The following is a 143,842-nucleotide window of genomic DNA, read 5'->3' as shown; positions in this document are numbered from 1 at the left end:
GAGTGTTTCATGTCTGAGTGTTTCATGTCAGTGGCTTAGTCAGTGCGGCCAAAGCAGGTTTTATGTTCACACATTTTGAAATGTGCAAAAATGTATCCTCAAGACATTTGGAAACCCTCAGATTTCCAATCCAGGAAATACCAAACTGAAATTGGGATCCAAGATGGCAATTCTAAATCTGAACCATGAACGTCAGTTTGCAGTGTTGCTTCATGGGGAGGAAAAGGCATACCTGCCAAGACTCTATCATTTGCCATTCCTCCTTGTGTCTGCCCAAAATCACAGTTCTCCTGGAACGAGAGGAATATGCAGCATGTAAGGCATGTGCCACAGTTTGGATGGCATTGAAAACACTGTAGCTATCTTGAGACAGGACTCTTTCCATCTCCTCCTGGGGAAGGCTCTCCAGGTTCTCAGTCTCCCTGCATCTTTTCCAGCCTTGCACAGAAAACACTTGCTTTAAATAGAAACAATGAAAGGCCTGCTTCCAAAACTGCTCAACTACTGAGGAATATGGTTCATAGTATTCATATTTTGTCTTTTTCTTCACTTTTTTTATAAAGGATAAAGAACCATAAAGATACTGCGAAATACCAGTATGCAAGCACATGTTGATGTCCTGAAAATATGTTGTGATCCAAACGTTTCCTGGAACTGTACTTAGGTTATTTTTAAGTATTAGTTGTATCATGAGAAATGGAGCAAATGCGACTTCAGAGTCCCCATAGTAAACAAACACATTGACCTTTCTCCACATAGTTGATCTAGAAATAGGAAATAATTCTGGATGTTGGATCTCTAGGAATGGCATTTTTTCTGAGAAGGCAACACAAATTCCATTCCTGGTCATCAAAGGTGTCAGGGACCTGATGAACCTTTCCCCGTTGTCACTAGAGGGAGCAAACAGACCAATCCACGTCCATCTGAAATACAGAAGCAGTTTCACAATACCCCGATACTGAATTTCATCTTTTGGGACCATTTGGTAGACATACGGGAACTGAGTTTTATCATTAAGGACATCAGCAGCAAAGCCATAACGGACCTAATAAGGAAAGGATGAGAGTGGTTGCTTTGTTTTGTTTTGTGAACAAAAATTTGTTATTTGTTAACCTTATATTATTAGCAGCTAGGGAAATATTAGTAGCCACGATGATGGGTTGCATGTATGTGGGGGCAATTTCAATACTTTGCAGGACATTTGGTGGTATAATCCTATTTGGTGGTAAAATCATTCTATATTTGTCCCCACTTCAGGATCCCCATCAATGGGAACTGTTTACTGCACAAGCCTAGTAGTTTGTCTCTTAGAAATAGTGACCAATCTGTGGGAATAATTCTGATGCTAAGGGAACCCAGATACTCAAATGGAGCGGCATGAGTAACTGGAATCACTGATTTGGATGGTGTTGAATCAGTGTAAGGTGTCCAGAAAGAAAGATTAGGGTCAAGACGTAAGGATTGGTTGATTTGAAATATTTTTCCCCATCCATCCAAGATGATACTGCTTGGGGAGGCTCACAGACAATAAAAATATAAAGCATTATGCAATTCAGGTGTTGTTGTTTTTAAGAGACCAAAGAATAAAAATGGAGAAATTGCTCTTAAAAGGTTAGTTCTTGCTGAAACCCCCATTACTCCCTATGGGGAAAAGCTTAAAGGTGCACCAAATACAATTTTTTTTTTAAATCAACCCTATCGCCAATTTCTTTGAAATCTAAATGGTAGCAGGCACCCATTGGGGCACTACCACCTGACCCACTCTTTTTGCACTGGGATGTGGTGATGACCACCAGCTTGGATGGCTTTAAGAGGGGTGTAGACCAATTCAAGGAGGACAGGTCTATCCATGGCTACTAATCTGGTGGCTGTGGACCCTCTCCAGCCTCAGCGGCACGATTCCTCTAAAGATCAGTTGCAGGGGATCAGCACGCAGCAGGAGATTGGTCATGCACATTCCTCTACCCTGTGGGCTCCCCAAAGGCTCCTGGTGGGCCACCATGTGAAACAGGATGCTGGACTATAGGGCTGAAGCTGGATTGATCAGGCCTATTCTTCGTTTTTTTTAATGTACTAGTGAGTAGAGAGGCTGCCAGTAGTGACTACTGGCTGACAATATGTTTCCGTGCAAAATACAAAGTGCTAGTTATAACTTACAAAGCCATAAAAGGCTTAGGCCCTGGGTATTTAAGAGAACATCTTCTTCGCTATGATCCCCACCGCCCATTGAAGTGCCTTGAGGAGGACCGTCTTCAGTTGCCTTCAACTCGTTTGGTGGCTACACAGAGACGGGCCTTCTCGGCTCCTGCCCCAAGATTGTGGAATGTGCTCCCTGCTGAGATACGAGACTCCCCATTTTTGGCAATTTTTAAAAAAACTTCTGAAAATACATCTCTTCAACCAGGCGTTCTCAACTTGTTTTTAAATTGTTCTGATTATTTAATTGTTCTTTTACAGTGTTTTTAATTTTTAATCATTTTTCTATGCTTTTATGATTTTTGTTTAAATTATTAACTGATTTTAATGGTGTTTTAATGTAAACTGCCCTCAGCCTTTTGGAAGGGTGGTATAAAAGTTTGAATAATAATAATAAATAATAGAGAGCCGTAGATTCCAGCTTCCCCGTGGGACCCACGGGTAAGGGTGCACATCTCCACATTGACGGACGGGTTGGCAGGGTGCTGAGTTTGACAATGGCTTGGCGACAGTCACCGAGTCGATGAAAGCATTTCCCTAAGTGTCCTTCCCTTCAGCTTTCTTGCATAGAGCATCCTCCAGGGCTGGTGTTGTTGCATGCAATGAGAGCAACAGCTCATACAAAACGAGTACCACCTCGTACAGTTTGCATTAGTGTCCCACAGACAGTGCTTCTCATGGGGAAGACTTAGGGAGCAAACATTCCTATACGGTGAAGAGGCTGGGCCACCCTTACCTACCCTTTCGATGTGAAGAATAAAACTGAGAATAATATAGATTCACAATGTGCAATTCCCAATGGAATCGAAATTAATATTATGCCTACTTATATCATTTCAGAGAGGGATTAATCAAATACTAGCTGGGCAAGTGTAGAGGATCTGCACTTCAAATTACTCCCTGTCTCTCCTGCTGCTGCTGTCGCCATTTTCTCTCCCCCCACCCATCACCGCCTCCTTCTTCCCCAACCCCTTGCCGTCACTGTCCCAGTTTTCTCCCTCTCTGCCATTGCCCCATTGCCGCCTCCTCCCCATCACAGTTATCTCTCCCCCGCCAGCCTGCGCCTACTTCTTCCCCTGCTGCTGTCAACATTTTCTCTCCCTGCCCACCCATGTCTCCTTCTTCTCTTGCTTTCCCACCTGTCACTGCTTCTTCACCCGCCCATCGCCACCTCCTACTTCCCCACCTGTCAGCGCATCCTCCTTCCGCCAGCCTGCCCACCCGCCAGCCAGTTGGCTGCATCCATTTTCTCTCCCCCCCCCATTCCATGGCTATAAAATTCCCACACGGTGAAAAGGCTCAGCCCCCCTTACCTACCCTTTCTGTGTGAAGAACAGTCCGGGATGGGCAGTGTGTGTCTGGCAACTCCATAGTTGTTCGGCTGACAGGAGGGGCAAGGCTGATTTTCCAAGTGGCTGCCAGTGAGTAGTGTCGAAATCATGGAGAAGCCACATGCTCAGGCAGGTCTGTGCCACCTCCTCTATGATGGGGTTTGGCAATGGGTGCTTTACTGCAATTTATTTATTTATCATATTTTTACACTGCCCAAAACTTACATCTCAGGGCGGTTTATAACAAGATTAAAAAGTAAAACATTAATTAAAAAACAAAAACAATAAACAAAAAAATTAAAAGTAAGAAATTTAAAACACAATCTGAAACTTTAAAACAATATTCTATAAAACAACATTAAAACAATCAAAACAACATCAGTTAAAAGCCTGCGTGAAGAAGTACATCTTTAAGGACTTTTTAAAAGATGTCAGAGATGGGGAGGCTCTTATTTCACTAGAGAGTTTATTCCAAAGCCTAAGGGCAGCAACGGAGAAGGCCCATCCCTGAGTATCCACCAGTTGAGCTGTGTGCAAATGCAGACAGACCTCTCCTGATGATCTCAATGGGCAGTAGGGTTCATAGAGAAGAAGACGTTCTCTTAAATACCCAGGGCACAATTTGTCTAGGGCTTTATAGGTTATGACCAACACCTTGTATTTTGCCCGGAAACATATTGGCAGCCAGTGTAACTCCTTCAATATGGGAGTAATATGGTCTCTCCTTGATAAGGGATGTGCAAACTGGTTTGAATTCGAACCGGATAGGTTCAACGGTTCGAATTCCTACCTGTCCGGGCTCTTTTCGAACCAAACCGGTTCGAATTCGAACTGAATCCGAACCGGTTCGATCCGAACCAGTTCAAACCAGTTTGAACCAGTTCAGATGTGTCATAGGGCTCTATAGGGTCTGTATTGATTGAATTGTGTGTCCTCCATTTTGTGGCTCCTTTTTTCAACTTTTGCTCCTGGCCTCCATTTTGTGAGGCTGTTTTTCAGGCATTGCATTGGCTAGGCTATTGATCCTTTGATTGGCCAGAATGAGTCTTGCGCTCTGGTAGGCTGTGGCTGTGCCACTGTTTGAGAGCTGGCACCCTAATGGCCGGGGTGTGTGTGTGTGCAAAGGTGGGGGCTCCCAAAGGAGGGAGTTTCAAACCTATTTAAGCCAAGCCTCTTGCCTGGAAAATTCTCTTTGGCTGCAGTTGTGGGATTATCATCTTGGATCTTGCTTCGCTGCTGGTGTCTGTGAGTCCCTTGACTGTGTCCTGTCCTCCTACCTCCTGCTGCTCTTGTCTTGTCTTTCTTTTTTCCATCCACTCTCTGCCCTGTGTCTGTCTGTCTCTGTTACTTCTTTTCCCATATTCTTTTTGTTCTGTTCTTGTCCTCCTTTCCCCCTCATCCATTTATTCTTTCATTCCTTGTCCTTTTTTGTCCCCCTCACCCCCACCTCCATCCATCTGCATGGTTTTCATTTACTTTTATCCGTGCTTTGTTTTTTGTTCCTTGTTGTTCAGTCAGCTTTTTAAAACATTATTGGGTTTTTTGCCTTTTGCTTTTAGTCTCTCTCCCTCCCTGTTCCTGCTGCCATCCCATCTCCTATCCAATATCCATCCTGTCCCTCCCTCCAGCCCAGGCCAGTCCCTGGCTCGGGTCTAGGCCCTGCAGCCCGGCATGGTCTCTCCCTGCCTTGTGACCCACCCTCACCCTCCTCCTCCTGTGTGCCACACATCTGCCCCCTCTGCTCTCTGTTTTTCTTCTGCTGCTGTGTCCGGGTTTTATTTCATTGACTTGATTATAATATTGTTTGGATTGATTTGATTCCTGATTATTGTCTGGTTGCTGCTGCTGCTGTTAATTTATATATTTATTATTGCTGTGTGATTTAATTATTGATTTGGGTGCCCCTTGGGTCCTCCTGATCCCCACCCCAAACCACTGATGCTCCCACCCTCCGCCCTCCCCTCCAGATTGGCCACCCCCACCCAACCTCCACCCACCCTCTGTTGCTACTGCCTACCCAAGTCTGGTTTTGTTTGGGATTTTGTGTTGCTGCTGCTGTGCTTAAACCTTTTTTTCAATGTTTGGTTTGTTAGAGTTCTTATCTTGGTGTGTGTTGTTCTGCTGCTGCCGTCCCCCCTTTGATCCTTGAACCCCGTTTGCACTCCATTTTCTTGGTTTTATATTATCTGGTTGGTTTGGTTAAGTTTGTCTTGTGTTCCTGCCTGCCTGCCCACTTGTTGTTGCCCATGCCCCTTGGGTCCTGATCCCCACCCCACTCCTGCTGCTCCCTGCCTCCCTCCACACACTCCCCTCCCCTTAACACTAATACCCCCAATACCTCCCCTCTCTGCTCTCTTGGGCCTGCTGCCCCCTGCCTCCCTTCACAGACTCCCCTCCCCTTGACACTAATACCCCCAACACACACCCCCTCTGCTCTCTTGGGCCTGCTGCCCCCTGCTTCTCTCCACACACTCCCCTCCCCTTGACACTAATACCTCCAACACCCTCCCTCTCTGCTCTCAGGCCTCGGCTCTTGGGCCTGCTGCTGCTGCTGTCCCCCTGAACTCCCCCTCCCTGCTACATCACCTTGCCCTCCCTCCGTGCTGCGCTCTCTCTCTCTCTCTCTCTCCCCTTTCTCTCTTTCTCTGTTTCTCTTATTTTCTCTCTCTCTCTGAGTCTCCACCTCTTCACTCTGTCTGACTTTGCTCTCTCTCTTTCTCAGCTTCTCTCTCTCTCTCTCTCTCTCTCTCTCCTTCTTTTCATTCATCCCTTCTTCCCACAGCTGCAGCCACATAGTACCACCGACCTCACTGGTCCCTGCCATCAGTTCCCAAAGTATTTTATTTTATTTGTCTCTGCTTGGGATGAGTTGAGTCACACACAAATAGTGTTGTTGGCTCCTCATTTCTGCCACTCCAAACGTCCTTGACCCACCCCGGGAGCCTTTGCCCCATGGTGGCAGCCGCCCTGTCTGTGTCCCAGCCCAGGGGTGGCTAGTTGGCGCATCTGTGAACAGCAGTGTGCGGCAGGAGAAGAACCGGAAGAAGAGGGGTGAGTGTGCGTCGTGCGCATGTGTGTGCAGCTTTTGTTGTCCCCTTTCCCTAGTTGGTGGTTTTAAATAGGGACACCTGTTTTTTGAAATGCATTTGGGTGTGGGGAGGGACACTTTGAGATGTATTGTTGCGTTGCTGAAGCAATTGTTGTTGTGTTGCTTTTCTTGCAGGTTGTTTCTTGTTTTAACAGGTCCCCCCCCAGGTCATTGTTGTTATGATATTATTACATTGATATTTGATGTTTTTGTGTTTGGCTTGCTTGCTTTGGGTGGAGTGGGTGGGTTTTGTTAAAGTGCTATTTTAGGCAAGGTTGCTTGTACCGCAGTATTACTTAAAATCCCCCCCCAACCCAATCCACACACTCTTCACTAAAGAAGGGTTTCATTTGATTTTCAGGTTCTTCCACCCCAAGCTTTGACTGCGTCCCTCCCCGGTAGGTGCTGTGCCCTCCCCCCATTTTTCCATTTTCCCCACACTAAAAAGACTTTCCTCCCCCGCAACTACCCCACCTAGTAACTGCCCGTGCCACTCACCCACCCAGGGGTCCAAATTTAAACACCCATCCCATCCCCAATTGGCTTCCCACCTGACCCCAAGTTCCAAAGGTTCCCCTCCCCCTCACCTCAATTGGCTCCCCCCCCCACAGCAAAAAGTCTTCCCTTCCCCCAATTGACTTTTCCCCATCAAATTTCCCTCCCACCGCCTCCCAATTAATTGGCTTTTTTTGCCCCTTCCCCCCGTTCCAATTTTTTTTTTTTTTTGCCCTTTTCTGGCCTTCCTCATACAGTCTCCCACCTTTAGAAAAAGTTTACCATGTCTGACCAATGTGAGCGCCGTGTTGTGGCCAGGCCTCGCAAAAGGTTGGCAGGCAGAGGTGGGAGAGGCCAGGCGCAGGCTGTGCCTGTGGCGGCTGTTTCGCAGAGAGCAGGGAGAGGACACGGGGAGCCAGAGGATACCCCGGTCCTCCCCATTGCACAATTCTTTGCCCCAGCTGAGGGGTTTGTCCACAGGCTCGATTTCCCCCAGCCTGCTGCCGGCAATCGTGGAGGCAGAGGCACAGCCAGAGCCAGAGGCACTAGGGCTGTGGCGGGTACCTTGGCAGTGCAAGGTGCTGCTGGGACATAACCAGTGGTGGTGGAGGAGACTGCTGGTGTGGGAGAGCAGGCAGAGGGCGGTGAGGATCTTATGGCTGGCAGCGATGAAGCCAGTGTCTCCCTCCCTCTTGGGGCCCTTCCCCCTATAGTTTTGCCGCTCAGTGGGTCCCCCCCCCCATGAAGCCAACCACTCTGAGGAAGGGTCTGCCGAGGTGGTGGAGGAGAGGCCTGCCTCACCTCTGCCAGTGGAGCCGGGCCCTTCCTCTCGCATGGAGGGCGAAAGGGGCAGGTTTGGTGGACTGCAACCACCCAGCACAAAGAGGCCTAAGAACGCGCCCAGGGCGCAGGAGGCCGAGGTCAGCGGTGCCTGGGAGCATTTTGAAATCCCGCTGTGTCCACTGCAGGATGCTGGTCAGCCGTGGCAAGGATGCAAGGCACCTGGGTATGACACCCATGTGGAGGCACACCCATGTGGAGGCACCACCCAGGTCTCCTTGGCCAGGATGGCAGCGCTAGTGCGCCTTGTGCACCTGCCACTAGGGCGGACAATGGCAGTGTGCCTGCACCAGCCAAAAAGCAGGCTACACTGCCAGTCCAGCGGTGGACACAAGTGTCGTGCAGCAAGCGTACTGTTCGTGTGGATCATCATCACCTCACCCGCCTCATAGGGGAGGTGATTTCCACAGATGACCAGCCGTTTCATGTGGTCGAGAACTCCGGCTTCCACCGGATACTCCAGTACCTTGTGCCCGACTACATCATCCCCTCAAGGACCATGTTCAGCCAGAGCGTGGTCCCCTCCCTGTACAGCCGGTGCCGGGAGCTTGTGTCAGCCAGGCTGCGTGCGGCTCTGGCTGGCACCAGCGTGCATTTCACAACTGACCTCTGGACCAGTGTCAGTGAGATGCACGCTGCTTTCCTGGCCCTCACTGCCCACTGGTGGGGCCGGAGAGTGAGGGGACCTCCTTGGGCGATGCTTCCGGGTCCGGCGTGGTTCCCGCTGCACTACGGCACAGGTGGGCCATTCTGCATGTGGAGATGATGGACACGAGGTACACCATGGAGGAGGTGGCGGCCGTAATCGGCCGCCAGATAGAGGAGTGGATTGGCGGGTGTCCACACCTCTCCAGGGGATTCATTGTCACTGACAATGGATCCAGCGTTACGGCCGCTGTTGAGACTGTCATGGGCTGTGTGAACATACGGTGTATGGCACACACGCTCCATCTGACTGTCAGGGACGCCCTCGGCCTTAAGGAGCTGAATGTGTCCCAGGTCCAGCCCCCCCCCCAAGGTGCTGTTGCTGCCATGGCCATGCTTCTCCAGAAAGCTCGCAAGCTGGCCGCCCACTTCCACAGCAGCGAGAAGTCCAGGAGACTGCTTCGCAAGAAGCAGGATGACCTTGGGCTTCCTTGCCATCTCATCCCTATGGATGTAGAGATGCGGTGGAACTCTACCTTCCTCCTGTTCCAGCACCTGTTGGAGCAGGAGAGAGTCCTTGGCACTCTGGCGAGGGACGAGTCCTTGGCTGTCTGAGACCTCTTGCGTGCAGAGTGGAAGCAGATGTCCAAGGCGGTGTTGGCACTCGAGCCCTTCCAGTTTGCCATGAAGGGCTTGTGTGCCGACACCACTCCCTTGAGCCAGGCGCTGCCCACAGCTCTGGGTCTGGAGAAACTGATGGGCAAACTCCAGGCTTCTCTGACCATGCCAGAGGGTCATGCTCTGGCTGGGAGGCTGAAGTCTGGGGTGGCCAAGCAGCTGGTTGGTGAGCTGGGGAGCAGGGAGGAGTATGTCCTCGCTTGTCTCTGCAACCCAGCCATCAAGGGCAATGTCGTTAGTGCCGGCGACTTGTCCGGGTGGAGGGACCTCCTGGTACAAGGTGAGGGAGGAGGAGGCCACTAGGGTCTCCAGAGACCAGGAGGTTGGTAGGGGTGCGGGGGCAGCCCCCGCCACCCGACCCACCCCCAGCAGCAGCGTGGGTGGCCAGCTGGCGTCAGCTTCCCCTTCCTCTTCCCAGTCAAGTAGCGTGGCATCCCAGGCAGCACCAACACAGCAGCCACTTGCTCCTGCCGTGAAATCCGCCCAGTGGTTTCAGTGGGTGTGCCTTGGTGCCTTGCCTGGTGTGTGGGAGGCTCGACCTTCCAGGACCCCCTCCAGTGCTGAGCAATGCATTGCGCAGTACTTGGAGAAGCCGCCTGTGGAGGAAGACAGCTTGGACTGCGCACAGTTCTGGGCGACCCACCGCCAAGTCTGGTCAGACCTGGTGGTGGTTGCTGTGCGCCTCCTCTCATGCCCCCCAACCACTGTCCAGAGTGAGCAGGTGTTCTCACGTGCCAGGGATGTGGTGACACCCTCTCGCTCCCGCTTGGACACTGGTCTGGTGGAGCAGTTGGTCTTTCTCAAGATCAACCTCCCCCTGCTTGGCTATTCCGAGCTGGAAGTTGAGCTGGGTGAGTGATTACCGTGGTTGCCCCATGGTTGGTCACCTGCCTGGCTCATCCTCTGCACTCATCCCTACCCTTCCCTCTTCCACCTCTAGCTGAGCTGATGTAACAGATGCTGTGCCGTGCCAGCCAAGTTGCAGCGTGCAGTGCCCACACACCACAAATTCAAGTAGTAATAGTGCTGCGACTGGCCAAACGTTTATAACATGTCCACGCCCACGTAAAAAAGAAACCCAATGCTGACCACAAGCCCCTTATCTCCACCTGTCAGCATTTGGGGATCTGGCGTGGGCACGGCACACACACCTAAAGTAGCACAGCCCTAATAGTACTAGACTTTCAGCAGCAGTGGTGGGTATACGTTCTGTAAATATGTAAATAAATATGTAAATAATTTTGTTTTTTTAAAGTCATGATAAAATCAACCCTCAAAAAATATTACAAATCATACTGGTAACAAAGGAAATAATATATGACTTCAGAATGAATTTATTTTCTTAAAAATGTCACCTTAGAAATCATGTGTGGGAGGTTGGTTTACATGCAAAATGAGTTTAATGTCTTTTGAATAGTTCCTTCCTGAATGAATTCTTATCTTATGTTGTTGATTATGGTCACTGTTGATGTTGACTCTGATGGCAAAAAACCCCAAACCATATTGATTGATTATTATTGCTTGATTGTCTGGGTTATTTGGGAGGAGGGGAGGGAATTGGGTCTGTGTGTGTCTGTGCGCTTGTGCTGCTGCTTTAAGAAAGGTGTGTGTGTGTGTGTGTGTGTGTGTGTGTGTGTGTGTGTGTGTGTGGACTGTGGTGCAGCAGGCTGTTTCTTTCTGTTGTGTCTGTCTGTCTGTCTGTGTGGGTGGATGTTGGCACTGTCTGTGTGGATGCTTGCTGTAGTGTGCTGTCTTCTCTGTCTGTGCTGTGTGTCTGCATGTTTTCCCCCTCCCCCTCTCCAACCCTCGCTTCCCCCGCTCATCCCTCCATCCATCCTTCCATCCCTCCCCTCATCCTCCCTCCTTCCTCTTCATAACCCTCCATCCTCCCTTCCAAACCCACCTCACCTGCCCCTGCCCCCTGGTCTGGCAAGGTGATGAGAATCTGGTCTCCCACCAAAGCACACACATCACATGTGTGCATACATGTGGCAGCGTACGACCAACTCTGAGCCAGACCCTCCTCCCACCTCAATCCCCTCTGGTACATCCCCCACCCTCCCCTCCCCCCTCCCTCCCTCCCTCCCCCCTCCTAGCTAGCAGCACACACACAACACCTGGCAAACACAAACACGCATGCACTCACACTGGTGCCACCACCTGCTTGGGCCTCTCTGTGTCCTAGAGCAAATATGTGGTGGACCAGAGAACCATTTCTTTCCCCAAGTAAGGCAAAAGGCATGCACTCACTGCAGACATGAAGAAATGAAGACGCTACTAGTGTGGACAAGACAAGTACTTGTTGAGAGAGAACTGTAGTGTAGTATTACTGCTGAACTAGCAGGTGAGTGTTGTGTTGCTTGCCAATGCCTTTGCCAATGCTCAATGCTCTGAGTCTGCTCCAACTAATTATCATCTTTCCTTCCTCACACATAGCTCAGCTCAGTCACCTGCACTCACTGCACTATGTAGACAGACACACTAGTCTGGTGGTAGTTCTTGACTTCAACTTTCAAATCTGTGCTAGAATTGCCTCGCCTCCTCCTGCCTGTAATTGTGCCCTCCCCTTGCAGTTGCATCGTCATGGATTGGCGTGCGCCGTCTACTTAGCTCTTGTTGGCTTGGCTTGCTTGTAGGCATTGGCTGGCAGCAGCTGTTGGCTGTGTGCTATGTCATCATTTTCTCTTCCCCCACTTGTCACTGCCTCCTTCTTCTCCAACATCCCTGGCAGGTTTTCGTTTTCTGATATATTTAAAGACGTTTTTTGTGATTTCCCTTGACATATCTAGTTATATGCTACTCAAACTCTCTTTTGCCATCCGTCTTGTCTCCTTGCATTTCCTTTGCCAGAGTTTAGGTTCCTTTCTGTTCTCTTCATTTGGGAAGGAATTCCATTGTCTAAAAGAAATCGTCTGCCCTTCCAGAAGAAGGGAATAGAGGAAGGAAATAGAGCTTCCCTGACTTTATTTGTTAGCTATGCTTGTGTCCTCCTGAACTTGGTGCTACCTTTCCTCCTTCCTGGTATACATTCCAACTGAGCTTCTATTATTGTGGGATGAGATGAAGGATTGGGATGAAGGACCTCTAGATAGGAAGCTTCAAAGAAATGTAGTAAGGAAACTGGCTGCACAAACCATTACCACCCATCCCCTGCAATCAAGTTAATGTATTGCTGTAGAGTGATGTTGAACATGAAGAAGCCACGCTTCTTCATAGATATAGATATCGTCGCAGAATATAGGCTGTTCCCAGTAAAGCTGCTTTTTGTAATTGGCTGATGGTGATTTCTGTGGCCCCTATGGTGTTGAGGTGCTCTTCAAGGTCTTTTGGAATTTCACCCAGGGCGCCAATTTCTTCTTCTTCTTCTTCTTCTTCTTCTTCTTCTTCTTCTTCTTCTTCTTCTTCTTCTTCTTCTTCTTCTTCTTCTTCTTCTTCTTCTTCTTATTTCTTGTTTACACAGTCAGACAGGTGTTATTGACTGGTTTGTTTTATCCAGACATCGAGTCCTTACCAAGGACCTGGGATGGCTGAATTTTATTGTCAGTTGTTATAGATATCGTCGCAGAATATAGGCTGTTCCCAGTAAAGCTGCTTTTTGTAATTGGCTGATGGTGATTTCTGTGGCCCCTATGGTGTTGAGGTGCTCTTCAAGGTCTTTTGGAACTGCACCCAGGGCGCCAATTACCACTGGGATTATTTTGGTCTTTTTCTGCCACAGCCTTTCAATTTCAATTGGTAGATCTTTGTATTTGGTGATTTTTTCTATTTCTTTTTCTTCTATTCTGTTATCCCCTGCTATGTCAATTATTTTAACTTGTTTTTCTTTCTTCTCAACTACAGTGATATCTGGTGTATTGTGTGGCAGATGTTTGTCTGTTTGTAGTCAGAAGTCCCATAATATTTTTACATCTTCATTTTCTTCAGCTTTTTCAATTTGATGGTCCCACCACTGTTTGGCTACAGGTAACTTGTATTTTTTGCAGATGTTCCAGTGTATCATCCCTGCTACCTTGTAGGGGTGTGCAATTCGGATTTTCGGGTGATTCAGCTCGTACCCGAGCTGAATCACCCCCGTTCTGTTTTGTGCCCGAATCTGGGTCACCCGAATCACCCTTGATTCGGTTCGGATTCGGATTTAATCCGAATCCGAATCCGAATCGATTCGGGGGGGTAAAAAGGGGCCCAGGGGCAAAATTTTGGGGTGGGGTGGTAGTGCCCAATGGGTAGAGTCTACCACCCCAATTTCAGGGGGATTGGGCAAAGTCCTGATTTTTTGTGAATTTTTAAAGTTTTAGTGACTTTGGGGCAGTTCGGGGGCATAGCATGGGATTTGGGCAAAAGGAGTGGGGTGGGGTGGTAGTGCCTAATGGGTGCAGGCTACCACCCCAATTTCAGGGGGATTGGGCAAAGGGCTGATTTTTGGTAAATTTCTGAAAATTTCATGTCTTTGGGGCAGATTGGGGCATATTGGGGCAGAAAGTGGGGGATGGGGCAGAATAGTGGGGTGGGGTGGTAGTGCCTAATGGGTGCAGGCTACCACCCCAATTTCAGGGGGTTTGGACAAAGGGGTGATTTTTTGAGAATTTTTGAAGTTTTGGTGACTTTGGGGCAGTTTGGGGGCAGAAAGTGGATCTGCCCCAAAATAGTGGGGTGGGGTGGTAGTGCCTCATGGGTGGAGGCTACCACACCAATTTCAGGGGGATTGGGCAGAGGGCTGATTTTTTGAGAATTTTTGAAGTTTGGGTGTCTTTGGGGCAGATTGGGGGCAGAAAGTGGATCTGCCCCAAAGGAGTGGGGTGGGCTGGTAGATAGTGCCTGATGGCTGGAGGCTACCACCCATCCCCAATTTAAGAGTGATTGGGCAGAGGGGTGAAGTTTTTTCTGAGGTGTGAATTCTCATTCTATCATAGCAAATGAGATTTTTTTCAATTAAACAACTCTCATGACCCCACTTTCACTTTTTCACACTTTCCTTTACTATGAATAATATGAGGAAGTAATCAATTTAGCACACTTCACCTTATGAAGACAAACCTCATACAAATAAATTCACCATAATTCACCCCTCTGCCCAATCACTCTTAAATTGGGGGTGGGTGGTAGCCTCCAGCCATCAGGCACTATCTACCAGCCCACCCCACTCCTTTGGGGCAGATCCACTTTCTGCCCCCAATCTGCCCCAAAGACACCCAAACTTCAAAAATTCTCAAAAAATCAGCCCTCTGCCCAATCCCCCTGAAATTGGTGTGGTAGCCTCCACCCATGAGGCACTACCACCCCACCCCACTATTTTGGGGCAGATCCACTTTCTCCCCCCAAACTGCCCCAAAGTCACCAAAACTTCAAAAATTCTCAAAAAATCACCCCTTTGTCCAAACCCCCTGAAATTGGGGTGGTAGCCTGCACCCATTAGGTACTACCACCCCACCCCACTATTCTGCCCCAGCCCCCACTTTCTGCCCCAATATGCCCCAATCTGCCCCAAAGACATGAAATTTTCAGAAATTTACCAAAAATCAGCCCTTTGCCCAATCCTCCTGAAATTGGGGTGGTAGCCTGCACCCATTAGGCACTACCACCCCACCCCACTCCTTTTGCCAAAATCCCATGCTATGCCCCCGAACTGCCCCAAAGTCACTAAAACTTTAAAAAATCGCCAAAAATCAACCATGAACCGAATCACCCGAATTTTTTGTGCCCGAAATTCGGGTGATTCGGCTCGTGCCCGAAAAAATTCGGGGGGCATCGGGGGTGATTCGGTTCGGCCCCGAATCACCCGAAATTGTTCGTTTCGGGCACAGATCGTTCTGTGCCCGAAATTTTTTGCACATCCCTACTACCTTGTCATGCCTTTGTTTGTAGTCATTCTGTGCGATCTTTTTACAACAGCTGATTAGGGCATAAAGTGGGATCTTGGGTGGAAGAGTGTGGTGAGGTGATAGTGCCTAATGGGTGGAGGCTACCACCCAAATTGCAGAGGGATTGGGCAAAGGGCTGGTTTTTGGTGAATAGTTGAAGTTTACTCATCTTTTAGGTTTTTCCCTATAAGGTATAATGGAGTTTCAGCAGCCACATAAGTGCACTTGGAGGGCGCTGGGGTGGCCCAGAGTGAGTGGTGGTGTAGTGCACATAGGGCGCCAGCCACTCCCATGGGGTTGCTAACCCATGGGGTACAGGTTTCTGTTGTTTCTGAGGTGGTCTGGTTATAACATTGTTGATGGGTTAGACTGTTGACTGTTTTTTTTTGTTTTTGTTTTTAATTATTTATATTTTAATTGTATTGTTGTGCTGGTCATAGACCGTAATAAACTTTGATTGATTGATTGATTGATTGATTGATTGAGGTGGTCTGACTGTAGATTGTATGGTAGCAAATGAGAGTGGATTCATGGTTTGTATTGAAAATCTCATTTGCTACCAGAGAATCTACACTCAGAACACCTCAGAAACAACAGAACCCTGAACCCCAAGGGCTAGAAACCCATGGGGGTGGCTGGCACCCTCTGTTCACTACACCACCACTCACTCTGGGCCACTCCAGCATCCCCCAAGTATGGGGCTGCTGAAACCTACATGATTTCCTATGGAAAACTTCAACAATTCACAAAAAACTAGCCCTTTGCCCAATCCCTCTGCAATTTGGGTGGTAGCCTCCGCCCATTAGGCACTTAACTTAAACTGAGTAGTACCTCACTAACTTGTGGGTGGGAGTGGGCTGTAGTTGGCACATGGCAGTTGACAATTGGCAATGTCTAAAAGACAGTCAAAATGAATAGAAGAAATGAAGGTGTGTAATGAATCCTCATGAGGATTCATTGAGTGAAAGTTATTATACACCAAAGAATCCGAACACTTAAAAAATAGTGACCACACATTTTTCTCCATAACTCCACTTCTATAAGGGCTAGAGCTTAGCTTTTTTAAAGAAATGAAATCTGGGGAAATTAATAGGACAGATCCAAAACCCAAATAGATTCGATTCGTATCAGCCACGATTCAGATCCAAATTGAATTTGGGGTGATTTGGATGGGTCAGGTTCAAATCAGGGCTTTTTCGATTAGGTTACAAATCAAAACACATAACATCTGAATTGCACACCCCTACTACTTATACCATTTCATAAAGGGATTAATCAAATACTAGCTGGGCTGGGCACAAAGCATCTACGCCTCTAGTTATTCCCTGTCGCCCCTGTTGTCGCTGTCGTCATTTTCTCTCCCCACCCCCAGTCACTGCCTCCTTCTTCCCCAAACCTCCGCTGTTGCCATCCCAGTTTTCTCCATCTCCGCCCCTGCCAATTATCACCTCCTTCTTCCCCATTGCCATCACTATTTTCTCTCCAGAGCCAACCTGCGTCCACTTCTTCCCCCACCTCCGCTAGTCACTGACTCCTTCTTCCCCCATTGCTGTCACCATTTTCTCTCCCCGCCTGACCGCACCTCCTTCTTCCTCTGCCTCCCCACCTGTCACTACTTCCCACTTGCCACCACTCCCCACCTGTCACCACTCCCCACTTCTCACCTGTCACCACTTCCTTCTTCACCTGTCTGTTGTCGCCTCCTTCTTTCCCGCCTGTCGCCACATCCTCCTTCCGCCCGCCTGCTTGCCCGCCAGCCAGCAGGCCAGTTGGCTACTGCCATTTTCTTCCCCCTACCCATTCCGTTCCATGGCTATCCGGAAGCTCTTTGATCTCTTGCGAGAGATGCCACACAGGCGACTAGCCATAGGTATGCCTTAGAGAAATATATATAATGAGTTTGAACTAATATAGAAAGCTGGAAATATTTTTTTTATTTTTTTACTATTTATTTAATGGATTTTTATACCGCCCAAACCAAAGTCTTAGTTGGATTTAATCCAATATCAATTTTTAAAATATCATAGAAGAACAAATATAATTCGACTCATTACATGCAATCCATAGATAACAGATTGCTCTTCTAGGATATAATATTGGAGGGGTGAATGTAGCTATCTCTGTTAAAATGCACTGTGTGCAAACAAACCAACCACAAGAACCCCACCCAGCATGCAGACTGTACTCAGAGAACTCTGATCAGGGGTGTAACTATGACCGGGCAAGGAGAAACAGATGTCTTGGGGCCCGCCCACCTCGAGGGGCCCACCAGAGGCAAGTCACATGATACATCCCTACTCCCCAGCCGTCGCCCGCTCGATTGCAGCCCATTGCCTGCCCTGGGCTTCCTTTGGTATTTTTTCCTTACGCATTTTTTCCTTTTGTCTCCCCTCTCTCCTCTCCCCATCTCACTTTTGCAGCGTAGGCTCCTCCTTCTAGGGGTGTGCACGGAACCGCAGAGTTGCGGTCCGGCACTGGGGTGGGGGGTTCCAAATGGGTTCGGGGGGGCTTTACTTACCCCCTCAAGAATGCAGCCGTATTTCTTGAAGTAAGCGGGCGGCATACCTCCCTGCCGCCCGCTTCATTCCCCCTCCTCCACGCGGCTGCTACTGCTAATCCTCCTTTTTAAAAAATTAATACTCAATCGGGCGGCAGGGTATCTCCCAGTCCCTGCCGCCCGGCTCTTCAGTGCCCCCCGACTCGGCTTAAATAACCCCCGCAGCCGCAGGACCCCTACCGCCCCTTCCCTTCCCATACTGAAGGGGTCGGCAGGAGAACTCCCCCGCCGACCCCGTCCCCTTCCCCGGCTAGGCTGCAAATGGCTTCTAGGAAGCCTTTTGCGCGCCTGTGCAAAAGGCTTCCTAGAAGCCATTTGCAGCCTAGCCGGGGAAGCAAGCAGACGGCAGGGACTTCTCCTGCCGCCCGCTCTATAAAGTTTAAAGTTTAAACTAAACTTTAGAGAGCGGGCCTCTGAACCGGTCCATGCACATGACTACCTCCTTCCCTGTCCTGGCCCCAGCCAGCCAGCCATGAGCCTTCTCTGGCGTCAGGCCTCAGAGAAAGGCTCTCTTTGGCTGGACGCCTCGGCATTCTCCACACACGCAGCTGCTGCTCCCGCCTTCCTAACATCACAGACCCTGACAAAGCAGCGTGCGGGGATCGTGCCGCCAACACTGTGAGGGCAGCAAAGCACTTGCGAAGGGCCTACACACCTTCCTTTCCAGCTGTAGCAGGCAGCTCTTCTCCGCTGCTGCCCCTCCAAATTCCCCCTTCAGGCTTCTAAGATTACCAGGAGGTACGTTTCACCTGAGAAAGCCCATTTTGAAAGGCCTCCTTTGTCTAAAAGGTTGGAGTTTTAGGGATCCCTCCCCGCCCACTCACTCTGGTTTAGTCTGCTTCCTGCCTTCACCCGTGAAAAGATTCTTACCCGGCCTAGGAGGACATAGTTTGTCTTTTCTTGATCATTTTAATAATTCAATCCTTCCCAAGCCACTTTCTTGGAAACAAGACCCATTACTTTCAGAGAGTTTATTCCAAATAAGGCTACTAAGGATCGCAGCCTCAGTATCTGCAACTAAATCGTCCTAGCTGTAGTCCTTTCTCTTAAAGAGATGGCTAGCCCCTTTCCACCCCCTCAATTTAACAAGCACTGAACGTGCTTCCGGCTTCGGCAAGCTAGGAGTTACAATGCCTAAAGTGGAGAACAAGCAACGGCTGCTGGGGAGTTGCTGGGGACCTCCGAGTCCAGAGAAACTAAGTCAGTTGCGATCTGCCCCTAAAAAAAGTGCATGCTGCCCAGATCTACAGTTCACCTCAATTTTTAGGAACAAAGCACAGAAGACCTAATTTTGCTGAACTTCTATTTTATTGTTGGGGATTGTGGTGAGGGGGTGGGGTGGTTGGAGGACCTGGGGTGCGCCCCAAATGATTGAATGGAAGGCAAAGAGGGGGAGCGGGTGGGGGGAGAAAAAGCCATGCATGCCAGCCAAGGCAGAGGGAGGGGGGAGCACGCCCAGAGGAGAAGGCACGGCGGCGGAGGAGCAGCTGGGCGCGCAACTCCTGCAAATGATGCTGCACTAAGTGCTGTGTTTAAGACCAGCTTGGATTATTTTTTTAAGCACTTTCTCATGCTGTTCTCCTGCATGTTTGTTGAGCAAGGTGAAGTTGATTAGGCTTTTCCACAGGACAGGAGTTTCCAGCTTATGGTTCTCAGGATGTTGCTAACTCCAACTCCCATCATCCCAAGCTATAATTTATTGTGGCTGGGGTTGATGGGAGTTGTAGTTCAGCAACAGCTGGAATACAACAGGTTGGGAACCCCTAAGCTGACATGGCAGCTACTGCTTTTTTTGCCCTGATTCCTTTGCAGCCACATGGGGTTAACAAGCATGGTCTTGTTTTTCTTTTGAGCAGCAAAGCATCCATCTTTCCCTTTCAAAGTGCCAAATAATGTGTAATTAATGTGTAATAAAGTGCCTGCTACCTCACTGCCTTTGTTGTGCATCAAACATTCACATATTTAATCTTTCTGGGTCTAAATTCCCTTTAACTTCTATGCGCCCTTTGGAGCAGTGTGTTTGCTGGCATTAGTCTGATATTTTGCCAGGATTGGGTAGCTATTGAAGTCCTCATGGAGAGCCAAGGTCCCGGAGCACTATTAAAATTAAGCACTATTAAAATTCTATTTAATTTCTGCAATAATTGCCACAGATCATGTGTCCTTTTTGAGATTCACAATTGTCTCTAGTCTGGCAGTTTGCTTTCTCTCTTTTTAAAAAATCTCAAAAAGGAAATATCTGTGGTAAGTATTGCAGAAATAAAATAGATCTTAAATAGTGCTTATTGGCACAATTAGAGGTTGATGAGTAAGTCTTTCAAATCAATAATAATATGCAAACTGAGGGAACAAAACCGTTACCAAACAGCCATATGTAATTAACTGCTCTCAGAATAGAAGCAGAAGTATCAGCTCTCTAAAAACCCTTTATACAGAAAACACATACGTTTTCTTCTGCTGTGCTGTTATTTATACCTTGCAGCTAGTTGGGATAGTTAGCAGAGACATCGGGCCAGGGGAAGGAGAGGAAGGCGGTGACGGCGGGTGGGGGGGGGGAATTTTAAAATCTTGTCTCTGGGCCCACTCCAACCTTGTTACGCCCCTGACTCTGATGTTAACCACAGCATCCCACAGGGCATGGGATCTGTTGTTATTTTGAGAAGATGAATGCCTATCAGCTCTCCTCTCCCGCTTTGTCCAGAATACAGCAAGAAAGAGATAGCCACTATGAAGATTTGTACTTTATCAAATGCATATAACCAAATACACGTTCCAATCACTTTCTCCTTTGGCCTCACTTCTTGAGGACCTGTGTCTTTTTCTGACTTCACCAGAGTAACAGCAAAACGGAATCAGGTCCAGCTTCTTTCCTCGCCCGCTCCCCTGCCTGCCCTTGGCATACCTGTGGGAGCTTGTAGATGCCAGAGAAGGATGAAATGTGGGAGGAGATGTCTGATTCAGCTGCTTCCAGAATAGCCAGGAACTTATTTTTTTGCCTGCAGTTCCTATATGGAATATTGTTTCCACTCCCAGATAGGAGGTCTATCATGGCATCCGAAGTAATTCGTCCATCAAAATAGGTATCATAGATGCTGTAGCCCAGGGAGATGTTGGGCAAGAGCTGTGGGTCTTGGTTGACCTCTTGAATGGCAAACAAGAAGGACAAGATGTGCCAGAAGTACACATCTGTGAATCTACAAGAAAATGCACATGTCACATGTTCATCTTCCACACAATGCAATCAAAAGGTCACATGCTTTCTTCTATATAAGAGCCTTACCAGGACATATATACATCTCTGGATAAGAACCACATGAGATAAAAGCCAAATAAAGGTTGTAATGGGTTAGTGGGGAGGAATACCATTACTGCAGTGAAGTCAGGGGAGATTTTGGGGTCTTTGCTGGAGAGGAGAAAAGTGCCATAGGCAAATTCCATGTGAGAGATGATTAGAAAAGAGAGCAAAATGAGAAGTGCTACTCTTACAATGTCCTTCTACAAATCCATGGAGCTGCCACATTTGGAATTCTGTGTAGAGTATTGGTTGCCATATTTTTAAAATGGATGGCACTAAATTGGGGAAAGGTACAGAAAGGGGCAACCAGAAAGATAAGGGGTCTGGAGCATTTTCTGTACAAAGAAAGGCCCCAATATTTTGGGGTGTTTTAGTTTAGAAGAAAGGCAACTGGGGAGGTAGTGTTCAACAATGCACAATGGATTGAGTTCTGCTTATTACAGAAGAGTTGCAACTCAAAACACACTCAGGAACTTTTGCTACCTTGTAAGAGTCACTGTTGCCAGGGATAGAAGGGGAAACTGTCAATCGGCATTCTGGGTTTAGATCACCACCTACAAAAATGTTTCACCACAGCCTGTGTCAGGTGACAGAATGTAAAGAAAAAGAAGAATGCTGGTTCTTTTGCTGAGAAGTAGAGTAGAAAAACAAAATTACTAATGAAATATTTGTGACTTATGAAGTATTTGTGCAATAAACAAAGTTGTACCAATGCTCAAAATTGTGCTCCTGTGCATAAGTACCATCAAAGTGTTGGAGGAATGCCACAGGTTGTGTGCCTTGTTGCACAAGCACAACGATCCTTGCATTCATGCAACCCCCTTCCACAAGTAACTGCGCACTTTGCATTAATACAACAACCCATCACCAAATAATCGCTCACTTCATGATCCTGAGACGGGGAGGCTCATAGAAGAAAAATGGTACCATTATACCCCAATTCGGTGCGATAACTCCACTAATGATGTGGTCTCCTTTCCTGTAATAATTCATGGCTTCATGTTTTCCCCACATGTTGAAATCTCCTGCCTCAAATCTGCGTTCATCCCAGTTGAAATCTGCCTTCAGCAATACACAGGCTGCCTGGGGGGGCAGCAGCAGCAGCAGCACTATCATTCTGGTTCTGCCTGCAACAGTCATCTCCTCCGTCAATGCTTTTAGCTCAATTCAGTCAATTCAGTTTATTGGAAGAATCTAAGCCCACTTGGAAGGCAGAGGCTGTGAGACGACCTTGTTCCTACAGGTGGAATCCAGCTGTGGCTGTCAAGGCAGAGGGGATGATTTGAGCCCTCACTCCACCAGAGTCCTCACCTGCCAAGACGCTAATAAGACTTATTTATGTCTTGGTCCTGCATAGACACCGTTTCAAGAATTTTCCTCATACTGCTCTCAATTCTGACTTTTCCCTTTTTGGTCCCCAAAGCAATGTGGGAGACGCCCCTTGAGCTTTGGCAAGGAGATGAAGAAGAAATCACAGTGTTTTGTATAATTACAAAGGGAAGCATCACCTCTGTGACTTCCCTGGCTCTCTGCATGGCACCAGGTGCAGAGCTAGGGGAAAACATGTTTGTGAGAACTTTCCAGCTCTGAGATGGGTCAGGGAAGGGCAGGTTATCTTGCCCTCAAATTTTCTGAAGATACTCTTGCCAAGGATTTGATGACGGGCCCATCCTTTGGTGGTGTAAAAGAGTACTAGAAAAATGCATGGATGATAGTTCTATCAATGGCTATAAGACACCCAGCTAAATGGAACCTCCAGATTCCTATGTAGTCTACCTCTGGTTATCAGTTCCTGGGGGACAAGACAAGGGAAGGCCATAGTCAGGAAGGGGAGAGACAAGGCATTGCTTAAAGACAGACAGTCAAGAGGTAGTTCATGGGGCTCCACGTCCAAGGGAAGCGGGAGGAGAGAAGTGGGGCTGACATTGATCCAGCCGGGCTTTTCAGTATGTACATGCACATGTAGTCAAGGGTGGCTACCCCATGAGGAAGGGTCAGGTGTCAGTCTCAGGTGGTGACAGTGCCTCAGAATGGTGAGTGTTGCCCCCCTGCCCCCTATGTCCATTGCCAGCAGTGGCTCCCAGCTGCCCCCACTGCCCTCCCTGTGTTCTTTAGAGCCAGAGCGGCCATTGAAAGCATCTTATCTGTGACCAAAGATTGCAGGATATTTTAGAAAAGAGAGCATGGGCATATGACTGCAGTATACAGAGAGGCTGATTCAGGAGTGGGAGTTCCTTTAGTTCCCAAGTCCCCAAGGTCCATGGTTCTCCCCAACTCTAATCTTCTATGATTCTCTGATATGTCAGCCAGCCACCAGACCAAGTAGGAAATCCACCTTTGAGCTTCAGCAAATGTCACCATTGTCCATTGTCAGCCCCTCAATCCTGCTTCTCTCCTCTCGCTTCCCTCGGAGGGGGAGCCCCATGAACTTCCCCACGACTGTCTGTCTTTAAGTAATGCCTTGTCTATTCCCCGTCCTGGCTTAACTGATTCTCCTTTGCAGAATGCCAATCTGATAATCAATGTCGATTGCTCCTGTCTATATGATGAAGAAGGAGCTTTGTGTATTGATTATGCAGTTTGTGATGATTTCACTGTGCTAGAAGCCTTTTCTCTCCCCACATACAGGAGTGCCCAACTGCTGGAATTCAGAGCCCTAGCCACTAGTCTTCAAGCTACTATCGACACTGACAGTTGCTATACCTTTGGGATTGACCACTCCTTTGGGGCCCTTTGGTGAGAACGGGAATTCCTGACCTCAGCAGGGACCCCCATCTCCCATTCTACTTTTATTTCTGAACTTTTGCAGGCTATTCTTGCAGTATCTGCTGCGGAGGTGTCCAGTGACTCTTCTGTGTGGTTAGGCTGGATCAGTTCCAGTGTGTGACTCTTGAGGATGTGGACAAACTGTTTGGAATTGTGTGGCCTACCACATGTTCTCTTGGCCCTTTCCCAACATGCCTTATACTATCTGGCGGCGGGGGGGGGGTTGTTGTAGAGGGCTTGTTAGAGATTATAAATGCTTCATTGAGGGAGGGCAGGATGCCTCTTTGTGTCAAGGAGGCAATTATAAGGGACGCCTCTAAAGAAGCCTATGTTGGACTCTTCTAAAAAAGCCTCAGAGTTAAGCAACTATAGGCCTTTCTCTAACCTTCCATAGTTGGGTAAGGTGATTGAGAGGGAGGTGAGCCACCCCCAAGCTGCTGGCAATCTTGGAGGAAACTGATTATCTAGATCCTTTTCAGACTGGATTTTGGGTGGGCTATGGGGTGAAGACTGCCTTGTTCAGCCCGATGGATGATTTATAATTGGAAATTGACAGAGTGAGTGTGACTCTGTTTGTCCTTTTGGATCTCTCAGTGGCTTTTAGTACTATCAACCATCACATCCGTCTTGAATGTCTGAGGGCGTTGGGGCTGGGAGGCATTAGTTTGCAGTGGTTCTGCTTCTAACTCTCGAACAGGTTCCAGATGGTGTACTTTGGAGATTGTTGTTCTTCACAATCTGAACTTTTGTATGGTGTCTCTCAGGGCTCCATAATGTCTTCGATGTTGTTTATTTAAGAACATAAGACCATAAGAACATAAGAACAGCCCTGCTGGATCAGGCCCAATTTATTCAATTTCATACTGCTCTTCCAAACATGGCTCAGGGCAGTTTACAGAGAGAAATAATAAATAAAAAAGTGGATCCCTGTCCCTAAACAGCTCACAATCTAAAAATAAACATGATAGATGCCATCAACAGTTACTGGACGTACTGTGCTGGGGGTGAATAGGGCCAGTTACTCTCGCGCTGCTAAATAAAGAGAATCAGCATGTTAAAAGGTGCATATTTGCCAATTTAGCAAGCTGGTTACCTAGTCAGCTCTTTCCCAAGTTATCAGGGTTTAAGATCTACATGAAACTGCTGGGAGATATCATCAAGGGATCTGATGCAAGGTCTTATCAATATGCTGGAGACATCTGGGTGGTATTTCTCTCTGTCAGACACATCATGAGAAGGCACATTTCTCTAAATGCCTGTTTGGAGATAGTAATGGGCTGGATGAGGGATAACAAACTGAAGTTAAGTCGAAATAAGACAGAGGTACTGACTGTAAGGGTTTGTGACCCAAGAGATGGTTTAGATCTGCCTGTTCTGGAAAGGATTACACGCCCCCTGAAAGATCAGGTAAGTAGCTTGGGAGCACTCCTGGACCCAAAGTTCTCCCTGGTTTCTCAGGTTGAGGCAGTGGCCAGAAGTGCTTTTTATGAGCTTTGGCTGATATGCCAGTGTAGCTCATTCAATATGGGGGTAATATGGTCTCTCCGAGATGACCTAGAGACCAACCTGGCTGCCACGTTCTGTACCAACTGCAGTTTCCAGTCTACGTACAAAGGCAGCCCCACATAGTGCACATTGCAGTGGTCAAGCATGGACGTTACCAGCATATGTACCAGTGTTTTGAGGTCATTAATGACATCAAAACAGTGGTACATATGCTGGTAACGTCCAGGCTTGACCACTGCAATGTGCACTATGTGGGGCTGCCTTTGTATGAAGACTGGAAACTGCAGTTGGTACAGAACGCGGCAGCCAGGTTGGTCTCTAGGTCATTTCAGAGAGACCATATTACCCCCATATTGAATGAGCTACACTGGCTGCCAATAAATTCCTTGGCAAAATACAAGTTGCTGGTTATAACCTATATAGCCCTAAACAGCTTAGGTCCTGGGTATAGAGCCCTAAACATCTTAGGTTCTGGGTAGCTTTGGGTGGTATAGAAATTGAATGAATAAATAAATAAATAAATAAATAAATAAATAAATAAATATTTAAGAGAACATTGTCTTCGTTATGATTCCCACCATCCAGTAAGATCATCTGGAGTAGTTCATCTACAGTTGCCACCGGCTCGTCTGGTGGCTACACAGGGACACGAGTTCTCTGTTTCTACCCCGAGGCTTTGGAACGTGCTCCCTGTTGAAATAAGAGCTTCCCCATCTCTGACAAGTTTTAAAAAGTCAATTAAGACACATTTGTTCACTCAGGCTTTCAGTTAGATTTGAAGTTTTAATACCTTAACTTGTTTTAAGTTTTAATTTTTTTAATGTTTAAATTCTATTTTGATTGTGCATTTATTGTGAATGACTCAGAGATGTAGGTTTTGGGCAGTATAGAAATTTGTTCAGTAAATAATAAATAAATATTATTTTACCCACAGCCCTTGCTATGGTACACTGCCAAGCCCACACTACAGGTACTGATCTGGTTGCAAAGGGAAATCGCAGCACGGTCTGCTGCCCGAAGAAGTCCTCCGGTCCACATGATATTGGCTGCCTCATGCACACCTCATACACCCCCCAAATCCCAGCCCTTGCTCCAAGAGCTCTTCCCCTGCCTTCAGCAGGCAGCCTCTGACGGGGAGCGGCACCTCTGGCTCTGCACAAGGTGAAGCCAGGATGCCCATGGCATCTGGCATCACCCCAACAGTTGCCCAGTGGCCCTGTGTGAACTGGTTAAACAGCTTGTTCATGTGGATCATCAAGGCTCACATAGCAACAAAGGGGAGATTGCTGCCTATTTGTGTAATTTCTGGTTTGCCACTTTTTCAAGCATAGAAGCCCAGGGGGTCTGCCAGTTTTCCCCACCTGCCAGACCCACAACTCTGGTCCAAGAACATAGACATGGCCTTCCATGAGATCAAGGATGGAGGGCCCCTTCCAGACACTCCAGATAGACTTCACAGACCAACCACCATCCCAGGGATTTGGTCATTTGCTAGTGCTCCTTTGTGTGTTCTCAGGATGGTCTGAGATGCTTCCCTGCCAAAAGGCAGATGCTGAGACGGTTGCAAAATGCCTCCTGATTGATATTATCCCAAGATGGAGCCTGCCCATCAGTCTGTGAGATGCAGACTGTGATATGGGATCTCACTTTACCAGTAAGGAGATCAAACTGGTCTCCAAGGCTCTTGGGATCCAACTACAGCTTCACACCCCATACCACACAGAAGGTTCAGCCTATGTGGAGTGTCAGAACCAGAACTTAAATAATAAATTGGCTATGGTGGTGAAGGTCGCTAGTCTGCCTTGGCTGGATGCATTGCCATATGTTTTGTTATCCATTTGCAGCTGACTCCATTTGAGATCATATTGGAGAGACCTATGCTGGTGGAGGTGGAGCTTCCTGCGAAAACTGTGAAGGAAGGGCTATACTAGCTGGAAAATGAGATTGGTGGGGCTGTGGCTGTTATCCTTGTGGGCCTGGCCTGGTTGGCTGTGAAGCCTGTGTTGGCAGGTTGGGAGATGAACCTTTGGGAGCTGCTGTCAATCTGTCTGCCACGGAGGCCAATCTTTCTAGTTGCTGGGTGTGCAACCACTTCCCTGGACATATGGGACACAAATCCTATTCCATTGGGCATGGTGGCTCAGGATGGCCCATGGGCATATGGAAATACCACCACCATACTGAGATTTAGTGTGGAACATCCAACTGGTCCCCACCCTTTGATGGCCACTGCTGTCAGGGTACTTTCCTCTGTGTGAAAATCAAAAGGGTCCCTGGGGGGCGATATTCCCAGGTAGACCAGATCTGGCACTACCTAATGTGTCCACCCATCAGGTGTACAGGATGATAGCCATGAGTGGAGTGAATGTTACTAAATCTACCTTCTGTCCTAGGTGGGAGATGGAGGCTTGGCAAGAGAGCACTACTGTTGGTATTGTGTGGGTGCGTGATAATGGTGAGTCAGTGTCCATGACAGCGACCTTCTGAATCAAACCCAGATACCCCATTTGACTGCCCTTTCTTGAGCGCACTGGGGTCAGTCTAAATGTGTTCTAACTACTCCTGGAGATGTCTTCCCGGGTAGGAGGAGGAGGTGTGGGGAAGATCAAGACCCCATGTGGATGTATTGGGCAAAGATAGACATCCTAGGATGCTACTGGAGTTGTAGTGATGCCTGCCCTAAAATCCCACCCAGGAAACATTGGGGGGACTTGTACTGTGGGGGTGGGAATCTCTCCTATCATGGTGCACCCCACCCTAGTGGGAAGCCAGCACTTACACCACTCATACCCTAGGGGGACGAGGGCAGTTCACATCCTTGCTCTCTGAAGCACTACATTCCATGCAGCGGTGAGGGCCATGTTGCCATGGTTGGGAGTATCTGAACTAGAGTGCACTCTGGTGAATATCTCTGCTGGCCTGGAAGCTGCTTTTGAGGCCACTGCTAACACCCTGCAAGACCTCAAAACCGAGGTTGAACAGATAGGAGCTGCAGTCTTGGACAACATATTTTGCCCATCTTTGTCTCCCATTCACAAACAAACAGGGTGGAACCTGCTTAGCAAAGGAGAGAAGTCATGCTTGTTACCGCAGAACCAGCTCTGTCTGCCCATTGGTTATGTAACAGAATGCAGTTGTGTGGGGCAGGTGGAATTTAAAGCTCTCCATGTAGCAGAAATGCTCCAGAGCTACCCTAGGGCTGGCTGAGAAAATACTTAAATACAACAACAACAGACAACAAAAGCACAACTATTATATACTGCTTTTCAACAAAAAGGTTGCCAAAGCAGTTCACACAGATAAATAAAGAATAAATAAGATGGATCCCTGTCCCCCAAAGTGCTCACAATCCAAAAAGAAAAAAAGATAGACACCAACAACAGTCACTGCAGGTACTGTGCTGGGGGTGGATAGGGCCAATTACTCTCCCCCTGCTAGATAAAGAGAATGAATCACCACATTAAAATGTGCCTCTTTGCCAAGTTAGCAGAGTGGACTAGTCACCTGTCTTAAGGTAGAGCCAGACTCTTATAAGACTAGAACAAACAGCTGGGAATTGTACTTCTTTTTGAGAATGCTTTTTAAGATGTCAGGAAGAGCTAATGAAGTATATTTTGTATGTAAGCCTGAGCTTGCCTTATTAAGGAAATAGACAATGTTACATTCCACCCCTCTTGCTTTTCATAGCCATTTAAATCTTCATCTGCTGAAATGAAAGCTTCTGATTGGAAATGGAATAGTATATAATAGAATATCGAAGAGCAAATTGCTATTTTTTTAAAAGGTGGAGGCAGAGGCGTATCTAGGGAAAATAGCGTCCAGGGCAAACACTGAAATTATGCCCCCTGACCAAACATCTGACACCCATCTTTCAGATAACTTCACCATAATATCAGCTCGAAAATAAAAGTCAAGCTTTTTAATCTTTTAATATTTCAAAAACTATTTAGCAGTGGACGTAGCCAGATCAAAAAATGCTGGAAAACTACAAATTTCAGTATTCTGCAGCTCATGAAATACCCAAATACTATGTGGAGGTGTACTTGGAAAACTAAACAGAAGTGCCTGTATAATTCTCTACTATGTATTGTAGCATCACCATTACATAAGTTTTAAAAATCAATGGAGAATTTGACTTTTCCCAGATACTCTGAAAATAATTAAAGGATATGCAGAGTAAAATGTGTCACTGCTTGGAATATATTCTAGTATTTCAGAAAGACAGTTAAAATGAGAGAAAGAGAGCAAGAAACTCCCAGTGGGTCTTAATAATATGGATTTCACACTGATTCAGAGACAAACTCACCATTAATAACCATATTATTAAGACATCACATTTAACTCACTTATCACAAGAAGCAAAGTAAGAGCAAATGAATACAATCCTGGCTCATAAACTTCAGCTCATTATTCACAAGCCCTGATTCTCTGTACATAGTGCCAATCTGAATATGTATACAGTGTCTTATATTATATTAATTGATCAAAAAATTATAAACCTGTAGCCCCTCCAGGGGGCTTCCTAAAGGCCGTGGGGGTCTGCCCTTCCCCCGCTGGCATCTAGGGCCTCGCAGGGACCAATTGAGCATGTGCGGTAGCCATTTTGAAAAATAATCTTTTTTTAAAAAAATGGCCGCTGAAAACAAAATGGCCACTGTGCATGATCAAATGACCTCTGCAAGGCCTGGCATGGCCTAGGGCCTCACAGAGGCCATCTGAGCATGCACAGTGGCCATTTTGTTTTTGGCAGCCTTTAAAAAAAATTAATTCTACAAAATGGTGCCCCCTTCAAGTGGCACGTGCCCTGCCTGCCCCACCCTAGATACGCCCTGGGTGGAGGTGCTGTGATAACAGGGCAGTTCTCATCATTCAAATTAGGATAAGAGAAGCCTCCTGCCCTATTCTGGCAGCCAGGAACACTCCCAATTTTCAGTTGTGTGTTACATAAAAACCAAGTCAAAGTCAGCGAGTTTGTTTATCAGTCAAGCCCCAGCTAGGTAGGATGATTTTAGTGCCTACATCATTCTGGAGCAGGGGACCAAATCTGAGTGGGGCATGCTTCTATTTGAGCTGGGACTAGACTGATGATCAACCTAACTCTAACCCAAAATGGTGTTGTCCAGTAGTTCTGTCTAGTAAAGTCATATTTGGTAAAGTCAAACAAAGTTGAACAAAGTTTGAAAGTTTAAAGGAAACTGTTCTTTAAAATCCTGAAACTTCTCCTAAAGTTGTGGAAGTTCAGAAAATGATGCTTGCTTGCTTGCTTGCTTGCTTGCTCTCTACCTTCCTTCCTTCCTTCCTTCCTATATTTATTTATTTATTTATTTATTTAATAAATTTATATATCGACCCATCCAAATAGCTCTGGGTGCTGCACAAAAAAAAATAAAAATAAAAACCACAAATTAGTCTTTTTAAAACAACCAGAACAATTTAAAAACAGCACAAAACCAGTAACAATTAAAACAGTTTAAAAACCCTGGAAGGCCAGTCCAAACAGATAGGTATTAAGGGCTCTCTTGAAGGCCAAGAATGAACTCGAACTACGGATTTCTGCTGGCTGTGCATTCCAGGGCAAGCTACAGAGAGGGCCCACCTTTGAGTCACCACCAGATGTACCGGTGTTAACTGGAGATGGACCTCCTCAGATGACTTAAACGTGTGCTGGGAATCACGCAGACAAAGAGGCTCTCTAAGGTAAACTGGACCTGATCCATGAACTAACTGAAGTTTCCGCACACTAAACGGAGGCAGCCCCACGTAGAGCGCATTGCAATAGTCAAGCCTGGAGGTTACCAGCTGATGCTTCACTGTTTTGAGGTCATTCTCTTCAAGGAATAGACACAGCTGTCAAATCAGCTGAAGCTGGTAGGAAGCACTCCTGGCCATAGCCTGCACCTGAGGTAACAAGTACTCCCAAGCTGTGTACCTGTTCCTTCTGGGGAAGTGTAACCCCATCCAGCACAGGAAGATATAACCCAGTGTGGTGTAGTGGCTAGAGTGCTGGACTAGGACTGGGGAGACCCAAGTTCCAATCCCCATTCTGTCATGATACTAGCTGGGTGACTCTGGGCCAGTCATTTCTATCTCAGCCTAAACTACTTAACAGGGTTGTTGTGAGGAGAAACCTAAGTATGCAGTACACCGCTCTGGGCTCCGTGGAGGAAGAGTGGGATCTAAAATGTAAACAACAACAACAACACCTTATTCCTCAAATTCTGAACCCCTACAATGAACAACTCCATCTTGCTTGGATTCAGTTTCAGTTGGATATGCCACATCCAGCCCCTCACTGCGTGTAGGCAATCCATCCATCCACCCATCTGTCAGTCATTTATTTATTTATCTAGTTAGTTAGTTAGTTAGTTAGTTAGTAACTAACATATTTCTATACCACCCAAAACTTGCATCTCTAGATGGTTTACAATTAAAATCATGTAAACATTAAAATCATTCACATTAGAATAATTTAAAAACCAACATTAAAAGTATTAAAACTATCAATCTAATTAAAAGCCTGTGTGAATAAATGTCTCCAGTGCCTTTGTAAAAGTTGCCAGAGATGGGGAGGCTCTTCTTTCGATCCAAGTTCTCCACTTGGGTTCCTGTCACCTACCCTGCTGCTTCAGCCCCCACAACTCCTCTGTATACCAAGCGGCCATTTCTGAAGCATGTTGGAAGGGACACTTAGGAGCAATTGTGTCTAACACACCCTGGTGAGTTCCCTATTCCAGGTTCCTACCAGGGCACCGACAGAATCACTGGCAGCACCAACATTAAAACCCTCGAGTGTGTGACCAACAACAAGAGTTGGTCCTAAAACTAGTTGGGATAGATCCATAGCTGACGTATCCACTATGAACTCCTGAGCTGCACCAGACAAGCCAGCCCCAAAGTGGATATTCAAGTCCCCCAACACCAAAAGTCAGGTAGACTCCAACACCAACTCTGTGACCAGCTCTGACAGATCATTTAGGGATTCTGTTGGCCAGCAGCCTGGATCACTGAATCAATGAGCTAAGAGTGGTTTGTGCTTGGTTGCTTTGGTCCCTGGGTAAAAGCTAAGCCTTTCTCCAGTGTTACACTAGCCCTGCTCATATGGTAACTCCAGGCGTGGGCAGTGAACGCGCCTTGGGGGGGCAGTGGGCGGATTCTTTAAGTGTAAATGGAGCTGGTGCTCCATGCCGCCCAGCAGCCCCTGTGGCGGGGAATCTCTTCCATCAGTTACCTGGCTCCCACGGAGATGAGCCCCACTAGAGGCCAGGTGAGTGGAAGAGGCGGATTCCCTGCTGTGGAGGCTGCTGGGCGGCACGGAGCACTGGCTCCATTTACACTTAAAGAAGCCGCCCGCCATCCCACCCCCCAGGAGGCCTGTTCACTGCCAGCGCCTGGAGTTACCATATGTGCAGGTGCAGCTGCTCCTTGGTAACCCATAACTGGAAACCCCTGTCTAACTTCTGCTCCTCCTGAAAGATGTACAGACCTGACAAACCAAAGTGGAGCTATAATATATCCAAGTCACAACTCTTGAGGAGTGCTGATGAACGGGGGAAAGCCCAGCTCTGTCTGTGGGTGACCTTCATTTGAATGAAGGATGCTGAACCAGCATCTGGCACAGCTGGATGCGCTGATGTTTCTGAGACTGTGATGGTTAAAAAAAGGTCCTTTTCTCTGATTATCGAACCATCAAGGTCATAACAAGGCCCAGGGACCAAGCCTAGATATTGGACTGGCACTTCTAATCACAAGGCACGGATCAGGACAGGTGGCACCTCTTTAGGGGATATCAAGGAATGTGAAATAATAATAATAATAATAATAATAATAATAATAATAATAATAATAATAATAATAATAATACGATTTCTATACCGCCCTTCCAAAAATGGCTCAGGGTGGTTTACAAAGAGAAATAACAAATAAGATGGCTCCCTGTCCCCAAAGGGCTCACATTCTAAAAAGAAACATAAGACACACACCAGCAACAGTCACTGGAAGTACTGTGCTGGGGGTGGATAGGGCCAGTTACTCTCCCCCTGCTAAATAAAGAGAATCACCACGGTAAAAGGTGCCTCTTTGCCCAGTTAGCAGGTGAAAGCCATGCAGCCACTGAAATACAAAGGAATGGAAAAGTGTGTGTTGTCTTTTCTATTTTCTCTTGTCACCACTGGCCAAGGGAAAAGATCTAAGAGTCCAAGAGGAAAGATAACAGAGAGATTCTTGAGGGCATCTCTTCAGCAGAGTAACTCCCTGAGTAGGGGTGTGCACAAAAGTGGTTTGGGTGGTTCAGTTCAAATTTGAACTCAACTAGAACCAAGACAGGAAGATTTGGTCCTGGCATTGCTCGACCCCCCCCCCTTTGGTTCGGTTCGAATTCTAACCCAAGTTGGACCAGTTCTAGAAGTTTCTACATAAGGTATAATGGGGACTTGAACTGGCCCATTCTTCCCTATGCAGAGAACCATGTGGCACAAAACTGGGTTGTATGTTAGGCACCCATGGGTGCCAACTACCACCCAAACCCCAAAGCAATTGGACACTCCTGAGATTTTAAATGATTTTAAAAGCTTTCTTCAATTCTCATCGTTTCAGCCATAGGGAATAATGGGGATTTGAGGTGGCCCCAATTTCCAGCTTGCAGGGTGCCCAAGCACCCCAAAGCCAGTTTGAGGGTGAGGCACATATGGCAATAACTTCCCCCCTCAATCCCCAGGGTGGTGGGGTGTATAGTTTTTGTATTGTTTAGGAATTTTTTAGTTTTGGTCCTGTTTGACATTTTTCTCAATGAATCCTTATGAGAAAAAGCACTTACAAAGCAACCAAGTATCCACACACAGTCCACACAATGTCACAGTCCATCCCTCTTGCTTTTTGTAGCCATTTAAAACTTATCTGCAGAAATGGAAGTGTATATAACAGCTCAGGGATTCTCAAACCTGGGTCCTCAGGTGTTATTGGACTTCAACCCCCATAATCCCCAGCCTCAGTGGCCTTTGGTTGGGGATTATGGGAGTTGAAGTACAATAACACCTGAGGACCCAAGTTTGAGAATCACTGTACCAACTGAATGGTATTTAATGGAATATGGAAGAGCAAAGTGGGTTTTCTTTAGGTGGGGGGTTGTGATAACAGGGCAGTTTACATCATCAACATTAGGATAGTAGAAGCCTTCCTACCCTGTTTCCAGAGCCAGGCACACTCCCAATTTTCGGTTTTGTGTTAGATATAAACCAAGGGGCAGGGGGTTTGATCATTAGTCAAGTCTTAGCTAGGTAGGACAGTTTTCCTGCCTACCTTTTTCTGAAGCTTGGTATCAAATCTGAGTAGAATGTGCTTCTAATCCAGCCAGTCACTTCTCTCTCAGCCTAACCTACTTCACAGGGTTGTTGTGAAAGAGAAACTCAAATACAGGTGAAACTCGGAAAATTAGAATATCATGCAAAAGTCGATTAATTTCAGTAATGCAAATTAAAAGGTGAAACTGATATATGAGACAGATGCATTACATGCAAAGCAAGATAAATCAAGCCTTAATTTGTTATAATTGTGATGATCATGGCACACAGCTCATGAAAACCCCAAATCCACAGTCTCAGGATTGTAGAATAGAACAATATTGGACCTTTGAAAAGTATAAGCATGCATATGTATTCAGCACTTGGTTTGGGCCCCTTTTGCAGCAATTACTGCCTCAATGCGGTGTGGCATGGATGCTATCAGCCTGTGGCACTGATGAAGTGTTATGGAAGACCAGGATGCTTCAACAGCGGCCTTTAGCTCTTCTGCATTGTTATGTCCCTCATCCTTCTCTTGGCAATGCCCCATAGATTCTCTATGGGGTCAGGTCAGGCGAGTTTGCTGGCCAATCAAGCAGAGTACACTGTATGCTTTTCAGAGGTCCGATATTGTTCTATTCTACAATCCTTGTCTTATTGGTTCCATGTAATATTCTAATTTTCTGGGATTGTGGATTTGGGATTTTCATGAGCTGTACGCCATGATCATCACAATTATAACAAATTAAGGCTTGACTTATCTCGCTTTGCATGTAATGCGTCTGTCTCATATATCAGTTTCACCTTTTAATTTGCATTACTGAAATTAATGGACTTTTGCACGATATTCTAATTTTCAGAGTTTCACCTGTATGTAGTACACCGCTCTGGGCTCCTTGGAGGAAGAGCGGGATATAAATGTAAAATAATAATAATAATAATAATAATAATAATAATAATAATAATAATAAAGCAACCTCTCTCAGGAGAGTTAGAAAAATCCTAAAGTCCAAACTCAATGGCGGGAACACCATACATGCCATAAATACCTGGGCTATACTTGTTATCAGATACACTGCAGGAATAATAGACTGGAACCAGGCAGAGCTAGAGACGCTAGATTGTAAGACCAGGAAAATAATGACTATCGATCATGCTCTGCACCCCCGCAGTGATGTCGATAGCCTATACCTCCCTCGCAGCTCAGGTGGAAGAGGAATGCTGCAAGTCCATCAAACAGTAGAGGAGGAGAAAAGAGGCCTTGAAGAATATATCAAGGACAGTGAAGAAGATGCACTTCAAATGGTCAAGAATGAGAAACTATTCAACACCAATGAAAAAAAGCAAGCCTACAAGAAAGAACAAGTCAAGAACCGAACAGAAAAATGGAAAAATAAGCCCCTGCATGGTCAATATTTGCACAATATACGTGGAAAATCAGACATCACCAAGACCTGGCAATGGCTTAAGAATGGCAACTTGAAGAAAGAAACAGAGGGTTTTATACTGGCTGCACAAGAACAGGCACTAAGAACAAATGCAATAAGAGCTAAAGTCGAAAAATCCACCACAAACAGCAAGTGCCGCCTTTGTATAGAAGCAGATGAAACCATGGACCACTTAATCAGCTGTTGTAAAAAGATCACACAGAATGACTACAAACAAAGGCATGACAAGGTAGAAGGGATGATACACTGGAACATCTGCAAAAAATACAAGCTACCTGTAGCCAAAAATTGGTGGGACCATAAAATTGAAAAAGTGGTAGAAAATGAAGATGTAAAAATATTATGGGACTTCCGACTACAAACAGACAAACATCTGCCACACAATACACCAGATATCACTGTAGTCGAGAAGAAAGAAAAACAAGTTAAAATAATCGACATAACAATACCAGGGGATAGCAGAATAGAAGAAAAAGAAATAGAAAAAATCACAAAATGCAAAGATCTACAAATTGAAATTGAAAGGCTATGGCAGAAAAAGACCAAAATAATCCCAGTGGTAATTGGCACCCTGGGTGCAGTTCCAAAAGACCTTGAAGAGCACCTCAACACCATAGGGGCCACAGAAATCACCATCAGCCAATTACAAAAAGCAGCTTTACTGGGAACAGCCTATATTTTGCGACGACATCTATAATAACCAACAGTATTGATGATAAAATTCAGCTATCCCAGGCCCTTGGGAAGGACTCGATGTCTGGATAAAACAAACCAGTCAATAACACCTGTCTGACTGTGTAAATCAATAATAATAATAATAATAATAATAATAATAATAATAATAAAGTGGTATTATTAGATTGGGCTGGAGATCGCATATTTTATTAGGGATGTGCATTTCGTTTCGGGCACAGATCGTTCTGTGCCCGAAACAGCGAATTTCGGGTGATTTGGCACCAAGCTGAATCACCCCCGACGACCCCCGAAATTCTCTGTGCCCGATCCGAATCACCCCGATTTCGGGGTAAAAAATTTCGGGTGATTCGGACCTCCGTAGGCATGCAAGCAGCCTCCATTTGTGTGGCAGCAGACTTGCCTTCTTCTTCCCCCTCCATTTTCATTCTGACAGCTCTTTGAATTTCCCGTCTTTTTTCCTCCATTGACTTCAATGCAAAAATTTCTTTCCATTCACCTCCATTGAAAAATTTCCTACCTGCAGAGGAAAATAAATGACCATATAAGGTTTTGATAGTAAATCACACCATCCCATTGGCCAGGTAGAGGTGGAGGAAGGGTCAAGGGTAGGGGTGATTTTTGGAGGGCTTTGCAGGAGGGTATTTAAGGGGCCACCAGTAGCCATTTTCTTCCTTTCTACTGCCTTGCGTGGGAGAAGAGAGAGCTCTGCTGCCTTGCTTAGTAAGCCTTGCCTCCATTTTGATTTCTGATTTTTGTGGGTGCTGTTTTTCTGCATTTACGCCAGTGCTCTGGCTTGTTGGTTGCCTGCCTTTTCTGCTTTATTTCAGCTATTTTTTAAAGAAAGAGAGAAGAGGGGGAAATTTTTTTTAAAAGAAACCTCTTCCTTGCAGAGGCAACCTCTGCTCATTTTTTAAATCCTTGTTGGGGCTAGAAGAGGGGGGGATTTTTTTTTTATTTTTTTTTTAAAGAAACCTCTGCTTTGCAGAGGCAAACCTTCACATTTTTTAGTCCTTTTTGGGAACTAGAGAAAAGGAATAGATTTTAGAATTCTTTTAAAAAAACATCTGCCTGGCTGCAAGCAACGCCAGCCTGCAGCCCTTGGTGGAAAAGGAGGGGTTTTTTTTTCCCTACTTTTAAATCCACCCACCCTTTTTTTTTGCCAAAAAACTTCTTTGGCAAATTTTTCCTGCAGAGAGCCACTGACTGCGGCCTGTCCCTGCCTGCCTGCCTGCCTGCCTGCACTCCAGGCCCACCATCCTCCTGTGTGACCACCAGACCAGACCCTCAGAGGTGGACTACAGAGACCCATCGTTGGAGAAGCCTACAGCTGAGTGAGATTGGCCCAGCCATTTACATTTTACACACACACCACACATCAGACACACGGTTTTCTAATCTGTAGTCTTCCTTTAACTGTGTGTTTGGGGTTTATTATTTTATCCCTGTTTTAAGGTTTTGGGGGGTTTAACTGTTCTCTAAAAGTTTTGTGATAGTTGGAAGATTGGGTTTTAAATAAATAGTGTTTGAAATGAATAGGGTTTTAAATAAATAGGGTTGTGTGCGTGTAGCCTTCCCCGGTAGCTAGCTATTTTAGGAGGTTCAACTTTAGAGTAGCTTGGCCTGGTAGTGCTGCAACTTTATTTCTTTTGCTAGTGCTTTTTGCAAAAATATTTTTTAAGGCCCTAGTCTGCCCACAGTTACTTTTTCATCTTCTTTTTTGCCTGTGAAATTGACACAGAGATAATTTTCGAAGTGACCACAGTCAGAGAAAGATATAACTAAACATTACTTTTACTTCTACTGACTGAGTGCATTACTGCACACTGTGTGCGCAAGGCTCCAAATAACTCCTCCACCGCCCTGCGCCTGTGCACAGCAGCTGAGCTAATATTTTAATTTTCATATTGTTCTGTGGCACAGCCTGCTTCTGTTGTATCGCACATCTAAGTAACTCCCAGTGACTGTGTGTGATACATTCATTGCATTGAAGTCACCACAGCACAACCACTGTTTTTCTGGCCCTCTAGTATACCTGCCCCCTGAGACAACTACAACACCCCTTCTTCACATTTTAAAAAGTTTTTAAAAGTTTTAAAAAGCAATGGTTGGGAGGGTAGCAGGAAAAGGGAGGGCGCCAGGAAGCGAGAGGCTTTGCTTCCCTACAGCTGGTCGTGGCAGGGGGCGGCCAGAAGGGCCTACTCCCCAAGTCACCCCCGGCCCTGCTTCGGCGCGCAGGCTTGACACCTTCTCGGGTCAGCCTGGCCCTATGCCAGGGCCTGCGGCTGGGCAGAATTTGGGGGAGGGGGGGCCTCCCAGATTGCCAGGGAAGAAGATCTTCCTGTGGCAGCTGAGGAGGTGGTGCTGGTGGAGGAGGTTGGCAGTCCAGCCAGATCCACCTTGCGGACCCCCCAAACGGTCACTATGGGGGTTGGGGGGGCTCAGTCTGGCATCTGAGGGGGCTCAGGAGGAGGGGAGATCTTCTCCTGCCCCTGGGCCTTCCCATGCCAGCGCTGAGGGCATCGGTGGTGGTATGCCCGAGAAGGAACCAGCAAAAGTTCCACCAACAAAGCGACCTCGTGTCGCTGGGGAGTCTAGCAGTGTGGTCTGGGATCACTTTGAGCTTCGCCCTGGTGATCCCAGCCATGCTGTGTGCACCCACTGCAAGGCACTGGTCAGCAGAGGCAGGGACCCTAGGCACTTCACAACCTCGGGGCTGTGGTCGCACATGCGTCGGCGGCACCCAGGTGTGGAGACCTCTGCTGGCACTGGAAGTAGGCCCAGTGCCTCACCAGGTAGAAGAAGCAGTAGTAGTGACAGCAGCAGCAAGCGGCCAGCGGCTCCTGCCCACAGGCAGGAAAAGCTGACCGATCATCAGTGGGTGCAATCTCTTGGAAAGCGGTCTGATCGTCCAAAGCCCCATCTCGTGACTCGGGCCATTGGTGAGATGATCGCTCTTGATGACCAGCCGTTCTCCATTGTCGACAATGTTGGCTTCCGGCGTCTGCTCCAGCTGCTTTCTCCGGAGTACAGGATCCCCTCAAGGACCACTTTCAGCAGGAGGGTGGTCCCCTCCCTGTACCGTGCGTACAGGGGGGCCGTGTTGGCCAAGCTGCGTGCAGCTGGGCCAAACACCAGTGTGCATTTCACTGCGGATATCTGGACTAGCCGCAGTGGGCTGCACACTGCCTTCATGTCCCTGACAGCCCATTGGTGGGGGCATGGGGGTGAGGGGACATCTGGCGCTGCTGGTGCTGTATCCAGTTCCTCCCATGCATGCACGCCTTCTTTGGCAGTGTTGCACGTGGAGGCGATGGACACAGACCACACTTCAGATGAGTTGGCTGCCGTCATGGAGCGGCAGGTGGGGGCGTGGCTGGCCGGGGAGCCAACCCTCCGCCGAGGCTTCATGGTGACGGACAACGCAGCCAACATCACCAAGGCTGCTAGGCAGGTTTACGGTGTGAACATTGCTTGCGCTGCGCACACCTTGAACCTCGTAGTGAAGGGTGCGCTTGGCCTCAAGGAGGTGTCGAAGAAGGCCAAGGAGCACCAGCGTGTTCGGGGCTCTTCTAGTTTTGGTCAGGATCCTGCTGCTCCTGTGGCCGCCCTGGTGGAGCGTTGCCGCCAGGTAGCGGGCCACTTCCACCGGAGTGAAAAGGCAAGGCGCCAGCTCAAGGCCAGACAGATCGAGCTGGGCCTGCCTGAACACCAAATCCCCCAGGATGTTCCTACCCGGTGGAACTCCACTTTTCTCTTGCTCCGGCGCATGCATGAGCAAGAGGGAGCACTCAACAGCCTGGGGACGCGTGGTTGCTTGGATCTGTGCAAGTCTCTCTATGATGACTGGCCGGTGATCCGCGAGCTGGTCTTAGTACTAGAGCCGTTCTATTCTGCTATGAACGACTTGTGTACTCAGACCACCACGCTGAGCCTGGCTTTGCCCACTGCTATTCTCCTGGAGAAGGCAATGAGCGATCTCCAGACCACTCTGACCACTGGGGTTGCGATTGCCCTGGCAGGTCGGTTGAGGACTGGGGTAGTTGAGCGGCTCAAGACACCATGGGCCGCATCTGCATGGCATGTCCTGGCATGCATTTGTGACCCAAGGATGAAGGGCAGTGCTGTGCCTCCTGGCGAGCTGCCCAGGTGGAGGGGCCTCCTGGTCGAACACGTGAAGCATGAAGAGGAAAGGAGGCTAGGGATAAGTGATGCAGCAGACAACCAGGAGGAGGGGTCTTGGTCGCAGGCTGGCACTGCGCATCCCACCCCCAAGCGGCAGCAGCAGCAGCAGCACTGCCACCACCCCCACTTCTTCCCAGTCCAGCGGCGTGGTTTCTCCGGCAGTGGGACCAGCAGAGCAGCCAGTGCGACCTCGAACCACCACCCGGTGGCTCAGGGGCTATGCTAGTCTCATGCCGGGGAGACGGGAGCAGCCTGTCCCTCGCCCCAGCCGTGCTGAGCAGACTGTTCTGCAGTACCTGGAGGAGGCGACAGAAGACGAGGAGAGTGAGCCGTTCCCCTTTTGGGCAACGTGTCGCAAAGTCTGGCCGGACTTGGCGACCGTTGCTGTCCGGTTTCTCTCTTACCCGCCAACCAGCGTCTCGAGCTGGTTGTTCTCCATGGCCGGGGATGTGGTGACTCCTCTGCGCTCACGCCTGGATGCTGAGTTGGTCGAGCAGCTCGTCTTCTTGAAGGCCAACCTCCCCCTGCTGGGCTACCTCGAACTGGCCGTGGAGGGCGAGTGACTCACGTCACCCCCCCCATGCAGTGCCTCCCATGCCACGGCAGTTCATCCCGGCCAGAAGATGTGTCACAGTCCATCCCTCTAAGACCACCCTGCCACTAAAACATGCCCCTTAGTGCTGCTGGCACATCCAGACACGCATGCATACACAGGCACCGCTGCACTGTCAGCCTGGGATGGTGGACTGCCAAGTGAGTGCTCCCAGCATGAGGGAGGGGTTACCACAGATGTGGCAGAGAGAGACTACAACTCCCATTTCCCACTGTCTCGATGGCTGGCCACCATCGAGACTAGGGACAATTGGAGCTGTTGTCACTGTCTCTGCAGAAGAAATCTGTAGTGCCCCCCCCCCCGATGCTGGGACCACCCACTTGCCCAGTGCTGAAGGCTGGGCCGTAGGGCAGCGCACCATCCATCCACAACTTCAGAGACAGGCTGCTGCTTGTGCATGGTGGGGGGGCACAGTCAGGATTGGAAGGGACATCCCTGGGGGAGAGTAGTGCCTCTGTGCAATGGACCTGTGCCTCCTGGCGAGGGGGGCACACACACACTGTCACTGAGAGGGCTTGCTGCTAATTGCTAGCTTTTGCTTGCCTTCTAAAGCTGTCATCATTGCTTCCTCCCATGAACAATTGCATTGAAGCTGAAATCTAAAAAAGTCTGTCTGCTGCATTTCTCAATGTGATGTGCTTATTTCTGATTTTGGCTTGCTGGTCAGGTGATGTTCTTTCTTAATCTTCATGCTCTCCTCTGTTCAAATCCAAAAATGTGGTTTGCCTTGGTCTACTGAGCTATAGGTTGTCGCCACCGCCACTGAGTGAGATGGTCTGCTCTGCTGCTGCCTGCTTTTTCTGGCCACAATGGGAGTAGTACTACTGCTGTGCCTGAAGCGGCACACACACACACATGCACCCCCCTCCCCTCCCCCCAAAAAGCTGTGTCACCAATGATGAGCTTGATGCTGGTGCAGCCCTCACACAAATGTCTGTCTCACGCAGACAGAGAGAGCACACATTGCAACCTGAGGCGACACAACCCTTTCAGCCCTAACCCTCTTGCAGAGTGAGTGAGCACACCCGCACAGTGCACACACACAGGGGAATAAAGGCATATTACTAGTCTGGACTCTAAACTAGTGGTAATGTTGTATCATGTGATTGCACACAGTCTTTCTGCCCAGTATCTGCGGTATGCATTGGAATGCAATCCAAAAAAGCCTGCCAATTTTAGCTTGCTTTGTTGCAGAGACCTCTTCGTGGTGTGTGGTGTTGTTGTGTGATGTGGTGTGGTGTGGTCGCGTGGGGCCCGGGAAAGGACAGGACAGGTGCAATTCACTGTGCCTGTGCGTGTGTGGGGAGATATATATTATGTTTTCAAATGAAGATCGGATCATGTTTGAGAGTTGATTGACAGCATTTTATTTGAAGATTGCTTGCCCATACATAGATGCGGCGATCACATGCCACAGAGTCAGACAGGTTGCGGAAAAGAAATCTCCAGAGACACGTGCATGCTGCCATTCTCTTCTTATCTGCCATCATCATCCATGCATTACTCTTCAAAGCTGTGTGGGATAGGAGGGGGCAACATGCCAAGCCTTGCTGCTCCACTTGCGGAGTGTTGTTGTTTTGCGTGCGTCCTCCACATGCTATGCGTGTTCCCTCCTGGCTGTGCCTCTCTGTTGACTGTAGTGGGCAAAAAAAGTGTGGATGAGGAGAGGTTCAGGGCAGGGCACTGTTGCTGGACTTGGAGTGGGATATGGGGCAGAAGAGTGGGGTGGGGTGGTAGTGCCTAATGGGTGTAGGCTGCCACCCCAATTTCAGGGGGATGGGACAAAGGGCTGATTTTTTGTGAATTTCTGAGGTTTTTGTGTCTTTGGGGCAGATGGTGGGGCAGAAAGTGGATCTGCCCCAAAAGAGTGGGGTGGGGTGGTAGTGCCTAATGGGTGTAGGCTGCCACCCCAATTTCAGGGGGATGGGACAAAGGGCTGATTTTTTGTGGATTTCTGAATTTTTCAGAAATCATACTACTCAACTCTACTCAACATCATACTACTCAACTCTAAATGACCCCACACTCTCACTTTTTCACACTCTCCTTTATTACTATGACGAGTATGGGAATGAATCAATCTAGCACTCTGCACCCAAGAAAAACCTCAGAAATTCACAAAAAATCAGCCTCTTGTCCCATCCCCCTGAAATTGGGGTGGCAGCCTACACCCATTAGGCACTACCACCCCACCCCACTCTTTTGGGGCAGATCCACTTTCTGCCCCCCCATCTGCCCCAAAGACACAAAAAAATTCAGAAATCCACAAAAATCAGCCCTTTGTCCCATCCCCCTGAAATTGGGGTGGCAGCCTACACCCATTAGGCACTACCACCCCACCCCACTCTTTTGGGGCAGATCCACTTTCTGCCCCCCCATCTGCCCCAAAGACACAAAAACTTCAGAAATTCAGAAAAAATCAGCCCTTTGTCCCATCCCCCTGAAATTGGGGTGGTAGCCTATACCCATTAGTCACTACCACCCCTCCCCACTCTTTTGGGGCAGATCCACTTTCTGCCTCCAATCTGCCCCAAAGACACAAAAACTTCAAAAAATCGCAAAAAATCAGCCCTTTGTCCAATCCCCCTGAAATTGGGGTGGTAGCCTACACCCATTAGGCACTACCATCCCACCCCACTCTTTTGGCCCCAGGGTCCTTTTTGCTGATCCGAATGGATTCAGATTCGGATACGGATTAAATCCAAATCCGAAACGAATCGGGGGTGATTCGGGTCAGCAAAATTAGGGCACAGAACAGAACAAGGGTGATTCGGCTCGGGTCCCGAGCCGAATCACTGAAAACCCAAAATGCACACCCCTATATTTTATGGTATAGAAAGGGCGAATTTGAAGAGGGGTATCAAGAAGGCAAAAGCTGTATATAGGGGGAAAATTGAGAACCACATGAGCAGTCATGACACCAGACAAGTCTGGCAGGGGGTTCAGCAACTTATCGGCTACAGATCTAGTGGTCCACCAACTGTAGAGAGCAGTGCCTCCCTGGTGGGGGAGCTGAATACCTTTTTTGCCCGGTTTGAGGTGACACTGGCAGTGGTTCCAGCAGTGTTGCCAGAGTCACCGCCGCTACTCCCCGAGGGAAATGTTGTTAGGGTGGAAGAGGGGGAAGTGAGACGGATACTGAAGGAAATAAATATGAGGAAGGCTATGGGCCCTGACGGAGTGGTTGGTAGGGCGTTGAGAGACTGCTCGGAACAACTGGATGAAATTTTTATGAAGATTTTTAATCGATCTTTGGCCCAAGCTACTGTTACACGTTGCCTGAAATCCTCTACCTTTATACCTCTTCCAAAAAAATCTAATATAGACAGTCTGAATGACTTCCGTCCTGTGGCACTTACACCCATTATAATGAAATGTTTTGAGAAATTGGTGCGAAATCGTATTATGGCTTGTCTGCCAGTTGGATTTGACTCCGGTCAATTTGCATATAAGAAGAAGAGATCCACGGAGGATGCTGTGGCGATGGCCCTACACACTGTCCTGACCCACCTGGAGAAACAAGGGAGCTATGCAAGATTGCTTTTTGTAGACTTTAGTTCTGCATTTAATACTATTCTTCCACATAGACTGGTGCCCAAATTATTAGATCTGGGGGTTCCACCGTGCTTATGCAGGTGGATATTAGATTTTTTTATTAAATCGTTCTCAACGGGTTAGGATGGGTTCTCATGTCTCGGCGGATCTCAGTATAAATACGGGGACGCCGCAGGGGTGCGTGTTGAGCCCACTTTTGTACACGCTTTACACATATGACTGTGTTCCCAACTACCCCAGCAATAAGATCATTAAGTTTGCAGACGAAACAACTGTGATTGGTCTGATTACTGCTGGAGAAGGGGAGTCGGTTTTCAGGAAGGAAGTGGAGCGGCTGACAGAGTGGTGTGGGGAGAATAACTTATTCCTCAATTTTTTTTTTTTTAAAAGAAATCATTGTGGATGTTAGGAAATGCAAATCGGACATTCAGCCACTCATTATTGAAGCGATTTGTGTGGAACGGGTTTCGGTGTTTAGATTTCTGGGAATGGAGTTGAGAGATGATCTGACATGGGGAGCAAACACCAAAGATTTGGTGAAGAGAGCACAGCAGAGATTATACTTCTTGAGAACTCTCAGGAGGAATAATCTTTCAAATAATCTACTGCTGATGTTCTACCACTGTACTATAGAGAGTGTGTTAACCTATGGAATCTGTGTGTGATTTGGGAGTTGCACAGTCAGAGAAAGAGCATTGCTGTCCAAGGTTGTTAAGACTGCGGAGAGAATAATTGGGTGTACTCTTCCCACTTTAGACCAAATTTATGCCACCAGGAGTTTTAACAAAGTGGTAGAGATAGTGCAGGATCCTACGCACCCTGGAAATGATCTCTTTCAGCTTCTGCCTTCGAGAGGTAGGTACAGGGTCATAAAGGCCAGAACCAGCCGCTTGAGAAATAGCTTCTATCCAAAAGCGGTTTTAGCTTTGAATGCAGCAAAATACAGTTTCTGATGAGGTTCTTGTTTTCAGTTCTCAGAGTTCTCTAGTGTTTCTTTTTAGAGTTTTTTTTTTAGAGTGATGGGTATATGGGGGGGGGGTATATTGGGATATATTTAGATATTTCTCTGTTAGGTCCTGTAGAGGTTGTTGTAGATTCTTTCAATCTCTGTTGTTCTGTACAGGACAATGACAATAAAGACTGATCGTATCGTATCGTATGCTGCTGCACTGTGCCAGATATTTTAAAGAAGGCATCGGGGAGGGGGGACATGAGGGGGGAAGCACCCTCCCCAATCCTTAAAGTTAACCCGCCCCCTTGCTGAACCGGCCGTCTGCCAGTTCATGCATATCACTAGTCAAGATGAACTAGGCCTATCCTTAGTGTTGCACTGGCCCTGCACTAGGGGTGTGCACGGAACCGGCTGGTCCGGTTTGCTTTGAATCGGGACTGGACTCGAACTGGACTGGGCCAGTTCAGTCCGGCACCCCTCACCCCCCCCCAGTTCAGTTCCATTGCGGGGGATTCTCAAACATTTTTTAAAATTAATTTTTATTAACTTACCCCATCTGGGGGAGTAGTTGGAAGCAGTGAGGTGGGGTGTCCACAGAGGTTCCCTCCTCCCCCCTCCAGCCTCCCTTGATGCCAATACTAGCCAGCTGGCTGGCTCTTCGGTCTTCCCCCTCCGGTGGCCATTGTGGAGGCAATTGGCTGCCGCACCGGAGGGGGGAAGGCCGAAATGGGCCAAAGAGCCAGCCAGCCAGCCAGTATGGGCATCAAGGGAGGTTGGCAGGGGGAGAGGGGACCTCTGCAGACTCCCCCACCACCTCCAACAACTACCCAGAAGGGGTAAGTTAATATTGTTTGGGGGTTTTTAAGGTCACAACCCACCCTCCCCCAAACAGTTGGGGGGTGTTCAGTACAAGGTCAGACCAAACAGGGGATGGTTCAGTTCAACCTCGAACAGTCGAACTAAACTGGTTCGATGTTGAACACATTCAATGATGAACCTATTTGCACATCCCTACCCTGCACAATGGGTTACCAAATGAGCATCTGCAGCCGCTCCTTCATAACCCATTGCTGGAAAACCCTGTCTATCTTCTACACCTCCTGAAAGATGTACAGACCTGATGAACCAAAGTGAAGCTATAATATACCCAAGTTAGGACCCTTGAGGAGTGGTGATGAGTGGGCAAAAGCCCAGCTCTGTCTGTGGGTGACCTTTGTTTGAAATGTAATTAAAGATGCTGAACTGGCAATTGGCATAGCTAGATGCTTTGATGGTTCCAAGACCATTAATGTTAAGAAAAGGTCCTTTTCTCTGATGATTGAACCATCAGAGTCATAACAAGCCCCAGGGACAAAGCCTAGATACTGGTTTGGCACTTTTAATATGAAGGCATGGCTCAGGACAGGTGGCACCTATTTTGGGGACATCAAGGAACATGACAACCATGCAGCCCCTGAAATAAGAAGGAATAGGAAAGTGTGTGATTTCTCTAGGGATTTGAAGGAATTGTTTTTTTAATTCAATTTTTACCTGAACCGAATCACTCCCAATTTGTTTTGGGTCTAAATCTGCCCCCCTGCCTGAATCAACCCAGATTCAATTTGTACCTGAATTTTCTGAATCCAAATCGATTTGGGGCAAAAAATGGGTTCTAGGGGCAAAAGAGTGGCATGGGTGGTAGTTCCCAATGGGTGGAAGCTACCACCCAAATTTCAAAGAAATTGGGCAAGGGGTGATTTGTTAATAATTTTTTGAAGTTCACACGTCTTTAAGCTTTTTCCTCATAGGGAATAATGGGGATTTCAGCAGCTTTATAACTCCATGTGGGGGGGCAGCAGGGTGGCCCAGAGCGGGTTGTTGTGGGTGGTAGATTTGCCCAGTTTCTTTGAAAACTGGGTGGTAGCTTCCTTGCAAAAGCAAAGCTTTCAAGCTTTGGTGCACATCCCTAGTCAACAGGCATGTGGATAAAGTTGATCCAGTTCACACAGTATACTTGGACTTTCAAAAAGCTTTTGACAATGTTCCTCATCAAAGACTCTTGAAAAAAAGGTAGCAGTCATAGGATAAGAGGATAGGTTCATTTGTTGATTGGTAACTGGTTGAAGAATAACAAACAGGGTAGGTATATATGGACAGTTTTCACAATGGAGCAAAAAGAATTGGGTTCCCATGGGGATCTGTGCTTTTTAATGTATTCATAAAAGGTCTAGAAGTTGGAGTTAGCCACAAGGTGACCAGATTTGTAAACTGCCCAGAGACATAAGTTTTTAGTGGTATAAAAATATGTTAATAAATAAATAAATATAAAATTTGCAGATGACACCAAACTATTTAGGGTAGTGAAAGCCAAAAGAGATTGCAAGGAGGATCTGTCCATACTAGGGGAGTGGGTAAGAAAATGGCAGATGCAGTTCCATGTTATCAAGTGTAAAGTGATGCATATTGGGGCAAAAAAACCCAACTTCATATATATGCTGATAGTGTCTGAGCTGTTGGTGACTGGCAAGGGGAGAGACTTTGGGGTCATTGTGGGCAGCTCGTAAAAGTGTCAACACAATGTGAGTCAGCTGTGAAAAAGGTCAATTCCATGCTTGGAATCATTAGGAAGGGGACTGAAAATCAAACTGCTTATATTGTAACGCTCTTATAAAAATCTATGGTACAGCCACATTTGGAATACTGTATACATTTCTGGTCACCATACATCAAAAAGGACATTAGAGAACTGGAGAAGGTGCAGACGAGGACAAACAAGATGATCAGGGGGCTCGAGCACCATCCTTATGAGATAAGGCTACAACACTTGGGGCTTTTCAGTTTAGAAAAAGGTCAACTGAGGGGAGATTTGATAGAGGTCTATAAAATTATGCATGATGTGAAGAGAGTGGAGAGAGAGAAATTTTTCTCCCTCTTGCATAACACTGGAACCAGCGGTCCCATGAATTAGATGGCAATGAAAAGGATCTACAAAAGGAAATACTTTTTCACACTATGGATAATTAAACTATGGAATTCTCTGCCACAAGATGTGGTGACAGCCACCAACTTAGATGAATTTAAGAAGGGCTTAGAATAGTTGGATTATAGGAGAGGCAGTGGAGTCGGCTGCCCATGGGGTCAAAAACTCCCCCAGCGGCATTTTTTGAAAGATAGATAGATAGATAGATTGTATGTTGTGTCTCTCAGTTGTGGGCACCAGCAAGATGTTGGTGCCGGGAGGAGGGGTTTAGATTTGTTAGGCACTGGGACACATTTGGGGCAAGCAAGGCCTGTACAAAAGGGACGGGCTACAATTAAACCAAGATGGAACCAGACTGCTGGCGCTTAAAATCAAAAAGGTTGCAGAGCAGCTTTTAAAATGACACCTGGGGAACAGCTGGTGGTTGCTGGGCAGTATCCCGTTTGGCAATAGACATCCCTTAAAGTGTGCGGGTGCAAAGGATTCAGCTAAAAGAGAAGGGGACAGAGCAGAACCTCATAAAGAGCAGAACGGAACCTGTGCCAGCTGGTCAAAGAGTCAAAAGAATAGCATGCATCAGGGGAGAGTTTCAGCGTATAGGTGCTTATATGCCAATGACAGAAGCCTCTGAGGCAAGATGGGTGAGCTGGAGTGCCTGGTTGCTAATGCAGAAATAGATATAGTGGGCATAACAGAAACATGGTGGAACAGTGAGAACCAGTGGGACACTCTTATTCCTGGGTATTAACTCTATAGAAAGGACAGGGAGGGGCACCTTGGAGGAGGGGTAGCACTGTATGTTAAAGAAGGGATATAACCTAACAAGCTAGAAAACCTAGGTGGACTGGAGTCCTCCACAGAAATCCTGTGGGTGACTATACAAAGCCAGAAAGGGAACATGCTACTGGGGACGTGCTATCGCCCTCCGGATCAAAATGCCGACAGTGACTGGGAGTTGCAGGAGGAAATCAGGGAGGCATCAAGGAGAGGCAGGGCTGTAATTATGGATGACTTCAATTATGCACACATAGACTGGGTAAATTCACAGTCAGGTCAGGACAAAGAGGTCAAACTTCTAGATATGCTAAATGACTGTGCCCTAGAACAGTTGGTCTGGGAACCAATCAGAGAGAAGGCGACCTTGGACCTAATTCTGAGTGGCCTGGTGCGTGATGTCAGTGTCTTTGACCCTTTAGGGAACAGTGACCACAGTGCCATCAAAGTCAGCATACATGCAGGGAAAGAATCACCAAGGACGTCTAACACAGACATTTTGAATTTCAGAAGAGGTCCCAAAGGAGAAGGTCCCAAAGGAGAAGTATGGTGAAAAGAAAGCTGAAAGGGAAAATCAGGAGAGTCATTTCGCTCCAGAGTGCATGGAGTTTACTCAAAACCACAATACAAGAAGCCCAGTTAGATTGTATACCCAAAATGAGGAAAGGTAACACTAAGTCCAGGAGGATGCCAGCATGGCTAACAGGTACCGTCAAGGAAGCCATAAAAGGGAAGAAGACTTCCTTCTGAAATTGGAAGGCCTGTCCAAATGAAGACAACAGAAAGCAACACAAACTCTGGCAAAAGCAATGCATGGTGACAATAAGGGAGGCAAAAAGAGAGTTTGAGGAACATTTAGCCAAAATTATCAAGGGGAATAACAAAAACTTCTTTCAATACATCAGAAGAAGGAAGCCTGCCAGGGAGGCAGTTGGACCATTAGACAATGAAAGAGTGAAAGGGATTATTAAGGAGGATATGGAGGTTGTAGAGAAGCTGAATGAGTTCTTTGCGTCTGTCATCACAGCAGAGGATACTTTAGGGGTGTGCAATTTGGGTTTTCTGGTGATTCGGCTCGGACCCGAACCGAATCACCCCTGTTCTGTTTTGTGCCCAAATCTGGGTCACCCGAAGCACCCTTGATTCGGTTCGGATTTGGATTTTATCTGAATCAGAATCTGAATCGATTTGGGGGTAAAAAGGGGCCCAGGGGCAAAATTTTGGGGTGGGGGGGTAGTGCCCAATAGGTAGAGTCTACCACCCCAATTTCAGGGGGATTGGGGAAAATACTGATTTTTGGTGAATTTTTAAAGTTTTAGTGACTTTAGGGCAGTTCGGGGACATAGCATGGGATCTGGGCAAAAGGAGTGGGGTGGGGTGGTAGTGCCTAATGGGTGCAGGCTACCACCCCAATTTCAGGGGGATTGGGCAAAGGGCTGATTTTTGGTAAATTTCTGAAATTTTCATGTCTTTGGGGCAGATTGGGGCATATTGGGGCAGAAAGTGGGGCCTGGGGCAGAATAGTGGGGTGGGGTGGTAGTGCCTAATGGGTGGAGGCTACCACCCCAATTTCAGGGGGTTTGGACAAAGGGGTGATTTTTTTGAGAATTTTTGAAGTTTTAGTGACTTTGGGGCAGTTTGGGGGCAGAAAGTGGATCTGCCCCAAAATAGTGGGGTGGGGTGGTAGATAGTGTCTAATGGGTGGAGGCTACCACCCATCCCCAATTTAAGAGTGATTGGGCAGGGGGTGAATTTTGGTGAATTTATTTTTATGAGGTTTGTCTTCATAAGGTGAAGTGTGCTAAATTGATTACTTCCTCATATTATTCATAGTAAAGAAAAGTGTGAAAAAGTGAAAGTGGGGTCATGAGAGTTGTTTAATTGAAAAAAATATCATTTGCTATGATAGAATGAGAATTCACACCTCAGAAAAAACTTCTGAGGTGTGAATTCTCATTCTATCATAGCAAATGAGATTTTTTTCAATTAAACAACTCTCATGACCCCACTTTCACTTTTTCACACTTTACTATGAATAATATGAGGAAGTAATCAATTTAGCACACTTCACCTTATGAAGACAAACCTCATAAAAATAAATTCACCAAAATTCACCCCCTGCCCAATCACTCTTAAATTGGGGATGGGTGGTAGCCTCCACCCATTAGACACTATCTACCAGCCCACCCCACTCCTTTGGGGCAGATCCACTTTCTGCCCCCAATCTGCCCCAAAGACACCCAAACTTCAAAAATTCTCAAAAAATCAGCCCTCTGCCCAATCACCCTGAAATTGGGGTGGTAGCCTCCACCCATTAGGCACTACCATCGCACCCCACTATTTTGGGGCAGATCCACTTTCTGCCCCCAAACTGCCCCAAAGTCACTAAAACTTCAAAAATTCTCAAAAAAATCACCCCTTTGTCCAAACCCCCTGAAATTGGGGTGGTAGCCTCCACCCATTAGGCACTACCACCCCACCCCACTATTCTGCCCCAGGCCCCACTTTCTGCCCCAATATGCCCCAATCTGCCCCAAAGACATGAAAATTTCAGAAATTTACCAAAAATCAGCCCTTTGCCCAATCCCCCTGAAATTGGGGTGGTAGCCTGCACCCATTAGGCACTACCACCCCACCCCACTCCTTTTGCCCAGATCCCATGCTATGCCCCCGAACTGCCCCAAAGTCACTAAAAAATCACCAAAAATCAACCATGAACCGAATCACCCGAATTTTTTGGGTCCGAAATTCAGGTGATTCGGCTCGTGCCCACAAAATATTGGGGGACATCTGGGGTGATTCGGTTCGGCCCCGAATCACCCGAAATTGTTCATTTCGGGCACAGATCGTTCTGTGCCCGAAATTTTTTGCACATCCCTACTGAGTATATACCTGTTCCTGAACCAGGCTCTTTAGGGATGGAGGCTAGAGAGCTGAGTCAGATAGAAATGAGAAGAGATGATGTTCTAAACTGTCTGGAAAAACTGAAAACTAACAAATCACCAGGGCTGGATGGCATCCATCCAAGAGTCCTCAAAGAACTCAAACGTGAAATTGCCTATCTCCTTGCTAAAATTTCCAACTTATCCCTGAAATCGGGCTCTGTACCAGAGGACTGGAGAGTAGCAAATGTAACACCGATTTTCAAGAAGGGGCAATCTGGGAAATTCCAGGCCGGATAGCCTAACATCCATTCCAGGCAAATTGATGGAAAGCATCCTCAAGGATAAAATTGTAAAGCACCTAGAAGAACAGGCCCTGCTGGGAAGGAGCCAGCATGGCTTCTGCAAAGGTAAATCTTGCCTCACCAACCTTTGGGAGTTCTTTGAGTGTCAACAAGTAGAGATGTGCATTTCGTTTTGGATACAAAACATTTTGTGCACAAAACAGGCCATTTCGGCTATTTTGTAGCCAAAACAAAACACCCAATGCTCATAACAGAAAATTTTGTAACCGAAAAAAAAGTCACTGTTCGGATATGAAACGTTTTGTTGTTTCAGCTGTTTTTGAACTCCATTTTGCAATCGTGAAACGTCTTTCTCCTTTGGTCTCCTTTTTGAGTTTTGACACCTGTTTGAATTTCCAGCTCCTCCAGCTTGCAGATTGACCAGCGAAAACATGGGCTGATCTGCTGGCAATTGCCTCCTTATTTAAGGAAATTTGAGGGTAAAATGTACCCTCCTTGGCCAGTGGGGCAGTGTGAATTTCATTGTTGTTGTTTCACACTGTTGTGTATAGATAAATTGCATTGGGGGGGGGGATGTGGATGTGCACGACCTTTGGAGATCTGCCTGGTTCTTTGCAAAGCTCTGCTGTTGTTGATGTGTGATGTTGATGTTACTTGGGGTGAATTCAGGGCAGAAAAGGGACTTTGGGCACAGAAGAGTGGGTCAGGTGGTAGTGCCCCAATGGGTGCCTGTTGCCACCCAGATTCCAAAGGAATACGAAAAGGGCTGATTTTTAAAGAATTTCTGAAGTCGACATATCTTTGGGGCAGATTCGGGGCAGAAAGGGGACCTGAGGGGCCGAACAGTGGATTGGGTAGTGGTGCCCAAAGGGTGGTGCCCAAAGTGGTGCCCAAAGTGCCACAACCCAGATTCCAAAGGAACAGGGCAAAGGGCTGATTTCTTATGGATTGTTGAAGTTTAGGTGTCTTTAAGGTTTTTCCCCATAGGGAATAATGGAGGTTTCTGCAGACCCATAACTCCACCTGGGAGGCACTGGGGTGGCCGGGAATGAGTGGTAGTGTAGTGCACATAGGGTGCCAACCAATGGGTTGCTAGCCCATGGGGTGTGGGGTTCTGTTGTTTCTGAGGTATTCTGAGTGTAGATTCTCAGGTAGCATATGAGATTTTCTACAACAAACAATGAATCCACTCTCATATGCTATCAGAGAATCTACACTCAAAACATATCAGAAACCAGTGCCCCATGGGTTAGCAACCCATGGGGATGGTTGGCACCCTATGTGCTCTACACCACCACGCTCTGGGTCACCCTGGTGCCCCCCAAGTGCAGTTATGGGGATGCTGAAATCTCCATTATTCCCTATGGGAAAGAACTTTAAAGACGCATTAACTCCATTAAATCTTTAAAAATCAGCCCTCTGCCCAATTCCTTTGAAATAATTCTGGCAGCTTCCTTGCCCCCACTGGGCATTACCACACACCCTACTCTGCGCTGGGCCACCCCTTTCCCCCCGACATGAAGCTATACTTTTGTTGAAACCTCCATTCTTCCCTATGGGAACAACCTCAAACTTCAAAAATTCACCAAAAATCAGCCCTTTGCCAATTCCTCTGAAATTTGGGTGGTAGTTTCCACCCATTGGGCCCTACTGCCCCCACCCACTAGTTTTGCCCCAGGGCCATTTTTTAAAATCCAAAACATTTTGGATTCAGATTTTGCAATTTTGAACAAAGAACAAAATTGGGGTGATTCAGATTGGCTGATTTTGAACAAAGAACAAAATGGGGGTGTTTCGGATTCAGGCCAAAAACAAAACAGAAAAAAACCCAAAATGCACAACCCTATCAACAAGTGTGTGGATCAAGGTGATCAAGTTGACATAGTCTACCTGGACTTCCAAAAAGCTTTGACAAATTTCCTCATCAAAGACTCCTGAGGAAACTTAGCAGTCATGGGATAAGAGGACAAGTACATGTGTGGATTGCAAACTGGTTGAAAGACAGGAAACAGAGGATAGGTATAAATCGAGAGTTTTCACAATGGAGGGAAGTAAGAAGTAGAGTCCCCCCCCAGGAATCTGTACTGGGACCGGTACTTTTTAATTTATTCATAAATGATCTAGAAGCAGGAGTAAGCCGTGAGGTGGCCAAATCTGCAGTTGACACCAAACTCTTCTGGGTAGTGAAATCCAAAATGGATTGTAAGGAAACCCAAAAGGATCTCTCCAGACTGGGGGAGTGGGCGACAAAATGGCAAATGCGGTTCCATGTTAGGAAGTGTAAAGTGATACACATTGGGATGAAAAACTCCAAATTCAAGTATATGCTGATGGGATCTGAGGTGTCAGTGACTGACCAGAAGAGGGATCTTGGGGTCGTGGTGGACAGCTTGTTGAAAGTGTCAACTCAATGTGCGGCAGCTGTGAAAAAGGCCAATTCCATGCAAGGGATCATTAGGAAGGGGATTGAAAATAAAACGGCTAATATGCCCTTATACAAAACTATGGTGTGGCCACATCTGGAGTACTGCATACAATTCTGGTCACCACATCTAAAAAAGGACATTGTAGAATGGGGAAAGGTGCAGAAGAGGGCAACCAAGATGATCAGAGGCCTAGAGCACCTTTCCTATGAGGCAAGACTACAACTCCTGGGGCTTTTTAGCTTAGAAAAAAGACGACTGTGGGGAGACATGATAGAGGTCTATAAAGTCATGCATGGTGTGGAGAAAGTGGAGAGAGAGAAATTCTTTTTCCTCTCACACAACACTAGAACCAGGGGTCACTCCATGAAATTGATTGCCAGGAGGTCTAGGACCAACAAACGGAAGTATTGTTTCACACAACATGTGATCCACTTGTGGAACTCTCTGCCACAGGATGTGGTGACAGCCAACAACCTGGATGTCTTTAAGAGGGGTTTGGATAACTTCATGGAGGAGAGGTCTATCAATGCCTACTAGTTGGAGGGCTACAGCCCACCTCCAGCCTCAAAGGCAGGATGCCTCCGAGTACTAGTTGCAAGGGAGTAATGGCAGGAGAGAGGGCACGCCCACAACTCCTGCCTGTGGCTTCCAGCAGCATCTGATGGGCCACTGTGCTAAACAGGATGCTGGACTAGATGGGCCTTGGGCCTGATCCAGCAGGACTGTTCTTATGTTCTTAAAAGGAGTGGGATGGCTGCAATAGCCAGCAGGCTGTGATGTTGTTGGCAGTGAGAAACCTACAAATCACTGACTCAAATTGTTATGTAGGCAACCAGCATTGCTTCTCACTCCCACTTGCACTCCGCACTGACCGGCCAATGAAATGTAAGCCTCACCCCACAACTGGCATAGAACTGGAGCGGCTGGCTGCTAGGATACCATGTTCCCCTCCGACAAAAAAGAGGGGGTTGGAGGGTGACGTGGCCTTGAAAATTACTTACTGTATACACAGACTAAGTCAGCTGGAGGAACTTGGTCTTTCTTCTCCCCACTGCCAAGCACTCCTGCAGGTTTGCCCCTAACGAACAGTCGACTCCTGTTTATTAATTATTTATTTATTTAGCATATTTTTATACCGCCCAAAACTTACATCTCTGGGCAGTTTACAACAAAATAAAAACAGAAAAAGTAAAACAGAAGTTAAAACAAAAGGCTTAAAGCATTACAACAATTTACAATTTTTAAAATAATATTTTAAAACAGCATTAAAACCATGAAAACAATATTAATTAAAAGCCTGGGTGAACAGATGCATCTTTAAAGATTTTGTAAAAGCTGTCAGCGATCCTTACAGTTATGAAAAAGAGGTGTGCTAATCTTTTGTGCGTCTGAGGATATCTTGTTGTGAGTGAAAAGCTGTCACCACAGAGCCCTTTCAGATCTGTGGGTCAAAAACTTTGAGATCGGAAGAAGGGGTTGTTGGGCTATATAGGTAGAATGTTTTCTTTTTTCTTGGTGAGCAGGATTGTCTGAAAAGTATGGCTCACACTTTTAAAAATCTTTCTGAATTATCTTCTACTCTCCTTTTCAAATCTTTGCCCAGTTTTAACCAATATCTGTCCCCCGCCTAACATACTTTATGAGTGGTCCCGGTGGAAAGAGGAGTCCCCCTCCCCACCCCTTGTGTATAGTGGTGTGCACGGAACCGCACCTCCATGGTCTGGCACTGGGGAGGGGGGCTCTTTAAGGGTGGGGGAGGGTGTAATTACCCCTCCCACCACTTTCCCGCCTCCAGCGCTCCCGGTTTTTAACACAATTTGGGTGGCAGGGTACCTCCCTGCTGGCCCTTCCCCCATTCCTCGGCAAAAAGCTTCAAAAGCTTGACTGTGCGTGTGCACGCCGCACGTGTCGCATCCGTGTGGTTCGTGCGTGTGTACGTTGCGCACGCGCACACGTCTGGCGTACACACGCATGCAACGCACGGACGTGACACACGTGGCGGGCACACACATAGTCAGGCTTTTGAAGCTTTTTGCTGAGGAACGGGAGAAGGGGCATCAGGGAGGTACCCTGCCGCCCCAAATGCATTAAAAACTGGGAGCACTTGAGGGGGGAATGTGGCAGGAGGGGTAAGTACACCCCCTCTTAAAGGCCACCCCCCCGGCATTGAACCGCTAAACATGCCCCAGGTCTGGACTGGTCTGGAGGCCCTTAGAATGGGCTCCGGACCGGTCCGTGCACATCCCCACTTGTGTATGCTGGGGTGAGCTGCTTTCTGAACCGCGTTGTGTGTGATCTGGTCAGACTGGACTTTGGAAGGCGTCTTTGCACAGACACTCCAGCCGGTATTTTCCCAAAGGAGAGGAAAGGGTTATGGAGGAAGTGGGAGGGCAGGACTGTTGTGTGCACTTTAGAGCTTCACTGACAGTGAATCCAGCAGCAGGGAGCACTTGTTACTTGCCAAAGCCATCCAAAACACACAAACAAAACTGAAACCATGGGTTGCTAAAGACAGAAATCTTCATTACTTTTCTTAGCCATAGAAATGCAACTAATAAAGCAGCGGCCCACAGCACGCTTTCATACAAGCGAGTTCTGTTGAAATGTGTTCTGGGGCTGTGGTCCTATTTGAGAGGAAAAGTGCAATGAGGACGGCCAGGAGGGAGGAAGAGAGGACGGGAGCTCCGGCCAGCAGCTGCGGTGGTGGGGCCATGGGAGCTCAGCGGACTGGCTGCTTCTGCTGCCTCAGCATGTTGGCCTCAATCCAGCCCACCACAGCTGCCTGTTTGAGTGGGGCTGCTGCTGCCTGCTGGCCAAGGATGGCTGGCCATGGCTTCTTGGAGTCTGAGGGTGGCTGAGCAGAGTGGAGGCAAGCGGCGGAGGAGAGCAGTGGCTGCAGCCGGCCAGGCAGGCCAGGCCAGTGCCAATCACCATCATTGCTGATGTCAGTGGGTGATACTACATAGTTGCTTTGCTTGCTGCTGAGAGTTGGGGAATGGGATTGGCTTTGGGGCTTTGGGGCTTGGGGTGGGAGCGGCAAATTCCTTGCTTGCCTACGGGCAGCAAAAGGGTTAATCCACCCCTGTGGCTTAGATAAATTCATGGAGGAGAAGTCTATCAACTGCTACTCGTCTGAGGACTATAGGCCACCTCCAGCCTCAGAGGAAAGATGGTTTTAAATACCAGTTCCAGGGGAGCAACATCAGGAGAGAGGGCACACCCTCAGATCTTTGCCTATGGGCTTCCCAGGGGCATCTCGTGGGCCACTCTGTGAAACAGAATGCTGGGCCTTGGGCTTCATTCAGCAGGGCTGTTCTCATGTTCTTATGAGACATTTCAAGTTATGGTGGCCAGCCAGAGCCATATTTAGGGTGAAAAGGGGTTTCCATGGAACAGTGCCTCAGAATTTTGTGCCTGGGAATACAGCCCTTTACGGAGTTCAGTGGTTCATCCATTTAGACCTTTGTGCCTCACTCGGGGAACTCCCCCTCAACACAGGTTGCAGGGAGGAAGCTATGGCAGTCAGGTGACTGCTGGCAGCCTTCAAGACTGACTATTTCATCCAGCAGTGAGTGAGCAGTCCTTGTTAGGAGGCTGCCACTATGGGAGAAGGAGTTCTCCACACTCTTGGGCACTTTTCAGACTAGCCACTCAAAAGCAGCAAAATGCTCCGTTCAGGGAAATCACTTTCAAAACGTAAAACCTGAAGGGCGACCAGTCTCATGAAAACGAACATCCCGGAAAAAAAGACCTTTTTTACACCAGATAAATGACATCGTAGCACTAAGTCACAGCCATTAAATTCAAAACAAGGCATCTGACATATGAACGGCACCCTGGTGCTTTTGTTGGGACTGCAGTATCAAATTTTATTCACTGACCAACAGAGATCTGCAACACTGTAAGCGTAGGCAACATATATGTGGTTTTCCACAACAAGGCACTTTCCAGATTAGACTCTGCAATGGAGTCACGACACAACACAGGAAGTGTGGAAGCACACTGCAGAGATGTGTCATGACTGCAATGGAGTCTAGTCTGGAAAGTGCCTTGTTGTGGAAAACCACATATATGTTGCCTACGCTTACAGTGTTGCAGATCTCTGTTGGTCAGTGAATAAAAAGTGGCCCTATTTCAACCCATCACATGTGCCCTGTCTCATTGAGGTCTGGGAGCAACAGCAGCATTGAGGTAGTTCTTAAAGTGTTCTTAAAGTGTTTTAAAGCGTTACACAATGCAGTTGTGTGATGGCACAAACAATGGAAATAGTGGTCATACCATTTCACAACCGCATTTGCACCATTTTGGTGTTGGCACAACAGCACTCTTGTCAGGGGTGTAGCTTGGGGAGAGGGGACTGATGTTTGCCCCTCTCTCTGGTGAGCCCCCAGAGTGCGGGAGATAATGAAGAAAATAGGGAGGGGTGGAGCTGGGAGGCACAGGTTCTTTGAACACATCTGCTCAATTATAGCTACAACTCTGACTCTTGTGTAAGTGCATGAACGCTGCCATTCTGAGCAGACAGCAACTCCCACAGTGCTGACAACACCCACAAAACTCTGCACAGTACATCAGTCAGGGGTTCTTCCTCTGTTTCATTCACCCCATTTGTTTTGATAGACAAAGCCATCACCTCCTCCTTGCAATTAAGGCCTCAGCCACAAAATGTTGGGAAAGCAGCATCTCCTGGGTGGCGGGGGGGGGAAGGGTATCACAAATAGTTGCGTTTCTGTTCTAATTGTGGGGTGGACAGATTTCCTCCTTATCCTACACATGAAGTATTAGAAGCCATCTTTTATTCTTGTCATTAGAAGTTCCTTTGTATTCAGATCAGGCCTCAGAATGATAATATAGCATTTGGGAATGAAGATGCAACCAAGTAATTCCGCACTGGAGGCCAAAATGGAGAAGACCTGCACAGCCACCATGTATTTCCCCTTTGTGCTGAGGTAGGTGGGCACAAAGGACACCCAAACACTGCAGAAGACCAACATGCTGAAGGTGATCAACTTGGCTTCATTAAATGTCCCAGGCAGCTTCCGGGCTAGGAAAGCCAATGTAAAACAGATGGTGGCCAGGAAGCCCATGTAGCCAAGGGCACCATAAAACATGGTGACTGACCCTACATTACATTGCAGGACAATCTGTCCAGGCTGGGAGTGCATGTCAGAGTCTGGGAAGGGTGGCGAGTTACCCAGCCAGATGGTGCAGATACACAGCTGAATACTGGAACAGCAAAAGATGATGGAGTTGGCCAAACTCTTGCCCAGCCATCTCCTCATCCTATTCCCTGGCTTTGTGGCCATGAATGCAACCACCACTGTGATAGTTTTGGCCAACACAGAAGAGACAGAAACTGAGAAGATGATGCTGAAGGCAGTTTGTTGGAGAAGGCAGGTCACCTTCCCCGGATGACCAATGAATAGAAAAGAGGACAAGAAAGAAAGCAGGAGGGAGACGAGGAGAATGTAGGAGAGGTCCCGATTGTTGGCTTTGACTACTGGAGTTTCCATGTATTTAATGAAGATTCCTAACATAAATGCTGTAGTTAGGGACAAGTATAAGGCAAGGGAAACTAGGATGATCCCCAATGATTCTTCATAGGACAGGAAGGTTGTAACTTTGGGGATGCAGTGATCTCTGTCCTTGTTTGGATACTGTTCATCTGCACACTTCTGGCAATGGTTAGCATCTGAAAAGAAACAGAATGATTTTGCCATCACCATCTAGTTTATATCCATAATATTCTGTCTTTTATTCCATTCAAAAAAATGTATGGCTGGTAGGGAGAACCAATGATACACTACTAAAACCCATCAGGATTGAGATCAGGGAGAGGTCTGGAAATTTCAGTGTTTAAAGACATCCACAGGGTCTGTGGTTGCCAGGAATTGAAACCGACTTGACGGCACACTTTAGCTTTAGTAGCCAGAGGTTGCGGTTTTGACACAGGAGGCATCAAGGATAGGGATGAGTGAAACGTTCTGTCTCCGAAACGATTTGTGCCCAAAAATGGCCATTTCGGACAATTTGTCAACAGAATGAATCACCCAATTGCATTTCCAAAAAGATTTGTCCCCGAAACGAATCACCTCTGCTTCAGTGCCAAAGTATTTGTAGTTTCTGGACAACATTTTGTGATGATCTCTCTCTCCACTTTCTTTCCTTGCCGTCTCTTTAAATTTCCCGCACTTCCAGCCTTCCAGTGGTGCACGTAGGCATGATCTGACCAGCTGATGACTCCCTCTCCTTGTTCCCCATTGGCTCTTCTCCCTCTTGCCACTCTTTGCTGACCCCACATTGGCCAGGGGAAGGGGAAAGGCTGAGTGGGAGTTCACAGAGGGCTTTTCAAGTCACCATTCTGCCTTTCTGTTTTAAAGTGAAGCAAACTGTTCTTTATATTGCATGCCTCAAGTTGCTTGCCATGATCATGCCATGCCATGCCAGCCACTACCATAGCCTGTGCCTGCCTTGTTGTTAGCCTGAGTCTAGGCTGCTACTGCATGCTAGAGTGGGAATGGCTTGGATCTATTTGCTTTTTTGTTACTGGGGAGACTTTCCCCCCCCACCCCCTTGAGAGAATTGGTGCCAGCCTCTGATGTTTCTGTGTCTGCTAGCCACCAGCCCCAGCCCTGGTGTGTGAGTGTACCCTAACTCTGGGATTCTGTATTCTTTGGGGTCTGGGGTTTCAGCGGGGGAGCGGGGGGCTTTGAGGTTGCAGCGGGGGAGCGGGGGGCTTTGAGGTTGCAGCGTCGGAGTGCGGGGGCTTTGGGGTTGCAGCGTCGGGGCAGGGCAGAGGCGTAACTATAGGGGGGGCAGGGGGGGCACGTGCCCCGGGCGCCATCTTTTCTGGTCACGTGGGGGGCGCCGCCATGACCAATTTTTTTTTTAAAAAATTGTTAGTACAAATGTTTCCTGCTCAGTGCAGCAGCGCTGAAGCAGTCAAGAGTGGGGAAGGGTGCCCCCTTCCCCACGAGCGGTCCCTTCCGCGCCGCCTGCGCCCCCCCCCATTGCTTTGCTGGCACCTGGAGGCCAGTCAGTGGCCTGGCTTGGCGGCGGCGGCGGGCGCTTGTGAGGAAAAACCTAAGTATAATGTAGTATGTTGGGGGGCGGTGGGGGGGCACGGTGGGGGGCGCCATTTCAGTGTTTGCCCCGGGCGCCGTTTTCCCTAGTTACGCCTCTGGGGCAGGGGGATTTGGAGTTGCAGCGTCGGATGTTACCAGCAAATGTACCAGTGTTCTATGGTGAATTACCTCCAGAAATGGATGCAGCTGATGTATCAGCCAAAGCTGATAAAAAGCTCTCCTGGCCAAGTGCCTCAACTTGAGAAACCGGGGAGAGTTTTGGATCCAGGAGCATTCCCATGCTACATACCAGAACTTTCAGGGGGAGTGTAACCCCATTCAGAACGGGCAGATTAATTTATGGAATTAATTATCAAGAGGAAGTATACAGACATGAAGAGAGGATCTAACTAATTTCAAATGTGCCTAAAGATCTTCCTAGAACGTGTATGAGTAAATCTTTGTCCTGTTTCCCAAAGCCTTTCCATTTTTCTGGAGTACCTACCTTCCTGAGTGGAGATTGTCCCATCTGCACATGGAGCACAATTGTAGCAGCAACTTGGCTTTTCTTCCTGAATCACCTTCACATATCCAGGGAGACAACTCTCTGTACACCTTGCACGAGGTTCTGTCTAACCATGAAGACAAGAACAACCAGGAAAATGTGTTTTGTGTATTATTTTCATTAGGAATGAATCATAGCACTGGCCATATCTTTTAAGCTATAGTTGCCTTGCAATGAAAAGTCTGCCTCCTCCCCATGTGAAATTTCCTATTTAAGATTAGCCTGTGAGGCCCCCTTATCATCTCCTGAGGCTTAGTTGGTGGGTGATGGGGGTCCTTTTTCCTTCTGGCTCTGGATATAGAACTCCTTGCTCCATGAGATTCATCAATCTGCTCACTTTTTGATGCCTACTAAAGTGTCCCCCCCCCTTTTTTGAGTGGACCATTAATTCATGGTTTTGAGTTTTAAATTACTGGGTCTCTTGTTCATGATTCTTTCCCCCCATATTGATTTTTATTTTGCTATTTGATCCATTGGTGGCTACACATAATCCACTGGAAAGAAGGAAGGTAAAAACCTCTGGTTCTGGTGAGCATATGCTGCTGCTGCAATTACTACAACTACTACAACAACTACTACTACTACTACTACTACGAGTATTTATATACCATTTTCCACTAAAAGTTCTCAAAGTGGTTCCCAGTGGGTGTGTCATGAAAATCTTCCAAGGTTAGGTACCATCATCTACGCAACATCTATTAATTTTGCTCAATGTTATCCAATCACTTGGATCCAAGATTTAAAGCTAAGAAGAGGAAGTCAGTAGATTGTTGGGCAGATGGCTTGAAACCAGACCTAGGTGGATTAATGCAACATTAACACCTAATCCCTAATGCCTGCAGGGAGTGTGTCCTCTCTGGGAAGTGGAAGTTCTCACTTTCCTTACTTTCTGCAGATCATTTGAAGCCACACTTTGTGGTTTCCTCTTGTTGGTAAGCTGCCTTGAGATATGATTGGAAAGGTGAGCTATACATTTTCAATAAGGAATAAATTAAAAAATATATATCCTGACTTTTCTCCAAGGAGTTCAGGATGGGATATACGGTTCCCTTATTTTATCTTCACAAGATTGTGATTGACCCTCCAGAACCATCTGGTCAGTTTCATGGCTAAGGATTACCCACTACTTATGGGAGAAATATACTTTGAAACATACTTCCAAACATTTCACACATATTATGGGGTGTGGCGGGATGGCACTGTCTGTCATTTTGTGGCCAGGCTCTAACCAAAGAGCAGGATTTCATCTTTGAAGTTTTAGACAGCTGGGGGTGTTGGCTGACAAGCAAATACTCCTGAATAGTCCTATTGAAATTAAGTAGCTTCTTAGAGTAGTACTTAGAGTAGTCCTATCCAGTAATTACTATCCAGTAATGGCGCAGCAGGGGAAGTGACTTGCCTAGGGAGCAAGAGGTTGTTAGTTTGAATCCCCGCTGGTATGTTTCCCAGACTTTGGGAAACACCTATATCAGGCAGCAGCGATATAGGAAAGTGCTGAAAGGCATCATCTCATACTGCATGGGAGGAGGCAGTGGTAAACCCCTCCTGTATTCTACCATGCAAACCACATGGCTCTGTGGTTGCCAGGGGTCGACACCAACTTGACGGCATGATCTTTCCTATTTCTTACTAGTAATTACTACTATCCAGTAATTACTATCCAGTACGGAGTAGTATTATCCAGTAATTTAGACACTATGTCAGCTTGTATTTGTAGTTACATGTCTAATTTATTTTTTTATATTATTGGCAGATAATTATATTATATTATATTATATTATATTATATTATATTATATTATATTATATTATATTATATTATATTATATTATATTATTAACAGAGTAAAATAAAACAAACCATTTCCCTTACCTTGTTATCTGGCCCAGGCCACACAATGGCTTCGGGGGAAAAGGTGAACTTGATGTTAGCGGATGTTGGTCTCTCCACACTCCCAATTTTCACCAGACCATGAGATTTATTGGGGAAAATCACCCATTTCACAATATCAAAGTCACCTACCAGCTCCTCAGTCTCATCCAAATAAAGTCTGTCCAAAGAAGCATTATAAAACTTTCTCAGGAAAGCATGAAGCTAGAATGACAGAGATAACATCGCCATTTAGGAGAAATGAAAGCATTTTGAATCTCGCAGCCTGGCTTAGTTTTTGAACTGTGCTCTGTTCGGATTAGGGACCAGGATCCATCCTGTCTGTAGTCATTAATGTATTCACTGTGGCTGCTGCTTTGATTAATGGAGTGCACATGCTTCTAACACAACCACATGTGCATCACTAGCCCTCACACTTGCAAAGTGGGAGACTTCATGCACAATAATTGGGTGGATAGGTTCAAAGAACCCTAGCTGCCCAGCTTCTGGGTGGGTGATGCCTGGTTTGCCACTCACCCCTCCCCCAAGCTCAGGGGGCCTCATTTCCCAGCTGGCTTTGTTGTCAGCTGGGTATTTTCTTTGTTATTTCCCTCACTTGGAGCTCTGCAAATGAGCTCTGGAGTGCTGAGCTGGCCCTTCTGGGTGATGGCCATGCCCCTCCATGTGATGTCATATTTGAGGTGTGTCCAGCACCCAGAAGGGTCAGCCCTCCCAAGCTCATATTCCAGCTGGCTTCATTGCTGGCTGGGTGGGGGAAGAGAACCATTGCTCATGAGGGAGAGAACCAAGATAATACACAGTCAACAATGAAACTGTCTGGGAAATAAGCTCTGGAGGGCTACGCTGGCCCTTCCAGGAGTTGTCCATGCCCCCTGTGTGTGACATCACATGCATGGGGCATGGCTTGTACGTGAGAGGCAGTGGTGGCTGCTGGTTCCTGGGACTGGGGAGGAGCTAGGTAGGGTAGGTGATGGGTGGAGCCACAGGTAGTAAGAGGTGGAGCCAATTGTGGGCAGCTGCAGAGGTGGAGCTAGTGGTAGTTGGTGCCTTAACAATAACTGGCAAAGTGCTGATTTGTAGCTAATGAGTGGGATCAAAATACAAACACAAATACAAGCACACAAATCTCAATTGCTCACCAGCAGAGATACATATACATATAGAAAACATCAGTTGATTTATAGTGCTTAAAAGGACTACAGTAGTGTGTAGATTTGTATCTAACATGGCAGGATCAAAACACAAGCATACACACACACACACACACACACACACACACAAAGAACTGTACAAGCCACAAGTAAAGCACAGACCAGTTACAAAAGGCTGCTTCTATGGAGAGTCAATGCATTCTGGAGTCACCAGGGAGTCTGTCTGCCTGATTATTTCAAAATTGAATACTAATAATAACAAACCACCACCAGAAAGAATTCTGCCTCACAAATTGGGTTTGCCTTGTCAATGTGCACAGATCCTGTCAGAATCTCGATCCATGACCAGATATTATTTTATTTCTTTCTTGTGTATTTATATACTGCCCCAAACTCAGACTTCTGGCAGTTCAGGAACATCAAGATGAACCTGTGAGTTCCATGGGTGCTTCCTGGGAGGTGAAATGCATACCTGCCATGGCTGTTGCCTTTGATGTTTCAACCTGTCTCCACCCCACATCACCATCTCCTTGGATCTAGATGAATATGCTGCATGTAAGGCATATGCCAATGCCTGGATACTGTTGTAAACACTGTAACTGTTTTGAAACTGGACTCTTTCAGTCTCCTCTTGGGGAACCATCTCCAGCTCCTCTTTCTCTCTGCATCGTGTCCAGCCCTTCACAGACAAGATGTTCTTTGAATAGGAACAATGAAACGCTGTCTTCCAAAACTGGTCAAGAGCAGCGGAATATGGTTCATAGTATTCATATGTTGTCTTTTTGTTCATCTTCATCACAAAAGAGAGAGAACCAAGGAGGTACTGGAAATATTTAAAATGGTGAAGCAAGCTCACATGGATGTCCTGAAAAGCTGTTGTGATCCAGACTTTCCCTAAAATTGTTTCTAGGTTCTCGTTAAGTAATTTCTCTATAGCGATTATAGGACCATAACTGAGTTTGGAGTCCCCATAATAAATGAAGACTCTGAGTTGTTTCCACATAACTGAGGAATCAATGAGGAATGGGGAAGAGAGCATGGATAATGATAGCCTTTTGGAGAATGCAACACAAATTCCATTGCTGATCACCAGAGATGTGAAGGCACTCATGAACCTTTCTCCATTGTCATTGTCTGGCACAATGACACCAATCCACATCCATTTGAAATGCAAGAGCAGTTTCACCATAACCTCATACTGGGTATCTTCCTTGGGGGCCACCCAGTACACAAAAGGGAACTGAGTATGGTCATTCAGAACATGAGCCACAAATCCATAACTGACCTAGAAAGGAAAGGAGGGGAATTGGTGTCTTGTTCGAGAGCCAGCGTGGTGTAGTGGTTAGAGTGCTGGACTAGGACCGGGGAGACCCGAGTTCAAATCCCCATTCAGCCATGAAACTAGCTGGGTGACTCTGGGCCAGTCACTTCTCTCTCAGCCTAACCTACTTCACAGGGTTGTTGTGAAAGAGAAATGTAAGTATGTAGTACACCACTCTGGGCTCATTGGAGGAAGAGCAGGATATAAATGTAATAATAATAACAACAACAACAACAGACTGACTACAAACAAAGGCATGACAAGGTAGAAGGGATAATACACTGGAACATCTGCAAAAAATACAAGCTACCTGTAGCCAAACATTGGTGGGACCATAAAATTGAAAAAGTGGTAGAAAATGAAGATGTAAAAATAATATGGGACTTCCGACTACAAACAGACAAACATCTGCCACACAATACACCAGATATCACTGTAGTCGAGAAGAAAGAAAAACAAGTCAAAATAATCGACATAGCAATACCAGGGGATAGCAGAATAGAAGAAAAAGAAATAGAAAAAATCACCAAATACAAAGATCTACAAATTGAAATTGAAAGGCTGTGGCAGAAAAAGACCAAAATAATCCCAGTGGTAATTGGCGCCCTCCGTGCAATTCCAAAACAACTTGAAGAGCACCTCAACACCATAGGGGTCACAGAAATCACCATCAGCCAATTACAAAAAGCAGCTTTACTGGGAACTGCCTACATTCTGCGATGATATCTATAACAATTGACAATAAAATTCAGCCATCCCAGGTCCTTGGGAAGGACTCGATGTCTGGATAAAACAAACCAGTCAATAACACCTGTCTGTGTAAACAAGAAATAATAGCCTTGATGGCTATGGGCTATCTCCAGGCTCAGAGAAAGGATGCCTGAGAATCCAGTTGCAGGGAAGCAATGGCAGGAGGGGGCAGGGGTGTAGCGAGGGGAAAGTGAGCTGGGGTTCACATAGTGAACATTGGTGGCCTCCCTATTGGCGGTAGAGTCCCTGTGGCAGCACATATGCTCATGCACACATGCACCCACCACTCACTCCCCCTCTACCCATCTCCCCCTTCCAGCTGACCACCTGCCCAGCGCCCCCACTATCACCACTGCCACCATTTGCTTCCACCTCCTGCTACCCAGCTCCCAGCCTTGCCCTCCTTCCATTGGCCCATCAGGAATGCATGTGTACTTTCCTCCTATCAGCCAGGAGCCCGCCAATGGAGTGTGTATGGACCTGGAAGGGGATAGCGGCCTAAGGAGGTGGCTGCTGGTGGTGGTGATAGTGGTGGCAGCAGGTGTCTGGTGGCAGCAATGGCAAGGGGAGCCCCAGCCAGCTGGACGGGGTAGATCAGCAGCTCCTCCTGGATGCTCAGCAACTTCTGGATGCAGGGCATCTTGAATTCTTTGAACCCAGCTGCCCTATTATATCTCCAATTCTGGGAGGGGGCATGCCTTCTGTGGTGTTCACTCTTGGGTGCATTAAAGCCTAAATCAATGCTGCACGGAGAAGCATCTGAGAGACGCACATTCCGCAGTACCCCCAGAGCAATTGCAAACCAAGGGCAGCTAATGCAGCACAAGGAGCCGCGTAGCATTTGCTTCTTCTCGAGTGGGCAGCTCGTATTTGTTCCAAAGAGGTTCTGGGATGCTGCCAGGAAAACCAAATGGCGGGCAGGTTTGCAGGAACTGAGCAGTTAAATTCTGCTTGGCGGGGAGAGCAGGATTGTCCCTTCTCTGGCAGAAATGCTTATTTCCGTTTGGCCAATTGCTAGAAAATGATGCAAAATCACACTGAAAAAATGAGTGGTTGGGGGTTTTGTTTTGCTATTTAGGAACATAGGAACCTGCCAGATACTGAGTCAGACCATAGGTCCAACTAGCTGAGTACTGTCTACACAGATTGGCAGCGGCTCCTTCAAGGTTGCAGGCAGGAGTCTCTCTCAGACCTATCTGGCGATGACAAGAACGCAACTTACAGTGCTCACTTGAAGTCTTCCATTTAAATGCAAATCAGGGCAGACCCTGTTTAGCAAAAGGGACAATTCATGCTTGCTACCACAAGACCAGCTCTCTTCCCTAAACAATCTGCCACTTGAGGTGACTGATTCACTTTGCTTCATGAAAGGGCTGCTTCTGATATCCCCATACATTGGGGTAAAATTGATCTTTCACTTCTGGCCCCACTCTTTGGTGCCCGGTGCCCCAGTCCAACTCCCCCATAGAGACAGAAAAGTGCAATTTGATGCAGCTTGTTTCCTCTCTCTTCCCATACCTGCCCCTTTTCTTACCTGTGGGACTTTGTAGAGACTTGATGTAGTTGAAATCTGGACGGAGAGGTCAGATTCAGCCCCTTCAAGAACAGCCAATGGGTGATTTCGCCTTCCACAACTATAGTTGGGAATATTGTTTCCACCACCAGCTAGCAGGTCTATCATGGCATCAGAAGTGATTTTCTCATCAAAATGGGTTGTGTAGATGTTGTAGCCCAGGGTGATGTTGGGCAAGAGCCTGGGGTCCTGATTGATCTCCTGAATGGCAAACAAGAAGGACAAGATGTGCCAATACCTTGTACTGGTCCTCCTGCAGCAAAAGAAAGGAGTCATTGTCATTTTCCATCCAATGAAATCAAACTGTCACATTCCTCCTTTTCTGAATTATTCTGAATTATTTCTGATACTTTCCAGAAAGTTCCTTCAAATACAGATTGTGCAAGCTAGTGACACCCAAAGGTCCTCCAAAATATCAGAGACAAATTCTTGTAAGCATCTTGTTCTCATACACAACAATCCCGATTTGGTCATACTTCATCCCATCCACATAAGATTCAATTGCACAATGGATTGGAAACTGCTTATTGCATAATAGCTGTAACCCAGAACACATTCTCCAATATTTCTTACAGTATTATTTTATACACAATAAATATGCAGTTATACGAACACACAGAGGCTATTCTGACGATCAGGCAAAATCGGGCTAGGAGAGCCTAGCCCAATTTTGCCTGACCATGTGAGCCACTGGGCTCACAGGCGAGCCCAGTGACTTCCAGGCGGTTAACCCGCCTAACTACCCCTCCCCTTAAACTGGGTTTGCGGAGCGAAACCCAGTTTTTTTAATCATGAGTAGCCGCGGCGTGGCTCTGCGGCTACTCGTAAGGAAACCCCCAACCAGGAGGCTCAAAAGCAGCCTCCCGAGTCTCTCCATTATGCCCTGTGTGCTTGCACAGGGCATACTGGAGCTTCCGGGGGCCACGCAGCCCCTCGATCCTCCCAGCCCCCGCTGGCTCCATCACAGAGCCAGCAGTCATGTGGGCAGCTGATCCAGCCACCCAGGGCTCACCCTGCTCATGTGCAGGGAGAGCGGGCTTAGCCCACTCTCCCCCACAAACCCTGACAAAGTGAGTCTCACTGATCGTGAAACCCGGCTCACTATGAATATTTATATACCACTTTTCAACCAAAGCCCCAAAGTGGTTTGCACACACACACACAAACACACAGGCTCCCTGTTCCCAAAGGGCTGAGAATCTAAAAAATAAACTTAAGATAGACGCCAGCAACAGCCACTGGATGGATGCTGTGCTGGGGATGGATAGGGCCAGTTGCTCTCCCCCTGCTAAATAAAGAGAATAACCACTTTAAAAAGGTGCCTCTTTGATCAGTTAGCAGGTGATGTTTATGTGGGGGGAAACAAACAAATGGATCATAGAACAAATCAATCCAGAATTTTCACTCGAGGTACAAATAACCAGACTCAAACTATCATACTTCGGATACATTATGCGGAAACCCAATTCTCTTGAGAACTCCATACTGCTGGGAAAAGTTGAAGGAAAGAGAAGGAAAGAGGATGACCAGCAGCAAGGTGGATGGACTCGATTATGACAACATTGAATGAATGCACCACTGAGAGACCTTAAAGGCCAAGTTGAAGACGAATCATCCTGGAGAGAATCTATCTATGAGGTTGCTAAGAGTCGACCCCGACTTGACGGCACTTAATCAATCAATCAATCAAATGTGGGGGGTAGAAAGGAAATCTGTGCCATCTTGAGAGCTGATCTTGTGGTAGCAAGCATGACTAGTCCCCTTTGCTAAGCAGGGTCCACCCTGGTTGCATATGAATGGGAAACTAGAAGTGTGAGCACTATAAGCTATTCCCCTCAGGGGATGGAGCTGCTCTACGAAGAGCAGAAGGTTCCAAGTTCCCTCTCTGGCTCCTCCAAGATAGGACAAGATTTTTTTAAAAAAAATAGGACAAGATTTTTTAATTGAACCAACAAACTACCAAAGCATACAGTATGTTGCCAAAGCACAATTATATACAAAGTGGTTGTTTGTACATCATATATCTACAAAGATTTACACACAAGGATTTGGAAACCCTCAAGGTTATGAGGTATATGCAGGTAGTACTGTAACTCAGGGATGGGGAATTATAAGGCACATCAGGTAATGGGGGGGGGAGGTTACGTCCAACGTCCATTTCCATAACTTGTCCCATTGCTGTTTAGAAGAGATACACTTGTCTTTTTGCACATAACCATACAAACTTTTCCAGAAGAGATTTACTATCTCATCCGCATGAACCTCTTGGTCGCGTCTTCCCTCCCTGTTCCTATGCAGGAGCATTGCATAAATGACATACAGGTTTACTAACCTGATTACTAGAAGGGGAATGTTCCAATTCCCTAGTATGAGGGCACCCGTTCCATCCCGTTTCCTTGAAGGTTTCTCTCTGGGACCTCAAAAAGAAGTTCTATCGCTCAAACCCGAGGTTAGTTCTTCCCAAGTCTGTTTTTCCAAATCAGGCCACTCTAACAACTTGCTTACTCCCTGCCACACTCTTTTGGCTACCACACACTCTTTTAGGAAATGTGAATGAGTTTCCCTGAATGTTTTGCCTAGCTCACTAGCTTTCTGTTTGCAGGTGATTTTAGGACACTCTTTCTGGTCCTCTGGGAGCCATGGCTTAGCCGCATTAAGTGGTAGTACTTAGTGGTATAAACGCCACCTTGTTTCCCATAAATGGAAAGGGACTTTTTTCTCCTTAAAGAGAGCAATAGGGTGATCGGGTTGCAAAAAGTACTGTGAAGTGCGGTGTTTGTAGCGTTTACGTTCTAAATCAGGTTTTAAGAAACCCACTTCTAGAATCTCTCCATAAATTGTTTTCCTTAGCTGCTTAACTGAGGAGGATCCTTTAAATAGATCCGGTTCAACCTTCCATTTTTTGAGTGTGAATAAGAAATCTCTCAAGTAGTCCGGGTGTTCTATTTTTAATACTTGTGTGATATTACCATTGAAAGATCCTTTCCCCCACCATGCTATGCCCCATCCTGCCTTGCGCCAATGCAGAGCGAAAAGCGAGACCCAGGTTTTTTGCAGGAGCTTGGACACATTATGGACATTCACGAAAATCCAGTTTCCAAAATTGTAGGACATGAATTCAGTTACAAAATAGGGTTGCAGGGCAGGAAGGGCTAGACCTCCCCGCTCAACCTCCTTAAATGCTACCGTACCATGATAGGGCTGAGAGAGATTCCTGCCTGCAGCCTTGGAGAAGCTGCTGCCCGTCTTTGAAGACAATACTGAGCTAGACAGATGGATGGTCTGACTCAGTATATGGCAGCTTCCTATGTTCCTTGCATTTGTGGTTTAGACCACCAGTTGTAATGGACTGCACACAGGGTTTTGAAGAAAAGAGGTTGCTTTAGTTTTTGATACATGTATGTTAGAAAAGCCTAATTTGGATAAATGTGTGCTAGAAAAAATGAAACCTAGCAAGCCTACATGTAGGCTAGAAAAGCCTAATGTCTGATTGAAAAACCTAAAAACATAACCTGAGATTATGGTATACTACTTAATTGTTCAAAATGAACCTCAGCAGCTGCGCCACCTGAAATAGCAGGGTCTGTGTGGGATTTATTTATTTATTTAAAAGAAACATTTAATATACCGCCCACTCTGATGATTCCGGGCGGTGCACAAAAACATGCAAACAAGGCAACATCAAAAATTACATTCTAAATTAAAAACTAAAGTAACTAACAAAAAACAAATACGTAAACTACAGGGCAAAAGCCTGGCGAAAAAGAAAAGTCTTCAATAGAGATTTGAAAATCAGTAAGGAAGGGGCTAAACAAATCTGGAGGGGAAGAGAGATCCAGAGAAGTGGGGCAGCAACCGAAAAGGCTCTTTCCCGGGTCCGAGAGCCCCGAACCTCTCGGAAATGAGGGACCGACAAGAGGGCCATCTGAGATGATCTAACCAGATGGGATGTAACTGCATGGAAGAGCAGGGTCTGTAGGGATGCTGTTTCCATAGGCATGTCGCACCAAAATCTTCCTCAAAGAGAAAAAGAGGGTCAAAAGTGATTTGCCAGGAACAATGGTGTAGGGAGGGCATGGGTAGCTAGCCCACACACACACACCCCGCCACCATGGTGGTGGGCTCCTTATCCCACTATCAGCCTCCCTCTGGTGGTGATGATGGCATGGTAGTGGCCTCCCCCCCAGTGGTGGTGGAGGCATGGGTATTTGCAGGACACCAGAGCAAGTAAAAGCCAACAATCCAATATCCGCCATGCTGGGAGTATGCCCCATTGAATTCAATGGGACTCAGCACAATCAGTGGTGGGGGGACTGTTCCCTCTTGCCCCCCACCTTTGGACACTCATGGGAAGATGCATGCTCCTGCTGCTTGCTCTCCAGTCAGCTCTGACCCCGAAGCAGCCAGGAATGAAGAACACACACAAGTTGGGGGTTGTTAATTTTACCACCAGTAGGTGAAGAGCAGACCACTAAGCAACAGAGCACACACTCCAGGTACAGAGTAGGTAGCAGAGGATGGTTTAGTTGTTGCAGCTATTTAGAGAAAACCCATGGAGATTCTTGTAGAACTAAATACTAAGCATTTATTGTTTAAGTACACTTGGATAGGAAAGACCTAATCCTAATCTAAAGGACTACATAAGGAATAGGCAGGGAGGGAGGGAGATGTTTCCATCTACTCTCTAAGAGGAAAGGAAGGATTGTGACTAAGCACAGGAAGTTCTGAAGAGTCAGGTCATGGGTCATAGAGTAGGGACAGACAGGGAGACCATTACTCACTGTCTCTACTCCCAGTGCCCCTAGTGGCCATTAGGCTAGTTGGTGCAGAAGGTTGATGCACTGGAACCCCATCTCCAACATGCCCTCATTCCCAGCCACCTTAAGGTCAGAACCTGCTTCTGAATGAGGCAACCTCTGAGGCAGGGCGTGGAGGCTCTGGAGACAGGACAGTGTGTTTGTCCAATTGTAGCTCTGCCCATACCAGAGGCATATCTAGGGAAAATAGCGCCTAGGGCAAGCACTGAAATTGTGCCCCTGTCCAAATGTCTGACACCCATCTTTCAGATAACTTTATCATAATATCAGCTCAAAAATACAAGTCAAGCTCGTAATCTTTTAATTAACAAATTCTGGCAGTACATTCTGCCCTAATTGCAGTTTCCGGACTGCACACAAAGGCAGCCCAACAGAGAGTGCATTGCAGTAGCCAAGCCTGTATCAACATATATGCACCACTGTTTTAAGGCCATTTATCTCAAGAAATGGGCTTAACTGGCAAATCAGATGGGACCAAGAGGGAATGAACTAGATGATTCTGCCAAAGGTGTTCAATTAGCATTGTAGTCTATTTTCGGTGGAATCTTCTTGTGTAATGACTTGGCAGGGTCTACAGGTCAGCTATATCATCAGACCTGTAATTAGCATCTTTATAATTATTTCTCTTAGCCAGCCAACGTGGAGATGTGGCAAGGCAATGCATGTGGGTGAGGGAGGCACCTGATTGGCTGAGCTCTGTTTGGCTGGCAGAGGCGTCTGATTGGCTGAGCTCTGTTTGGCCTGCGGAGATGCCTGATTGGCTGGGCGTTGGCCCAGGGACCGTTGTGAGGAGGGGCCATCTTGGCTGCAGCCTGGGCTGGGAGGCAGGAGGCAGTGGGAAGGACTGGCCCTGGCCTGGCGCCAGAGGGGGTGAGTGGGACATGCGTGCCCAGGATTTGGCAGCAGAACTCTCGCGACAGGCTGCGAGAGTTCCGAAGTGAGGACTGAGGAGGAGAGGGGGAAGAAAGTGTTGTCAGTGGCCACTGGCCGAAGGGCAGGTGGAGGAGGGGGGAGAGAAAGAGGCGGCAGCGGGTGGGGGGGAGAGAGAGGCGGCGGTGGGCAGCGGGCGGGAAGAGAGAAAGGCGGCGGGCAGCGGGCAGGGGAGAGAGAGGCGGCAGGCAGCGGGTGGGAGGGAGAGAGATGCGGCGGGCAGCGGGCGGGAGGAAGAGAGATGCGGCGGCAGGCAGCGGGCGGGAGGGAGAGGTGGCGGCCGGCGGTTGGAGTAAAAACGGTGGCGGTGGGGCCCTTCTTGGCCACCCACTGTGGCTCTGTGTGGGGGAGGAACAAGATGTGAGGAGGGCTAGAGAGTGTGGGCCGGAGGGAAGGGGAAGAGAGGAGAGACGGGCAGGAGGAAGAGGGAGGGGGGAACAGCCAGCCCCACAGCGCCGCACAGATGCTCTGTGCAGGGTTGGCTAGTTAATAATCACTGTGATGCCTGGGAACCTTGCGGGGAGGGGAGGGTATTATAAGAATTCAACCATGTGGCATTGATTTTTCTAATGACTCAAAGAGGGAGTTGTCTCATTCCACATCAGAAAGCATTAACTCATCTTGTGTCAAAAGAATGGGTGAACAAACTGTAGAAAAGGGTGGGAAGCTGTATTTATGGCTGAAATACGTTTTTGGAGAGATGGTGAAATGACGGAAGATACAAGAAGTGAGTCTTTTGGTCCTCATCTAACCGCTGTAGCAAGTAAGGCAGGCTTACCGCAAAAGCAGGCTTCTGCGAAGGGCCCCTGCTTTGGGTTGTACTCACAAAAACGTGACCATGAGCAACTTGGTCCCACCACATCCTGGGACTGAGCTGTTCCTCCTGCTTGTTCACGGACCCTGACAGGGGTCAGAGAGAAACACACACAGACTGATAGCGGCTGGGAGAGACAGGCAAGGTGACACAAGCGGAGCTCAAGACAGTGGGCAACGTTAATCTCCTGTTTCCTGCCAGGCACCTTGCTGAAAAGTGAGGCGGGAGGGTGGGAGACGCGAAAAGGAAACGACAGGCAAGGAAAATGGAGACGCAAAAAGGAGAAGCTATATGATGGGGATGGTGATGATGGAACTTCTGATCCCGGCTCACAGCACCTGCCTGCTCAAAGGACAGCAGAGATCCACCAGCTCTTCCCACTGCAGAGACTATCTGGAAAGACCACCAGCAACTTTGCCCACACTCCAGCTTAGGGCTGTAGCCGGTGCGTGTGCGTACAGATGCAACCACAACTGGAGGTTGTGTGTGCTGGGAAAGGAAGGAAGCGGTTGCTGGGAAGCCTCTTCTACAAAGAAAAAACAGGGGAAGTCTCCCATTAGCTCATCGATGGAAAGTACAAAGCAATCCTAGTTATGTTTACATGAAAGCAGAGGCGTAACTAGGGAAAATGGCGCCTGGGGCAAGCACTGAAATTGCGCCCCCCCCCCCAACATCTGACACGCACTCTCTCCATCCAAGCATGTAACTCAGCTTTCTCGTCCAGAATGATTAGCTTTTACTAAGCTGTTCCTATTTCTGTGCAAGCAACTCAAAGTAAATTTGCTCACAATTATGAATTATGATTCCATGTGGTTTCTTCCATGTGACATTTGCTTACAATTATGAATTATGATTCCATGTGGTTTCTTCCATGTGACATGGAAGAAACCACATGGAATCATAAGTCATAATTGTAAGCAAATTTCCCTTTTTGCACTTGCAATATTTTTTTTTAGTGAACATTAAAAAAGACTCACTTGATCTTCTAAATGTTGAAGTATATACTTTCTCCCCCTGCCCCAACCTACAATTAATTCCAGCTATTTTTTTCAAGGGCTACTAGTTTTATTTACAAACTGTTTGGCAGCACCATGCTTAAATAATCACTAATTGCTCCTAATGATAGTTTTATTCACTGTTCATCTGATTTTCAGTCTAGTTAATTAAATTGGTGGAGGTTTAGACTTTCCTGATGGGCTGAAGCAACTAATCCACTTTGATGATGGCACAGAATTAAATTAGCATGCATTACATAGTGAAAAAGTTCAGGGTGGGGGAAATGGGGGGGATGTGGAACCTTGCTATGATAGCAAGGGTCTACATCCCCCCCATCTCCCCCCCTGAACTTTTTCAGTTAAAATGTGGTTAGATTATAGGGGACGAAAGACTTGAATGAGCAAAAAGGGAAACTGGTGGCAAGAAATACAACTGAAAACTTTCCCCTTCTATGCTGAGCTGGTGCCGGGCAGCAGCCGACAAACTGTGGCTGAGGAGAACAGCCCGTCCCTCCCCCCCCCCCTTCCCTTTCCTGACTAACCCGGTGCAAGAGAAAATCTGTCTGTGCCAGTTACAGGAATGAGTTGGGCAGAGGAGAACAAGGAGGACAAGAAGGACCAATGGAGACTGAGCCTTTGAAGCTGCCTGCAAGAAGCAACAAGGGTGTGCTGTTGCTTTGGGGGAATCAATGTTGTGATAAAAGTAGTAGTTGTCTTTTCCCTCCTTTGACATTTCAGACACACAATACTAGGGCTGCCAAATGGAAAAGAGAGCAGGTCTCCTGTAGAGATGCAGAGAAGAGGGAATTTCAGCAGGTGCAGCTTGTCATGCAAGGGAAGGAAAAAGCTGTCCTTTCCCCACTTGGCAGCCCTACACAATACATCTCCAGTATACTTTTCTCACAAGGAAATGGAACACATAAAACACTGCTTTGAAATGTCCTAGTGAGCATTGACATATTTGTCATTTATTTACCAGTATTTAAAAAATGTATGCTCTGACCTTCAGAATAGCTATTCTCAGGGTGACTGACAAATCATGGAAAACCAATGAAAAAAACCCACAACCAAGTAGAACAGCAGAACCATAAAAGCATAAAATAGCGCGCGAGAGAGAGAGAAATTGAGAGAGGAAGGAAGAGAGAAAGAAAGCAAGTCAGACAAGAAAAAAGAGAGGGGGCAGAGAGAGGGAGGGAGAGATAGAGAAAGAAAAAGGAAAAAAGAGAGAGGAAGGAAGGAATAGAGAGAGAGAAAGAAATTGAGAGAGGAAGGAAGAGAAAGGAAGGAAGGAAGGAAGGAAGGAAGGAAGGAAGGAAGGAAGGAAGGAAGTCAGACAAGAAAAAAGAGAGGGGGAAGAAAGAGAGGGAGGGAGGGAGGGAGGTAGAGAAAGAAAGAAGGAAAGAAAGAGAGATGAATGAAGGAAGAGAGAGAGAAATTGAGAGAGGAAGGAAGAGAGAAAGAAAGCAAGTCAGACAAGAAAAGAGGGGGGGGCAGAGAGAGAGAGGGAGGGAGAGAGAGAGAAAGAAAAACAGGAAAAAAGAGAGAGGAAGGAAGGAATAGAGAGAGAGAGAGAAATTGAGAGAGGAAGGAAGAGAAAGGAAGGAAGGAAGTCAGACAAGAAAAAAGAGAGGGGGCAGAAAGAGAGGGAGGGAGGGAGGAAGAGATAGAGAAAGAAAGAAGGAAAGAAAGAGAGATGAAGGAAGGAAGAGGGAGAGAGAGAGAGAAAGAAATTGAGAGAGGAAGGAAGAGAGAAAGAAAGCAAGTCAGACAAGAAAAGAGAGAGGGGGCAGAGAGAGAGGGAGGGAGAGAGAGAGAAAGAAAAACAGGAAAAAAGAGAGAGGAAGGAAGGAATAGAGAGAGAGAAAGAAATTGAGAGAGGAAGGAAGAGAAAGAAAGGAAGGAAGTCAGACAAGAAAAAAGAGGGGGGTAGAAAGAGAGGGAGGGAGGGAGGAAGGTAGAGAAAGAAAGAAGGAAAGAAAGAGAGATGAATGAAGGAAGAGAGAGAGAGAAATTGAGAGAGGAAGGAAGAAAGTCAGACAAGAAAAAGAGAGGGAGGGAGAAAGGCGCGGAGAGCCAGCCAGATGGGGTGATGCTGCAGAGGGTGGCAGAGCGCACGTGCCCAGCGGGGGGGGGGGGGCTGTTTCCACGTGCCGGGAAAGGGGGTCAGGTGCGACCTTGAGCTGCTTGACACAAAGAAGCCGCCTCCGTAGGAAACGCGGAGCCTGAAGCCAGCCGGAGCTCTTGCAGAGAGGCGGCGGCGGCTGCTTTGCATTGGGCTCATTTCTCCTCACTCGGTCCCTCTGGCTTAACAGGCGACGGGCGTAGCAGGTTTTCAGTTTATTCAAAAACAGCAACAACCCAGCAAACCCGCTGAGCCAGAAGGGTCAGTGGAACCAAACCACGTATCTTTGTCTGCGCGCTGAATGCCGACATAATTCACTTCATGCAATTCTCAAGTAAGGACTCACTCAGGAAGCTATTTCTTTAAGTCAGAATAAGAGATCAAGCTGGGACTAACTATTGCAGTTTGACTGAATTAAGCCCTCAGGGGCAAGCTCACAGCTGGATTCCCCCAGCCCACACAATAGACTATTGAGCCCCCTAAAGCTGGGCTTTTAAGTCACTGCGGCTGGGAGGACGAGATTTCGCGAAAGAGAAAGAGATTATCTGATATCATTCACACACACACCCCTATTGTTTCCTTGCTCAATGCTCCGTCCTTGCTTGTCCTCCTGCTCCTACGCTGGCTGGCTGCCGAATCCTTCCTTCCTCCGTCCTGCCCGGTCCGCTCCTTTCCAGCCCGACGCACCACACGGCAAGTGTGTGCACGTGCAGGCGACGAGCTCTCCCAGGCCAGACATGCATGCGCGTCTGGCGTCAGAGGACTCTCGGAGTTTCGAGTGTGAAGAGAGACAAAGAGAGCTGCCTTGCCGACGCCGAAACTGCAATTTGCAAAGCAGGCAGGCACTACAAACGGTTCGGCAAACACGGTGCCCAGTGCTGGAGCTGGCGCTGGGACCGGGGGAAGGGGAGGGGGGACTGCTGCAGTGCACTAAAAAAAATTTTTTTTTCTCAAAAAAAAAAAAATTCCCGAAAAAGGCAGGGGATCTTCGGGGGTACTTTTTGGCACCCCCCCCCCCCGTGGCCAACCAGAGTGGCACCCAGGGCACGTGCCCCCCCTGCCCCCCCCCATCGTTACGCCCATGCATGAAAGTCAGTCGGTGTGTCTGGGGGGGGTCGGTTAGTCCTAGGAACATAGGGTGGCAACCTCAACTGTATGGGTTGCAATATTTGGATAAAAGATATCACACACACACACACCCCTCCAGTTTGGGTGAAATGTTTTTGGGTTTTTTAAATGAAATATTCCTTGGGAAAGAGAGGGGATAAGCAGACCTCTCTGCAAATCCTTCTCCATATCTTAGCGCCCACCTGCATATGCCTACAGTCCCCAAAAAGGTAATTAAGGAGAAAAGAAGCTCCCCACGCCCCATCAACGAAAACCAGAACAGCCTGATGTTTGGATTTCGCTGCCAGGACAGGATGGATCCTTGAGGACGCCTCACTTTCCCTTCCCCAACACACCATCAAAACTCAAACGCCATCGCGCTTTTGTTCTTTGAATTTCCTGGGCGGGGGGAGGATTAATGGCAACATATTTTTTTAAACTTTGGAGAGGTGGGGCACCACCACAATATCCAACAGTGTCTCCTCTCTTGCGGGGAAAGAAGGAGCTTGAGAGTCAGATTCACACACACACACCTGGACAGTGCCAGGTCCATCCAGCCCGGAGCCGGAGACACCAGCCATGGCGGTGAGCAGCGGGGTGCCTGCCCGCTCTCTCATGGCCCATGCTGGATGGATTCTGAATTTTGTGGTGGGGCATTCCCACCTTCAAGTGGCGCCCTGGGCACCTGCCATGGCTGCCCCACTCTGGATAAGCGTCTGACCCATACCCAGAGAAGAGAAGCAGAAGTGAGGAGATGGGAATGTGTGAACTCTGAATCAGATGGGCAAGTACTAAATCCATCCGCTCATAGCTGCTTACTTGTTAGTCCTGGAAACAGGAGGTTCAGAGAAGATGTATTGTCTTCTCCTCTTCATTCTACCATATGTTGGAGATATGACTGCGCCAATGAGGAAGTCTCCTGGCCTGTGATAATTCACTGCTTGATGCTGATCCCTTCCCAGATTCAGTGTGCATTTGGCCTTCAGCATCCCACTGGTAACCTGGGGAAGCAGCAGAAGCACTAGAAGGAGTAAGAAGGGTGTCATCCTGGGTCTCTCTGTCACAGTCACTTCCCTTGCGATATCTTGTTAGCTCTGTATCCAGCTAACGGGAAGAAGGCAAAGTTGTAATAGCGATAGCAGATTATTTCCACTCGGAAAGCAAAGGGTTAACCATTACCTGCATAATCAGCTTCTACTTAGTTTTTTGTTTTTGTTTTATACAAGTTTACACAAAGGTTTAGTTACAGGTTCTCACTTGTGATTTCATCTGAAATCTTCAAAAAAAAAAACACAAAAAAAAAACAAAAAACCCTGAAAGACAGAGATTGCGGTGACCCTGCTCCTACAGAGGGAATCTAGTCATGGCTTCAGAGGTAAAGAGGGATGATTTCAATCCTCACTCCAGCAGAGTCCCTGTCTGCCCAGAATCTAAGCTCTTGGGCTCAGTATCATGGGATGTATTTATGTATCAGTCCTTTCAGGCAGCGTTGCAAGGAATTACTTCATGTTGCTCTTGATTCTGATGTTTATGTTATTGGTCTTCCAAAAAAAAAAAAAAAAAAAAGTTTTGGAAAAATCCCTGGAGTTTTGGTAAGAAGAAGAAATCACTATGATTTTTCTAATTACAATGGGAAGCATCATTTCTGCAACTTTCCTGACTGCCTAGTTCGAGGTGCAGGTGCAGAGCTGGGGGGAAATGTGCCTGTGAGAATTCATCGACTCTGACATGGGTCAGCGAGGTGACAGGTATGCTTGGCCTCAGTCTGAACTTTATTCTGAACTTTGGCCTCAAGAAAGGATTGGACAGATTCATTAACTTTAGATCTATTGTGACAGTCACAATAGTTAAGTAGAGCCTCCAGACCACAGTGCAGTCTATCTCTGATTATCATTCCCTGGGGGCCGACTGGCCTCAGAGGAGAGCTGGTCTTATGGTAACAAGCATGTCCCCTTAGCTAAGCAGGGTCCACCCTGGTTGCATTTGAATGGGAGACCACATGTGAGCACTGTAAGATATTCCCCTCAGGGGTTGGAGCTGCTCTGGGAAGAGCAAAAGGTTTCAAGTGCCCTCTCTGGCTTCTCCAAGATAGGGCTGAGAGAGATTCCTGCCTGCAACACTGGAGAAGCCGCTGCCAGTCTGTGTAGACAATACTGAGCTAGATAGACCAATGGTCTGACTCAGTATACAGCAACTTCTTATGTTCCTACGTTCATGCTTTGCCTGGGGGCTTTCTGGGACTGTCCATTGTGGGAAATAAGATGCTGGTCCGATCCAGTAGGCTTTGCTTATGTTCAGTAATGAATGTACTTACATAGCACTTCATCAAAGTTACTGGGACAGTGTGCAAGAAAATAAAATTACAGAGGTAAAATAAAATTACAGGGTGTAAGACTCCCAGGGGATGAGCTGCGCTCCTGGCCCTTCTTGAACTCCAGAATGACTGTGTAGGCACAGCAAGGTTGGACTTGCTGCATTCAGCTGGTTCCATCCCCTGAGGCACTCCGAGCTCCCATACTCAGAAGCAGAGGCGTATCTAGGGAAAATAGCGCCTAGGGCAAGCATTGAAATTGCGCCCCCTGTCCAAACATCTGACACTCATCTTTCAGATAACTTTACCATAATATCAGCGGAAAAATACAAGTCTGAAGGTCACATACAAGTCACATATCTGAATATGTGTACAGTGACTTATATTATATTTTGGTTTTTTAAAAAAATTACCTGTAGCCCCTTTGGGGGGCTTCTAAGGGCTGGGGGGGTCTGCAAAGGTTCCCCCTCCCCCCTGCTGGCCTCTAGGGCCTCTCAGGGACCATTTAAGTATGTGCGGTGGCCATTTTTAAAAATAATTTTTTAAAAAAAAAATGGCAGCTGAAAACAAAATGGCCACCATGCATGCTCAAATGCCCTCTGTGAGGCCTGGTATGGCCCAGGGCCTCAAAGAAACCATTTGAGCATGCGCGGTGGCCATTTTGTTTTCGGCAGCCTTTAAAAAAAATAATTTTAAGAAATGGCGCCCCCCTTCAACTGGCGCCCGGGGCACATGCCCTGCCTGCCGCACCCTAGATACGCCCCTGCCCTTCATCATCAGCTGCCTTGTCTTTTAACCCCCCAGTGTATTGCTGACAGGGCTTAAAGGCTACTTCTAGCCCTGCCCCTTCCTGACCTTCCTTCCTGTTTCCTGCCCCACCCAGCCTAGCTGTCTCCCTGGAGCTGTTCCCTGCAGCTCTCTCTGCCTTACCCTCTCAGCCCCACCGAGACCCAACCAGCCTGGACCCTCCTCACCCCTGCCATCCCCTGAAGGGAATAGAAGCCCAACAGAAGGGATGCCATGCCCTCCTCCAGACTCCATAGGGCCACACAGGCAACCAGGTAGTAACATGGCATCCCGACACAGAGTAAAACACAATAGGCAGGGGTCCCATGATCAGAAACTGGGTAAGACAAGCATCCTACTCAGCTTCGGGAGCTGTGCATCTGATTTTTGGTCCTGTGTGAGCAAAACCTGAGCTACCTAATGGTGCAGCGGGGAAGTAACCTGCCTAGAGAGCAGGAGGCTGTGGGATCGAATCCCTGCTGGTGTCTTTCCCAGAATATGAGCAGTGATATAGGAAGGTGCTAAGAGGCATCATCTCATACTGAGCAGGAGGAGGCAATGGTAAACCCCTCCTGTATTCTACCAGAGAAAACCACAGGGCTCTGTGGTTGCCAGGTGTTGACACTGTCTCGACAACACACCCTTTCCTTTCCATGAGCAAAACCTAGACAAGAGGCGGGCTGCATGAGAATCTTACACGTCCGCAGCAGCCCCACCATGGTGCTCAGCAGCTCTGTACCTCTCCCTATTATCCCAGTCACCAAATTCTCGGTCATCGTGCCTGACCAGCCTGCAAGCAGTTAAAGACATGTAAAGCCCTGGAAGAAAAGAAGAGATAAATAGGGCACCTAAAGCTAACATCTGCATATTTCTGGAATGGCTGGCAACCTCAATGGACTGTGACAGAAGCTGGGAGGAATAGGACCAGGGCCAATCTGGCCTGGCGGGATCAACATACTTGTCTTAGAGATCTTGAACCTTATTTTTCACGGGGATTTCCAAGTCAGAAGGGGACAAGTGACCCACCTTTGTGACACATGGACAACCCCGATGAAAGACGGGCCAATGAAGATCTAAGGACTTGCGGAACAACCCAGCATGTCACTTGAAGGCTACTCCTAACCCACTCCAAGGTGTTGGAGCTGGAACTCCAGGAGCATCAAGTCTTGCACCTAGTTGCCACTAGGGGCATTAGGAGTAGGGACAGTGAAGAAGGGTCTTCCTCCTTATTTTCCCTCTTGTTGTCTCTCTCTCTCTGATCTGGCTTTCGCTGACTACTAGGCTGATATTTTCAGGGCCGATTCAGGGGCGTAGGGAACTCGTCGGACTCCGGAGGATGAAGTCCTGCCAGTGGCTCCCCAGCCCCTTCTGAACTGCATGTGCAAAGCATGCATGCTCCCCAAGCCACACCCCCTGCATCTGTCATAAGATGCCGGGGGTGTGGCCAATACCAAGAGCAGGGCCAGCCATCCCCAGTCAGCTGTTCATTAAAGTCCTGACTGGGAGGTCCTTTCCCTGCCTCCTCACAAGGTCTCTGTCCTGGTTGTGATGAGGAGCTGCAACCCCAAATGATAGTCTGACTAGAGTTTTTAAAGGGGTTAGGAGTGGCCTTCAAGTGACATGCGGGATTGTTGGGGAACATTGGCCATCATTGGCCCATCTTTCATCGGGGTTGTCCATGTTTCACAAAGGTGGGTCACTTGTCCCCTTCTGACTTGGAAATCTCCATGAAAAATATGGTTCAAGGTTTCTAAAACAAGTATGTTGATCTTGCCAGAGCAGACTAGCCCTGGCCCTGGCCCTCTTCCTCCCAACTTCTGTCACAGTTGATTGAGGTTGTCGTCTTGTCGGCCAATCCAGAAAGACGGAAAATAACAGATGTTTGTCTCACTTGTTGATTAGATGCTAAGTGCAGTCTCATGGTGATGCTTGGCTGCTTCTGAGCACAGTTAGAGGCCTGTGGTTCTGCTCCAAACCTAATTTCATCCTACAATCCTCTATTAACCCTATCATGCCTAATAGGAGAGCTAACTCTTTTGGTGTTACTTTAGTTCTTTAATAATTTTTAATTATTAATGTAATGTAATTTTTTAATTGTTGCCTGTTTGCCAGCTGTTGTATACCACCCAGAGTCTTCAGAGTGGGCGGTATATTAAATGTCTCTAATAAATAAATAAATAAATAAATAAATAAATAAATAAATAAATAAATAAATAAATAAACTCTATATAGTACTATGTATCATTCACATCAAGAATGCAGTATAGGCTTGGCACAGAAGACATGGTTACACAAAAATAACGCACACACCCAATAATGCACAATACACTCCCAAATATATATATTTTTAGCAAAAGCTAGGCCCGGCCTTGTGAGCTGCAACATAGCCGCCACATGGGCAGCAACTGCACCCCGAAACCCCAAGTGCCCCAGAACCCACAGAAAGCCTCTCCTCTGCTGGCCTCTGTGTATTGCTTCCTCCTCCATGGATGGTCCTGAGGCCAGCGTGGTGTAGTGGTTAGAGTGCTGGACTAGGAGCGGGGAGACCCGAGTTCAAATCCCCACTCAGCCATGAAACTAGCTGGGTGACTCTGGGCCAGTCACGCCTCTCTCCGCCTAACCTACTTCACAGGGTTGTTGTGGAAGAGAAACTCAAGTATGTAGTGCACCACTCTGGGCTCCTTGGAGGAAGAGCGGGATATAAATATAAAAATAATAATCATCATCATCTGCATAGTGGTGTGGACCACAGTGCTGGGTGCTGTGCCTGCCATGGCAGTTTTCCTCTCTAGTTGCAAGGGATGACATGTGATGGTGCATGCCCTCGTGGGAGCTTGATTTGCGCATGCCACCCATTCGGGGCATCCGGAAGGGTGGTGGTGGAGGAATGCCTGCTCACCTAACTCGCACAGCATCAGGAACAAAGGGGCAATGTTCCAGGGATGGCGGGAGGGAGGGGGCATCCATTCTTTGTGCCCTGCCTGCGGCACTGTTTGGACAGCTGACTCATGGCTCGGCACACCCTCCTTGCAGCTTCATGGCCACAACAACAACAACAACAACTTTATTACAGCCAACGGCGTCTCATTGCAACAAAACCACACAGAGAACGATACATCTCATCATGTCAGTTGTATTTAAAAAAAAACTACGATAGAGACAATACAATAAAAGCTATAGTATCATACACAGGAGAGCTTCAAATAGATAAAATCTGTTCACCCTCCTAATGTGCTATGCCCACATCTACCCTCTCTACACATCTTATGCGAAGTTTGCTTGCAATGCAAAAAAACTTGGGGCAACTCTTGCCAAGATGAAATCATCCGAGTCTGCGAGTAAAAGCGCCATTCTCTCCCGTCCTGAGGTCCATCTATGGTCTCTTAAAAGGGGGGAATTAATTCTTCTCTTAGATCCTTATAAAAACAACAATTCAGCAAAACATGTTCAGTCGATTCAACCTCTCCCGCTTGACACGGGCGCAATCTCTGGAGATAGGGGGCTTCATGGCCATAAGGTGCATGGGCATGGCCCAATTTTGGCCCCCTTCCAGAGCACCCTCCTTGGTTGCTTGAGGACTCAAACCCTTTTGTTCCTGGCTGTGTGGGGGCCTCCTCTCTCCCTCATGCACCAAATTCCATGGACCTTGGATTCTCTTCTTGGCAGGGGAGCCTCTTCAACCTTTACAGATAAAAGGGAGGCATTGCCTCAGCATGGAAGTGACTTTCCTAGAGAACAGGAGGCTGTTGGTTTGAATCCCCGCTGGTGTGTTTCCCAGAATATGGGAAACTCCTATATCAGGCAGCAGCGATATAGGAAGGTGCTAAAAGGCATCATCTCATACTGCATGGGAGGAGGCAATGGTAAATGGCAATGTATTCTCCCAAGAAAACCACATGGCTCTGCGGTCGCCAGGAGTCGACACCAACTTGACAACATGATATTTCCTTTTCCTTTTTATTTCATGGTGTCCCTCCCTTTTCTGTTTCCCTTAGAAACCCTTAAGAACTGTTTTGGTGGGTCCCTGCTCCTACTAGGATAACTTCAGACGCATCCTTAAAGACTTTGCATGCTGCCATAGGCATGCCGCACACACACCCCGCCCTGTTCGTTTAGTGCAGTTTCCCCTCCTTATCAGCATGGACAGGAACCACCTTTCCCTTAGGCTGCTGGCTGTAGATTTATGGGCTGAGTGACAAAAGTGAACAAGGCTTAAGAGCAGAGAAGTGTTTTATTCGAAGCAGCATAAAGACAACATCCTCTTTGAAAACCTTGGAGCAGAGAACGGCAAACTTTGGGTGTTTCAAAGTAATGGGGGTGGGCATTGCTATGTGAGCTCTGTGCGGTCTTGAAAGCTTGTAGTTTCAGGGTTTGCAAACTTGTGTGGATGTGGGAGATCTATAACGAGTGCTCTAAAAACAAGGAAATGCAAGGTGTGGTTCAGATGTGCCCGCTCATTGGCAATCTCCTCCTCTGGGGCATCTAACCTAAGGAGCGCTGGCAATGTTGTATGGCAAATATAAGTTGAATACAAAAGTTAACTGCTTGACATAAGCTTCACCATTTTGTTAGAGTTTGTAATAAGAAATTGCTTATGCTGAAATAATTCTCACCCCTGGCAGTTAGGTTTCCCACGGTTAGCAGGATTCATATTTAGCATGAGAACCGCAACTGCTGAGGGGGCAAGAGAAAGACCAGATGGTCTAATGCTTGCACAACTGATTTATGACCTAATGCCAGACCCATTTCCAGATGAAAGGGGAACTAACTTGAGTTATGAGCCAGCGTGGTGTAGTGGTTAGAGTGCTGGACTAGGACCGGGGAGACCCGAATTCAAATCCCCATTCAGCCATGAGACTTGCTGGGTGACTCTGGGCTACTCACTTCCCTCTCAGCCTAACCTACTTCACAGGGTTGTTGTGAAAGAGAAACTCAAGTATGTAGTACGGGCTCCTTGGAGGAAGAGCGGGATATAAATGTAAAATAATAATAATAATAATAATAACTGTTTCTTTTTCTGTAACTTTCTGTAACCGTTTTCTTAAGAATGCTTTGGTGTATAAATGTGCTGCTTCTTGTATCAAGTCTTTGTCCTGCTTTGAACGCGAGCCAAGCAGCACCTTTGCGACTTAAGGGCAAATAAAATCTTGATCTTAAGTCCTCTCGTCTGGGCTGATTATTGGGCTCCGTCCGCTCAGGAACAAACCTCCCCTATTGGGGTCAAGGGTACCCCGATACATCAGCAAGACTAAGTAGTGAGGGATGAGAGGGTGGGGGTTTCCTCAGAACCGTCCCCCCCACCACCCTGCCCTGTTCTTGGGGAGCAGTGGCCTGTAGGGATGGGCACAGAAGGGGAGGCATGCTGTCACCCTAGGACCTGGGTGCAACTAGGTACTTCCCTGGCAAGAAGATCTGGAGAAGTGGAAATGGCCACACGGGGCAACATGTGTGTGCCCTGTTAGTGCTGGGACAGGGGCAGTGGAGGCAGCAGCTGGTGGTGCTGGGGTGGCGGCTGGGGTGGCAGATTGTGGAGCGGGCTTGCTTATCCCTGCATGGCTGTAAGGGTGGGCACCCAAGACGCCAATCCTCAGGCAGCGACACAGGCAGCCAAACCAGCCCTCTCTCCCCACCCACCCAAGACCCCAACCCATCTCTTTCCCCCCACCACCACCACCCAAGATACCAACCCAGCGCTCACAGCATAATAGAAAGGAGACAGTAGAACTCGTAGACAGTTACTAGTTTAATGACCGACTCAGCCGGTTGTTGGGCTGTTGTGTTGCTCACTCGAGTGTGGAGGCAGCTGCCCAGTGCCCTGCTTTAGTGGAGAGCCGAGAGTGCCTGTGCCCTTGACGGTTGGCTCCTTCCCCAGCTCTCTAGCCGCTCTTCAACACACTCGCTCATTGCCCTGCTGGCGTCGCCACTGCTCCTGCTCCCTCCGTGGTCATAGCACCTGCAGCAGCATTCCTGTGTCACGTGGTTGGCTGCATGAGGCAGGCAGAGAGAGGGGCTGGAGCCCCTAAGCAGCAGCCAGGATCTCCGCTGCACTGAGGCCCCTGCCCTGCCCACAGGGCTGGCGGAGTGGAGCACATACACAGCAGAGCTGCTAGCAGAGGTGTGGTCTCATCCCCACTGAGGCCCCTTCCCGGCCTCAGGCTGTCCACATACTACTGCAGCAGCGGCAGCCTTCACAGTTGGCCACTGCCGGCAGCCCTACCCAGGGGCGTAGCTATAATTGAACAAAAGGGTTCAAAGAATTTGGGCCCCCAGCTCCATCCTTCCCTATTTTCTTCATTGTCTCCCTCACTCTGGGGGGGCCGCCCGAGAGAGGGATGAACACAGGTCCCCTCTCCACTAGCTACGCCCCTGGCCCTACCTATCGAGGGGGAAGCGTTTGGAGGCCCATCGCCAGGGGGTGGAGGACCAGGCCAGATCCCCACGGCCCGTTCCTGAGAGCACTTCTGTGGACATCTGACTTGATCTCCCGGTAGGGGAGATATTATTTATATAGACCACAGCCACTCCACCTCCCTGCCAATATCCTCTCACTTGCTCATCATCAGAGGACCCTGGAGGGACAAGCTGGGACCAGACTAGGTCATCAGCCTCCCCCCACCCACCAGGTCTCTGTAATACATACCAGGTCAGCCCCTCCATCTGTAATTAGATCACAGATTATTTCAGGTTTATTGTGGACCAACCTGGCATTACAAAGGAGCAAGGTGATGTTGGAGATGAACTTCCAGTGCATCGACCTTTTGCGCCAACTGTCCTAATGACCACTGGGGCATTGGGAGTAGAGACAGTGAGTTAGGGTCTCCCTATCTGTCCCTACTCTATGACCCCTGAACTGACTCTGCAGCACTTCCTGTGCTGAGTCACAATCCTTCCTTTCCTCCTAGAGAGCAGATGGAAACATCTCTCTCTCTCTCTCCTTACCTATCCACTATGTAGTCCTTTAGATTAGAGATAGGTCTTTCCTATCTAAGTGTATTTAACCAATAAATATTTACTGTTTAGTCATACAAGGATCTTCATGTGTTTTCTTTAAATAGCTGCAATGTCCGAACCATCCTCTGCTACCTACTCTGTACCTGGAGTGTGTGCTCATTCCTTAGTGCTCTGCTGTTTTACCTATTGTGGGTAAAAATCAACAACCTCTAACAGGTGAGGTGCTGTGGTTAGTTGACTTTGCTTCCCAAGGTCAAAGAGCTTACAAACAGCCAGAAGGGGAAATGGCTATTAGAATTCTGATTTCCCTTGCCTGCTGACCTGCCAACGTTACCTCTTCTACTTCCCACCACCATCCAAATAGCCACTCTATATTCAATGGACATATCCACTGTCTTCTCACCTCCAGATATATCTAGACACATTGTAGACCAATCTCACCTAAGACTCAGACAACAGAAGCTATATAAGCAACAGCTTCAGCTTCTAAAACAGTCATAAAATAATATACTTTTTTGGTAGCTATCCATGTTAGCCATTCTTATTGCATCCAGCCCCATAACAGATTGTTTCAGAGTTTGACACCTCCCACGGCATATATAGCTTCTTCCTAGGGATATAAAGCAAGCTCCATGGGAGGAACGTTTTGACTTGAAACAGGCTGTTTTGCATGTTCTGAGCTTGGAACAGAATGCCTTTCAAATGAAGGGCCTGTTCCAAGCTGGAAATGAAATGAACCTGATCTGACTAGGAATGTTCCAAGAGTCATTTTAAAATCCAAAACGGCATTATTCTGGCCTCTGCATATGGATGACAGCCGTTTGCATAGTCTGCACCACCACACAAATGGCCGCTGCACGTGCACAGAGTCAAGAAGAGAGACATTTTGGATTTAAAAATGGCTCTCAGAACGTTTTGAGTTGGAATGGGCTCATTCTGTCAGAACAACTGGCTCAGTTGGTTGTTCCAATGGATCGATCTGGAAATGTTGTGTTCCATTCTGAGCTCAGGATGGAAAGCAAAATCCGTTTTGTGCATATCCCTACTTTTCTTTAATGAGGAAGGCATCACAAAGAGCTATGTCAGATTTGTAAGCAGGGGACAAAGCAGCTTCACACTTTCTGAACGGTCTCTAAAGATTCCTGCTTCAGGCTGCAGAACTCTCCACTTGCTTTACAAAGAAAGCCAGTTTTCAAACACATATTTCCTTCACCACCAACTATTAGCCACAGTGCCTTCCCTTTTGGTCAGCTTCCTGGGCAGATGAAAGAGAGGAAGGCGTTGATCTCATTCTGCACTATCACTTTGCCAGGATGGATGTTGTCAGGCAGGTAGTGGCAGGAGGTCATGGCCCAGGCATCGACCATAACCACTGGCACATCAGCAAACATGGCACGAAGGATGCTGTCCAGCTGCATGGAGAGCCAGTCGCTGCCATAGATAGTCTTGTATCCTGTGTTCGCTGTCTTGATGACGACCGTGGTGCGGGGACCACGGCTCAGGAGCTGCACCACAGCCTGCCGAACCCTGCGCAGCCGCTGCACATAGTACTCCACTGGGAAGGTGGTGAAGTGGGCCCAGAGTGTGAAGACCACGACCACGTCGGGGCCACCACCAAGTGCATCCAGCTCATTGGCCAAGTAATGCAGGTCTGCCATCTTGGTCTTTTCAGTACGCAGAGGAAGGCCATGGGCGCGCCATCCCAGCACCAGGCCCTGTGCAGGCTCTACAGCCAGCAGTGGACCTGACTTATATGACACATGGAGATCTATGCGCTTGAGTGCTGTGGAGAGAAAGAAACCACAGGGCTCGGAGAGAATGACCATGTGGGATTTGAGCCTCAAATGGCAGTTCTGTCCCTATGCACGTAGCCATCTGCTTATCAGAGGCCCCTGTCACTAGCAATAGCACTTACATTTAGCACTTACATTTATATACCACTCTATAGCTGGAAGCTCTCTAAGCGGTTTACAATGATTTAGCATATTGCCCCCAACATTCTGGGTACTCATTTTACCGACCTCGGAAGGATGGAAGGCTGAGTCAACCTTGAGCCCCTTGGTCAGGATCGAACTTGTAACCTTCTGGTTACAGGGCAGCAGTTTTACCACTGCGCCACCACTAGTCCACTGGTCCTCCTTTACACATATCCAGCATTTGAGCTATCGTGTTCACTCTCCTTCTAACCCCAACTCTTATACTCACCATCTTCGGCACCCACCTTGCTGCACAGAAATGAGCACCCACCTTGCTGTACAGAAATGACCAGGGAGAGCAGGTCTTGTGGTAGCAAGCATGATGTCCCATTAGCTAAGCAGGGTCTGCCCTGGTTGCATTTGAATGGGACACCACCTGTGAGCACTGTAAGATATTCCCCTGAGGGGATGGAGCCACTCTGGGAAGAGCAGAAGGTTCCAAGTTCCCTCCCTGGCTTCTCCAAGATAGGGCTGAGAGAGATTCCTGCCTGCAACTTTGGAGAAGCCACTAACAGTCTGTGAAGACAATACTAAGCTAGATAGACCAATGGTCTGACTCAGTATATGGCAGCTTCCTATGTTCCCCCGATACCATCATCTCCCCTCGCCAGAATTTAGCTCCATCCATGTGCTTCCATCTGGTATATTATCCATAGCCCATTCATACCTGCCAACACCAATCATCTCAAATTCCTGCATGCAAAGCCCTTTTACCCACTGCTCACTCTGCCCCACAAGCCGGACAACCTCTCTGTACCCAGCCAGTGACTTACAAGGGATGAAGTCCACCAAGAACTCCCACCACTGGCACAAGGTGGAATCTCCAAACATGTGGACAATCTTGCCCCACAGGCAGCCCAGTGCCAAGTTGGCTTTCGGGAAAGTGCGGCTGGAGCAGCCCAGGGGCATCCACACATCTTTATAGTAGAAGCCGGATGGGCTGATGGGGGCCAGGCCTGGACGGCATGGAGGAGGTGGTGGGGATGTCACTGCAGGGACACAAGCAAGAGAGACACAATGTCTATCAGCAACTTTTCCAAAACTCCCCTCCCCCCCCCACTATTGCCACTTCCCTTCACCTGCACTGTCCTCACCTGCATCCAGCTGGGGGGCAGGCAGCACCTGGATGATGGGCACCTTTCCTGGAACAGCCCGGTCTGTGACAGCCCTGAATACACACAGAAAGAGGTTAGTAGCAGTGGCCCTGCTTGCCATGCCCTTGATGAATCCCAGAAACCCAAGGTGTGACTTGTAAGTGAATTGCTGGCAATACTGACATCCTGGAAATGCCTGGAAGCATCATGGCACTTTTGACCAAGGTGTTTTCTTGCTCACTGGGTTTTCCTGGTTCATCCAGTACAGATCTTCTCTCGACCACATTACAGTCATTGACTCCGCTGGAGCAACTATGACTGCATGTAGTGTAGTCCTCTCAGCACGCCCAAAGCAGCAGCTGATTCCTGCCTACAAAAGCGCTGCAGCTGTTCATCACTGTTGCTGTTTCTCACTGCTACGGGCTCTCTGGATTTTAATTCTGGCACAATTGCTTTTCCAGCTTGCCCATTTTACACCAGTCAGGGTCAGACTGGAGTTGACTAAAAGGTCTCCTTCTGCTGGGTCAGATGGAGCTGCTCACACCACCTCCTTGGCCCTATTGGTTCCTGGCTCCCCCAATTCCACATTCTCTAAGCATGATGGCACAGGAATGACCCTTTTTTTGATTGTCCAGAATACACAAGGGGGCAGGGCCTCCTCCTGTCTATGCAATCTGGGACTCTGGGTTAAGATGACAATGGATGCAGAAACCAGATGAGGTGTTCCATTTTACTTGGTTCTTTTGTTTTCCTTATATTCTCAGCCTTGGGGATGGCAAAGCCTACAGGATGGAATATGCTCCGTTCTCTGGAGGAAACTGAATGTCTTCCTCCCACAGCACGTGGCTTGGCTCCTTGGCTGGAGGCAGTTGCTTCTTTGTACGCTGAATGAAGATTTTTAGGCTGGGGAGGCCGATGCAGCTAAATCAATAGCTAGTATCAGACTTTGATTCAGGAGACATTGGTTAAAAACCTTTAAAAAAAACAGGGAATAAACCTTATCCAAAAAGTGACTAGAATAATATGAAAGATCAGGGATAACTACAATATAATACTTAATTAATTTATTTATATGGCTCTCCAACTGCAAATTCACCAACTGTGAGGTTTTCTGGGAATGGAACCCTCACGGTTGGTGAGGGATGACTGTATATTTAGTGTTGTCCTGCACATTAATAACCTTTCAGCAAATGTCCTTTTTGAAAAAAGTATTTTTCAATGATTCTCAGGTATTTATATGGATAAAGTAGCACCAACTTTATTTTTAAAATATTCATGTATATCTTCCTTCTATGTGTAGATATGTGTGTGTGTGTGTGTGTGTGTGTGTTTGTGTGTGTTATACTGCTCACTTCTGTTTTTGTAAAGTCGGTGGTCCTAGGACTGCCCTTTAAACCAGTCAAAGAAGGACTAGGCTGATTGACTCATCAGGCAGCCAATCAGTGTCCAGAGGGTGGGGAATTCTTTTTATTTTAGCTACTAAGAATAATCCAATCACCATTTTTTAAGAGAGCAGGCTGGTTGGGGGGGCTGGTTGTTGGTAAGTCTGATCTTTTGCCAGTTTCTTTGTGTTTGTAGAAAGTGGCATAAGAAGCCACAAAGTTCTTTTAAAGCATATGCGTAGATTTCTGAGTCCAAACTGCTTTTCAAATAATTGTTGAAGTGGCTTTCCATGTGGATGTGGTGTATGTAGAAAAGGAATGGATTCCGTGGGAAGGAAAATAATTTTGAAAATCCATTTGCTGTGCAGAGAGCTTACCAGGTTTTTCTCTGAATTGTGTCCAATGACTCATTGGGGAAGGATTAAGCAAGTGATATCTATAAGAAACATTCTTTGCTTGCTAGGATGGACACCCAGACTTCAGCAGGCATGGAGAAGGGAAGTGGGGTGCCCCCATACATCTTTGTTTCCCATGGAGTCCCCTAAGTTACAAGAGATAGCTGTAGCATTCATTATTGAAAAACCTGTGACTTTTCTATTGTTTATGTATACATTTTTGAAATAGGCAGGCAGAACTGCCCTCGTAACTTAAGAATGCATTTGCTCTCCACTTTTGTAACTGGTCTCTGCTTTACCTGTGGCTTATATAGATTTATTTACTTTTACACATATAGTTTGTGCTTCCTCCAAGCAGCCCAGAAATGGTGAACATGATTACATTTATCCTCCCAACAGTCCTATGAGGAAGATTATTCTGAGAGATCAGTGATTGTCCCAGAGTCACCCAGTGAGTTTCATGGCTGAATGGGGATGTGAACATGGATTTCCCCAGTCTGGTCCAGCACACTAACCATTGTAGCACTCTGGCTCAGAGTTATTTCTTCCTGTTTGTTTGTTTGTTTGTTTGTTTGTTTATTATTATTATTATTATTATTATTATTATTATTATTATTATTATTCATTTTTGAAATAATCAGGCAACCAGAGCTGCCCTGGTGACTTCAGATTGGATTTACTTTACACAGAAGGAGCCTTTTGTTTGTGCTTTATTTTTGGCTTGTACAGTTCTTTTCATGTGTCTGTGTGCGCGCCCTTGTGTTTTGATCCTGCCATGTTAGATACAAATCTATACACTACTGTAGTCCTGGTAAGCACTATAAAGCAACTGATATTTTCTGTGTTTCTCTGTATCTCTGCTAATGAGATATGTGGCTTATGTATGAGCTTGTATTTTTGTATCTTGATCCCATTCGTTAGATACAAATCCACACATTGCCAGTTATTCCTAAGGCACCCACCTCATCCTGGCTCTACCCCCACAGCTACCCACAATTGGCTGTACCCCTCACTACCTATGGCTCCACCCATCACCTGCTGTGCCTCACACCCCCACCACTCAGTCCCAGGAAGCACCAGGTGCCACTGGGTGAAATGGAACACGTGTGTAGGAAGGAAGGAAAAGTGGTGCCACAGACCCATAACGCCACTCACCACACCCACACCGGGGACGACGACACCACCCTCACTTCGGAAGGCCCTTCCAGAATTCCTCTGGCTCCCCTAAATGATTGATGGAGACGTATCATCAGAGTGCCCCTCTGCCCAGCTCCAAAGCACGCACCCACCAAGGAAGACGCTCTCCTCTGGAGTGAGCACTTGCTTGTAGTGGCCAGCTGAGTGATGCGTGAGGGCACTGCAAGGGTGGTGCTGGGGCTGAGAACAGAACCAGTGTTCCCCAGTCCCAGGATCTGTGTACTGGCAGGTTGGACCTGGGCTCGGGTGCACATTGCATTCAGTCTTCTCTTCTTTGTCCGACTGGCTTGGACCCCCAAAGTAGCTGAAGAAGGATACTGTGGAGGGCTTGGAGTGGCGGGTGCGTTTAAGGATGGCTACAGCTTCACTGGAGTGGATAAGGCGCACAGACACCTGCACTGCACCAGCCCACAGAAGGGGGAAAGCCAGAGTGTAGGTGCCATTGTGGTGGTCCTGTACCCTCCCAGCTGCACCCGCCTTCAACTCTGGGGAGTGCACTTTGGCCCTGAAAAAGTCCCCACCATAGCGCTTGACCTGCCCACTATGGTCATGGGCCTCCAGCCGCACCAGCAGTGTTTCTCCAACTGTGTAGTTGTGCCAGGACTGAAAGAGCTGGTAAAAGCTCTTCTCTGGGCTTGTAGAGGAAGCGAAGGGCACAGAATCCTCTGGTGGAACTGGCCACTCCAGTAGTTGGAGCAGCTTCTGCAGTTCAATGGCCTCCATAGAAGGCATCTGGCTCCTGTTGTATTTCCTAGGAGGTGGAGGCACAAACCTGATCTTCGGCTGGCCAATAGAGAGGAACTGGTAGATCACCTGGGAAGGCACAATAAGACACATGTGGAGGCAATCAGGGTTCAGCCAGGCTTTGGGGTACATGGACTGCAGTTCTGACTAGACTCAGCCCTTCCACTGCACTTGGACTTTGCCACCTAAGAATGCCCCTCCTGTTGTCCCTGCTGACTGTCCAGACAGTTGCACTGGTTGCATCTGTCAGTGATACCCAGGAATCCCAGGACTTGCTGGGGGTGGTTCTGCCTACACCTAGGGTTGCCATGTCCCCCGGAATTTGGGGTAGCCCCTGGATTTTGTCTCCTCTACCCGGCTGCAGATTTCACAGATTTCGAATGTGCTGCCCGGATTGCCCGGATTTTACTCTAGAACCGATCACATGGGAGGGCAGAGAAGGAGGGGAAAGTATACAAATCTGTCAAATAATAAAATAAATAAAATGCAAACTGGTTGCCACATAATTTGCATAATATGCAAATTAGGTGACTCAGATTTGGGAAGCTCGAATATGGCAACCCTACCTATACCTCTCATTATAAAGGGTGCATACATGGGTGAAAGGAACCAACAAATGCCCAGGGCCTTCTGGTGCTCTGTGTGCAGTATGTGTTGGCCAAGTGGAAGAACTTTCTGTATCTAAACAAAACTCCTACTTGCTTTACTTCAGGCTAACAAAACAGACTGCTTATTAGTAGACTGTGGGCCCCTTCCAATGCAAGGCTTTTTCGTGTGTGCTTACTTTTGCATGTTTCCACATTGAATTGCATGTAGAAGAGAAATGAAACTTTCACACAGAAGGTTCTCAGCAGCTTGTGTGTTTCTACTCATGGCGCTATTTTCTGTCCACATTGGAGGTGCACCATTGTCAATTGATTGTCTGTCCCTCCCCCTGTGCCTCCCACACTGATGTAGACTTAAAAGGACAGTAACAAAAAATTCATGGAGGGAAAACCATGAACCCCACCAGCTTCGGGCTGCCTAGAGGGAGTTCTGGCACAACCCACTGTGCCTCCAGACCCACTGATGATGCCCAGGTCATGGCAGAGTCCAATACTGGTTCTTAGCAGTCTGGCTCCGAGGGGGAAGGGTCTGCTGCTGAGGTGGAGGGGGTAGCCATTCCTCCAGTGAAGACAGGCCCTTCTTCTTCCACACAAGGTGGAAGGGGGTGGGTGTGCTTAGCACTGACCAGGGCAGTGCACAAGTTTCCATAAAGCAGGGCATGCTGCCAGTCAAGCGATGGATGCAGTCGTCGAGCAAGAAACACCCTGATCACGTGGACCCATGTCTCCTCACCCGCCTCATAGGAGAGATGATGGCCACTGACGACCAGACTTTTCAGGTGGTCGAGAACTCCAGCTTCCGCCAGATACTCCAGCTGCTAGCACCCGACTACACCATCCCCTCAAGGACCATTTCAGCCGGAACATGGTCCCTTCCCTGTTCAGGCGGTACAGGGAGCTTGTTTCAGCCATGCTGCATACAGCACTGGCTGGTACCATGGTACATTTCACCACTGATATGTGGAACAGTGTGAGTGGGATGCATGCTGCTTTCCTGGCCCTGACAACCCACTGGTGGGGTCCGGAGAGAGAGGGGACCTCCAGTGCTGCCTCTGGCTTCAGCACATCCCACACCGCATTTCGGCACAGGTGGGCCGTCTTGCATGTGGAGATCTTGGATGTCAAGCACAGCAAGTAGGACATGGCAGCCGTACTCGGCTGCCAAATTGAGGAGTGGATAGGCAGGTTCCCACACCTTTCCCGGGGCTTCATTGTGATAGACAAAGACTCCAATGTAACGGTAGCGGTAGAGTCAGTGTTGGAGTGTGTGAACATCTGCTGAATGGTACACACACTGCACCTGACTGTCAGGGATGCCCTTGGCCTCAAGGAGGTGAAGGCTTCTAGGGAACACGGCTGCCCCATGGTAGGTGCTGTTGCAGCCATGGCTGCGCTTGTGGAGAAGTCCCACAAGATTGCTGGCGCCTGCTTCGCAAGCAGCAGCGTGTCCATGGACTTCCACAATATCTCATCCCCACAGATGTAGATACCCGGTGGAACTCCACCTTCCTCTTGTTCCAGTGCCTGCTGGAGCAGGAGGTGGCCCTCAATGACCTAGCAAGGAACAGGTCCTTGGGTGTGTGTGACCTATCTCATGCAGAGTGGAAGCTCATGTCTGAGACAATGTCAGCACTCGAGCCCTTCCTGTTTCCCACAAAGAGCTTGTGTGGCAACACCACTCCTCTGAGCCAGGTCCTGGCTGCGGTTCTCCTCCTGGAGAAGCTGATGGGTAAACTCTAGACTTCTCTGAACATGCCAGAAGGGCGTACTCTGACTGGAAGGCTGAGGGCTGGGGTTGTCATCAGGTTGGCCGATGAGCTGGGCAACAGGGAGGAGTATGTCCTGTCATGTCTCTGTGACCCGAACATCAAGGGCAATATTGTTTGTGTGGATGACTTGCCGAAGTGAAGGGACCTCCTAATTGAGAGAGTTAGGGAAGAGGAGGTCACTAGGACCGGCAGAGACCAGGAGGATGGTGATGGTGTGCCCCCTGAGTGTGCACGACCCACACCCAGGAGCAGTAGTGTGGGTGGCCCTTCAGCTCCCACCCCTTCTTCTTCCCAGTCTGGTGGTGTGGCATCCTAGGCTGCGGCACAAACACAACAGGCAGTTCCTTCCCACTACATTAGCCCAGTGGTTTAAGCGGGTGTGCCTTGGTGCCATGCTTGGTTTGCAGAGGCTTGGCCTAAGCAGGCCCACCATTGTTGCACAATGCATTGCCCAATACTTGGAAGAGCCTATGGAGGAAAACCCAGAGATGGACGGTGCACAGTTCCAGGCAACACACCGCCAAGTCTGCCTGGACCTGGCAGTCGTTGCTGCATGCCTTCTCTCCTGCCCGCCAACCAGCGTCAAGAGCAAGCGTGTGTTTTCATGTGCTGGTGATGTGGTAACACCCACTCAGTCTTGGTTGGTCACTGGCTTGGTTGAGCAGCTAGTTTTCCTGAACATTAACCTCCCTCTGCTGGGCTACGCTGCACTGGAGGTTGAGCTGGGCCAGTGATTGGTCACCTGCCTGGCAACAGCTTTTCCTCATCCCTCCCCTCCCCATTCCTCCTTTAGCCCTGCCATGTCGCAGCGTGCCTGCTAGTGCTGTAACTTGGCAACTGGATACACCCCTCCTACTAGCATAAACCAATGCTGAACTAACTCCTGGTTGCACTCGGAGGGCCATGGTTACACACACAGACACTAGGCAGTTTGTGTCAGTGTGGCACTGTGTCGATGATGTGTAAATATGTTGATGAGTGTTGTGTTGCTTGTTGTTGCATACAGCCACCAAGAATCCAATTTGTGTTTGTACTTGCTGTGTATGAGTTCTCTCAATTAATCCCCATGAAGATCACACACACACACACACACACACACACACACACAAACACACACCAGAGAAACTACTCTGATAGAGATAGACTTGTTAAAAGGACAGTAACTGGAAAAATTTTGGGGGGGACCATGAACCCCACTGGCTTGGGGCTGCCTGGGGGGAGTTGTGGTACAACCCACTGTGCCCCCAGACCCACATTGGGGTGCCCTGGCATCCCCCCCAAAGGGGGGAATGGGGCTGCCTCAAATCCCCATTATTCCCTATGGGAGAAATGCAAAAATTGGAAAACTCTTCAAAAATGCATTAAAAATAATAGAAGTGTCTGATTACTTTGGGGTTTGGTGGGTGGGTGGCATCCCTGGGTGCCTACTACCCACCCTGCCTTTGTGCCCCTAGGTGCTCTACATAGGGAGTAAGGGGCTAGTTAGTGTCCCCATTATACCCTATGTAGAAGTTTTTAGAAATGGTCAGAACTTGAATCGAACCAGGGGAGATTCGAGAAAAACCAAAACCAAACCTATCCACCCTGGTCCAAAGCTGGTTCAAATTAGAACCAAACAGGCCTAGCCAGTTTTGTGCACATCCCTAGACAGAGGTGCTGGACTCTGGAGCAGGAGATGTCCTAAGCACAGCAAGAAAACAATTAACAAAGAGAAAACGGGGGGTGGGGCCTCAAGGAAATCAGAATAAAATAAAAACAACTGGCAGTGGCTTCTGAGCTGAGGGGGGCTCTCTCTCTTTACTCAGCCAACAGATTTAAAAGCAGCAGCCACCACAAAAGCAAAAAAGGTGGGGGGGAGTGGGGACTGCATTAGGGAAAGGGGCCAGAGAGAGGCTTCAGTCCAAAGGACCTGGGCCCCCCTGGCCCAGAGGAGAGGGGGGGGAGAGAGAGAGAGATTCACTCAGTAAAAGAAGAAGAAGAAGAAGAAGAAGAAGAAGAAGAAGAAGAAGAAGAAGAAGAAGAAGAAGAAGAAGAAGAAGAAGAAGAAGAAGAAGAAGAAGAAGAAACACACACACAGTCACACCGGGGGCAGGGGAAGGTTTAAAGCACGGGAGAGAAAGATCAGGGGAGGCGCAGAAAAACAGACAAAAGGAAGGACTGGGAACAAAAACATAGCAGTCTGCCAAGCATACTCTCACCACACCACTTGCTGCAGCAGGCCAGAATGAAGCCCAGGAACACTGTAGCCAGAGTGGTATAGTGGTTAGAGTGCTGGACTAGGACCGGGGAGACCTGAGTTCAAATCCCCATTCAGCCATGATACTAGCTGGGTGACTCTGGGCCAGTCGCTTCTCTCTCAGCCTAACCTACTTCACAGGGTTGTTGTGAGGAGAAACCTAAGTATGTAGTACACTGCTCTGGGCTCCTTGGAGGAAGAGTGGGATATAAAATGTAAATAATAATCATAAAATAATTTTGATAGGCCAGAGGCTTGGCTTTAAATAGGATTTGAAACTCCCTCCTTTGGGAGCCCCCACCTTTGCCCTCTCCCCTGGCCAATAGGGTGCCATTTCTCAAAGAGTGGCACAGTGCAGAGCCCACCAGAGAGCCAGACTCATCTGGCCAATCAGGGAAGCAGGAGCTCAGCCAATGAAGTCAAGCAACACGTCACACAAAATGGAAGACAACATCTAAAATGGCCTCTAGAACTTTTGAAGCGGCTTGAACAGGCTCAAACTGAACCTGGCTCAATCAGTCGAATTTGGACTGGCATTGCCAATGCAATGCCCTGTTTGGTCCAAGTTCGAACCTTCGAACTGAATTGGTTCAAATTTGAACTGGTTTGCACATCGCTATCAGGCAGTATAACAATATTATAGATAGATAGATAGATAGATAGATAGATAGATAGATAGATAGATAGATAGATAGATAGATAATTCTTTCCTATCTCTCTGGCAGATTCCATATGGTATTGCTTGGAGATTGTTATATTCTGCAATGCCTAAGCTAAATTGTGGAGTTCTGCAAGGTTCCATACTGTCTCCAATGCTTTTCTGCATCTACATGAAACTGCTGGGAGAGATCATCAGGTGGTTTGGTCTAGGGTGTTATCTATATGCTGATGACACCCAGATCTATTTTCCCATACCAATTTCATCAGGAAATGGCATGACCCCCCTAAATGCCTGCCTGGAGGCAATAATATGTTAGATGAGGGATAACAAGCTGATGTTGAATCCCAATAAAGTGGAGGTATTTCTGTAGGGGCCAGGTCCTGAGAGATGGTTTAGATCTGCCTGTTCTGGATGGGGTTACACACCCTTGGAAAGATCAGGTATGTAGTGTAGGAGTGCTCCTGGATTTCAAACGTTCCCTGGTTTCTCAGGTTGAGGCAGTGACCAGGAGTGCTTTTTATCAGCTTTGGCTAATATGCCAGATAAGTACATTTCTGGAGATAAATGACCTTAAAACAGTGGTTCATATGTTGGTAAGCCTAGAGGTTACCAATATATGTACTACTGTTGTAAGGTGATTTATTTCCAGAAAAAGCTGGTGCTGCCAGATGATGGTGCTATAATACTCTCTACACAGGGCTGCCTTTGTACGTACTTCAGACATCACAGAATGTGGGAGCCAGATTGGTCTCTGAGTTTACCCAAAGGGACCATATAACTAGTGGTGGTTGGTGGTCACTGGGACTGGTGGGGCAGAGAGGAGGACAGAACAGAATACACTCTGCCCATGATCAGAGGCACTCTTTCTACTCGATCACTCTCATATTCTCCAGAATATGTCAACCTTCAGCTTAACTATTCCGCCCACCTCACCCACATTGCCACCCCAATCTGATGCCAGCCTCATCATGGCATACAATCTGCCTATGCTCAGAGAACATTTTTCCTCAGGTTGAAAACAGATTCAGATTTCTTGAAAACTTTGTTCTCTTCATAGTTACACTAAAATCTTCAGAAGGTCTCTGAAGGCAGTTTATCTGCCTTTTAGAGAAGATAACATTTAACACCCTAACCTCTTTTATTTAATGTTTACAGGAGGGAAGATCTTCCAAGAAAACCAATATTGCTTCAAAGCTATTTTCAAAGACCTTCTTTAATGTGCAATTAAAAGTTAAAAGTTTAAAATTTAAAATTGTGCATTAAAGAAGGTCTTTGAAAACAGCTTTGAAGTGTGGAAATGTGTATTTCATTGCCATTATACTGTCTCATTAAGGGCTTCATTTTTGTTACAACACATAATCAACCTGTGGAATTATCTACCACAAGATGCGGTGACAGCCAACCTGAATGGCTTTAAGAGGGATTTGGATAACTTCATGGAGGAAAGGTCTATTATCGACTACTATAGGCTACCTCCAGCCTCAAAGGCAGGATGCCTCTGAGTACCAGTTACAGGAGAGTAACAGCAGGAGGGAGGGCACGCCCTCAACTCCTGCCTGTAGGCTTCCTGCGGCATCTGGTGGGCCACTGTGTGAAACAGGATGCTGGACTAGATGGGCCTTGGGCCTGATCCAGCAGGGCTGTTCTTATGACAGACAGCAACATGAAGAGCCTATTCCCACAATCACTAGAGAGTGGGCTAAGGGGGCCTAGCCCACTTTCTAGTAGTGGTACGCACGGAACTGTCTGGCCCAGTTCGGTTCGAGGCTGGACCAGCCTCAAATGGAACTGGACCAGTTCGGTCCGGCCCCCATCGAACCCACCCTGGTCTGGTCCGGTCCGGGGGCAGTCCACAATTAAAAAAAAAAAAATAGTTCTAAATACCTGTAGCCCCTTCGGAGGGCTTGCTGTAGGCCATGAGGGGGTCCTTGAGGGTTCCCCCTCCCCCCGCCAGCCTCCCTCATCACCGCCACGGCCTGTTAAATAGTATTTTTGTCCCTTTCGGGCCTCCGTAAAGTCGAGCAGCAGCCATTTTGGCAGCCACCGCGCATGCGCAAATGCCCTCTGAGAGGCCATAGGCCACGCCAGGCCTCACAGAGGGCATTTGCGCACGTGCAGCATGTGCAGCATATGTGGCAAAATGGCTGCCGCTTGCCTTTACGGAGGCCCAAAAGGGACAAAATTATTACATTTACCTGGCCGCAGCAGTGATGAGGGAGGCCGGCCGGAGGGGAACCCACGCGGACCCCCCACCCCACACCTGCAGCCTACAGCAAGCCCCCTGAAGGGGCTTCAGGTATTTAGAACTAATTTTTTAAAAAACATTAAAAATAAAAAAAAGCTGTGGACTTGTCTGGCGGTTTGGTTCCTGTCCGGATGGAACTGGGAGGGGGTGTTCGGTTCTACCCCAAACCTCCAGACCGAACCTCTGAACCTCCAGACCACCGGACTCATGCGGTTCACACATCCCTACTTTCTAGTGATTGTTGGAACCACTGGACCTGCAGGCAGGCAGTTCCACGGCAGCTAGCTCGCCTAATTTTCCCTGCCCTTAAACAAGTTTAATGGAGCAAGTGCTCCATTAACCTTGTTTTTTGTTTTTTATCATGTGCTTGCAGCAGTGCACGGCGACACACAAGTAGAGTCCTGACTGGGAGGCAACAACAAGACTCCCAGCCTCTGAGGTGCCCCCAGAATGCCCCATGGACTCATGCGGGGCATCCTGTGACTTCTGGGGGCTGGATGGCCCCTGATTCCCACAGCCCCCACTGGATCTGTGACGGAGCTGGTAGTCATTTGGGCAGCCAATCTGGCCTTCCAGGGCTTCCTACTGATTGACTGAACCCTCTCAGGCTCTACAGACTGCTCGTGTGTAGAGCCACAATAGTTTTTACCCAAAATATACTGGAAACAGGGTCAAGACAGCCACTGGGGATGGGAAGACCATCTTTTAAACTGACAAAACAGAAAAAGCACTTTGTTGCACAAGAGCTTTCATAGTTAAAAAGCTGTATCATATCTATCAAGACCCTCATAAATATATCAATTATATTTTAAATTCCAATAAATGTGATTGGAAATAAAACTTCACCAGGTTTGTGTAATATTTGCTTCTAAGAGACAGGCAGAGAAGTGTGCAAAATGTACATAATAAAGTCTAGGATTTACAAACAGGTATTGTGTACCAAACATGCTCTTAGAGAACTATCCTGTACCAACACAGTCATAGGAACATAGGAAGCTGCCATATACTGAATCAGACCATATACTGGTCTATCTAGCTCAGGATTGTCTTCACAGACTGGCAGTGGCTTCTCCAAGGTTGCAGGCAGGAATCTCTCTCAGCCCCATCTTGGAGAGGCCAGGGAACTTGAAACCTTCTGTTCTTCCCAGCACGGCAGCTCCATCCCCTGAGGGGAATATCTTACAGTGCTCACACTTCTAGTCTCCAATTCATATGCAACCAGGGCAGACCCTGCTTAGCTAAAGGGACATGTCATGCTTGCTACCACAAGACCAGCATTCCTCTCTTCTCAGTCAGACTCTGCAAAGTCCACCTCTGTCAAGAGGACAGAGGAATCACCTCTCAGAGGGAAGATGGGGCTATGAAAGTCAAGCTCACCTATTTGGGAAACGACAGCAATGCTGAACCCAGTGGCCACTGGTCTATTTTGGGGTGGGGGGTGGGGTGATGGAGAGAGTTCAAGAAAAACTATCCACCACTCAGTTGGCAGAAGGGGAGAAGTGGGAGGAGAGAGCCAACTTGGCTAGTTTTCTGCTAACTTCATTTTTACTCAGAAGTAAGCCCAACTGATTTCAATTGGTGGGCAGGGGACAGAACCATCTCAGGATTCTGGCCTAGGTTTGACTTGCTGCCACAGGGCTTGCTAAGGCATGGAGCTCACAGCAATGGACTCAAGCCACCCTAAGGGATGGCACTCATCACATGTGTTTATCAGGCAGTCGTGGGAATTCACCAGCTAATTTTCCAGCTGCCAACTTTTAACCTTAGCTCAGGGTTTCTTAACCTTGGGCCCCCAGATGTTGATGGACTACAACTCCCATCATCCCCAGACATGTCCATTGTGGCTGGGGATGATGAGAGTTGTAGTCCATCAACATCTGGAGGCCCAAGGTTAAGAAACCCTGCCTTAACTAGTTTTTAAAAGGTTAGCTTAAACTCTTTTATAAAGAATAGATTTCAAAAAATTTAAAAGTGAAATCTGTCTTTCCCAGTATCTTCTGACTCTTGGTCTTCTTGTCTGAGAGAGAGAGGGGAAAGATCTGCCTAAAAATGAGATAGATCTCTTAAGAACTACATGCAGAGGTACACGTAGGTAATTTTGGAGCCTGGACCTAAAGGCCTTTAGAGCATCCCTCCCCTCACCCCCGCCCCGCTTCAAGTTAAGAATCATTTATAGATAGATATTTGTTTATTTTGGCCCAAGGCCAGCATATTAAAAAAAAACAACAACAACAAAACAACAACAACAACAGCAAGAATAAATACATAAAATAGATTAAATACATTTGACATAAAATGGATAAAACATTAATGGCTCCCGATACCGCACATATCGTCAAATCCATTCAAATAAGCCAGTCAATATAAAGTGCACAGCCCAACATCTTGTGCCTCCATCATTCTAAATCAAATCTTACTTGCTATAAATAAGAATTTTGCTACCCTCCTGTAAACATACTCTGACTTGGCAGCAACCAAAAAAAGAACCTTGTCCCTACCAGAGGAACAATTAGAATTGAGATGAATTAACAGTGGGGAAAGAAGCTTTCCCCTTAATTCAATATAAAATCTACACCTCAGCATCAGGTGTTCTGTGGTCTCCACTTCACCATTCTGGCATGGACATAATCTTTGATTGTAGGGCACCTTCCCAAAACGTCCTTCCAATACTGCCATATGAAGGGCGTTAAGTCTGGCCGCTGAAAGAGCCCTACGATGGTCCCCGTTAGAGATCCTAAGTAAATATTCAGCAGGAAAATAATTGCTGATTTGGTCTCCTAAGAATAGGTCCGGACCTATTTGGGCAACATCCCCCTGCTTCATCATGTCCCATATACGTTGGGTCATAGCAGTTTTGGACTTGCTATGGCCCAAGTCTCTAATTAGAGGCAGGGGAAAACCCAAGGATGCTAACATTACATTAATATCGTTTTTCCAACGGGACATAAAACCATCCTCTAGTATCAAGGGAGCAATGCCCGTAGGGATAAAAATCAAATTGAGCCAATAAGAAAAGACCATCTTCCAGAGTCTTGCCTCTACAGGAGGCCATCCAATTTCGAGCCTGATAGCAGCATTTGAAACTGAGCGCGGTAATCTAAGAAGAGACCTAATAAACTTAGATTGAACTGTCTCCAACTTTGAATGATTATTTTTGTTCCCTAGCGCGCCTCCCACAAGGAGCACTGCAAGAGCCTTGGCCTTAAAGAGCTCTAAAGCTACTTGCAGCGAATGAGCTTGTTTCTTTATATGCAATGAGCAAATTGCTGAAGCAGCTTTCTGGGCATTGGCAACAACATAATCCCTATGAGCAAAGGTGCTTCTGTTGGCCTGTAACACAACTCCAAGGTATTTGAATTGTGTGGTCTGCTCTAAAGTATGCCCATCAAGCATCCATTTAAACATCCTAGGTCTAGGTGCAAAGACCATGATTTTGGTTTTATCATAATTCAAAGACAGTTCGTGGTCATTGCAAAAGTTGGACAACTCCTTTAAAATTCGCTTAAGTCCTACTCTCGTCCTAGAAATCAACGCCACGTCATCAGCATACAATAGGACATTTATGTGTTTATGAGCTAATTTAGGTGGATGAAAATCCAATTTCCTCATGCGTTCCACAAGGGGGTTAATATAAAAATTAAATAATGCCGGGGCCAAAATACACCCTTGCCTAACCCCAGACCTAGTTGAAATTGAATTGGTCACCTGACCTTTCCTGTTTAGCCTAACTTTGAGGGAGGCATTCTCATGTAATTTAACCATCAACAGGAGAAGTCTCCTGTCGATATTTGTTTGAGCGAGCCTCTCCCATAATTTGCTCCTGGAAATCTGATCGAAAGCTTGTTTGAAATCAATAAAGGCAGAGAAAAGTACTCCTGGAGATTTCCCTGCATATTTTTCAGCCAGATGTTGAAGGACAATTATCGGGTCTGTTGTAGATCTACCTGCCCTAAACCCATTTTGCTCATCTGCCAGGATTTGATTGGCATCAAGCCATTCCATGAAGTGACCCAATAGGTGCCTAGTATACAGCTTTGCAATGGCACTCAGAAGGCTAATTGGACGAAAATTGGCTGGTTGGTCTTTGGGACCCTTCTTATAAATGGGGATAACAATAGCAAGTCTCCAGTTCTCAGGGATTTGGGCTGTTTGATCCACAAGAGAAAAAAGGGCTGCCAGGACCGGTATCCACCAATCACTGTTTTCCTTTAAACACTCTATGGTGATATAATCTGGACCCGGGGCTGTACCAGACTTAGACTGGTTTAACAGGGAGGCTATTTCGGCTTCTGAAACAGGCGGCCAGTGAGGAGCACCCTCTAAATCAGCCGTTATTTTGTAAGAATTTCCAGAAGCTGCATATAGCTTAGAAAAGTGTTGTTCCCACACCCGTGCTGGTATTTGGGAGTCCACTCTAGGAATGTCCTTGCCCAGATATCTGGTAATTAAATGCCAGAACAGAGAATGATACTTTAATTGGGCAGCTGAAATCAATCGTGCCCAGTCTGCAGCGTCAGCTTCAACTTTTCCCCGCTTAATTAATCTTTTATATTCTCTCTTAAGATGAATAAGAGTGCTTGTGGGCTGATTGGAAGTTGACCGATATTTATTATATTCTAGGTGCAGCTTCTTTTTAAGATTTTGGCACTCTTCATCAAACCAAAGTTTGTGTATGGAGAGGTGTGTATCCAAATTGGCTTTAAGAGGATAGCAAAGATTATTGCGCAAAAGGCCGATTATCTGGTGAAAAGCGCATTTTACATCAGTTCCCTTCACAATTTGTTCCTTCAGGTTCAATAAAGTATCAGAGTTTAAAGATTCTGTAACCCGTTCCCTCACTGCTGGAGACCACCTCACTCTGGCAGGGAGTACGTCTAGGGACTCGTCGTTAAACTCAGTGAAAGGGTATCTTTGGATCTCTGACTGGGGCCTCAGGGTTAATTCAAGAGGTAAATGATCACTAACTGGTCTAGATGCGACTATAAAAGTTTCAATCAAACTTACAAGTTCAACACTGAGCCACAAATAATCAATCGTTGAAGCCCCCACAGCTGACCAGAAAGTATACTCCGCTGGATAATCACCCCTAATCGCACCATTTACGATAAAGAAATTGTGTGCATACATTGTCTGTAGCATTTTCAAACCAGCATAGGAGGACACCCCATCCTTAAAGGAACGCTTCATAAATCCTTCAGGGGGATCTATTAAAGGGGGTAGAGATGGAATTTAATATATAAGCTATTATCATCCTGACCAATCCGGGCGTTAAAATCTCCAGCAACTATTAATGGAACGCCTGGAAATTGCCGACGAAGATCCTCAAACAAGTGATCTAAGTCCTCCCATGTTTGATTTATTATTTCTTTATGGAGTAGGGGGGGAATATACACATTTACCAGGATAAAAATTAAAGATTCAACCTGAATGTGAACAACCAAGACCAGGTTGCTCTTCGTTGATAACCTTCTGGCTTGAATCGCCAGGGATAGTGAAACAAAGACCGCCAGGCCGCCTGAGGGCCTACCCCTCACGGACCCCCCACGAGCTGAGTGAGGATTCTTCCAAGATGCTTCAAGTGCGCAAACCTGAAAACCTTCCACAATAAATTCCTCAGTCATCCAGGTTTCCTGGCATAATACAATATCAAAGCTGTTTACATAGTTAATAAATGGGGGGTCTGGCAGTTTAGGTTTCAAACCTGCAATGTTCCAATTTACAATTCGCAAGGCATTAGATGTCGAAACACTGAGTCAATTTCCAATCCTGGATGTAATGCCAGGCTCTAAGGAATCCTGCACCGATGCAACATTGTGAGTAGAACCAAGATCTTTAACAGGGGTAGCTTCTAAAGATAGTTCTTCAGGGAGGGGAGATTGCTGATGGGCCGTATCCAAAGCGGTAGTTTCAAAGGGTTCTATATTTCTTTGAATAATTACAGATGGATATATAGCCCCAGGGACCGTGCTTCTTGGAGGATTAGCCTTTGCGATTAAGCTTGACGGTTGGTTGTTCTTGGATTCCTGTACTATGATAGAGGATTCTGAGGGGATAATGACTAAATCCTGAGTATAAACACAACTGTTCAAGTTGGACTCCAATGGAGTTTGGGAAGTCTCTAAAGGAGGGGTCACAGAGTTAACGGAATTTGGTTCCAAGGAAGAGAAAAAAGCAGCAAAATGGGGGTCAGTTGCCAAACCCGCCCATTTAATGGGCGGCGAGCAATTAGTAGTCAATGGAATGGGTACTGCTGAGGGGTTATTCATATCATGGCCGGCAGAGTCAGCCTGATTGAGTGACTGAATGCTATCTAACATAATAAGGTCGTTGACCCCTGGCTTCCTGACTTGGGGGTCCTTGACTTTAAGTTGTTGATGTACTTGGTCACCTCTCTCCATTATAGCTAAATTGTCTGCTAAAGCCACAAGTTTGCGAGCCATAACTAATGGGTCCTCAGATTGAGACAAATGATCATCTATCTCTGCTTTATTATTTGGGTCCGAGAATAACATTGACAAAGGTGGTGTCGAAGGCGGCTGAACTTCTTGCTCAGAAGAGATACACTCCCCCACATGAAAGGAGGATGCTGAAATAAATCTTCCAGGTCTTCTTTGGAAGTTTGTCTGGTGACTGGGTGAGGCAGCAAAAGCCGCTTGCTGGTATCTCTGGGCAAAACGGCCTTGAGAAGAATGCACTCTGGAATTCTGGCTCTCACAGAGTGGGTTAATTATCTCATTAACGAACCATCTTTGTGGCACAATATCAAATTTGGCCAAATACGGTTTTCTTCTAATTAGCCGCAAAGGCACTGTAGAAGACGCGAAGGTAAATAATATTCTCCTATATGCACTAGAGGGCTGAAGGTGTTCGTATTTCAAAAGCTCCTTGGGATTAATCTGCAAATTACTTAATTGTTGTAAAGACTGCAGTATCTTAGCTTTGTAAGTCCATTTATCAAAGTTACATGGCAGGTGGCCAATCATGAGGCAAACGCAATTCGGGTCAAGTCTGTAGCTGACTTTCTTGGGCAAACAATGAGTTAAAGGGGAAGGAGACTCGAATATTCTAGTCTCTTCATTTTTGCTGAATGCCTTTGATCTACGGCCATCATTAGGCAGACTCTGTTGCAGCAACTCCCTTGAAATAACATCCATTTTAGATTCTAAGCGTGAGGCCATCAGAATTATATAATGCAATGTGGCTGCAGTAAGAGAGCAAAATCGTGAAAGAAGAAAGTTCTGGTCAGGTAATTTTCCCTTAGTTTGTATTTCAGGGAAACTTTCCTCAAGGGAATTTATTACCTCTTCCTGGTGATCCTCCTGCAAATCCTCCTGGTCAGCCAATAAATCAAAACGATTATAAAGAGGTATAGTTGGTTTGTCCTTTGAAGGAATTAAAAAGGCATCCAGCTTCTGTTGTTTAGAGAAGCGTTCCGTAGGCTGGTCTGGGGGAGAGGAAGGGGAAAGAGCCGCTCGCGTTCTTTTCTTCTTGGTCATTATAACTTATAATCAGCAAAGCTTTTACAGGGAGGCAGTCAAAATATAGTCTATCTTCCAGGCCGGAGATAAAATGCCAATAAAAAGCCCAGAAGGTTTTAAAAAGATTCAAAATAGGTGGAGGCTGACGGAGCTTAATAGAAACACAACCGCACCGGTAGAAAGCACCACCGGAAGCCTATTCCAGGTAGTAGTACTTGGTGGCCTATGCCAGGCTCAGAATCATTTATTAACATGTAGGTTCTTGAGGGCACAAACCACACCACCCAGGGCAGACTAAAGATGATTGGGGGGGGCAGGGTGTGTGGAGGCTCTGGACTTTGGACGAAAAACAGCAGCACCAAAGAGGCAGCCACGTGGCTTCAGGAGAGGAAATGTGCACAAACAAGCAGAGACATTGAACTCAGAGTGGGAGCAACTGCAGCCGCTGCTGTTGCTACTACTGCTGCTGCATGTACAGGCCCCAGAGGATAAGTAAGTAAATAAGTAACCCTTCATTTCCAAGTTTATAAGGCTATCAGTGATTTATGCCCAGTGGGATTTTTGTTATAAGAATCCTTTCAGAATTCTGGACAGTATTAGATTAGTGCTAAGTTTCTTTAATAACAAGCATTTCATATTAAAAATAAATGCATCTTGGTATTTCTTTACTGAAATGAATGTGTCTTTTAAATGTATGTTGAAGATTTCTCTTTGCATGGCATAATAAGTGCCCTTTTTGAGTTCTGTCCCACTCCCTTCCAGTGAAAACCAATCTCCTACTCCTAGCTCAGGTAGCCTAGTTTTCAAAACCTCCCCTCTTGATACTTTTATCTGCAACTTTATGCATAGAGTTCACTGATTTTTTTTTTAAAATGCCAGACTTCCTTTTGTATCTTAAGGGGCCCCAAATGACTCTCACCTTAAGTGGCGCGGCAGGGAAATGCTTGGCTAACAAGCAGAAGGTTGCCAGTTCAAATCCCCACTGGTACTATATCAGACAGTAGCAATTTAGGAAGATGCTGAAAGGTACCATCTCATACTGTGCAGGAGGAGGCAATGGTAAACCCATCCTGTATTCTACCAAAGACAACCACAGGGCTCTGTGGGCACCAGGAGTCAGAATCGACTTGATGGCACACTTTACCTTTACTTACACCCCTAATATTCAAGGCCACTACTGCAATCTGTGACAACAGCATCCATAGACTAATTGTGTATTGTGTAAAAAAGGACTTCCTTTGATTCATACTAAATTTCCTGCTAATCATTTCATGGGATGATCCTTGTTATAGGTCACATGAGCCTCAAGGCTTTGGCCTTATGAACCCAGTATGCTCTCTGAAGAATTCAGGAAAGGGAGCGGGGAGAAAAGGAAGAGGAGGAAGAGAGCCCAATAGAGTCCAGCCCCACCCCAATCTGCCAAAACTCTTCTATGACCCATCTAAGCAAACAGGACAGGCAGTCCTCCTTCTGCTCAGTCTGGCATATTTTGGGTAGAAAAAGAAAAAGAATTATGGCCAGGCAGGCAAGTATGCTCAGGGTTTATTGAGGCCCAGTACTGTGAGGTTGGGCGTCCTGCTCTACATGGAATGGTATTTGTGTGCTTCCCAAAAATAGCACTGTTTGGACTGTTTGCAGTGTCTATTCAAACAAACGAATGAAGTACATTTCCATCCAGAGGAGTTCTCCAAGTCCCATTCAGATTCTGCAGGTCCCCTTTCCCCATTCCTTCATTTTGGAGAGGGAAAGGGCCACCCAGAGGGAAGGAGGGAAGGGATGTGTGCAAAGGGCAAGCCAGAACCTACAACCACCTGGACAAGGGCAGGATTAGTCCCTTGCTAACTGAGCAAAGAGGCACCTTTTAAAAGTGGTGGCTCTCTTTATTCAGCAGGGGGAGAGCAACTGGCCCTATCCATCCCCAGCACAGAATCCCTCCAGTGGCTGTTGCTGGCTTGTTTAGATTGTGAGCCCTTTGGGAAAGGGGTCCATCTTAATTACTTACTTACTTACTTTCATTTAATGTAAACTGCTTTGGGAACTTTTACTGGAAAGCAGTATATAAATATTTGTTGTTGCAGTAGTAGCCTGATTTCTTATCCCAATTCCCTTTTACATTGTAAGGGCCAGTGTGTGTGTATGTGTGTGGGGTAATTTTTCCTTTACAATCTTGCCTATGCACCTTGCCTATGCACAACACACAGATACACACACACACACACACACATCTGCAAGGCTGTGGCAATTTCCCCCTTTTTATCATGAGAGATGGGGGACTAGTGTTGAAGCTCAAGAAGCCTCACAAAATGCCTGCGTTGGGGCCCTTGGTCTATCTGAAAGGCTGACAGGGAGAAGCAGAGATGGAGAAAAGTGGCATTTTAGGTTTTCCCTCTCAGGAGTCCATCCTTCCATCCTTGCCAGAGGATGAATCATTCCTGCAGTAGAAACCAAGCCAGCTAGCCAGTTAACCTCAGATAAGCAGGAGCCACCCACCACTCTTTGTGGGGAAAGCTTGTGCAAGAGAGGCTATAGGTCAATGTTTTTGAGCGTACTGAAGGTTTCAGGTTCAATTCCTGGCAGCATCTACCGGTAGGGCTTATGTTTCTGGGTGGCCAAACTTATGTCTCTGGGTGGTTTACCATAACAACAGGGGAAAAGTGAAACTGTTATAACAATTTAAAACTTTAAAACAATGTTAAAAACTATTAAAACAGTATTTAATTCAAAACTGGGTGAACAGATGCATCTTTAAGGACTTTTAAGAAGTTATCAGAGATGGGGAGGCTCTTATTTCAGCAGGCAGCACATTCCAAAGCCTCAGGGCAGCAACGGAGAAGGCCCGTCCCTGAGTAGCCACCAGATGAGCCGGTGGCAACTGCAGATGAACCTCTCCTGGTGATCTCATTATGCCACACGAGCTCCTGTGGAGTCTTCTGAAAGATCCCACGCCTGTCTTAAGAATTAAAGAGTCCACAGACTGGGCCAGGGTCCACAAATTCAATGCAGAAATGTTGACTCATACATACACACACCCTAGAATAAAGGTCCAAAGGTCCAGAGGGGGTTGAAGAGAATGGAAGAGAAAAGAAACAAGTTCAACAGCAGCCTGGCTGGCAACTGGCACGACACGGGGAAGGTCATCAGTCACCACAGGAACCTGAAACAATTAAATCCTTCCCTACAATATTTTATTTTATTTTATTTTATTTTTATTTTTTACATTTATATCCTGCTCTTCCTCCAAGGAGCCCAGAGCGGTGTACTACAGACTTGAGTATGTATCATACATACATCAATATCATTTGATCAATATCATACATCAATATCATTTGATTACAAATTTAAACCTCAAGTTTAGATTTTTTTTTTAGAAACATTCATGATGCTGGAGGTCACCTCTGGAGAGAACCTCATGCTCAAAGCACATTATATCACCCCCATTGAAAATAATTGACCCCTGGACTTACCCCGGCTGTGAATATCAGCCCAAACCAGAGAAAAAGCAATAGTCTGCGACCCTGAAACATCATCATTTCCTGTCCACTCGCCTGCCTGCCTGTCTATCCGCTCTCTGTCTGTCCGTCCTTCTGTATGCTGACAGGGTTGCAAAACAGGAATCATAGCAGAACTTTTGAAGACAAAGTTTCACTCTCAGCCCCACAGAGGAACCACACCTACAGGAAAACAGCAAATAGGTTACACATCACAGTTCTGTTGGATTGTTAGGAAATCACATGGGCAAATTATCTAGGAAGTGCGGCTGCAAACGCTGCTGCTCTCATATGACAAATTCATTATTATAAGTGGAAGATAGAAACCCAGCAGAGGAGAGGGAGAGTCCATCTGCTTCCCACCCAGTGCTGCATGGGGTGAGAGACCAGGTGGGTGCTGTGTGCTCCTTCTGCTGTTGCCTGCCTGCTCCTGCTTCCCCTGTGGGGCGGCTGCCTCTGTGGGGAGTGTGTACAGGATTGGGACCAGCTCCTGGGTGACTCAGCAGTTCCTTTGGTCACCTCTGCTCAGCTTTGGGGGAGCCACTTCGGGGGATAATGAGAGCAGGGTCAGGCTGTTTGGCTCAAGATCCCTCATGGGTGTGTAAAGGAGGGTGGGTATTATAATTGGGCTTCTCTTTGAAAACTTGGGTGAGTTGAGTTTCTGGGTCTGTCTGGAGATGGGAGGGGACGGGGGTGTATCCACTGATTATGGGGCAGCTTTTCCAGTGGTGGTGGGGAATAGAAGGAGTAACATTGACAGGTCAGCAGGCCGTTGCAGGGGAAGAGAAATCAGAAATGTAATTGCTTTCTCCCCTTCTGGCTGTTTTGACAGCTCTTTGACCTTGGAATGCAATGCTAACTACCCACAGAGCCTCGTCTTGCTCCTTTGTAATGCCAGGTAGGTCCAGAATAAACCTGAAATCATCCATGATTTGATTCTGGATGAAGGGGCCAATCTGGTATGTATTATGGAGACTTGGTTTGGGGAAGCTGGTGGCCTGGTCTGGTCCTGGCTTCTTCCTCCAGGGTACTCTGTTGAGGAGCAGGAGCGGGGAAGTGGGCAGGGAGGTGGAGTGGCCGTGGTCTACAAGAGTAATATCTCCCTTGCCAGGATCGCTGTCGAAATGTCTGACCATATTGAACGTGTGTACCAAAGTTTGGGGACCAGGGATAGACTGGGATTGCCCCGCTGTCCAACAGAGTCCCTAACTGAGCTGACGAACTTGGTTTTGGGTCTGGCATTGGATTCAAACTCCAAAATGTTACAGAGTCTGATGCTGAGGGGTCAAGCACCTCCTCTTATCTGATTACCCTGGATCAGTTTCAGTTTGTGACTCCTGGGGATGTGGACAAGTTGCTTGGAATGATGCAGTCTACCACCTGCCCTCTTGATCCTTACCCGACATGGCTTATATTATCTGGCAGGGAGGCTGTTGTAGAGGGCCTGGTAGAGATTATAAATGCTTCTCTGAGGGACGGCAGGATGCCTCCTTGTCTTAAGGAGGCAATCATTACACCACTTCTGAGGAAGCCTGCCTTGGTTCCCTCAGAGTTAAATAACTATAGGCCTGTCTCCAACCTTCCATGGTTGAGCAAGGTGATTGAGAAGGTGGAGGCCTCCCAGTTCCAGGCGGTCTTGGAGGAAACTGATTATCTAGACCCATTTCAAACTGGCTTTTGGGTGGGCTATGGGGTGGAGACTGCCTTGGTTGGCCTGATGGATGATCTCCAATTGGGAAATGACAGAGGGAGTGTGACTCTGTTGGTCCTTTTGGATCTCTCGGAGGCTTTTAATACTATTGACCATAGTATCCTGCAGGAACATCTGAAGGGATTGGGGGTGGGTGGCACTGCTTTGCAGTGGTTCCACTCCTACCTCACTGGCAGATTCCAGATAGTGTCTCTTGGAGACTGTTGTTCATTAAAATCTTAACTTACATATGGTGTCCCTCAGGGCTCTGTATTGTCTCCGATGTTGTTTAACATCTACATGAACCCGCTGGGAGAGATCCTCAGGAGATTCGGTGCAGGGTGTTATCAATATGCTGATGACACCCAAATCTATTTCTTCAACATCATCAGGAGAAGGCATAACCTCCCTAAACGACTGCCTGGAGGCGGTAATGGACTGGATGAGGAATAGCAAACAGAAGCTGAATCCAGATAAGATGGAGGTACTTGTTGTGCAGGGTCAAAACTCAAGAGACTATTTTGATCTGCCGGTTCTGGATCGGGTCATGCTCCCCTGGAAGGAACAGGCATGATGTCTGGGGGTGTTTCTGGATCAGAACCTCTCCCTGGTATCCCAGGTTGAGGCAGTGGCCAGAGGTGCTTTTTATCAGCTTTGGCTGATACGCCATTTCTTTAGATGAACTACCTCAAAACAGTGGTACATCTGCTGGTAACCCCTAGGCTGAATTACTACAATGCAATCTATGTGGGGCTGCCTTTATACATAGTCCGGAAACTACAGTTGGTTCAGAATGAGGCAGCCAGGTTGATCTCTGGGGCATATAGGAGAGAACATATTACTCCTGTAGTTGAAGGAACTACACTGACTGCTGATACGTTTCTGGGCAAAATACAAGGTGCTGGTTATTAAAGCCCTAAACAGCTTAGGCCCTGGGTATTTAAGAGAACATCTTCTTCACCATGAGGCCCACCGCCTGCTAAGATCATCTGGAAATGTTTGCCTGTTGCTGCCACCAACTAATCTGGCAGCTACTTGGGAATGGGCCTTTTCCGTTGTAGCCCCTGGACTTTGGAATGCGCTTCCTGTTGAAATAACAGCCTCCCCATCTCTGGCCACTTTTTAAAAGGCACTGAAGACACATTTATTCACCCAGGCTTTTAATTAGATTTATAGTTTTAAATAATGTTACTACTGGGTTTTAAATGTTTTTAATCTTTTAAATGATTTTAATTGTTATTTGATTTAATGTTTTAAATGATTTTAATTGTAAGCCACCCAGAGATGCAAGTTTTGGGTGGTATAGAAATATTTTAAATAAATATAAATAAATAAAAGAGAGATTGAATCACAACTATATGCAGGTAGGGGTGTGCACAGAACTGGTTAGGCTGGTGAGGTTTGAATTTGAACTGAAAAAATTAAAGGGATAGGAAAGTCTGACTCAGAGGTGGGTCAGTGGAGGCCACACATGATGTGGTGTGGCTGGAGACTGCTAAATCATCATGGCTGGTGCATGCATGTCTGGTGTGTGTGTATGTGTGTGTGTCAGCAGAACTAAACAGGCGAGGGGAAAGAGAGGGGTGCTCTGTACTGTTCTATGCTCAGATACAGTGAGACAGGCAGAGTTGAGGGGTTTCAATGTGTGGAGGGGTTCAGTGGCATATCTAGGGTAGGGCAGCCAGGGCACGTGCCCTGGGTGCTACTTGAAGGGGAGCACCAGTGCCATGCTGCTTCCCATCCCCTTCCCACTTCACGATTTTACCTGTAGCCCCTTTGAGGGGCTTCCTAAAGGCCATGGTGTGTGTGTGCGTGCACAAAGTTTCCCCCTCCCCTGCCGGCCTCTTAATTTACCACCGTAGCATGTCCCAGGCTGATTTTCGGGCCCATTCTGGCCTGCAAAGATCAGCATGGTGGCCGTTTTGGAGGTCACCATGCATGCTCAAATGGCCTCTGCAAGGCCTGGCAAGGCCTAGAGCCTTGCAGAGACCATTTGAGCATGCGCTGTGGCCATTTTGTTTTCGGTGGCCATTTTAAATTTCTTTTAATTTTTAAAAAATGGCCACCGCACATGTTCAAATGGTCCCTGCAAGACACAGGATGTGGGTCAAATGAATGCCAAAGGAATGTGGGGCCTCCCATAGCCCTAGCTGACTCCACCTCCTCCAGGCAGGGACAAACAAAAACACTGGAGTTTGCTAGCCGTGGCAAATGCTAGCCCTGGCAAATCTCTCTCTCTCTCTCTCTCTCTCTCTCTCTCTCTCTCTCTCTCTCTCTCTCTCTCACACACACACACACACACACACACACACACACACACACACACACAGAGAGAGACTTGTCACTTAAAGAGAAACCAGCCCCTCAGAATCTCCCCTCCTCCTGTTAGTTTGAAGGGGGGAAAGGCTAGATGTTGTTCTGTTTAAAAAAGCTTGCTCACCTCCTCAGTTGGTGTCTGCTCTTCACAGAGTAGGCATCTAACTTACCAGCTGTGATAAGCAAATTGTAAAGGCCCACCAACTTTACTTAGTTAGGGGCATGTGTATGTGATCACAATACAGGGTGAGGGAGGAGCTGCACAGAGCCAATCAGAAACTCTTGGGTGGGAAGGGGCAGGGGAGGAATGGAAGTGAGCAAGTTGGGGGCAGATCAGGTGGTGGGGCTGTGGGAGGCTCCACATTCCTTTGACATTTCTTTGAATCACATCCTGTGTCTCAGTTGGAAGCCTACACTCTACATAAGAAGTGAAGGCCTGAAAGCATAGCCAACAGAGCATAGCCAACAGGGATATCAAACAGGACGTTGGAGTTTAGCAGAAGTTTAGCAGGAAGTGTGCAGGGGAGCCTGGAACAAGCCCTGGTGATCACAAGGAACCCGGCGGAGAAGAGAATGTAAGTACAAATCCCTCCCTCATATACTTGAGAAAGGCTCTTTGGACAGTTAAATAGCTGACCATTACAGCTGAGACCGATCCTTCAAAAACCAGTATGAAGATAGAAAGTCAACAGGAGAGGGGGCACTTCCCAGTGTATTGCACACAGAGGCATAACCAGGGGGAGGCAGGCAGGGCATGTGCCCTGGGCGCCACTGCAGGAGGGCGCAAAAATGCCACTGACCCCCGCCCCCACCACCCACTTCGTCCCCCACACAAAATCAAACCATCGTGGGCACAAAATCAAACCATCGGGAGGGTGTTCCATGGCGAGCACTTGGCTCTGGGCGCCCGCACTGTGCTGCCTGCTGGACGAACTGCACCCCCTCACACGCGTGAGATCTCTGCCTGTGGCTGAAGTGACATGTCATGTGACGCACGTGATCAGCTGCTTCTATTGTGTCATGTGCACTGCACGCTGCTGGGGCAAGACGAGAGCGTCTGTTTGCTGGCTGCTCTGCTTCGTCTTCGGTTCGAGGAAGGAAGGCTCAGGCTGTGCTGTGGGGTGGACTGGAGACTATTTGCCCAATAAAGTGTGTGTTTTCAGCATCCAAGAGGTGTGTGTGTTTATTTATTATTATTTTTTTTAAAAAAATAAGTTTACCTGGGGGGGGAGGGTTGAGGAGGAAAAACGGTTGGGGAACACATGCTTTTGCTGGGGCGGGGGGCAGGCGGGGGTGGCACTGAAGAGAGCCTGCCCTTCCACTTTCCCTCTAGCCTGAGCCGGGTATATCTGTGTGGGTTTTTTTGTTTTTTCCCCTTCAGATTTACCGGGGGGGGGGGGTTTGAGGAAAACAGGTTGGTGTGCCTGCATGCATGCTGCTACCCCTGCAAACTTGGCAAAGAGGCACCTTTTTAATGTGGCGATTCTCTTTATTTAGCAGGGGGAGAGTAACTGGTCCTATCCACCCCCAGCACAGTACTTCCAGTGACAGTTGCTGGTGTCTGTCTTGTGTTTCTTGTTAGATTGTGAGCCCTTCGGGGACAGGTTTCCATCTTATTTGTTTGCTATTTCTCCGTGTAAACCACCCTGAGCCATTTTTGGAAGGGTGGTATAGAAATCGAATGAATGAATGAATGAATGAATGAATGAATGAATGAATGAATTGAAATGGTGGGCCAGCCCCCTGCCCCCATTGTTAAGTCCCATTAAGCCCCTGCCTGCTCATGTCTCTCTCAGGGCCCGGGGGTGGCGGCGCGGCATGGCGTGGGGGGTGGAAGGGGCTCCTGTTTCCCAGAGATGGCAGCAGCAGCGCATCCTGACCCTCCCCATGGCCAGAAGCAGCCTCTAGTCTCCGGCTGGCTGCCTGACCCAGAGAGTCCGGTTTTCCTGGTGCAAGCTGAGCTCGGGTAAATGGGCGTCTGGTCTGCTTCTCAGTCATGCCAGCTGGGAGGGGCGCTCTTTCCATGCCCCGCCACCCCCCTCCCGGTCAAGTCACCCCCACACCCTCACCCACCCAACCCAAAGAAAGGACAAAAGCAAGGGGGGGACACCGTCCTTTGCATGGCTGGCAGGCAGCACCTCGCCGCAGGGCGATGACCGACCTCCCCCTGCCCCTGCTGGGCTCGACAAACAGCTGGAGAGAGGCAAACAGAGACCCTTTCTGTTAGAGGCGTGTGCAGGCGGAGCAGCAGCAGGAGAAGAGAGAGAGAGGGGATCTTCTTCTTCTCTCAGCTGCCTGCTCTCTGGAGGAAGCTTCGATTTAGCCCTGCCCACTTCCCTGGATGCTCTTCCTCTTCATTCCTGCTCCCTCCCCCAAACCAATGTAAAGAGTCCTCCTTGGAGGGTTGGTGGGGACTGAGGTTGGGAAGGGAAACTCTGTGTGTGTGCAGAGCCTGGTTTGCAGTGTGGGCATGTTGCAGAGACCAGGGTTCGGTCTTTGCGGAGCAGGAAGCTTGCACAAGTGAGTTCCAACTTCCTGAAAATGGAAGGGGGCTTCGTTTGCTCTGCTCTAGGTCATTGATCTCTTAAAAGAAGCATGGGTGGGTGGGCGCAAGGACAGCAAACCTTTCTTTGGTCTGGGCATCTTAGTCTGTTGATATGTGTGAATCTTGGAGGAGGTTTCTTGTGTAAGAATGTGCCTAATTCCTAACATAATAATTGTAACAGGTGGAGAAACGTTTGGATTTATCTGGTAGTCTCTTTTTCTTTTGTGCGCTCATCTTTCAGTAGTTCACATATTAAACAGATTGTTTAATAATTGCCAGGGGTGTGTGTGTGTGTGTGTGTGTGTGTGTGTGTGTGTGGTCATATGTGGTAGCAGTTCACTGATGGATAGGAATTATTTGCATCTGCAAGTGGTCCTGGGTCAATATCATAAATAGGAGATGGCACCTTTCTTGAAGTCCTAATTATTAATACAGTGAAGTTATCTGAAAGATGGGTGTCAGATGCTTGGTGTGTGCTCAGTGCAAGGAGCTCCTGGCTCTCAGGGAACAAATTTGTTCCCTTGAGACCAAGGTGGCGGATCTGGAAAAGGTAAGAGAGACAGTGAGGCATGCGGACGAGACCTTCAGAGATGTGGTAGAGGCATCCCACTCCAGGGCCGATAGCTCCTCTGCTGTCAGGGAGAATGAAGGTTTCAGGCAAGGAGGACATTGGTCTGAGGAAGAGGGAAATGCTCCTTTAGAACGGACCCCTTCCATGGATGATGAGCCCATGTCCTCTTGCACAGGGGATATTCCTGTGGGGGGTGGGGGCCTCCTTGTAGTGGGTGATTTGATCATTAGTGGTATAGAGAGCTGGGTTTGTGACCAACGTGTTGACCACATGATGACTTGCCTGCCTGGTGCGAAGGTTGCGGAAATCACACAGTGTCTAGATAGGCTCTTAGGCAGTGCTGGGGAGGAGACAGCTGTTGTGGTGCACATCGGCACCAACAATATGGGGAAATATAGTTGGGAGGTCCTGGAAGCCAAATTTAGGCTGATAGGTCTAAAAAAGAAAGAAAACAGAGCATACTCCAATTTTGATGTGTGAATAGTCTTGGAAGCTCAGATGAGACTCAGAATTCTCCATCTGAAAAGTCTCTAAGGTTGGTTAATTTTTACTTTCTCCCGCAAACCAAATATTCTGTGTTAAAAATAAATTTTTTGCTTATTTCAGTTATCTAGAAATTTAATTATGTAGAACAGCAGTATTCTGGATTGTTTGTCATGGGAAACTGCCACTTATGGCCAAGTTGGCAGTTATTTTCTACTGCTGGGGTTCTCAAAATAGGTCCCCAGGTCTTTCAGGACTACAGTTCCCATCATTCAAATGCCTCGTCGCCTACAGTAGTTGTAATCCAGCAACATTTAGGGACCCAAGACTGAGAATCCCGGGTGCAGAACGTTCTCTGGCCTCATAGAAATCAAATTGATGACTGACTGAGTGGGTTATAGTTCTGCAGATTTCAGTTCCCCTTTCCGTGCTGTCAACAGTTCCCCTTTCCATGCTGTTATTGTCTGAACAAATTGGTATTCTTGGCTGCTTTCTCTTCCGTTCCTTTCCTACCCATCTTGGTGGGTGGAGTTTTATTTTTGTTCCTTTGTTTTTGCCTAAATTTTCAACACTGTTCTCCAAAGTACCTTCTTCTGGTTCCATGGCAATCAAATTGCATCCCACCTATCTTCAGGACTTTTAGTCAATTTCCCAGCTGTCTCTAGACACTGCTTTCTTATCTAAGATTCAATACAGCATTGAAGATGTCAGTGTTAAATTGTGCATGCAGTGCTGTACTTACGAGTCGGGCATTGCACTGAGCCCTGCTTCTCTACTAGGGGTGTGCACAAAACCAGAAAACCTAGTTTGGCTTGAATCACAGGAGTTGAGCCAAACCAGGCCTGATTCGATTTTGTGCACACTGGAGCCAGGCCTGGTTTGGTTCAAGTTCGAAGCAGTTTGGGCCCAGTTTGAGAGGGGTGGGGCTGGTAAAATTGTTTGGTTTTTTTATTTATTGTGACTTTTCATCGCAGAGGCATTGGCAGTTTGTGGTAGCTGCCCCTCCCCCATCTAGCCCCCTCCGGGGTTGGTTTGGGCCATTTTGTCCTGTTTCTGGGCCATTTCGTCCTTGTGTATGTGTGTGCAGTGATCATTTTGGGGGTCAACCTGCATGTGCACTGGCCATCTGTGTGACCCAGGTTATTTGATAACAAATTATTGAACTCGATGTTGGCAAAAAAAATCCTCTACCCCCTGCAGTGTGGGCCTACCAAGTCTGGGGGTCAGACTTATATGTCCTTCCCAGAGCCCCCTATGGGCAACACACCCTGGCTCAAAGGTAGAAGTAGTGCAACCCTGCTTCCTTTCATCCTGGCCAAACCAGAAGGTCGGGGCCATTTCTAGGGCTTCGCCTTCCCCAAGCCATGTAGCCTTTATGGTTTGTGAAGCCCTGAAGTAAGTGTAATGTCCAATTGTTGCCCCTGAGCCATGAAGCCTCTAATGACTGATGGACCACTCCACCCTTTCACAATGCCCAAGGGTACTCACTGATACCAAACCTTTCTAAACATCCACCCAGCCCACACTGCACTTGCACCTAGCTTGGCCTCACACCCACGCTGCCCTATATTCAGCAAGCCCCTGCTGCAGGTTGGCCAAATTCATGTCACAAACTTCCACAGACAAATGGACTCCATCTGGCCAGAAAAGGTAAGTTTACAATCCCAGGTTGTGAGATGAAGTCACCCTCGTAGTCCACCATGTGCCAGTCCATGGCTGCACTAACCTTCCTCCTTGCCCTTTCATCTAGGGTTGTGCTTTTTTCCCCTGTTTTGTTTTTGGCTCGAATCCGAAACACCCCCATTTTGTTCTTTGTTCGAAATCAGCTAATCCGAAACAACTCAATTTTGTTCTTTGTTCGAAATTGCAAAATCCGAATCCGAAACGTTTTGGATTTTAAAAAATGGCCCCAGGGCAAAACTAGTGGGTGGGGGTGGTAGTGTCCAATGGGTGGAAGCTACCACCCACATTTCAGAGGAACTGGGCAAAGGGCTGATTTTTGGTGAATTTTTGAAGTTTAAGATTTTTCCCATAGGGAATAATGGAGGTTTCAGCAAAAGTATAGCTTCACGTTGGGGGGAAAGGGGTGGCCCAGAGCAGACTTGGGTGGGTGGTAGTGCCCAGTGGGGGTAAGGAAGCTGCCAGAATTATTTCAGAGGAATTGGGCAGAGGGCTGATTTGTGAAGATTTAATGGAGTTTACGCATCTTTAAGGTTCTTCCCCATAGGGAATGATGAAGGTTTCAGCAGCCCCATAATTGCACTTGGGGGGCACCAGGGTGGCCCAGAGCAAGTGGTAGTGTAGAGGGTGCCAACCACCCCCATGGGTTGCTAACCCATGGTGTACTGGGTTATGTTGTTTTTGAGATGTTTTAGTATAGATTCTCTGGTAGCATATGAGAATGGATTCATGGTTTGTTGTTGAAAATCTCATATGCTACCAGAGAATCTACACTCAGAACACCTCAGAAACAACAGCTGTTCTTTCTCAGATTCAAATTTCCTATGATTTAAATTTATCATATATGCTCATTATTCAGAAAAATGAATAACATTTGAAGTTTAAATCCTACGAATTTCAAACTGTTCTTTCACTTCCATTTTACAAGCATTGATAAAAAAAAATTATCACATATATTTCATTTCTTGAACTTTCCTATAAGTCAGGGGTGGGCAAACTTGGCCCTCCAGCTGCTGTTGAATTACAACTCTCATCTTCCCCAGCCACATTGTGACTGGGGATGATGGGAGTTGTAGTTCAACAACAGCTGGATATCCAAGTTTGCCCATCCCTGCTCTATGTGTAATCTACATTTTCCCAGTCAACAATGTGCCTCATATGCTAGTTTGACATAATCCTTCCACTCATTGGGTTTGGATCCTGCCCTTCCCGAGTCACCTTGGAAATCTGGCTTGAACCTGAGCCAGGTGAAGCAAAAGTATAGCGTAGATAAGTTTTCTGTGCAGAAAGGAAGTAGCCTCAATTTGGACCAAAGAGAAAAATATGACGGTGCAAGCAGCCAGGAGAACTGATGCACCCACCTTGAATCCTTGAATTCTTAAAGAAGCCAAGTTCCCAGTACAGGACACCAAGCAACCACATCCTAAAATACAATCAATGCAAACTCCCCGATATCTAAGCCTAACTAACTATTTGGGGACCATTCTATCTCGGCAGTCCATCTGAATAACAACCTCTCTACCCACACACGTCCTCTTTGGGATTCCTAAGTCTCTCCCGTTTCTTGAACTTTCCCATCATTGAAGCCCCTATAACCCTAACTGTAAGGGGATGTGGCCATAGTTCAGTGGCAGGGAGGAGCTACCAGTGTTCCACTGTGTCCTTGGAAAACAAGCCACTGGGCCCCTGAGGTTCCCCTGGTTCCCCTGGTGCCACCTTGCCTCCCGTCGGTTGCTGCTTGGCTTCCTTCTGGCCTGCTGCTGCTGGTGTAGTGAGAGTCCGCTTGGCAGACTGCTGTGGTTGTGTTTTATGGCCCTCAGACACTTCGGGTGGCATTTTTATAACAGGAAGGGAGAGGATATCAATGCAGCTTCTTAAAAAAAGTAAGTGAAAGGTGTTATACAGATCTCCACATAATTTTTATTTGAGCAGGAACCATAGTGTGCATGCATACATGCAATCTGGATTGGCACCGTGCTTTCGGAGGGTCTTCATCCAGTTGTGGTCTCTCTTTAGATGGGCAGGTGACCTGGTCCTATGGTAAAGGTAAAGTGTGCCGTCAAGTCAATTTTGACTCCTGGCACCCAGAGATTCCTGTGGTTTTCTTTGGTAGAATCCAGGAGGGGTTTACCATTGCCTTCTCCCTTTCAGCATCTTCCTATATTGCTGCTGCCCGATATAGTACCAGTGGCGATACAAATTGGCAACCTTCTGTTTGTTAGTCAAGCATTTCCCTGCTGTGCCACTTAAGGTGACTTGTGGTAGTGAGCATGAATTCTCCCCTTTGCTAAGCAGAGTCTGTCCTGGTGTGCATTTGGATGGGTGGCTTCACGTGAGCACCAGGGGTGTAGCCACAATTGAAGAGTGGGGGATGGGACAAATGTCTCTGGGCCCCCGAGGGAGGGGGGCCTGCTGGCTGGGTGACAGCTCTCTTCCCTGTGGCTCTTTGAAGAAGGCGGGGGTGGCAGGGGGCCATCTTCACTTTTTGCCCCAGAGCCCACTACAGTTTTGCCATGCTCCTGCTGAGCACGGTGGCGTGTTCCGTGGTAGGGCATCTAATTGCATGCAGAAGGTTCCAGGTTCATTCCCTGGAAGCATCTTCAGGTAGGGCTCGAAAGGACTCCATCCCCACCTGAAATCCTGAACAGCCACTGCCTGTCAGTTTAGACCAGGCCCGTTCAATCTTTTGGACTACAACTCCCACTATCCCCAGCCACCATGGCCAATAGCCAGGGATTATGGGAGTTGTAGGCCAACATCTGCAGGAGGGTCGAAGTTGAGCAGCCCTGGTTTAGACAGTGCTGAACCAAAGGGACTAATGGTCTGACTTGGTATATGGTAGCTTCCTAGATTGTCTCCTTGTAGCTATTTGCTAAAGAGAAGCACACTGGAGGCAATGACTCCTTTTAACATAGCATGGAATTCAGCCCACAAAGGTGACTTCCTGAAACAAGTTGATTGACTGGGTGTCCACAAAGCCCCTCTTGTTTCTTCCCTGTTTGTATGCTGAATTTGTCAGACCTTTTTCTAGTTGTCTTTAGATTTTGGAACCCTTTCCCCCTACAATTTGATCTTTGTTTTAAAGAAATTATATCCCACCCATTTCATCAATGTTCACGATTGGTTGTCCTTTTCCAGAGGGATCAGGGTGATCTTAGTCTGTTGCATCAAAGCGTCTTTTCATCCCTTAAATGCTAGAATTCTAATGAATTAGTCTTTGAGAGTCAGAAGGGTCCTTGGAGGCCTCTCAGACCAACCCCCTGCTCAGTGCAGGAAACTGCCACAGCATCCCTGATGGCTGGCCATGCAGCCTCTACTGAAAACCTACAGCAAAGGAGAGCCAACATCTGTATGAGGCAAAGAGTTCCAGTGTCCAACAGCTCTTACAGTCAAGAAGTGCTTCCCAATGTCTAGTTTGAATCGGATTTCAACCCATTGGTTCTAGTCTGTCCAATAGATCTTTTAAGATGGCTAGTACAGTGACAGTCCTATAGATCTTTTAAGATTTCTAGTACATCCCCCTCCCTTAGTCTTCTCCTGGATAAAGACACCCAGCTGTTCTTCCTGGGACTTGGTTGCTAGACCTCTCACCATCCTAGCTGTCCTCCTCTGAATCTAATACAGTTTATCAAAGTCTTTCTTATTTCTTTCTAGTTCTGGGGCCCATTTCTGTTAAGCGATGTTTCTTCCAGTAACCTTGCAGTCTCCAGCCCTGGTTGCTCAACTGAAGATCCTGAGTCTTGTTGCCCACTTGCCACCAGATGTCCAGGGACTATAGCACCTGGCGCGGTCCTTGTTGACCCGGGCGACGACTGATCTGGTATAGATTTATTAAAGTTACGTCTCACCATATTGTTGATGAGAGAGGCACTCTTTCCTCTGGTGAGACCTGTCCAGTATGGTTGGACCTCTGGCATAGCTCTCACCTTCCTCAGAGCACACAAGCCCCACAACCACACCAAGGTAGTGCCTCACTGGGGGGTTATTATTTCTTGTTTACACAGTCAGACAGCTGTTATTGACTGGTTTGTTTTATCCAGACATCGAGTCCTTCCCAAGGACCTGGGATGGCTGAATTTTATTATCAGTTGCTATTGATATCGTCGCAGAATATAGGCTGTTCCCAGTAAAGCTGCTTTTTGTAATTGGCTGATGGTGATTTCTGTGGCCCCTATGGTGTTGAGGTGCTCTTCAAGGTCTTTTGGAACTGTACCCAGGGCGCCAATGACCACTGGGATTATTTTGGTCTTTTTCTGCCACAGCCTTTCAATTTCAATTTGTAGATCTTTGTATTTGGTGATTTTTTCTATTTCTTTTTCTTCTATTCTGCTATCCCCTGGTATTGCTATGTCGATTATTTTGATTTGTTTTTCTTTCTTCTCGACTACAGTTATATCTGGTGTATTGTGTGGCAGATGTTTGTCTGTTTGTAGTCGGAAGTCCCATAATATTTTTGCATCTTCATTTTCTACCACTTTTTCAATTTTATGGTCCCACCAATTTTTGCTACAGGTAGCTTGTATTTTTTGCAGATGTTCCAGTATATCATCCCTGCTACCTTGTCATGCCTTTGTTTGTAGTCAGTCTGTGCAACCTTTTTACAACAGCTGATTAGGTGGTCCACGGTTTCATCTGCTTCTTTACAAAGGCGGCACTTGCTGTTTGTTGTTGACTTTTCTACTTTTGCTGCTATTATTATTATTATTATTATTATTATTATTATTATTATTATTTTCAATTTCTATACCACCCTTCCAAAAACGGCTCAGGGCGGTTTACACAGAGAAATAACAAATAAATAAATAAGATGGATCCCTGTCCCCAATGGGCTCACAATCTAAAAGAAACATAAGATAGACACCAGCAACAGTCACTGGAGTAACTGTGCTGGGGCTGGATAGGGCCAGTTACTCTCCCCCTGCTAAATAAAGAGAATCACCATGTTAAAAGGTGCCTTTGCCAAGTTAGCAGGGGTGATATTTAGGCTTATTTAGGCTTAGTGATGCCCTGGTGCTAAGGAGAAAACTGTCCAACTTTGTGCTTTCAGACCTTGAAGGCACTTTGAATACTCCTTCTGTCACTCAATATTCCCTTAGGGTAGGGGTTTTCAAACTTGAGTCCCCAGATATTGTTGGTCTACAATGCCCATTATCCCCAGTCACAATGGTCCAAAGGGATGATGGGAGTTGTAGTCCAGCAACATCTGGAGGCTTTACATGCAGGGCTTCTACCCTGAATCTCCTTCAGAAGAGAATGCGTGCATTCACACACCAGCCAGAATTACCCTGAAGTCCCTTCTAGATCCCAGGACCCACTCCACACACAAATGGGGCTTTGTGATGTGAATTCTAGTTTATCTCAACCTATTAGCGGATTTTAAAAATGCTGGTTTTAAGCTACCTTTTCTGAAAATGCCAGAGCAAATTGGGAGAGGCACTGCTGTAGAATCACTAGCATGATGAGAGGGATGCTCTCTTTAGAAATGCAGATATCGCTCTTTAGGAAGCTCTCCCCTCTATCCGCCCCACCATTGGCTAGAAGGAAAACACGGAGCACCTATGTGAACTTGTTTCAAAACAGAATCCAAGAGCAGAGGGGAGGGGCTGCTTCCCTCAATGCCGCAAGTGTACTTCAAAGTGGCTTTGCTCAATATTTACCCCGAAGCATGAAGCCAAGTGTGAATAACTCCCATCTGGGGACCCAAGTTGGAAGAAGGCCCACCTTCATCTCTTGCCTTTGTGCTTCCCAGAGGTGTCTTGGGCCACTGTGGGAAACAGGATGCTGGACTAGATAGGCCTTGGATCTGAACCAGCAGGTCTGCTCTTATGTAACTCCTGCCCTAAGGGTGTTTGCCAGTCCTACCTTCTGCTTCCTCCTTTGCCTGAGCCATCTCTGCTGTCTGTGCCAAACAGGATCTGGCTGACTAGAACAACCAGTTATCCCCTGCTTACGGAGTAAAGAGGCACCTCTTAAAGTGGTAATTCTCTTATATTTATCAGGGGGAGAGCAACTGGCCCTATCCATCCCCAGCACAGCACCCCTTTAGCGGCTGTTGTTGGTGTCTCTCTTATGTTTCTTTTTAGATTGTGAGTCCTTTGGGGACAGAAAACAATCTTAGGTATTTATTACTTATTTGTCTGTGCAAACCACTTTGAGGTGGTTTTTTTAAAAATTGAAAAGCTCTGTGTGTGTGTGTGTGTCTGTGTGTGTGTAGAGAGAGAGGGGGGGAGAGGGGTGGGTGGGTGGGAGAGGGAGGAGTGCTGCTTGCAGTGAGAGGATGGTGTTCCAGACCCCCAACCATTTTGATAGCTCTCTTCTGCACCTTTTCAAATTCTACAGTGCCCTCTTTAGATATGTTGACCACATGTATACACAGTATTCAAAATTTTATTGTATTTATTTATTTACCATATTTATATACCACCCAAAACATATGTCTCTGGGAGGTTTACAATACAACAATACACATTAAAAGAAAATTAAGACATTAACATAATTAAAATTTTACACAGGGAAGCTATTCACAAGAGGAGACGAAATCGGGCTAGCGGAGCCCGATGGTTCCTAGGCGGGTAATCCGCCTAACTACCCCTGCCTTTAAACCAGGTTTGTTGAGCGAGTGCTCCGCAAACCTGATTTTTAAAACCGTGAATAGCCACAGCATGGCTCTGCACCATGGCTACTCATGAGGAGAGCCCCGGAGGGGAGGTGAAAAGCCACCTCCTGGCTCCGGGGGTCTCGCCAGCATGCCCTGTGTGTTCGCAAAGGGCATGTTGGAGCTTCCGGGGGCCGATCGGCCCCCGCTCCCCCCAGTACCTGCCGGCTCCATAACAGAGCCGGCAGTCGTGTGGGCCGCCGCTTCAGCCACCCAGAGGAGACTGTCTACTCGTGTGCTGGGAGAGTGGGTTAAACCCGCTCTCCCTGCTCACCCTCCCCAGGTGGGTCTCACTGATCGTGAGACCCACCTCAGGGTTAAAAACTGTTATTTTTAAAACATCTCATTAAAAGCCTGGGTGAACAAATGTGTCTTGACTGCCTTTTTAAATGTCAATGATAGTGAGGCTCTTATTTCAGCAGGGAGCACATTCCAAAGCCTCAGGGCAGCAACAGAAAAGCCCAACCCTGAATAGCCACCACATGAGCCAGTGGCAACTGCAGACGAACCTCTCTAGATGATCTCAATGGGCAGTGGGGCTCATAGCGAAGAAGACGTTCTCTTACATACCCAGGGACTAAGCTGTTTAGGGCTTTATAGGTTGTAACCAGTACCTTGGATTTTGCCTGGAACCGTATCAGCAGCCAGTGTAGCTCTTTCAATAAAGGAGTAATCCAAGATGACCAAGAGACCAAATGTGGTCACACTATAGGTTTGTAATATTAGTAGGTTTTTTAATGTCTTTCCTAATGATCCCCAGCATGGAAGTTCCCTGTGCTGTACTTTTCTTCTCCAGCACTGAAACCAAAATCTCTCTTGGTTTCATTTATAAGTGGCCAGTGAAAAGACACCTGATAAGTGGGGTATTTCTCCCTAGAAACACGTTCCAACAATGAAACATATTTTAGTTTTTGCAATTCTAAGAATAAAATCCAGAGATTTCTATATCTGAGAAGGCTCTTAGATTTCTGAAAGGAAGAGTGTGATCGTTGTATTGAACTGAGTGGAAGATGACAATGCAACACATCTGTTATGTTGTAGGGGAGGAATGCAGAAGTAATACCTTGGCATTCTTGTTTGCCATTCAGGAGGTCAATCAGAATCTCTTGCCCAACATCACCCTTGGCTACAACATCTATGAGGCCCATGTTGATGGACAGATTATTTCTGTTGCCATGATAGACCTTCTAGCTGGTGGAGAAAGCAATATTTCAAACTACAGCTGTGGAAGATGGAATCTCCCAGCGGCTGTTCTTGATGGAGTTGAATCTGACCTCTTTAACCAACATTGAAAGCATCTACAAAATCCCACTGGTACAAAAGGGATATCCCATGGAAGGAGGGAGGAAAACAGCTGCACCTAATCCCACTTTGTAGTCACTCTAGGGAACTTGGATGCAGCCATCGTGCAAATGAATTCTGGCCAAAGTGACTTGAAAGAGGTTTTTTTTTAAAAAAATCCACTTTGTCTCCTAAGGTTTTGGGAACATTAGAGTAGAGGTGTGCATGGACTGGTCTTTACAGTTTGGTCCAAATCAGACCGAAATGCAGGTCTGCAAACCAGTTCGAATTGGTTCAAGGGGGTTGGCAGGGTGCTGAGAGGCAACTTTAGAAGTAAATGAGAAGTTGCCTACCCCCTGGCATTCTGCAGCTGTTGGAGATGAACTTCCAGTGCATCGTCGAACTTTTGCACCAACTGTCCTAATGACCACTAGGGGTATTGGGAGTAGAGACAGTGAGTAAGGGTCTCCCTATCTGTCTCTACTCTATGACCCCTGAACGGACTCTGCAGCACTTCCTGTGCTAAATCACAAATGCTTCCTTTCCTCCTAGAGAGAAGATGGAAACATCTCTCTCTCTCCTTACTTATCCATTATGTAGTCCTTTAGATTAGATATAGGTCTTTCCTATCTAAGTGTATTTAACCAATAAATATTTACTGTTTAGTTATACGAGGATCTCCATGTGATTTCTCTAAATAGCTGCAGTATCCAAACCATCTTCTGCTACCTACTCTGTAACTGGAGTATGTGCTCATTCCTTAGTGCTCTGCTGTTTTACCTATTGTGGGCAAAAATCAACAATCTCTAACAAACTTAAAAAGGAATTTCAGAAAGCTGTTAGAAAAGACAAGGAGCAATACTACAATGACATCTGTAAATTCCTTGAGGATGGAGATAGACATGGAAAAACAAGGCAAGTTTTCCAAAAGATCTTTGAACTCAGAGAGAGATTCCAACCTCAAACTGGTATGTTAAGGGATGCCAAAGGACAGATAGTAACTGATTCAGAGAAGATCAGAGCTGGGAGGAGTATACTGAAAATCTGTACAGCAAAGACGTTAATGTCCAAGATACTCTACAAGATATTCCCTACTTGCAAGAACCTCTAGTACGGAAAGATGAAGTTAGATCAGCACTCTATTCATTACCAAGTCAGAAGGCTACAGGGATTGACTGAATAGCTGCAGAAATATGGCAGGCAACAGAAGAAGAATCAGTCAAGGCTCTAACCAAACTATGCTAGCAAATTTGAAGAACGACACGGTGGCCATCAGATTGCAAGAGGTCAGTCTACATACCCATACCAAAGAAAGGAGATATAACAGATTGTGCAAACCACTGCATAATATCCTTAATTTCACATGCTAGCAAAATAATGCTCAGGATCATCCAATGCAGTTTAGAGCCCTACGTGGAAAGGGAAATGCCGGATGTTCAAGCTGGTTTCAGAAGAGGCCAAGGAACAAGAGACATCATTGCTGATGCACACTGGATAATCAAGAAAGCCAAAGAATACCAGAAAGAAGTCAATAAGTGCTTTATTGACTACAGAAAAGCCTTCGATTGCATCGACCATGTCAAGTTGTGGAATATCCTTAGGAAAATGGGTGTCACAGAATATCTCATTGTTCTCATTAGAAACACAGGGCAGGAAGCCACAGTCCAAACAGAACATGGTGAAACAGATTGGTTCCAGATGGGCAAAGGAGTAAGACAAGACAGTATAGTTTCTCCTACTTTATTCAATTTATATGCTGAACATATACTGAGAGAAGTTGGATTGGAAGAAGATGAGTGTGGTTTTAAAGTTGGAGGAAGAAACATCAATAGCCTGCGCTACGCTGATGACACTACTCTGATAGCTGAGAATGCGGATGATCTGCAAGCTCTAGTAATGAAAGTCAAGGAGCACAGTGAAAAAATGGGACTACAATTAAATGTAAAGAAGACTAAACTAAAGAAGACTAAACTAATGGCAACAAGTACAGCAACCAGCCTCAGAATTGACAATGAAGACATTGAAGTGGTGGCCTTCTGCCTTTTAGGATCGACCATCAACAGTAAAGGATCCAGCAGTCAAGAAATACACCACAGACTAGCACTTAGTAGGGTTGCAATGAAGGCCTTGGAAAAGATATTTAGATGCCATTATGTGTCTACACCTACGGAGTTTAGAATCATTCAGAGAATGGTTTCCCCCGCGATACACTATGGATGCAAAAGCTGAACTTTTAAGAAGCAAGATAGAAAAAACATTGACGCTTTTGAACTTTGGTGCTAGAGAAGACTTTTGAGGATACCATGGACAGCCAGGAAAACAAACAAAAGAATCATACAGGTAGAACAAATCAATCCAGAAATTCAATCGAGGTACAAATGATCAGGCTCAAACTATCATACTTGGGACACATTATGCAAAGACCCAGCTCCCTTGAGAAGTCTATAATGCTGGGGAAAGCTGAAGGCAAGAGAAGAAGAGGACGACCAGCAGCAAGGTGAATGGACTCAATTATGACAGCAATGAATGCACCACTGAGAGAACTAAAATGCCATGTTGAAGACAGATCATCCTGGAGAGAATCTATCTATGTGGTCGCTAAGAGTCGACACCGACTTGACAGCACTTAATCAATGAATCAATCAATCAATCAGGCTTTAATAGGATCAGTAGGTAAGTGCGCTTTTTCATTTTGCTCTCTTGTTAGCATTACCTCCTCTTTTCTCCCTTCCCTTTCACTTTCTCTTTGCCTGTCGACATTAGATCGCAAGCTCCTCAGGAGAGGAACGTGTCTTTTTTGCCATGTCACTTTGTGTACATATGATGCAATTTAAATGAATAATATTAAACGTTAGCATCTGCAGCAGCACTGTGTTGGTGAACTAACTATGATAAGTCTTGAAAGATCATGCAGCATGATTATTCAAAAGTATGCTGCAGGGATAGAACTGTAACTGAGCACAGGGGTTCCAAGAACACATGTAACCCTTGCCTCCAGGACCTCCTGCCCTTTTAGGGCACCATCCCACTCCCACTGCCTCCTCGCCCCTTCCCTCCTTTTCCCTGGGAAAAGGGTGGGGAATTTCACTTAACCACTGGCAACCCTAGCTGCTGATGGTATCTTGAATGTAGCACGAAAGGAGGCTTTGGCCCTCTCTCCACAGCACAGAGATCAACTGAGAAGTGAGGGGTGTAGAAGCCAAGGGAAAGAGTGGTGGTATGCAAGGACATGGCAGTGGAGTGGAATCAGGAATATTAATGGTTTAATGGGAGAGATATTATTTACAGAGAGGCAAGTGCAGACTGCCTTTCAGTGCTCTTGCGGCAGGCTGTTTATTAGCCCCGCCTCTACTCCAGGACTGGAATACAAGTAACTAAAGCCCCATTCAAAAGCTGGCCTGGATCAAGGAATGGATTAACCAGAAACACCACAAAGGGCAATGCAGCCTCCCTGCTGGCTGCGGGGTCAGGAACCTCCTCCCACGCTGCATTCAAGGTACAAGCAGCAGCTAAGTTTGCCATTGGTTAAGTGACATTTCCCACTTGTCATTCCTCTCCCCACCCCCCACTGGAGCAGCATTTCTGGCCCTCACTGCCAGGGTACAGAACACATTGCCACTGGTAGGAGAGAGTAGGTGTGTGGGCAGGGGCTGTGGTGGGGGCTCGTCAGAACATGGGCTGCCTATGCCCTTGCTGTACCACTGGTATACTGCCTCTGAACTAGGAGGATCTACACAACATGATTAAGGACTCTCTTCCTCTGTGAATGTGTCAAATGCTTTTTTACAGCCACAGCTCCCTTAAGAAGTCCACTATGCTGGGAAAAGTTGAAGGAAAAAGAAGAAGAGGACGACCAGCAGCAATGTGGATGGACTCAATTACGACAACAATGAATGACCACTGAGAAGCCTTAAAGGCCAAGCTGAAGACAGAGCATCCTGGAGAGAATCTATCTATGTGGTGGCTAAGAGTCAACACCGACTTGATGGCACTTAATCAATCAGTCAGTCAATCAATCAATCAATTAAACTGTGCTAAGTTGAGGTGTGTGCTCTTTTTGTATAAGTGGTTGGCCACTGAGGTGGGTGTGGCTATGGGGTGTGGCTGTCAGGGTGGGCATTACACCACTGCAATACAGAATTTAGCACATGTCAAGAAAAGGAAATGAAAGAAAGCATTTCCCTTACCTTGTGATATGGTTTGGGCCACACAATGGCTTCTGGGCTTAAGGTGAAGTTGATGTCAGTGGAAACAAGACCCAGTTCACAAGATCAAAGTCACCTGCCAGCTTCCCATTATCATCAAAATATAGCTTATCCAAGGAAGCACTATAAAATTTTCTCAGGAAAGCGTGAAGCTAGAATGGCAGAGAAAACTCCAGCATTTAGGCAAAAGCGAAGCATTTGGGGTCATGCCAGGCCTCTCAGAAGCCAATGGTGCCGGCGCGGCGGCCTACAAAATGGCCACTGTGCCGAGGGGGAAGGCCCGAATGGGCTGAAGAGCCAGCGGAATGGGCTGGTTCAGGCTACATTGAGGCCGGCGGGGGGGAGGAGGAACCTCTGCGGGACCCTCCCCCCATCGCCTCCAACAACTTCCATGGAGGGGGCAAGGGGGTAGGGCACCAGGGGCCGCCACAGCAGTACACCTGGGCCACCAGGCAGCTTCCTGTGTGCCTGCTATGCTCGCGCAGGTTTGTGCAGCAGACCTAGTCATAATGACCATATACAGGTAAATAGAACACAAGTGAATACAAGCAAAACATCCCCTATTAGTCTCTTTGCAGTCTGGTCCCATTTGAAAAGGGTAGGTTGTCATACAAGCGCATACTTTCTTTTATCAGTCAGAGCAGAACAAGAGGGGTGCAACATACTAGAGGAAGATAGATGGGTTTGAGATGGGTTTAAGAGGGGTTTAAATCCCTTTAAGAGGGGTTTGGATAACTTCATGGAGGAGAGGTCTATCATTGGCTACTTGTTGGAGGGCTATAGGCCACCTCCAGCCTCAAAGGCAGGACGCCTCTAAGTACCAGTTACAGGGGAGTAACAGCAGGAGAGAGGACATGCCCTCAACTCCTGCCTGTGGCTCCAAGCGGCATCTGGTGAGTCACTGTACAAAACAGGATGCTGGACTAGAGGGCCTCGGGCCTGATCCAGCAGGGCTGTTCTTATGTTCTTATGAGCTAGTGAGGGTGGCCACCTCTCCTTGATCAGTCACCTGTTCTCTGGGTGACTAAAGTGTGGCTAAGATTGAGCCCAGTCTTCACTGCTGTGCTCTGCTCTGTCCAGGGGGAGATAGCAAGAAAGCACGGGTAAGTGAATAGAGCCCTCCATCTCCCCCCTCTCTCCTGTATTCGGGCCGACTTGGACTCCACTATTTCTGCAGGGTCTGTGAGGGAGGTATCCAGCAATCCCTCTTGCAGTGTTAGGTTGGATCAGTTTCAATCTGTGACTCCTGATGACGTGGACAAGCTGCTTGGAGCGGTACGGCCTACCACTTGTTCTCTGGATCCTTGCCCAACCTGGCTGCTTCGATCTAGTGAAGAGATTGTTGCAGATGGCCTAGTTAATATCATAAATGCATCGCTAGGGGAGGGTAGGGTGCCTCCATGTCTGAAGGAGGCAATAGTTAGACCTCTTCTTAAGAAGCCTACCCTGGATCCCTCAGCGATGGATAGTTATAGGCCACTCTCCAATCTCCCCTGGCTGGGCAAGGTAATCGAGAGGGTGGTGGCTAACCAGCTCCAGGCGGTTTTGGAGGAAACTGATTATCTAGACCCATTTCAAACTGGCTTTAGAACGGGCTATGGGGTTGAGACAGCCTTGGTCAGCCTGATGGATGACCTTTACTGGGGAATCGACAGAGGGAGTGTGACCCTGTTGGTCCTCTTGGATCTCTCGGCGGCGTTCGATACCATCGACCATGGTATCCTTCTGGGTCGCCTGGAGGAGTTGGGAATAGGGGGCACTGCTTTGCAGTGGTTCTGTTCCTATTTCTTGGGTAGATCCCAGATGGTGGAGCTTGGTGACAGTCGCTCCTCAAAGCAGGAGCTATTATATGGAGTCCCTCAGGGCTCCATTCTGTCACCAATGCTTTTTAATATCTACATGAAACCGCTGGGTGAGGTCATCAGGAGATTTGGTGCTGGGTGTTATCAGTATGCTGATGACACCCAAATCTACTTCTCCTTTTCATCTTCAGGAAATGGCACTCACTCTTTAAATGCCTGCCTACAAGCAGTAATGGGCTGGATGAGGGAGAACAAATTGAAGCTGAATCCAAGCAAGACAGAGGTGCTCATTGTGGGGGCTCAGAATCTGAGGAGTGAGTTAGATCTCCCTGTGGTGGATGGGGTTACACTCCCCCAGAAGGAGCAGGTGCGCAGCTTGGGAGTACTCCTGGACCCAGGCCTCACCCTGGTTTCTCAGGTGGCGGCCATGGCCAGGAGTGCTTTCTATCAGCTTCGGCTGATTTGACAGTTGTGTCCATTCCTTGAGGAGGATGACCTCAAAACAGTGGTGCACCAGCTGGTAACCTCCCATCTTGACTATTGCAATGCGCTCTACGTGGGGCTGCCTTTGTACGTAGTTCGGAAACTTCAATTAGTTCAGAATGCGGCAGCCAGATTTGTCTCTGGGGTAACCCGGAGAGACCATATTACACCTATTTTGAAACAACTGCACTGGCTGCCGATATGTTTCCAGGCAAAATACAAAGTGCTGGTGATTACCTTTAAAGCCCTGAATGGCTTAGGCCCGAATTACCTTAGAGAGCGCCTTCTTCTGCGTGATCCCCACCGCACATTAAGGTCATCTGAGGAGGTCCGCCTCCAGTTACCACCAGCTCATCTGGTGGCAACTCGGAGGCAGGCCTTCTCTATGGCTGCTCCGGGGCTGTGGAATGCGCTCCCTGCGGAAATCCGTAATTTGAATTCTCTGTTAGCCTTCAGGAGTGCCCTTAAAACATATTTGTTTGGCCTGGCTTTCCAGGGTTTTAAAATTTTAACTCAGTTTTTGGGCTTTTAATTACTGTAAACTGTTTAATCCTATTTTAAAATGTTTTTATATTGTTAATTGCTATATTGTTTTTAATTTGTTTTAGTTTTTATTGTTTTAGTGGCTTGTTTTAATTGTAAACCGCCCTGAGCCATTTTGGAATGGAGGTATAGAAATCAAATAAATAAATAAATAAATAAATAAATAAATAAATAAATAAATAATCTAGCTCAGTGGTAGAGCATCAGTTTTGCATGGAGAAGGTTCCAGGTTCACTCCATGGCATCTCCAGGTATGGCTGGGATAAGACTCCTGCTTGAAACTTTGGAGAAGCCACTGCCAGTCAATGTAGACAATACTGAGCTAGACAGACCAATGGTCTGCTTTGATCCCTATGAAACCTCAGTGCCACCCTCAGGGAGCAGACAGGTGAGCAAGCAAGCAGAGGTGGCAGCTCCAAGGAGCTGGCTCATCTGTGCATCCTCTGCCTCTTTGGGACAGTGTGAATTGATCTCACAGGCTCAATCCAAAGTTGCAAGCTGTGCGCATTTCATGTCAACTGAAGCCAGAAATGTCGGATTGCTGAGCAACACTTCCCTCTGCCATTGAACATCTGCTGACCAACTTCAAATGTTGGTTACAGATGTTGGGTCTTGGAAGGAAGTGCTGCCCATCAACCTGACATTTCTGGATTCAGACAACACAACATGCACACAACTTGTGGTTTGTGCCAGGAGTCTGCACTCCACTCACCAGGAACCTCTAGTTCCCGCTATCTTGCTTTCCACTGGTTGTGTGAACCCACCCATAGACTTCCTCTATAGTGGCCATCTACCTTCCCGTGTTCTCTAGCATGTTGCACCCCTCTTGTTCTGCTCTTACTGATAAAAGAAAGTATGTGCTTGTATGATAACCTACCCTTTTCAAATGAGACCAGACTACAAAGGAATTAAAAGGGGATGTTTTGCTGCAAATCAATAGACGGATAGACACAGGGGGATATATTGGTAAATGCAGGGGTTGATTTTGCAGATCAGCAGATGCTGCAAGGAAAAATACATGCAAGCACTGTGTTTCACTAACATGCAACCCACAAACAGCCTACAAAAAGATAATCTATATATATACACTAGGGGTGTGCACGAAACCGTCTGGCCCAGTTCAGTCCGGCCCCCATCGACCCCCCACCCAGTCCAGTCTGGTCCCGGACCGATCCACAAACTTTTTTAAAAAATGAAATGCAAAAGTAACCTCTCAGAGGGCATTTGCGCATGCGTGGCAGCTGCCAAAATGGCAGACGCTCGCTTTTACAGAGTCCCGAAAGGGCCAAAAAGGCTACATTTACCCAACCGCGGCGGTGATGAGGAAGACCGGTGGGGGGAGAGGGAACCCACATGGACCCCCCCCCCCCCCCGCAGCTACAGCAAGCCCCCCGAAGGGGCTACAGATACTTTTACGTTTCTAAGTTTTAAAAAGAATTCGCAGACCTGCCGGACCGGACCTGGTGGTCTAGTTCTGGTCTGACGGAACCGGGGGGGTTCGGTTTGATCACGAACCGATGAACCCCCGGACGGAACCGTCGGACCACGGGCCGCCAGACCAGTTCCGCACATCCCTAATATACACACACTGATGACAGGCTGGCTACCCACCCCTAAAGTCCATCAGGCACTTCTTGAATCAAGCACAGGTCAACCAAGATCACCAACCTCCTTGTTGACCTATCTCAGAGTAGGTGAGTTCTCAAAACCTGTTTTCCCCAGCTCTGCACCTTTGTCTGGAGCCATGCAGAGAGTCAGAGAAGGTGCAGTTGAGAAACTTCTCCTCATCATTATCCAAATCATAGTGATTTCTTCTACATCTTCTTGCCAGAGCTCCAGAGAGTTTTCCAAAGTTGCCTTGTAGATCATAACAGAAACATGACAATCAAGGACAAAAGAAGGCGATGTTTGTGAGGAATTGTACATAAATACCTCATGTGCTGGTGAGCACCTGGGCTGTGATAGTGAGCAGGTGGGGGCTCTGCTGGAGGGAGGTTTGGTATCAACTCTTTAAGCTCTAGCTTCACTCCATCTGCATGAAATAATCATTGCTGCCTGGGTCTTGCAAGAGGATTTTCACTTCTTCCAACAAGCTGGGTATCCATCTGGGGGCATTTACAAGGGAGGAGTTTATTAATAGCCAGGCATGCGTCTCTTGATCCTCATACTCCTAGTGTTTCTGCTGCTGTCTAAAGCAGCCTGTGGGGTGCTGAAGGGGAAATGCCTCTTGAATCTGATCAGGGATGCTGCCAAGAATTACTATAGGCCAGGAGACCATCTCATTGGCGGACTCACACTTCCCGGATCTGTTATATTGGCACCATTCATTTTATCTGAATCGCCACAATCCAGATCTATTCAGTAAGCGGTTCTCTCTTGATGTTTTATTCTTTTTGGCATTTTATGATTGTATGAAATTATGCCATTTTCTTCTCATGGGGTTTTACATACTTTTGATATGGTTAGCTGACTAATCAACAAACTAAATTAGACATTTTTGATTAATATTGTGCTCCTCATGTAGCTCTGATTTCATACCTAAATACAGGGGCATAACTATAATTGAGCAAAAGGGTTGAAAGAACATGGGCCCCCAGCTCCTGAGGGCCCTCCAGCTCCACCCCTCCCTATTTTCTTCATTATCTCCCTCACTCTGGGGGGCCGCCAGAAGGAGGGATGAACACAGGCCCCCCCTCTCTCCTAGCTACGCTCCTGCCCAAATAGTTCAATTTTACTAGGAACAACTGCTATATTCTGCTTCTTGTCTCTGGTAAATTTCTTGCCCTACCTCTGTTTGTCTTTTGAGAGTGATTCCAAGGATTCATGGAAACTTGGGCAGCATCTAGAGCTCAGCCCCCCATTTCAGATGCTGCAGCTGGTGAGATCCATTTCCAGCTGATAAGTGGGATAACCTGTTATTGGACAATCAGATGTTGTTGTTGTTTATCCAAAAGAGGGGAGACCTTAAAAAAAAACAACCCAACCTTTAATTAGACACAGGCTGTGAGCATTGTTCCCTCTAATATTTTCCATCAGTAAGCAGAATGAATTTTGTTCTGAGTGGCAGTATAAAGGCAGTGAGCACACATGTGCATGATTATGTGCCAGTGCCACTATAAATGAAACACACACACACACACAAACACACACACTTACATTACAACCACAAATATGGAAGGGAAGAAGTGTATCTATTTATAAACTTGGATTTTTACTTTCTCTTGCTTCTCAATCAGTGTTCCCTCTAACAGGGATTCCCTGATGTTGTTGACTACAATTCCCATAATCCCCAAGCAAAACCCATGGCAGCAGGGGATTCTGGGAGTTGTAGTCAACAACAGCTGGGAATCCCTGTTAGAGGGAACATTGTTCTCACTTAAGTATAATAAAAACAAGGCAGAATCAAAATCAAGGCAGATCTGAAAACAAGGCAGAAGCAGAGCAGAAACAGTTGTTTTTAACCAGTTGTTTAAAAGCCCCACCTGCACTTTTATTTAGAAACTAGTATTTTTAAGCCCGTTAAAATAATGGGCGCTAGTTGGGTTACGTTTTCCCCCTCTCCTCCCCCCTGCCCCACTCCCTCTTGCCCCTCCCCCCTGCCCTCCCCCCGCCCTGCATTTTTAAATTTTCTTCTTACCGGCCCACCGCTCCTCCTCCCGGGCGGCAAACAGTTAATTTTGGAAACGGCGGCGAAGCAGCAGCAGGAGGCGGTGACTGGGTCCGATGCCGGCTGCGGCGGGCCCGCCACGCCACGTGGCCTGCCGTGGCTGCTGCCACTGCTTGTCCATCATTGCAGCCGGCTGCCGGACAGCCACCGCTCCCCCCATTCCCACCTTCTGCCCCTGGTATC

At 47.2% G+C, this 143,842-nt stretch overlaps 2 protein-coding genes and 1 long non-coding RNA gene across 4 annotated transcripts; 1 reads left to right on the top strand and 2 right to left on the bottom strand.

The window, feature by feature from the left end:
• Window positions 1-60,103: 60,103 nt before the first annotated feature.
• On the bottom strand, window positions 60,104-84,293 carry LOC128343854 (vomeronasal type-2 receptor 26-like). Its single transcript, XM_053293287.1, has 7 exons — window positions 84,215-84,293; window positions 79,934-80,203; window positions 76,161-76,282; window positions 69,597-69,836; window positions 64,823-65,044; window positions 62,892-63,018; window positions 60,104-61,014 (listed from the first exon to the last, which is right to left on the bottom strand). The coding sequence occupies exons 1-7, from the start codon at window positions 84,291-84,293 to the stop codon at window positions 60,104-60,106; spliced, it is 1,971 nt and encodes a 656-aa protein (XP_053149262.1).
• Window positions 84,294-89,252: 4,959 nt separating this feature from the next.
• LOC128347378 (NXPE family member 3-like) lies at window positions 89,253-141,938 on the bottom strand. The gene is made up of 7 exons (XM_053301898.1): window positions 141,925-141,938; window positions 132,742-132,869; window positions 115,715-115,921; window positions 96,601-97,325; window positions 93,539-93,612; window positions 93,218-93,433; window positions 89,253-92,251 (listed from the first exon to the last, which is right to left on the bottom strand). The coding sequence occupies exons 3-7, from the start codon at window positions 115,778-115,780 to the stop codon at window positions 91,716-91,718; spliced, it is 1,617 nt and encodes a 538-aa protein (XP_053157873.1). The 5' UTR covers window positions 115,781-115,921; window positions 132,742-132,869; window positions 141,925-141,938; the 3' UTR covers window positions 89,253-91,715.
• On the top strand, window positions 115,998-137,002 carry LOC128347379 (uncharacterized). 2 transcript variants are annotated; one of them, XR_008317540.1, is made up of 4 exons: window positions 116,013-116,128; window positions 116,571-116,636; window positions 117,693-117,912; window positions 136,749-137,002. It is a non-coding gene; the product is annotated as an uncharacterized LOC128347379 (long non-coding RNA). The 2 variants fall into 2 exon arrangements; XR_008317541.1 differs by lacking the exon at window positions 116,571-116,636 and having other exon boundaries at window positions 115,998-116,128.
• Window positions 141,939-143,842: the final 1,904 nt, after the last annotated feature.

Source organism: Hemicordylus capensis, chromosome 2 (genome assembly GCF_027244095.1).
Source record: "Hemicordylus capensis ecotype Gifberg chromosome 2, rHemCap1.1.pri, whole genome shotgun sequence".
In the NCBI taxonomy this organism is placed as follows: Eukaryota; Metazoa; Chordata; class Lepidosauria; order Squamata; family Cordylidae; genus Hemicordylus; species Hemicordylus capensis.
This window is presented reverse-complemented; position numbering and strand designations above follow the sequence as displayed.

Coding starts and splice junctions, on each gene's coding strand:
- LOC128343854 (XM_053293287.1), bottom strand. CDS start 84,293: ATGACCGAGAATTTGGTGACTGGGATAATAGGGAGAGGTACAGAGCTG. Junction 69,837..76,160: donor CGCAGAAGCCTGCTTTTGCG/GTAAGCCTGCCT, acceptor TTTGCCATTCAG/GAGATCAATCAGGACCCCAG. Junction 61,015..62,891: donor GACAATCTCCACTCAGGAAG/GTAGGTACTCCA, acceptor GTTTCTTTTCAG/ATGCTAACCATTGCCAGAAG.
- LOC128347378 (XM_053301898.1), bottom strand. CDS start 115,780: ATGATGATGTTTCAGGGTCGCAGACTATTGCTTTTTCTCTGGTTTGGG. Junction 97,326..115,714: donor GGCTGATATTCACAGCCGGG/GTAAGTCCAGGG, acceptor GTGCCTTCCCAG/GTGATCTACCAGTTCCTCTC. Junction 93,434..93,538: donor TGCCCCCCAGCTGGATGCAG/GTGAGGACAGTG, acceptor GTGTCCCTGCAG/TGACATCCCCACCACCTCCT.